The following is a 122,626-nucleotide window of genomic DNA, read 5'->3' as shown; positions in this document are numbered from 1 at the left end:
CAATACAAACAATAAAATCTTTCCTTTTTTAAATTAAGTAGAGAAGTATAGACAATTAATGAAAAAAATAAATACGAGTTTATGTGAAAGTAACCTAACCAGTCAGCAATACTGGGTCACAAGATTAGAATGCTACCGTTTGTGCAAATAAAAAGTACGAAAAAACCGTCTTTAAGCGTGCAAAATATTGCACTGAACAAAACATATACATTAATCAACCTGGTTACATCCACTGCTGGACGTAGGCCACCCCCATAGATTGTCACAATGCCCGGTCCGATGCCGCCTGCATCCAGTACACTTAGGTATTAGTAGTAGCGTACACAAAACATATCGATGGGTACTTGGAATAATGTCGCAATGGATATTGCGACAGTCTTCGGGTTAAGTCAGATTCGGTATCTACGGACCTAAATACACCTTATATATTTTTTTTACTTAATTCTGATGAAAAATGACAAAAATAGAAAAATCACTTTGTACATTAATTGTTTGTTCCTGGTAAACGTTTAGAAAAATATTACTGGAAAAATACGGTTATGTTGAAAGTGAAATTTTTGTTTCGATTTTAGACCAGCAATTGTAATTACGGCTTTCTTCCAGGGAATAAAACATGTAAGCATTAAACGCACTATACATTACTGTACCTACTTTGATGTTAACAGATTCGCACTAAACATTGCTGTACCTACTAAACTATCGTTGAGTCGTTACTCAATGGCAGCAAATATTAAATCACGCACAAGACTACCAAACTATAGTTATTTTATTTGTATTACTGAAGATAATAATGTACAATAATTATTTTACAATTTTATAGTCATCTGTTCATGATTCGAATTAATGTACCTGTGTCAAAATTTTTGTTTTCTGATATTTTACAAATGACATGTACTTAAATCATCATCATCATCAACCTGCCCTTATCCTTATGGAGGGTCGGCACAGTATGTACTACTCCTCCATACATCTCTATCAGACGTCATATCTGAATTTACCCCCTTCTTACGCATATCCTCTTTCACACAATCCATCCATACTTTCTTTGGTCTTCCTCTACCTTTATAGCCATCCACATTCAATCTCATTACTTTTTTGTTTATATGATTATCATCCCTCCGCATAACATGTCCAAACCACGCTAACCTTCTGCTCCTCAATTTCTCGATAACTGGCGCTACTTTCAAACTTCCTCTGATATGCACATTCTTAACTTTATCTTTTCTTGTCACACCACACATCCATCTTAGCATACGCATCTCAGCTACATGCAATCTTCTTTCATCCGAAACCTTGGTGGCCCAACATTCAGATCCGTACAATAAGACAGGTCTTACGATTGACTTGTAGATCTGTCCCTTAAGCTTGGGTGGCATTCTTGGATCACAAGTCACACCGGTGACCTGTCGCCATTTCATCCAACCTGCATTTATTCGGCTTTTCACATCCCGGTTAACACCACCATCGTATTGGACGAGTGAACCGAGGTACTTAAAATCGGAGCAGGTTGGTAGGTCAACACCATTTAAAGCGATTGGAGAAAAGCTGGTCGGACCACCAAAATCGCAGAACAAATGTTCAGTTTTGGTTCTGCTGATTTTAAAACCAGCTCTCTCCAATTTATCTCGCCATTTTTCCAACCTGCTCTGCACCTCGCATTCATCCTCCCCGACAAGCACGATGTCATCAGCATAAAGCATACACCAGGGTGCTTCCTCCTGTATGTCTGATGTTAGCGCATCCATTACCAGGAGGAAGAGATACGGACTTAAAGCCGAACCCTGGTGTAGGCTTACCGAGACACCAAACCTGTCACTATCGCCAACAGCGGACTGGATGTGTGTATTGGCTCGACAATACATAGCACGAATAAGCTGCAGGTATTTCCCAGGCACTCCTTTCACTTTCAAAGCCCACCACAAAACCTTCCTCGGAACCCTATCGTATGCTTTTTCGAGGTCTACAAACACCATGTGCAGGTTTTTATGCACACGCCTATATTTCTCGCAAAGTTGGCGAATAGCAAAAATGGCATCCGTAGTCCCCCGTCCTGGTGTAAACCCAAATTGATTCCGAGTTACCTCACTCTCCTCTCTTATTCTTCCGTCCACCACTCTCTCCCAAGCTTTCATACTGTGTGACATGATCTTTATTCCTCTATAGTTGTTACAGATTTGTACATCACCCTTGTTTTTAAAAATTGGCACCAGCGAACTCCTACACCACTCATCTGGAATCACCTCTTCCTGTAACAACTTGTTGAAGAATAGAGTCAGCCACACCAATCCGTCCGCCTTTAGGAGCTTCCATACTTCCACTGGTATTCCATCCGGCCCAACTGCTTTTCCGTTCTTCATACCTTGCACCGCTTTCTTTACTTCATCCACGCTAATCTCTTTCACCATACCAATATTAACCGGCACTTTTTCCAACACTCCACTCAAAATATTCTCTTCGTTCATCAATTTTTCAAAATAATCCTTCCAACGCTGTTTAATATCATTATCATCCGCCAATACATTTCCTTCATCGTCTTTAATACACTTGATGTGGTTTACATCTCTTGCATTCCTTTCTCTCTCTCTTGCTATACGGAACAGGCGTTTTTGTCCCGGCGGGCTGTTCAGGGATTCATATAATTTATCTTGTGCCTGTGCCTTAGCAGTTGCGATGGCTTTCTTAGTAAATGACATGTACTTAAATGTCGCAGATAATATATATTTATTAACACCGAAATACGAGTAAAACATAATGGTGACATTTTAGAGAAATTTACACGTTTAGACGTTGTTTCTACGTATTCTACAGCTGAATCTGCAACTCTTCCTGAATTACAAGGAGCTTACAACGAACCGGTTCCTGTGTCGAAAGCTCTGTACTCTGATCTACTGAGTCTTTGTAACAGTCATGATATTCCACAATATTATGACGATTTCTATAAATCTTTGGCATGTGGAACCCACGAAGCTGCTGAGGTACAGGATCCGCTACAGGAGTCAAGTCTTTAGACGTGATTTTGCTTTAAATATTTTGGTACCCAATTTTTTTATTATGTTAAGATAATACGAATGTTGGTTTAGATGAGTTTATTTCCTACAGTTCCTAATAAACTAGTCTTAGTTTATTATAATTAGAGTAGGTACATTTTATAAAATAATTTAATTTAAATAGCACAAGTTTTAAAGTTAAGCATAAGTACCTTTTTTATTAGGAATTCTTAATTTTCATGGATAATATAAGTAAAAAAGTCTTATAAAGTCACGAATTTGTCATTTTAATTATGCTACTTTGATTCAATAAAAGATTGTTTAATAATAACATAATGCTCTTTTTTCTACCACTTTAAATGATCCATTCTTATATTTCTAGTAAAAAAATAATAATAATAAAAGAAAGCACTGTCAATAAAAATAAGATATTCACGCAAAGATAAAAGATTTTAAAAAAACATACAACGATGAATATACAGTAAAATATGAATACCGTCCACAAAACGCTCATCAAGTTCAAGGAATAAGAACACAAACTATGATTACTGTATCCATCGTGTATCTTATAATACACTGAAAAAAGCTGTAACATATTATTACTGTATCAACATTCATTTTTTTTTTTTGTGGAACAAAGCTGTAAGTGACTATTATGGGAACAACCTTTCGACATAAATAGTAGCAATATGATCTTTACCGATTTTTTCCTATTTGGATAAAATATACAATCTTGTAACTGCAACAGTACTTTAGGCAAAAAATAACAAACAAGGTGACATATAATTTATTTTAAGATATTCAGTGGTTTTATAGTTATTCCATAATTTCATTAAATATTTTTTCCTGAACATTTTCATTTTTACGATTGCGGCTTTATTCCCGGTACCCATCGATATAGTCTTTTCAAAACTTAGTTTCCATTGTTATAAACATATCGTTTCTCTTGATAATATATATTAACACATATATTATCCTGTATCTGAACCATTTTCCTGTTAGGAAAATTCGTTCGTTTTCATTAGAAATTGAATCACGTGGACTTTGTAGGTATTATGGTAAAGTATGATCCAAAGTTTTTTTTTGTGAACAAAAAAAAAAAAGTTTCTGGAACCGTGCCGTTTAGAGTAAACTGTTAGAGTAGAGGCACATAAACTTTTCTGCCTTATTTAGAAGAATGAATACATGGATAATTTAAATGAAAAGTATAGAAGACATGGATATTTGAAATGATCATCTCAACAGTTTCTTTTGTTGAGCCCATAGTATAAAATATAAGCTTAAAGAGAAGAAATACATAAATTTTAGTTAAATAAAACATTATAGCTCATTATGAAAATGATAAAGCATAAAGGCGTGAAGCAAGGATCGTCGCCCCCGGCTATAAATATACCGGAGTCGGTGCGCCTCCGCACAAAGACGCGTGTGGTGCTGACCTCTAAATCGGGAAGCGCACCCAATATGCTCTGCCCTCGCATGTTAATAGCGCATCCGTATTTCACTATAAGCCGTAAATGCATCACACCACAAACATATCAACGATCTACTAGGAAAAGGGTTGAAAGCGAGGAAGAGCGCGATAATCTACGAAAAGCTGCCAGCTTGCTACCTATACAAACATTGCAGAATTTTGCTTTTTGGGTATTTTACGGCAATTTTAATACAAATTATTTAAAAGTCATAATTCTGCTAATTTAAATAACACAAACACACATAACTCGTTGTTCAATTACCGCTTTTCTTTGGTCTCTTCGTATTTGTTATTTATACCAACTATTAGTATTACTATAGCTTTCGTACATTGCACAATTTACACCTACGTTATAATTGGATTTCAAATGAAATTACGACCATTAAAATTGTCCGACTGACACAGTGGGATAGTCATATTTTTACGTGTATGTTCCATTATGACCTCATATAGGATGGTTGGCGAACCTTTACGCATCAAAGTGGCATTTTTCAAGAAATGTTTGATGAGGTCATAGACGTGCCATCAAATAATGAAGATTTTGTGATTATTGGGAACATTTTGCAGTAGAAGGATCACTTATTTTCGAAGTGCATAATTAATTTATTTAATTAAATTAATTATGCACTTCGTTTAATTCTTCATTTAATTAAATTAATTAAATAAATAATGACATGCCCAAGATATTGAGTCGCATTCCATTGGTATGCTATTCCTGTCCTGTAGCCTAAACAGCATGATCGATTTTCAAGAAAGAGGAGTTATATTTTCTGGATCATCTTAGATCAGTCGATGTCTGTCAGTCGTTTTATAACAATTGCTTGTTACCATAAATTCGATTAACGTTATAGTTCCTATGTGTCAAAGAAAATGAAAAAGATGCTAATATGAATCAATAAAAGTGTCACGGCAGTAAAATTCTACGGTTAAATAGATACAAAACTACTTGAAAATAATAATAATGAGCAATCCTTTAATGAATACAGCATAGCATTTCTGCTAGTTAGTAAAAATTGAACAGCGTCCAGGCATTGAAGTTGAAGGTGTTTTTAAGGCCTTATCGCGGAAACTTCCACAATTCTTCATAAATAAAAATTATAAGAACTGGAATATAAGAGTATATTCAACCTTTTACCGGAAACACTACGCAACACAAAATTTTTGGTAAATTATGCAATAAGTGTTATAATTAATGAAACAGTTCTGGACTCGAATCAGTTTGATATAAATAAGCTCTTTTTAAAGTGTGATTAGATTATAAAGCAGGTATACCTTTCTAGGTCACGAGGCCGTGAGGACTGTACGAGTACATTTCTATACACACATTTTACCCTTATTCAGCCAGAATCACTTCAGGGTAAGTACTGAGACTTCTATCAATTACTGTTTACTAAAAATCAAAGTATTGTTTTAAAACATAAAATTAACAAATCACATTTACTGGTATATATACTGATATTTACGTAAAGCTTAGTTTCGCTGCGCATTTATCAGATAGTATCGGGTCAGGGTCTCGATGGCGTCACCAAACGCGCCCCACAAACGAATGTGGCGTAAAAAGTACCACGTGGCTTACACAAAGGAAATGTTGGCAAACAGTGTAGAATGGGATCTTTTCTGGTAAGCTATTTACGGACGGACGTATTTGTGGCAAGTTCAAAGCGCTTATAACGTTCAGGTCGTGTGGTATTACAATTAACCCAAGGTCGAAGTACAAGTTCGAAGAACCGCAAATCTTGAATTGTCTATATTACTATTAATACATGTAGGTAATTTACTTATTTTAACAAACCGTTTTTTTGTTCCATGGTTAACGCTAAACATGTCTCCAAAAACAGCTTACTTTGATTGCTTCAGATTGCAAAACATTAATCTTTTCATTACAAGGTCATTCCGTTTCAACATAAAATAGTTCAATTAATATTTTTGAAATGGTGCTAACGTGTTTTATTCTTTGTATTGTTGATAAAGTTGATACGACCACGTTATCTATTTATGTGGCCAAGTGAGCATACATTACGGGGGTCCGGTTTAAAGGAGCTGTGGCCAGTGAACTGGGCCAAACCAAACGGTGTTTTATGTTGAAGATTCAAGTTGGTAAAAATTAAAGTGGTATTGCATCGGATTTGTGTTTGGAGTACAATAAAAGATGAATAAATTTTCATGGGAAAAAAATAGAAACACGTAAACGTAGTAATAGGTAAATACCTAAATTACAATATGATTTTTATAGGATACGATGACAAACTAGCAAGCGGCCTATAATATGCCCATAAGCATCTGCAACACGAAAATAAGTTGCAGGGGCGTTGCCTATTAGACAGAGGGAAGGACTAACAGGGAAAGGATATTTCCTTTTCTTATCCTTCTTCTCCCACAACTAATCCAGTACTCCCGTATTCCTATCTATATTCAGCAACAATACAAACCACAAACCTTAACTAACATTGGTTGATTGAGTTGATGTTAAACATATTTTTAATGTCCAAGTAACCTGTGTATACTTGGGCACAACAATAATAAACTAGAACTAAAGCACAAAAAAAGTAGAAAACCTTTTTCTGGCTATTCTGGGCCGTGAGTGAGTACAATTTATATATATATATATATATATATACATATATTGGTACATAGTGTTTAAATTTAGAATCTTCTTACATGTTGGCAGTCACTAAACCAGAAAACGAGAGCGATTACATGTAAATTGTCATTAAATTCTGACTCGATTGCTACAACTAATGTCTCGTGTATTGTGATCAATTCACCTACTCCACTTATAGCTGATAGCTGCATAAGATTAAACTCATCAATAGTATACATTAACATACTTTAAACTATTATAATTTGTATTCAATTTAGTTCATAGACTGTTAAGTGAATCACTGTGATGTATAGTGTGCAGTGGCAGCGGTGAGCGGTCGTTCAACTGCAACACATGTCCTGTTTCACGCCTATCAACTTTCCTAGAAGAATGTACACTACACCGTACCTTACAATTAATTAATATTAAATATTTCAAAGAATTCTTTATCATGTATAAATGTTAGCGATAATAGTGTCAGCGCCTTGGCTACATATATACGATAAGTAACAACAATATTTCATCTTTTATCTCCTGTAATGGTTGGATTGAATAATCTTTAACGAAACTTTCATCCTAAAACAAGATTTTGTATGAACTGTCCCGACTCAAAGTCCAATATTTTCTGGCTATGGTATGATATGGTCAATAAATGTTTTGTTCCTTACCAGGTAACTCAAATGCAAAATAACGTATAGGCTAATATTTATGCCGGATAAATTTAAGGTTCCCGTGAATTAGGTTATCTACAACTAATAGAAATCAATAATAATAAGAGCTCATGTCTCAACTATTAAGATATTCAATGAGCTTATTAAGTCACAAGCCAATAATTCATCTTTATTCATTAGCCACAAATTGTTAGATTTTTTTACCCGAAGGCTCATGAAAAATGTTTTTATATCCTACTTTTACCGTATTGACAATGAGCTGTGCAGCAATCGTAAGCGAGGTCACACTTGAAGTCACAGATTCGAACAATGATTCTAGAAATTTCTGTACGAGATTGCATATTATTGTATTTCATACAATAATCAGTGATGACGGAATGAAAGTAAATTGTTTAGCTTCATTGCCGTCATTGAATATAAACAACAAACAATAGAAATAACTGAACGTTAGATAAATCACAAATATACCTTCCAATATCACAGTGAATTCTTACTAACTACACTAAGGTGGTTCATTCAAAAACTTTTGAATAAGAAATGACGACTATTTGAAAATTTTGATCATAGCAACAATCTTCGGTTCTTTAAGTCCTGTACAATATAGCAAGGGCTCTCTAGAGATTACATCTCGGTAATATTTAAGACGAGGGTAGTACAGATTTTACATCCTATAATCTTAATGCGTTAGGATTACCAAATTTCGAATGTCATAGCAAAATACGAAGACCAGGTTCATCGTACACGAGTTTCCTTTTGAGTAAAACAGACTAATTAAATCACCTAGTACTAATTGCGCATCATTTAAAATGTTTGCACCACTTTCGCTCTTAATGCTTACAGTTTATGGCTTCAAATTGCTTGTTGTGGTAGTAAATTCTAGAGAAATATTCGGCGAGATGTGTCGCTGTGTGAATCATTGTTAGTTTGATGACCCTAATGTTTCGCCACAATTTTATTCCGTTTTGCCGTTGTTGCTTGCTCGTCTCACGAAAGGTAAACGGTACGGAACGGTAAACGTACGAACGTCACTAAAACTGTGCTTATATTGACTCGATCGTTTTTTGCAACTGCACAGTGTGGAATGGCCAAGACGAGATCAGTAATATGCCACGAAAGTAGACATACCGTTTCAACATAGAAAAAGATTTGGAAGAATTTCCTAATTTAATTATAATGTAAGTGCATTGCAAGGCCTAAGAATGAAGTGAATTTGGATTCGACCGTATCAATAGTATTTTACAAAAACATGTCAGAAAAACTGTACTTAAATTATCTGAACTGATATTAACTACGTTTGCACGGATACATATCCTTTGATATATCTACAGTAATAATCTTTTAATACATTTAATTTAGTCTAGCTTTCGTCTGTGACTTCGTCCGCGAATTAGAAAAACCTTAATGAGTGTTCATCTAGTCTAGACTATATTCTATTGTATATCTATGCCAAATTTCATTGTGATCCGTTAATTAAACTGTTTAATTTTTCGCGAGACATTGGAATAAATTAATTAAGAACGGTTCAACTCACGTATGATCGTGAAGTGACAGCATCGTGATCCGTTAAGCCGTTTTGAAGATACCTTCTAACAAACATCTATACATCCATTCAAGGATTAGCATTTATAATATTAGTAATGTAAGATATCGATTGACTATGGCCTAGTCACCCCTAACTTGGGATAGGCTCCGAGCCCCTCGGTGGGGACGTATAGTAAGCTGATGATGATGATGATGATGAAGATATCGATTTATGTATTACCACCAAAAATAAATTTCAAATCCTGTTTTCCCTTCTAATGTAACAGTTCAACTGATGCGGGACGGGAAGGATACTAGAGTGAATCAGCGAAGACGAGTTGCTTTTTTGTCGTCTTCACATTCAACACGATTTGTCACAGTCAGAGTTCACATGTGCTAGGAAATAGTAGAGTCTGCAGTTTATACAAAAAGTGATAATGACTTTATGATTATCATTGCTAACGTATTTCTTTCTTTTTCACAAGCGTTTATAATTCTTCGATAACAAATTGATCATCATCACCTTCTTGTCCTTATCCCACTCAACTAGAGTCGGTGCACCAGGTTTCCGTCCTCCAGATGACGACTGAAATTACTGAAGTATTAAGTCATTCACTCCTTCATTAGATTTTCATTATATTTGTAATAGTTAGTGCTTCTTAAGGGTAAATTAACTCAAGGTAGGGTAGAAAAAGAAGTTAATTAATAAACTAACTGTATCTTCCAGACTATGTTCTCAATCTATGCCAAATCTCGGAGAGATCGGTATTGCCGTTTTGGAGATACCTTCTAACAAACATCGATCCATCCAAATATTCGCATTTATAATATTAGTAAGATAGTAAGATTTCTACAATTTTCTTGCTGTGAATTGTATTGTACAGCTAGACCTTAGTGTTTAGCGTTCAATAAAGAACAAACAATCGGAGCAGAAGGTCGGGCAGCTGTTTCCGTTTCTTTATTGCGACCTTTCTCGTGAAGATTGAAGTCAGATAGTTTCTATTATTCACTAAACAAAGATACGAACGTGAATTTAATTTTATCCTCTTTTATTGAATTTGTAATTATAATTAGAATTTATTTTCGTTTAAAATTACCAATTTTGATTTTTACACGGTAGTCAGGTATATTGATATGTTAGGCAATCAGTTTTCTTTTCAAAGGAATAACCTATTTTTATGTATTTTCAACTGACATAAAATTACCAAACTAAACAAACGAACAAAACCTTAGCCACAAGTTATCAAAACTTTTATAATGTTGCATTGTAGAAGTTAGAAGTTTTTGGATTTTAATTAAAATTCAACGTTCAACCTGGACTTACTGTGATTATAAGCGACGGTTTTCACTACCGACACAAGTGTAAGAAAAAATATTGTCATGCTGCTAATTGCTATTGCTATTTTAGGCAGTAAAAACTTACGTTAATAATTTCATCGGCCTGTATTGTTAAAAACGTTTCAAAATCGCCTACCTGCACATTGAGTATGTCGCAAAAAATATTCTGGGTTCCAGTCTAACAATCACCATTGTTATGTTTTTCTGAGACTTTTTGGGTATGTACAGTCAGCTGCATAATAAATAAGCATGCATTTTCTAAAACTTGAATACGCCTTCAGTTTCAAAAATATGTATACACGTACGTAAGCTTCCGACCACGAATACGTGCTTATGACAAATAGGCGAATCCGTTTTTTTGAAACCGAAGGGGTAAACATATTTCTAACATTTTGTAAATGTATAAATAATTATGCAGCTGACTGTACTAGTGCCTATTGTATTAGGAAGGGAATGTGATTGAAATCACCTATTATGCGATCTGAAGTCATTACTTCATGAATTCAATTTCTTGTAAAATAATGTAATACATTTTTTTTATATTGTAATGAATTCACCGAAATAAAGTAAAGTGACCACTGCTAATAGACATTCACAATGACAGATGCGTTGTTTACCTGTTATCAATGGAGGTGGGGACGCACAGAAAGGGATAGTAATATTGTTGTACAACAGATGTTACTGCGGTGGAGACTTACCATAACATTAGCGTGTTTTTGTTTCAATAATTTTTTTTTATACATATGTCATAGATGATGAAAAATGTTTCATTCACCTGCCATTTTATAAAATACACCAGATTAGAAAATACCACACATATAATTTGTACTTTATCACTTACCTCATAAACATTTGGATGCCATACTTTTGTAAGAAATCGAATAGAAGGTGGAGAGTAAGGGTAGTCTGACGGGAACTTCATATGTGCCTGTAACAATTGAAATTACATTTAATACAATGTATATGTAAACATAAGATGATAAGTTACAGATGATTTAAATATTTTAAACTATCACATAGATAAGGTCTTAGAAGTGTTTTCTTTACTATGACTAAGTGTAGCAGTAAAACACAATGCCTCGAAGAAAAACCAGTTAAATCAAATTTATTCCCTGATATATTAAAAATATGTCACTATTCATTTGAAACGGAAAATAAATGTTTCTGTTTTTTATTGTTATATTTTTTAAATTAATAATATTTGTATTAAAATTTTTCTACTCTTGGTGAGTAACCAATTGAAAATCATATCAGTTTGTTTAAACATAACAATTTCAAACAATGCCATGTTGATGTTTCTGCCAAATATGATGTAACAACATTCATATAACCCCTGCATTGCTAATGTTCAGTGACTTTTCTTTTTTTTATTTTATAAGTTGTTCTGATTTGATGAAAAGTTCAGTCTTTATTTCACAAGCTGTCACTTTCTACTCTGTTCGCGAGGAATAAAAATATTAATTAGACTACAACGTTCAGACTATATTAATACAATTTGCAATAGTCAATGTTGTTACTCCTACAAACTATTGATATGAAATATGACTACTGTCAGATAGTCGTTTTACACAAATAAAATGGAATAAAAAAAGTAAATAGAATTTACTGGAATTAACTTTCAAGGCAATTGTCTAATTTATATAAAGTAACATTTTTAATTCATCAAAACCATGTTTATCCAAGAAAGAATGGGATTAATGATTTTAAATTTATTGTTTACACACAATTAATTAGGTAAATAATAAGCAAGTAGTAGCCAATTATTAGTAAGTATATTAAAAAAAATGTAATAGCTTCAGAAATCCCTTTGGTTAGTTGGTCCACCAATTACAATACCACAAAATCATTGTAGAGTGGCTTTAGTGTCAAAAGACTGCAACTAAATATGTATATACAAGATTGCTTTTGCTTTTGTTGCTAGCTAGAAATGGATAACTCAACTAAAATTGATGATTTGCAGATCAAGTCACTGTTTGTATGTGTAAAACCTATCTGTGCACCAGCTCCCTGCTCAGATTAATTTGTACCTACATAGTTATGATTTGCTTTTTGGGTTGCAAGTTGCGAGTCACCGGGCAGTGTAAGATGTAAAGTGCACAGTCTGTTTAACAAGCTGCAAGTGCATGATTGGTTGCTCTGCAACAGGGCATGGCTTGCATAGTACAACAATTTCTATATTGATTGTGGAGACATCAGTGTATAATTTCAAATTGTAAACTTAACAAATACTTGACAATTCAATTAGGTAACAAAAGAAAAAATCGTATAAAACTATGATAAAATACTTGTATTTTTGATATCAGAATTATATCGAAACAAATTGAAAGTATTAATAAGATCATCATGATACAAATTAATAAATGTCATCTCTTACCTTGAAATATCCGCCTTGATATAATGTATCGGGTGGACCAAAAATTGCAACTTCCCATTCAAATAAATTGTCATCCCCTAACAGTTTCACTCTAAAACCTTCCACAGGTTCTTCCTGCAGGCTTTTATATTCTAAAGCTAAAGCCCGTAAGGCAGAACTGTTTGGAACTGTGCTAGACATTTTTAAAATTACTTTTACGGTTATAAAAATTAAAATTACTATCTAGTAGAGATTCTATTGACATAACACTGTAGAACTCTCCTCGCGGTCCACGTATTCACGAGGCATTTCAACTTGATTTGAGTCACAACAACAATGAACGAATTTTGGTAAACATATCGCCAAGAAACACACGAATTGTAATGATTCACACACTTTCGAAGCCAATACTAAAAGCACACGCTGATAGTAATAAACCGAAAAATGGAACCGTTCGTGCTGCACGGCGAAAGATTAAACAATGAGAAAGCCACTATCCAGTGTCCAAACAATCGTAGTTCCAAGGAAAACGGCTGAGTGTTTGTCCGTCCGTATACAGCTGCTACCTGAGTTGCCCGAACGAATATTGTAGAACAGCTGTTAGTTATTTCCGTGCTCGATTGCGCAGCGTCGTGACGCAGACGGCCATTCCATTTATCGACTATCAGATACAGACGCCCTCTTGTGTTGTTTTTGAGATAATCTTGTAAAAAGTGACATCTAGCGACAAACACGTTTATTTTTCATGAAAGACGCTGCGCCACGACTTCGCTTTGAATTCGTTTAGTTTATACTGTGATGAAATAGAGGGCGTTGAAGTAATAAAATTATTACGTTTAAAGCCACACACAAATCGGCTTCCAAATTAAATTAAAACATAACGGTATAACCTTGGGGTTTCACTAATGAAACACCTGTACAAAAAGAAGGTAGGCCATATTTTTCTTTCTGCACATTGCATCACACAAGCATTGGGCGGTGGAAACCTACGGTTACAATGACGTCAACTGACGCCAACAATAAATGACGTGATTATAACAAGGACGATAGAAATAAAACGATGACAGAGAGGGAAAGGAAATAGCATTTTTGTATGAAAAAATGAAAAATGAAAAATATTTATTGACATCCAAAAAATACAGTGAATTATCCAGGATCCTCGCACTAAGCGCAGCCTGTATCGCGAGGACCCAGCTCAGTGATTTAACAAGAAACATCGTTAGATGGCAACACATGGGCATTAAACAATATTAGAATAGTTAGGAGTTAAGTAAACTACACAAGAAAACAAAAACATTCTCATTACAACTCAATCCATAAATAATCACTTAATTATTCTTATTTAATGTACTATTTTAATGATTTTCTCAGTTTCCGCATATGATAGTTTCCATAACCACGACTTCAATTTTAATTTAGCTTTGTAAAGTGAGTCTTGTTTAATGTCGCATTTACTTAAAATATTATTATACATATATGGCCCTAAGAAATGTGAGAATCTTTGTGCGAATGTGGAGCTAACTGTTGGAAGTGGTATTTTAAAAAGTCTTTTACCTTGAGAGTCCTTATAAATATTGTTTTTCATGACGGCTTTGTGCTGTATTAGAACCGTTTTTAATATATATATTTGTCTCACAGTCAGGACCCCAGCCTGTGAGTATAATGTTTGTGTCGGGAATCTTTTCTTTTTCCCGAATAGCACCTTAAGAACAGTTCTCTGAGCACGTTCTAATTCAAGCATGGTGGTTACGGAAGATCCGCCCCACGAGTTGATACAATATGAGATGATGGACTCGCAGAGCGCGGTATATGATTATATATGTAGTATGATTTAAGATGTTTAATTTCGATAATAAGAATTAATTCTTCGGAATGCTAATATCCACCCTCTTTGTATGTAATTTAATATTTTTCAATTACTAGGAAACAAATTGACTTTAAAATAAAAGGTTTATTGATTAATGCCTCCTGTGAGGATTGAACTCACGACCCCTGGTTTACGAGACCAGTGCTCTACCACTGAGCTAAAGAGGCTGTCATCATTGATATCATTCCTAGCTTTCTGTTTATTTACTATATTTAAAATATTTGTAAAATAACGCCTGAAAAAGTAAATTATACAGATTTTTCTAACATAAAATTTTACATAGTGATACGGTTTGCGTGGTTGTAAATTTCACATCGAAATTGCCTTCATTTTTACGAAAAAAAAAAGTTTCGGCAAAAAATCCACGAATAAAACTTTCAACGATCTCCATAAACATGTATTATATCCTGGATGTTTGCAAATCCCTCCTGTCACTTGGCTAACCTTTTGACCTGTAAGAAACTACCGTTTCAACACAAAGTTAGTGTGTGTTATTTTTATTAAATAAAAAGTTTTATTTGTGTTACACAGCAACCACAAAGTTGTACGTTCTTTAGATATTATAATTACCTTAATCACACGTCTGATACATTAATTGGCATAGCGTTACGAATATTTCGAAGTAATATTATTTTCCCGATTTCATTTATTTGTGAAATAGGGATTTTAAAATAGTGATTAATGTATTTATTTGGCTGTTGCATGCAAGCAGGCGGTGGGCGCATGATTCAAAACCGACTCGCCCACCACAGCCTTTTAAAGGCAGCAAAAGTCGGGCCTTGTACAGCCCACGTCTGGCTTTGGTTAATGTCTGTGAATGTACCGGTCGTTGTATAATCTCTGCATTGTTTTTATTAAATCGAATATTACGTTCGAATTTTTAAAATTCGAAAGTTTATCATGAGGTCGTAAGATAAAAATAATTGCATTATGCAGTCAGTTAAATGATTACGTAGCTATTTAAAACTAGTTGAAAACTAACTTACTATACCTGCCCAGTCTATTCTTTATGAAATCTGCTGTTATACATATTTTCTTAGTATTTACCGTCCTAATATATAATATAGCTTTGACTAACTGACACAACGTGATATTTTTTCGGTAATAACGATGACGTATTATTTCAGTCATAGTTATTAATAAGTTCTCTTATCGCATATCTATTTTACTTCATACTTTTTGGGCATTGCTATATGCATCACTTTCGATTGTCACTGTTATGCATAGTGATGAAATGAAGTCCAAAACCCAGAACCCAGAAAACTCATAAGATTGAAGATAACTTGGGCGATATATTTTGTACGAAAAGGTGACTATATCTTCCGAGGGTTTACATGTTTTTATGTCGAAATTTTAATATTTAGCTATGGTTTTTTTTCTTCGTCTGCACTAATTGCTACTCTGCCCCTGAATGGAAAATCAGTTGACCCATTTATTGATTCGCAACACGTATTTCAGACGGTTCATCGTTCATTCCCCATCCTAAAAATCTTGGTAATTGGTGGCGCTTGCTACAAAGTAGAAACAAGTGAAAGTGTAATCGATTCACGCGTACTTGACCCAATAAGCTTGGAGGTATTAAAAAGAGGTCATATTTAAATCGAATAAATCGAGTTAACGAATCTCGTTACACATGGTAAGGCTTAACTGAGCTCAGCCAAATTTAAATGTAAATTTCATGTTATGTTGTGTCATTACCTCACAGCTGTATGTTGTTCACAGTTGCAGGCACAAATACTAAGTATTTTTTACTTTAATGACACAGTAATGATATTCATAAGTGTGGCAAGTGAATATAAAAATTAAATAAGGCCTACAATTCCGGAGGGTGGGCATTAACTATGGATAATCATTTTGCACGGCATTTAAATATTTCTTTTACTTCTTTCGCATCTGTTTATTTACGTTAGATTTTCCTCATGCTGTTTTGAGAATTGTATTATACATAGATACGTAAACTTACGTCATCTAAGTGATATTGTAAATGCAAAAGTTTAGATGGATGGATGATTAGAAGATATCTTCGGAATGGCTCCGGAGATCCGTTGATCTTAATAAAATTGGCTCAAATGTTGAACACAGTCTGAAAGAAGGTTATTTATTAAGTTTTTTTAATGCCGCGTAGACAGAGTTGCGGACATTTAGTCATTTATACATGTTAATAAAATTGGAGTTACAGTATTTAATATTGAAAAAAAAAAATCTATCAATCGATTTTGTGCATAATGGATATTTAAACATGCTGTACCTATATATGCGTTGCTGAAAACGGAAAATCAATTTTTAAAATTTTTGTCTATCTGTTTGCAAGGCCGCGTTTGTTCCGGGTAATCTTCAGAACAGATTTTGACGGGAAGATAGTTGATGCACGCAGGAATATTATTAGCTACTTTATTTATCCATCATCATTAGCCTTTTTTTTCTTAATTTATCCAGTGCTCGGATATAATTTATTCGATAAAGCTAAATGATTAAAAAAAAATTGTACTTAGCGATTAATATTGATATAATTATGTAAAGATATAGGTACGTAACGTGACACTAAAGTTTAGGCCAATTATGGGGTAAGGCAGAATGTGCCATTTTTGGTATGAGTTCGACTTGACAGCGAGTCAGCGCTTACGAGATGTAAACGCTTACGTGTCGCAAGGTCCGGTGGGCGACGCGATACACGTCAAGGTGCGAAGGGGCAAGGGGCGGCGGGAGCGAGGGAGACGGGCGCCTTCTCCGCGTCGCGACGCGAGCGCAGCAGCCAGAGACCGCAGCCAGCGCCTGAGCACAGACTGCGCGAAACACTCGCGAGCGGCGCGCGCGCACAACCCCGACACGAACGACTCTCGCGACGGTATACGTTACATGGCAAAGCGTTAATATAATTATGTGATAAATTTTATTTTTAATTTAAAATATTTAATCGTTACAATTTTAAGAATCTCGTATATTAAGGAAAGTTTTAAAATAGTTTTTTACTTTGCGACACAGTGCTAAACAAAATGACTATCAAAAATAAAAAGACTAAACAATCAAAAGCGTCCGAAGTAACCACATCGAGCAGTGCTTCGAGCAGTGTCCAGAAGAGTAGCACGTCCACCGTGCAGAAGAGCAGCAATACGCTGCAAAAGGTCAGCTCGACAGGTAAAAAGATTCGCTACATCGATGTAAAGGTCGAGGAGGACGACCCGCTTATGATTACCGATGTAACAGATCACGCTTCTATTACCGGCTCCACAATATCCGAGCACTACAATAGCCATCCGCATTATATCATAACGGAAGCGCCCTCGGTGACTGATTTATCTCAGATAAGATCGCACGAGCATAACATAAGTGACATGGCTCAGTCCACCACCGGCGAGTTCGTTTCTAATTCCGTACTGCAAGAGTCCTCCTCTGTGCACCAGCAGAGCTCAAAGAGTGAGACAATTCAATCTTCATCTTCTTCGGTACAACATTCTAATTCGAGTCACAGTCAGACATTTGACAGAACCGTAGACTCCTCTGTTGAGAATCAGACCCTGAACACTGCTTTTATCGACAGCACTGCGCACGAAGCTACAGGATCCAATACCTACACCAGAAGACCCCAGGGCGCGAATGCAACTAATTCGTTGATCCAATCGGAACGTGAAAATGCAACCAACACACAATCTACACAACAATCGTTTATATCTCGACGCGATATGAAAGACAATTTCTCAAAAATAACTGATAAGAAATTCGTTAACCAACGCGAGAAGGACAGGTATCATTCGCCTGACGGCTCGAAGAGAAGTCAGACCGTTAAGTCGGATTCTAGAAACTTTTACGGAGCAGAAGGAACATTAGATCGGAATAATAAAACTACCGAATTCACTTCAACAAATCAGACAAGTGAAAATAAAAGTAGCAGTGTAACAAAATCGTCTTCTTCATCGTACGTCGTTGAAATTGTTGACGGAAAAGAACGAATTATTGACAGTTCGAAAAGAGAGTGGGGCGATGCTAAAGAGCATTCATCGAAAGAAGCTTATGCAAGTGTAAGTGGGACCAATGTTACTCCTCAATCCGTTCACAGCCAACAAAACTATGATATGAAATCTAAATATGACACCGGAAAGAATGGTGATCAACCTAAAAGTGAAATGACTATTAGAGAGGACTCTAGACTCGTCAAAGATGGAACGCAAATATCTTCACACCAGAATGTTATTTCGCATAAGGACAATCTCCAACAGATTAAGTCAACTCAAGACCAAATGTTGACCCGTGACAATATGCAGCACACTAACATGGCGTCACATCAGCAGGACAATCTTCGACAGATTAAATCAACGGAAGACCAAATGTCGACACGTGACAATGTGCAACACACTAACACGTCCCATCACCAGGAAAATCTCCAACATATTAAATCAACTCAAGACCAGCTGTCGACCCGAGACAATGTGCACCACACAACTACGAAGTCGGACGTATCTAACACTATGCAAAGCAACACAAATATCGTAGAAAGCAGCACAACCAGTAATGAAACTACCAGTTTGCAAAGACGCAATCAAAACACCAGGACAGATTCATCAAACTTCTATGGCTATGATACAACAATCCAAAATGAACTCAGAAAAGTAGGAGATATTTTAGATGTGCGAGATACAGATAGTATAAATTTTTCAACGAAAATTCTAAAAAGTAACACCAGTAGCGCTCAACAAGCATCGACATCATCGTATGTGTTAGAAGTAGTCGATGGAAAGCAAAGAGTTGTCGATAGCTCACACAGAGAATGGGGAGATAGTAAGGAACTTTCAACCCATGAAAAAAGCCATCACGTCAGTGGCCCTGGGATAAAATCGGAACATGAATATACTAGGCATGTGTTAGATAAAGAATCTTACTATGATACCGGCAAAGATGGTATACCCAAAAGTGCAACCCATGTTGCAGAAGAATCTGCTTTGTATAGAGATGGCAAAGAAATTGCTTCCACTAGAAATGTATATTCTGGAGATTTTACAAAGAAACCTGCTATCACAGAACCGCCTTCAAGTGGAGTTGATGATCAAGGTAGAATCATAAGGGATTCGACGGACAAGACTGTGTATTCTGATATTCAAGAAACAACATCAACAGACAGAAAAACTGACAAACGTGATGTTAAAGATGTAACTAAAACAACGGAGTTTATCACAAAAGAACAGCAAAACCTTAGTAAGGAAAGCACTTCAAAAAGCACTTCAGAGACTAAAGACACTCTCACTACCTATGAGAGAAGCACGGGAACATGGAATGGAAAGTTTGTCTATGAGACCGGTGATGACAGACCTAAAAGACCTAAAGATATGTCACCTTTTGGTCAACCGGAGCAACCACGTCATCATCTGAAGCGACAGGACACACATGACAACATAATATTGACATCAAAAGATATTAAAGACTTTACATCTATTAGTGACCTTCGGAAAATTATCGAGACCTCATCTTCGAACAAAGATGTTACAGTGAGTAACAAAAACATTGTGATAAGAAGAAATATTGACGATAGAGTATTGAAAGACATTATCGAAACCGTGAAGAAGTATCCTTTCAAGAGAATCGACAAAGTGACTTTTGGTACAAAAATAAACGAGGACGTTAAAGATCTTTATGAAGGTGTAGACACGGAGCAAATAAATGTAATAAAGACAACTAACTCTGATTTAATTAAAAAATCATACGAAATTGATAAAACCAGAAGCCAAGTAGAAGTGACGCGTTATATAACCGAAAATGGTGTTACAAGGAAAGTAACGACTTACGAAGATGCTAAAGAGGATGAGAAAGTGAAAACCAATGTTTTTGTAGACAATAGCGAGTTAGACATCAAAAACTTGGTAAGTGGTACTTTGATTAACTAATGTAGATTTTAAATAGTATGCAATTGTTCATATTGGTGATGTAATTAAATTGTTTTTAGAAGGATGTCCGCACAGTTCGAGATGTACGGGAGTACGACGTCGTAGATCATGCGATCACCGACACCACGAGACAGGACATCGTCACCACCGTTTACGACGAGACCATCATTGATGACAGGAAAACGGTGCGCGACGACAGGACTGTTGTTGAGAAGACCGTCTACATTGACGAGACTAGGCCCAAACACGGCGGCCCTAAGAAACCAGAGAAACCTGTTATTAAGGAGCAGTGCATCTGCGAAATCTGTACTTGTGGGTGAGTATTCTTATACTTTTTATTAGTTTAAATTCAGAGATTAGAGAAATAAAACACAATATATATTATGGTTAATAATTATGGCAATATGGTTGCTAAAAATGTCACACACCGAAAAGGATGTAGATAGATGTAATACTAAAAACTAAAAGGAACAGAAGTTTTTTTTGCTATAGACATATGGTCTTTCAGACCTTTTTATCATGCATTTTTATGTTGTAGGTATATGTAAACTATGTTTAACTTCCGTCTTGTGCTAAATTACATCAAATATGTAAAATCGTATTTTACATTTGGTATTTCTAGTATAGTGCATTGGGTAATTTATGAACGGAGGACGTCATAGCTAAATGAGTCTCTATTGTGTTGACCGCAGGTCGTTCTGGCAAATTTAAAATTGATGAATGGTCATTAATATTTCGTGCTACAGAATATCATACTTAAAAATAGTACGTCCATAACACATTTCATAACGTTTATGTTTTATTAAATTGAATTGGAGGTAAGCCGAAATTTAAAAAACGTGAAAACAATAAACAAATTATCGCGATATTTTTAACTTATCTTTTATGCAGATAATGTATTTTTTTAAAGATAACATTCATAAGGAGCGGTTACTAAAAACTGATATAAGAAACATGTATTGATACAGTTTAATACTCTGATAACATTTTTGTATGATATAACATTCTTAATATTTTTAAAACAACTTTTAAAGGCGAAAATACATTGGAACAAATGATGTCATGTATCAAGAAGTGTAATTATTGTGTTCATTGGCTTTTATCGTTATTTTATCGTGTATAAGCCGCGATACCTATTTAAAGTGTATCGTTGCCGAGTTTATTTAATTGTTTAATTCTTAAATTACTAATTCTATTCAACACAAAATGAAATCTTATGGGAAACATTCGGTCTTTTGTTAACTTAGTTTGATTTGTTTTTTTACAAGATACATTATTGAAAATGATTTTACAGATGAAGCGATTGACGCAAGAATTTAACTTTATTACAATTTTCTTCGTTTCGTTTACTTTCTTTTAAATTAATTGGCAAGGTCTGTGTGAACAAGTTAAGCTGATGATATTTAAGCTTCGTTGTTCCTAATTCGTTAATAATCTCAGAGTCCAAGCGTCGGCGTCACTAAACGACGGGATTGCGGACATCTCTAAACTTTACATCTAAACGATTTTGATTACGTAAGGCTTGGTACTCTACGGTAAATGCGTGTTGGCGTCATCCGACATACAAAATATGTAGGTACATCATTGTCTTCAATGATTTTATTATCTGTGAAGTAACAAATGCAAATGCCAAATACAGCCAAATGTAGTTTGTTTTGTTTAATAACAAATGTCAAAAATAGACATCGCTTCGTGCCAAGTTCATGGTCAACGTTTGGATTTTTATTTTTATTTTAGATAAACACTGCTAATAGTTTTTAACATCATTATGTAAAGATTATACGTTGTCTGCTGTCTTTTGGGTGCAAGATGGCACACTCAATCGTTCTTTTATCTATGTAAGTCACCAAAAATTTCGTAAGTAATAATATTACGAAAAATTCATAAAGATAGGTAACTACAAAACTTTTAACGTAAAATGTGTGATCCTATTTTCTTCTTATAAAACTGTACAAGGCTTTAAAGTGGTAAAAAGGGCATCAATTAATCAAGTAATAAAGTCACAGTAAACTCTGAGTATTTACCATCATGTGGACGATGTTACATAATTTTATTTCGCCATAGTAAATTGCATTCCGTGATCAAAGATTATTTTGGCTCAATGTCTTGCTTATCCAGTAACTTTCGTTTTTGAATGTTCAACCTTCAATTGTTTTAAGTAACATACGAAATGAACAAGTCACTACTTAATTCCAAGACAAGTGAACTATTAAAATCTTCTATTTAGAAATAGTTACCAACAAATGGAATCTTAATGTGTGTCGTTAACGTCAGAAGTGGTAGGCGATTTGCCTTATGGTAGATATGAGTAATACCGAAGCAGTAATGGTTCTGTTCAATCCTTATGCGGATGCGTAGGAGTTTATCGAACCGAAAGCTATTAGCATCGCCCTCAATACCAGACTCGTTTAGATAGTCTGACAATTCGAAGCCGAAGTCTTCGTCTAAAAACAGCTGAGACAATTTGAACGAATGTCTTTGTAACATAAGTCGAGATCGTAGGTACAAAAAAAAATACTGACGTCTCTCTTATTCTCCTTGAAAAATTGAGAAAACAATACATTTTTGTTTGAGTGTCTAGGCAATTTAAGTTCACAGTAAAGTGCCAAAGTTCAAAATACCTTTGTCTAATGTCAACGCTTTTAAAATGAACAGTCATGCTATTGATAACAATGTCTAACGTCTTTTCCGTAAAAAGTTATCACACAGACAACAAATATTTGAAAGTAAAGACAGTTGTTTATCTTTGAGGTTAGGTACATAGTCGGGTTATGTACAGACACACAAATATGAAACATTATATGTAAATTAGTAATGAGTCGGATTTCCTTATGATGTCATTTTACTACTTCGTTTTTTTTTCATAATTTGTAGATAATAAAATCTATTAACTAGGAAATAATACTAATGGTTATTCTAAACACTGGAACACTTATACAAAACCATTAACATACCCCTCATTCTATTTATTTTATTTAAAGCCGAAAGAATAATCTTTTAGTACAACCTACGATAATGATGTCATTGGTGCGAAATTAAAAATATATTTTTACCCCAAATACATTGAAATATTATCTCTTAATTTGAATAGAAAATTATCTAAACAATAAACATTATTTTATCTATCTTAGACAGGTTATACAATGAACAAAGAATGTAAAAACTACAATTTCTCATGTTTATTGTTCAAACGTTGCCAAGAGTCCTTGAGTGAGGTCGGCCTGACAGAGTTACGGACGACGAATAGCTTGTGTACACAAACCCATCGGCCCGTAAATTACTGTCGGGTATTATTTACGTTATAAACTTATGATATTAAACGTGAAACCAATCTGTTAGATTCAATTCAATATTAGAACGCATTAGCGAATTATTTTTAGAGTTTATTAAATTTTGCCTTTAATTATGATTTATCTTACTAATATTATAAATGGGAATGTATAGATGGATGTTAATTATTACGTATCTCTAGAACGGCTTAAAGGATTTTGCTGAAATATGGCGTAGATGTAGAATAATCTGGAAGAAAACATAGGCTACTATTTTTTTTTTATTCCACGAGGATGAAATCGCGGGCAAAAGCTAGGGTCTAAAGATCTAATAGAGTCGTTTCTTTCATATTTCTTACTGCTGTTTTTATGGTTTTTTATTTTATAATAAAACTGCTACAAATAAAAGATCATGAAAGAATAGGTAGGTAGGTATGTAGCGAGTTTATGTTCATACAACAGAACTCAATACTACTAGTTACTAGTATAGTATTATATTATCTGTGGTATTAACTATTAAAAAGAACTTGCTACAAACCATCTGCTTGTTAAATACGGGGACAGGTGTTAAAATACATTTAATTATCTTTTTGGCAGACTTTAGAACCTATGGATATAAAAAATTACGGAATACTTTAGTAAAATACGGTTTGTTACATTTGCGAATTTCTCGTTTGAAGTTTTTTGTTTATCTGTAGCTACAAACTGGTTTTATTATCGTTGTATTCGTGTGAAGGAACTCGGCGTCGGTCGATCTTAACGTACCTCACCGCGCCAGGCACTTACACCACATGCATTCTAATCGTTAACTAAAATAATCTAATTTTATGTTCTAAGCTATATTATATACTATTTGATATATATCACTAGCTCTAGAACTTCGCACTTGTACTTATTATAAGATTCAAACTTAATAACGGGTATTAGCTACGAGCAAGAACAAAGTGGGTGGTACGTGGGTCCACTGCAAGTAAGGAAAATTGTGAATATAAGTATATTCCGAGGATCTATAAAGTTTAAATGATACTGTATCGGATAATATGCTACATTATCATGAGTACCTAATATAGCACCTCATCTTTTCTCATAAATAAGTAATTATAAAAAAGTATGACGTATTATAAAAAAATCCCATCGCCTTGTTTTATCTTCATGAAAAAATAAATCACAAATAAATATCATGAAAGAACTGCATGCGCTATAAAATAAAATAAACTTAATAAACTTGTATGAATCACATTTGTCGTGTACGGTGTGTACATTTGTTGTGTAACGAGGTAGTGCTCGCAGTTCCGTTTAATCAACCTGTTTAATAAGACCGAATAGAGTTAACCTATTTGCGGTCTGAACGCAACTATGCTCACTATTGGCTTTCACGACATTCTATTCGACTTGTCAACATTATTAACAACTAGCTGTCGCCCGAGACTCCGTTCGCTTGGAATAAAAAAAAACAGTAGCATATGTGTTCATCCGAGCCAAATTTCTTCAAGATCCATTAACCTGTTCTGGAGATACTTTCTAACAAACATACATTTATCCATCTAAACATTCTTGTTTATAATATTAGTAAGATTAAATTACTCAAATGTTTTAAATATTAACTTTTAAGTAATGAAGATGTACAAAACCATTTTCTTTTATACCTAAGATTATTTAGAAATGCTATTATTTTCTGTTTAAAGAAACGCTTAAGTTAGTGAAATTACTGGTATAAATATCAAATACGGCTTGATGTTAACATTAGTATCCACTGTGAACACTCATAAATATAATTCCATGCCTTTTTCTCTTTTTTTTTTTAAATTAGGTATAAAAATGTGTTTTCGTATGGCAGTGGAAATACACGGTTATTAGTATTTCAAGTACTTGATTGCTTTTTAAAATTAAAATAACACTTGATCAACAGTTATTTTAAATTGTCGTAGTCGCCAAGTAAATCCTGCGATCCGGTTTTTAATTTATTCATATTAGAGATTTAGAAGAAAACTTGACTAGTTTGAGATTGGTAGAAAGTGAAGCAAGTTATTTTAACTATATCTTAGTAGTTGTTGTTATTTCTCGTATATAAATGATCAAGTGAATTGAATATTATTTCTAGAATAATGCAAAAATTGAATATTTTTTATAACGCTACCATATATATGTCTGAATATTATTAGAAATATAATAAATAACATAATGAAACGACATTTAGATCACGTTTATTTTTTGTTGTGTCGTAAGTTAATCGATACATTCATTTAGTCATAAAATTGCGTCATGAGAGGTAAAGTACGTTATTTATGTCTTCTGTTATTTATGCATAAACTATAGATCAACCAGTACATTTGACCCGGTGGGCTAACTAACACCGGTGGGTGAACTAACCGCGATAGTAGTGCCTCTTTCATCGGGCCAGATATCCTTGTTTGATTATATTGTGTTAATTATTTATCAGGTTATTATAAAAAAACAATAACCCTTAAATCAATTTTCCTTAGTACGACAAAATAGGATGGAAATCCAAAAGAATAATGGTAACAAAAAAATAAGAAATAACATTATCCAGCTGTATATTTTTGTATTATTTTAACGCGGATTTACCAATGATTTCTAAGAAACACTTAAATAAATAATATTGATTGGGTAACTGAGTAACGGTGGAGTTTAAAATTAACTTAGTCATGCCCTATGTAGCTATTAAATATTAAATTACTCATGAATCCTCTTATCACTGGCATTATTATTATTTCATTGCTAATTTCATGTCTGGTGTCTGACAAATTCTTTTTAAACACGGATTTTTAATAGCCTAAATAAAAAAAAAAAAACATATTAATTTTGGGCTTTATTGTTAGTATTCTTCTGTCGGATCACCAGTTCCAAAGCATATTATTATATATCTTTTTTTTTTTAAGAGTTCGAAAGGCATCGGTTAATGTATTTTACACTGTCGAAATTCAAGGTGGGGTTAAGAAAATAAACAAATATTTTATAACCATAGACACTGGGCACTATTTAGTTATTTGTATAGGTTATACGACCATAGATACAGTGCATTCGTAGTCGTGTGTGACGACAGGTACCTACTCCGTACGTGTTCAACAGCATGACGGATTGTCATTGTGTATTGCAACACTAGTTGTAGCAGAAACCCCTTTGTTTGCTCATCTTTGTTGCCTATCATTCACAAAGCAACGTATTGACCAATTTTTATTATCTTAATTATAAATGAATTGTATTGTATACCACATTCACTAGAATTTAATAGGTTTAACGAAGTATAGGTATATGCATTTATTAGTAAACGACAGAATTCAGTAGAACCTAGATTTTATAATATGACTTATATAATCTAGGTTCTACTGAATTCTGTTGTTCGAAGTGTTATTGATAAGGACGTAGGTCATAAATATTGGGAATGAAGTAATGTACAGTCTATTCGTAAATAGAGCAATGCAGTACACTGTGTACTGTGTTTACTTAAAAATATTATTTTAGAAAGAGGTTTATTTCTCCATTTTCTTTTTACGTATGTTTTTGTATCCTGTCTAAAGAATATTTTTATTTCCAAATGAAAACATTGTTTGGTTGTACAATTTAACTTTCAAATTACTTTATAGCTTGTCGATGTATTGTTCAAACATACACCAGTTGAATACTAAATAGCATTTTGTTTTGTTATCAAATTTCACTGTTAAATTATTAGCAAATGTTCATAGAGCATTGTCGCATGCCTAGCTTAATACGTGACTAGATTTGTGTAATGACTAGATACCTAGGTGTCCTAAGCATTCTGTGCACGTAGGACCTGTACAGGACTGTACATGTAAGATAGCCGAATACATTTTTATACAGTACCCTTTTATAGGATGCGAAACAATTAAAACTAATTGCAATTGACATGTTATTGCAGTCACGCAAACACATTTTTGGTTATGATTTCTTTTTCTAACAGAAGCTCATATATTGTAAAAAATATTAAGTGGTAATCAAAATGCCTTTCGACACGTTAGTTTTGCCTCGTTTACGTTTACAATATTATACTGTTGTTAATTTTCATAACTTAACAATGTTCTGTCTTTCAGAAAATAATATTATTCATCTTAACTTCGTCCCTCGCACATTTACTCACGTGAAAATGAGTCAAATCTTTATTTATTTCATTTGATAATTTAACTTCTTCGATCATATTTCGATGAATTTGTTAGCGAAACGTGGCATCACTCGGTTTTTATACATACATGTATAAACAATACGACTCGCCGCGTCGACGATACCGAGAAATTTGTAACGCGATTTACAAGTATTGTATGCAAATTTTTAGTGGGAGCGTTCCGCGAGACGGGGCCAACTTTTACCCACATTATGGCTGTACCACAGAGTATAAAATATAGTTATTCTAATAAAAGAAAAATTAAATCCTTTTTTCAACTCTTAATTGGATTTTTTATGTAAGATATATTTCATCTCCTATTTGTGATTGATTCGCAAAATCTCCCTCGTGGTAACTCTATGAAAATATTTTAAAGGTATTTCAACTCGAATTATTAATATTATACTTTTTTCCCTGTATTTAATTGTGCTTATGCATAATAAGAGTCCAACATGTTGGAAGAATAGGTTATCGGGTTATCGCATCATGACATTAGCTACAATAAACATCTTGTTCTATAAATGCCATTGCACCTCGCCACTTGTGTACACAACTGTACTGATATCATCAACGTGTCTAATGTGAACAATAAGTAAGTCTGTCGTTCCATCTCGCCCACTCGTTGCCTCAATTGAAAAATCTGCTTCGTCTTTAAATTGACCTTAACATCGCTTTTAGAAATTGTTGGACGATCTCAATCTTTATTGCGTCTTCCACGTATGGAATGATATAGTGTGTTTGTTTCACAGATAGCATTCTTTTCTTTTTATTATATCTTACATGAACTAGAAAAAACCTTTGTTGTAAATAGTCCCCGCTACACTAGGCAAGAATGCAGAACTTATGACCTTTTGACCTTATAACAAAAGGACTATTGAGTTTTGGGTTAGTGCCGATACCTTCTAGAGTTTAAGCCGCGATAATTTCTTGTGTTTCCATTGAAAGGGGCAACTGATATCAATTATGTATCGTAACCACAGCATTGTGTGAAGGATTCTGCACTCTGCATGTCATGCTCGTCTTATCTTTGTGAGAGAGATATGTAAAAGACGGGGCATTGTAAATAAAATCAGAGCGGCAATTAGAAAGACACGAGTGTGAGTGCCAGGCTTGCTGAGGCTCGACCTCAGCGTGCTATTCGCGGCGGTGATCTCATAGCGCCCACTACGTCCTCGCTTAAACTCGTTTCTTATACTTGTTTACTTGCGTTCATAAATGCGCGGATTTCGAAGTCGGAGACTACACCGAATAAGGCATACGTCGTCTGTCTTTTTTCATCCGGAGACAAAATTTTAACTGCATTCAGAATGAATAATTCCCTGGAACCTTTGAAGTTATACAACTTTACCGTTTACTTGAAACTAACTTGATGAACGGTATATTTGTCTGTCAATCATAAAGGTTTTGTTTCTGAGACAAAATCTTCACTTATATCAGATTGTTATTTCTACGAGTATTTTGTCAAAGATAATGACAGGGATGGAGATATGTTTTGTTCAGAGATTTTAGTCGCGGAAATCAAAACTACCTATTCACTTCAAGTGACGAGAATGGGGTATCTTCTCCCAAATTATCACAGGATAAAGTATATGGATCTTTATATTTTAATGTTTCATACAAAATAAGTAGTTAACTTGAATGTTATTTTTTAGGTACATAGTTAATTATTCCTAGTTTTATATATAAATAAAGTTAGATTTACAGGGGTTATATGTACGTTATAGGTTGTTAAAACACTGGATATTACATCTTTACCGTGTCTGCCATTTTGCGCTACAAATTCATGAATTCTTATCACGCGCGTTTAAACCTTGAAAGCGATTATTTACGTCAAAGTGACAGATGAACTCATGGCATTTTCTGCATTCCGTGGCTTTCTTATTATCACTTTTGTGTCTTCACTTCAGGGATTCGACTGAGATCTTATAAAAAAATTATAGCTTCGTATCCCTTGTGAATTGGTATAGACGTCAAATAGCAAAAGCAACACCAATTTGAATTTATTACAGTTGCAAATTACCTACAATAAAAACGATTAATTTAACATGTATTAAGTAATATTCAGGAAGCTGTCAAAATTGTTTATGTGCTGAATATGGTTACGAAATGTCTGGTGACAAAACAAATATGGCGTCGGTAAAGAACGACCCGAATGACGCTGGAAAGTTGCCGTGCGGACGACGCCTAAAATGGCGCACCGATCGCCAACTAAGTATTCATTTATTACTTTCAAGTATTTAGGTCTTCGCGAGAAGACATTTCTTTGTATAATGTGTATAAGGAAAACAATTTAACTTGTATTAACAGATGTCTTCTAACCTCAATTATAATAAACAGTTCTCTAGGGAACGGTTTTCATTTTTTTATTCTATGCTTATTTAGATATTAGTTAAGATTATTAACATATTAGTAAAGATTAAGCCACCTAATAACGATAACAATATTGCTGTCTTCAAAACTGCAAAGGCACGTTAGCTAATACACAAATCCATTGGTAATTAGAATAAAAAGGCCAACCTCATGGTATGAAAGACCGGTATCGACACTGGTTAGTTTCGGACCCAACGTGGTCCTTCATTAGTGCCAGTGTGAATTAATCACCCCCGAATGGTCAAACGAGCAGCGGGAACACCAAGGTGTTCATCGACGCTCATGGACATCTGCAATACCAGAGGAATCGCAGATGCATTGTTATCTCTCAAGAAAGTTTTACAAATCTAAATCTGCTTTTCTACGGCATACTAATATTTTATTTATATGACATTATTATGACTTGTTAGCATGTAACAAACGCGGTAAGCATACATAATGACAGTCGTATCCTTTTACGACGCCGCTAGGATTTTTATTACTTTACTTATCCGTTAGTACTTGCCTTACCACAAGCAGGTCAATTTGATATCATGTAATTACATACATCGTATTTTCAATCGCCTACGTAACAATAATACGGGTACAAGAACATTTGTTATCTTGCTTTTTCCCTAAAAGAATGAGTAGGATGGCAATATGTTGATATTCAGGTCACATCAGAGTCACTGTAACTGTATTTGGAAGTAAGGTTTTATATGTACCTAAACCTTCATAAATTATCACCTTCTCAAGTTAATCAAGGTCCTGTCACGGGCTCAATACTTATTGATTGTTTTTATCCTTCAGTTCTACATTAATCATTCCAAATAAACTCACTTGTATGATGTTAGTTTTACTATATAAAAATAAAAACATATAACCAAGTCAGCGTATGTTAAGTCATATGTTAGATTAAATTGTAAATAAATTATTTAATATAATATTTCAATACTCAGTTTTAAGTTACGATTATTTTAAACCTAAACTTAGAAATATTATAAACTATCCGCCCAAAGTTAAAAAACTTAATAAGTAGCCTATATGTTCTTCTAGACTATGTTCTACATCTGTGCCTAATTTCATCAAGATCCATTGAGGCGTTCCGGTGATACCTTCTAAAACATCCGTCCATCTAAACTTTCGCATTTATAATATTAAAAAGATGCGAAAGTTTAGATTTAGATGGATAGATGTTTGTTATTACTTATCTCCAGATCGGCTTCATGAATATATCTGAAATTTGGCGAACATGTATAGAACATATTCTGAAATAACACTTAGGCCACTGAGTGAGTAATTTTTAATTCCGCGCGGACGAATTCGCGGGCAAAAACTAGTCAGATTATATTTTTATGATTAAGAATAATGATATGAGTTCTTTTTCTTCGTGAAGTATATTGCAGATTATTATTATTATGCATAGACACTAAAAAGCGTGTAGGTGTAAAAACTGTTAGACAGGCCGTCATTTATGCCAATGCTGTAGAAGGTCGTCGACCATATGGCCGCTTCGCCGCTGGCATGACGCTATCACTCTATTCACCAAAATATGACTGCAATTTTAAATACTTCGCTTTATATGAATCGAATAATAAAATAAAAATGCATTTAACTACGTACTTAACGTTGCTATTAACTACTACGTACTATTAAATGTTAAGTAATTTCTCTTTCTTATGAGTTGCATTTGTTGGGGTCAAAAAGATCACCTTTATAGTTCGCTGAAAGGTTATTTAAAAGGTGACTTCTAACGATATGAGAACGTTTCACGATTGTTAAAATGGAATATGTACATGAATATTTGCTGTTAGAGTATAATTTGACAATTCTCACATTTCTAATAATATAATGATGACGTAAATTGAGCGAGAGTCTATAACCGCAAGTCAATTACAGATCATTTCAAAAAAAAAAACGCTAATCGGTCACAATAATTCCGAAATACTCGTAGATACAAATGACCTGAGTTTTACAAAGTCATTGTCTTTAATAGGTGTGTAAATTTTTCATTGAAATAGTAAACTGGAGACCGTATTTTTATTCCTGGTTGATCTAAACTCAAGGTGTAATGAGGTTTAAAGCTGTTGGACATAAAAAATATATTATTGGCTTGATCTATGAGGTCACACAATTGCATAAAAAGCCCACGCTAAATGTGAACGGCCAACGTAGCCGATTACGGTGATGCCATAATTTCAAATTACTTCCTATGCTTGATTATTTCGTACTTGAAAAACTTGAATAGGCGGATCACCTTGACTGTCTTGGCAATTGCAAAAAATGCATTGAAAACAAATTACTTTAGTTAATATTATACTTCCAATTTGTGTAAGCATATTTTGAACTAGATGATTGATGATAAATCCAAAATAATGATAACTGAACTTAGCTTTTTAACACGTTCAGTGCCACAACGATTTTAACCCATAAAAGTGAACACGCCACGCTGTCGGTTGCACTAAAAATTTAAAAAATTGGTAATCATCTTAAAACATAACTTGAATAAGTTATAGAGGGATTTAGAAGATGCTTTAAATATTTGAATATGTTAAGTGGTTAAGTTATACTACCTATAGTATGTTGAAGAAGTTATGTTAAGTTATAGATATTGATATTAATACATAGATATTAAAATGTTACGTAATTTGTATCTATTATTTAGCTGTTCAAGCTTAGATCTTTAGAGAAAGCGCATTATTTTTTTAAACTAAGTAATTAGATAGAAAAGGCAAAGCATAAATGTAGTAATTCGCTTTTCCTAAGCTGAAATAAATTTACAAATCATTAGTTATACGAGTATAATTAAATGTATCGTCATTATTCCTGAATCTACAAAAAGCGCATTGTTTTTTTGTAAATAAATCTCACTCGGTGCTTTTTGAATCATCGGAATTCTGTGTAATAATATTTGAGTGGAGTCGAGTCGGCAGTCGGTTGAGTAATCATCCCAATATAGAGAACATCTTCGATCCAGTCAGCGCTTGCTTAGTTGTGACTCAAACTGCAACAACAAATGCTTTATTCATACCACATGCAAATTGCAGCAATCATGTGCCTATTATATACATATATATATTTATATATATATATATATATATATATATATATATATATATATATAAATATATATATATATATATATATATATATATATATATATATATATATATATATATTGAAAATCAATATATCAACATTTATAGCGCATAAAACATTTTTTTATAGAAAGATTTAAAAAATGAATTTTTAGTTCCTGGAAAATACTGCGAGCATATTCTCTTAATGATCTCGTAATTGTTGATTTGCTTTTTTTCTAATCGTTAGTGTTAGTGATGTGACTTTGAGAATACTAAAACTAAGTACTAGAGTTCCGATTGGGTCTATTTTGTTTGACATTGAATAAATTCTTCATACTTTTTTCATTGCTAAAGTAAACATTATAAAGCAAACGACCTATATTACAAATAAGGATAAAAACAACATGAAGTTGATCAATGAGGTAATTTCTGAATAATTAACAAGGGCTTCTGTGAACACGCCGACCATGACATATCTGAGAATATTGTTCTGACTCACATGACCTTACAAGACCACACATACAGCCTGTGAGAGAAAATAACTCAGTGTGCGTCTCGAGAAAGATGAACCCGTTGATGTATTTATCTTTTAAAAAGAAATATGTCTTGTATATAAAACACCTTATATAAAACCTATAAAAAAATAAATTAAATTAGACAATACTCTACAATATTAAAGGACTGAAAAAAAAACACTCCTTTTTTCGTAGAAAACCGATTACTACTGACCAGAGCTGGGCATTAACTCGTTAATCCGTTAATCGTTAATTAACGAAGTTAACATTTTCCTTAACGGATTAACTTTTAAGTTAAATTCAAAAAGTGTTAACGCTCTTGTTAACTTCCGTTAAATTTCACTTCCGTTAATTTAGTCCGTTAATTGTAACAATAGACACTTATTGACGTGTTGTCATTTTATTTAAATTATGCATCAGGCTACATTCGTAAGTTCGGCTATGTTCGGGGACCGTCGGCGAGTCGAATGGTGACCGAGAACGAGAGAGAACGAGAACGAGCGAGTGCGAGTGTATGTAGGTTATACAATACACCGAGCGGCCGGGAAAGACTTGATCAAAAGAGTACCGCAGAATCCTTGTTAGAAAATAGTGACGATTTAACCAAACTTACCTCTATCAAATATTGCGAAGTTTAGGCGCTAGACACCTTCAAAGTTTATTAATTATTTCACATTTACACAAATATCTCGAAAAGTCTATATTACATTTTATTCACATTAAAACTAGTTTTCATTTATTTAACATCACTTTTTTTTAGAACATGATTTTGTTATAAAATCAACATAAGGTACGAAAGTACTTTATTCTAAATACAATAATTATACACTTTGTCTTATACGTGAAACGCAAAAATCTAGTAAAAAAGATAAACACTGCGTTGAATTGCAATCAAAATAATCAAGTGTGCATAACTCTTCAACGTCGTAACTAAATTACAACTAAACTTTGTAGGCGACGAAAATGTTTATTTTAATATTGAAGTTTAAAGACGGCAAAAAATATAAAAAAAAATCGTTTATGGTTCATTTGAAAAAGCGTACAAATAGGATTTTTTTGTCATTGCGTAGATAAGAAACAAACAATGAAAAATAAATTTAAAAATACGAAAGACGAAATGTGCACGCAATAAACATTCCTCAAAAACAAAAGGGATTTAGGTGTTTATTACCGTCGTTTGTTTTTTTGGGGCTTCTTCATGGTCAACGAAAAATAATTTTGCATTTTAAAAATATGAACAAAGGATCAAATGGACAGCCCGCACAGAGAATGCGATAACGAACTCGATGGATTTATGGCCCCAACCCTTCTAATGGTCGGGGATGCACGTGCGCTGCACAAAGACAATAGCGAAGATAATTTGTTTGTTTACAAAAAAAAAGTATACGATAAAACGAGAAAGAATGAGGAAAAAGATAAAATAATTATGTTAGTGAAATAATGTTAAATTGTGTTATACTAAGATTAATATATGAAATGAGCCGCTTATTTTGAAAGTGGCCTAACTCCATTTATCTTCAAATCGAGATATTGAAAGTTTTGCGTTTCAATGAATTTAAAAATATACGTATAAGATACTAAGGAGTCATACTGCTTAAGCGTATCTAAGGATGTTAAATTTAAAGTTCCTGTTAAAATAGTTGCATTTATTAAGTAAATAACGTGCGTTTTCTTATCAAGAATGGAGTTGGGCCACTTTCAAAATTAACAGCCAGATTCATTATAAAATTTGAAGGTGCCCAAGTCCATTCAACATAATTTAAGATGTTTCAAATTAAAAAAAATAATACGGAATTTGTTTAGCATAATATGTTGAAAACACTTCGGAAACATAATTTATGCGATTCAAAACATTTTTTAATTACAGAACATAGAAAATAACAAACATAAAATTACAAAACAATTTACTAGACTACCCCGACGTGGTAATAAATACAGAACTTTAAAATTTTCATTTTCATTCATGGATGTCTTATAAAAAAATTTGTATGGTTCATTTCTGACAAAACGCATCCAACATATTCTTTGATTTCTTTCTTAACCAGTTTACTGATTCTCCATCAGAATTTTTTACTCTTTTAAAAATAGCGTCTTCTAATAATTTTGTCGATACAAAATCTTCCTGTCTCATTTCATTTAGAATAAAATTATTACCCTTCCGACACTTTTTAATAATCTTGTAATAATTTTGGGGAACGTACAGTAAATTATTTTTTTTTAATGCCGTTTCTACCACGGCTAAATCTCTATCATTTGGTAAAAACGAATGTTAATATCATTAAAAATTTATGATCTATAATTTCTATATTATTATCCAAAGCTTCGACAATTTTCAACCACATTAAAGCTACTTTAATGTTTCTATTTTGCTCGGTGCACATGTCACTTGTAAGCTATGATGTGTTTTTCACTTCTTAATTTTTTAATATGTTTTAAGATGCATGAAACAATAACTTGATGTAACTATAAATGGAGTTGGGCCACTTTCAAACTACACGGATCAGTTATTTAATTAATTCGGAAAACTTATGTGTAAAAAATTTATCGTTTTTTCTCTGATAATCTGAAGTGTTTCACTGATAAATAACATGAAGTTGTACATGTAACCATGGTAATCGGCAAAAAAATGAAAAACGGAGTTAGGTCACTTTCAAAATAAACGGCTCAAATGTCGGCACAAGTGACCTTTACAATAACATAAAAAACAATCTCAAACAAAATGCACTGAAAAGTAACAAAATAATGTCATGAAAACCCTCTAAACTCTAAAGAAAGTTCTCTTCTTTCTTGTAACATATCTATATTGTATAATTATTGTTATTTCGCAGTCGGTGTCGGCCGAAGTAAATAGGTGACATTTTATATTTGAGATGTATTAAACATACTTACGTTTATGTCCCTTCTTACTGCATTTTGTTTGAGATTTGAGATTGATATTCTTTTGAATATTACCATAATACGAGTATGTCTCACTGTTTAATAGAAAACTTGTGTTGTCTAAATTTAGTTAGTTCTCTAATTCCGTGAAGATGGATGGTCGATAAAAAAATGACTGAAAAGGTCAATTGTCCATCATTGTCAGTGAAGTATATAAGTGTGTGTAACTAGTGCATGCTATGTCATTAATGTCGTACAGGCAGTAGTACATCACCCCAATCGTCAAAATTTTATTTGAGTATATTATATAACTAAACTATAGATAGGATTAGCGCTCGCCTGAGATTTCGTAAGCGCAGTAAAAAAATAGCCTAAGTTCTATTGAAAGTCTCGACAAAATTAGTCCATATGATTCGGAGATTATTCGTATGGCCATTTCCCGCTTGCGCCCTATACTAGTAATATAAACCAAAATTAACTTTAACTGTTAACTTTAACTTGCGTTAAATTTTCTTAAATTAAACGCTTTAACGATTAACGAAGTTAAATTTTTATTTAACGAATTAACGATTAACGAAGTTAACTTTTTGATTAACTGTGCCCACCTATGCTACTGACTTTTTAAGGATGTAATTACGTAGGACGTGTTTGTTGCGCGTTGCTAGGCGACTGTTTACAATGGCTTGGGGCTTTAAATAATCTATCACGTCGATACTGAAACGAAGCTTTTCGATAACGATTACAATTTTCTATATGTTACACTTTGATTCTCAGTCAAAGAAATTTGTTGGGATTTGTTTTCAAAACCAATCTCATCTTAATAACTTAGAAAATACAAAATAACTTAAAAGCTGATCATAATAAATATTGTTGTCTATTGATTGTTATGAATATTAGAGATTTTTTCAAATAAATAAGAATAAACCAGCTTTCACAACTTCTAGAAGTTTCTACGTTTCAGTTCTAATGAATATTCTTGCATCGCAATAGTAGAGATATTTTGTTACCTAATAAAAACTTAAAGCTTCTGTTAAATTAGAACGGCGCTGCAGTAATGAAGGGTTCATTGTGTTCCTTAGATTGACTGAGTCACAGCTAAATCTGGAATGGCTGCTACAAACGCCCACTTAACCCCTTTGCTACGCCTTTGTGCATCATACAGTCTTAACTTTCATTTTGCTAATAAATTACCGCGTCTTTTTGTTTCATGTAGGTATGTATTACTTAGTTTTTCGAAGAAATTAGTAGATGAGTTTACTTTTAAATCAATTTCTATCTATTATTCTTAATGTATTTTTCTACTTTATTACAAAATCAATAGATCTAACCCGAGGACTTTGTTAAACATTTCAAGAACTGTTTCTATAGTAACAAAATCCTATTGATTATTTTCGCCGTTTTCAGCATTTAAAGCTGAAACATTAAATATAATAACATTAATAAAAAAATGTAAAACAATTATTCAAAACTAGGTATTTAGTTATAATAAATATATTAGCGGATAAAAAAAATCATCGTATTTGCGTGAGAAATTTCAGAATGCGAAGGCGAATGGTGCGGCAGTACAAATCGCGCGTTTGTGTTTAACGGAGGGCTTACTTCAACAAATATTTATGGCCTAAGGATAAAAAAATCTTTAAATGATAACTTACATTATGAACAAAAGTATGTGAGCTAATTATAAACGTGATAAAATCATGTATTATCATTGTTTAAGAAACTACGTCTGAAAACGGCGAAAGCAATGGGTTGTGAATTTGGTACTATAAGAAATTATTTTAGAAAAAGGCTTCAAACAAATATGCAATTGTCTTTTAAAAAGTGCGAAAAAACAGTAACAAAATATGAGAGTAATTTAGCTAGTACAGTGTGTTGTTGTTAACGAAGTAGAATGATGTGAGCGAGATGGATGCGGGTGATGGCCGGATCGCTGACGCTGCCGCATTTGCCTCTGCCTCGGCGTTTTCCAATTTATCTACATCCTTATCGATGCAAAAGGTGTGAATAAGTGTTACGTTAAAAGTCAAACTATTTTACACCCCTGAAAATTATTTTTTGACAAAATCAAATGTGTTACATGTAATAGAAAATCCTGATTTATGTCTATATTTTTGTAACTTTCCAGGCGTCACCGTTGCCCACACAACGATGTCCCGGAGCCATTGTTCGATGTGGAGCACACGACGAGCGTGGTTTCCGCATACAAACAAGATTACGACGAGAAACATGTAAGCCGGACTACTGCCGTTCATCATGAAGACCATCTCCGTCTTGAAGGGGACTTTCAAGAACCGGAGCGGCCTCGCTGGCAGCCTATTGAACGACCGAAACCTACAAAGCCAGAGGATAACCTTAAACCTGAAGGAGAATTCGAGAGACGGCGTCCAGAAGAATGGAAACCAGGTGAGAGGGCACCCGTTAGACGCCCAGAAGACAATTTAAAACCAGAAGGAGATTTTGAAAGACGGGAGCCCAAAGAATGGCAACCTGGCGATCGTGCTCCAATTCGTCGACCTGAAGATAACTTGAAGCCTGAGGGAGAATTCGACACTCCCACAAAAGAGCCATGGAAACCTGCTGAAAGGCAAAAACCGAGAAAGCCAGAGGATAATTTACGGCCAGAAGGCGATTTTGAAAAGCGTCAACCTGAAGATTGGCGTCCCGGTGAAAGAGCTCCTGTGCGACGTCCCGAAGATAACTTGAAACCTGAGGGTGATTTCGAAAACAGAAGGCCGCAGGAATGGGCACCTGGTGATAGAGCTCCTGTGCGTCGTCCCGAAGACAACCTAAAACCTGAAGGTGAGTTTGAGAAAAGAAGACCAGAAGAATGGCGTCCGGGAGATAGGGCTCCGATACGTCGTCCCAATGACAATCTCAGGCCAGAAGGTGATTTTAATACACCTGAAAAGGAGTCTTGGCGACCAGCAGAGCGTCCTACGCCTAAGAAACCTGTTGACAATCTAAGACCTGAAGGTGAATTTGAAAGACGTCAACCAGATGATTGGCGCCCTGGTGACCGCGCACCAATACGTCGTCCCGAAGATAATCTTTATCCAGAAGGAGACTTTGAAAAACGAAGACCTGAAGAATGGCATCCCGGAGATAGGGCACCCGTTCGTCGACCGGATGACAACTTGAGGCCAGAAGGAGAATTTATGACCCCAGAAAAACAACCTTGGAGACCAGCAGAAAGACAAAAACCTAGAAAACCGGAAGATAATTTGAAACCAGAGGGAGATTTTGAGAAAAGGAAACCCGAAGAATGGTACCCAGGTGACAGAGAACCTGTTCGGCGTCCAAAAGACAACCTTAAACCTGAAGGAGAATTTGAAAAGAGGAAACCCGAGGAATGGCAACCGGGAGATAGGGCACCAGTGCGACGCCCGCATGATAATCTTAAACCCGAGGGAGATTTCGAAACACCCGAGAAAGAACCATGGCGACCAGCAGAAAGGCAAAAACCTAAAAAACCAGAAGATAATTTGAAACCAGAGGGAGATTTCGAAAAAAGGAAACCGGAGGAATGGTATCCAGGAGACAGAGAACCAGTTCGGCGTCCAAAAGACAACCTTAAACCTGAGGGAGATTTTGAAAAACGTAAACCCGAAGAGTGGCGTCCTGGTGCAAGAGAACCAGTGCGAAGACCTGAAGACAATCTAAAGCCAGAGGGTGAGTTTACAACACCCAAAAAAGATGAATGGAAACCCGCCGAAAGACCAGTACAAAAGAAACCCACAGATAATCTTAAGCCTGAAGGAGAATTCACAAAACGTCAACCAGAAGAATTTGTACCAGCCGAAAAATCTATTGTTAAAAAACCGAAAGATAATTTACATCCCGAAGGCGAATTTACTACTAGGAGAACGATAGAAGACGATTATAAAGTAGTTACTGGAGAAAGGGCTGAAATTATAAGACGTACGGACAATATCATAATAGAAGGTGAATTTACAGGTGAGCGTGATTTATATCATTAACTAAAAATGTTGTTAACATTTTAAATTTAAAATCCATTGACTTCTTTTTACGTAAACTTTTATTTTCTTTTGTAAAAAGTACAATGTAATGATTATTTATTTTGTTAACAGATACCACCACATCGAGAACAGAGTATACTGTGAAACCAGTTGAAAGACCAAAACCGGTGCGGCGAAACACTTGGACTAAAATAGAAGGAGACATGACAACCGAAACTACTTCAAAATCTGAATTTATAGACCACACTGATACTGTTGAGAGAACTACCTTGGTTACTCGAAAAACAGACAATTTAATAAGAGAAGGTGAAATAGAATTTATAACTTCAAACCAAAATGATTACACTGAAAAGAATGCTATTATTGAACGTCCTCATCGTCGTCGTACATGGACAAAAGAAGATTTTGAAAAGTTTTATTCTACCGAAAATATAGAAACAGTTACGACATCACAAGAAGAATATAAAACCTATGAGACAATTGATGTCAGACGAAAGAAAATTAAACCTAGCGATAACTTAAAACCAGAGGGCGATTTTGAAACACCACAAATAGACGAATGGCGTCCTGCAGAAAGGCAAAAACCCAAAAAGCCACAAGATAATCTGAAGCCAGAAGGTGACTTTACGACTCCTAAAAAAGATGAGTGGAAACCCTCCGAACGTCCAACTCAAAAGAAACCTCAAGACAACTTAAAACCCGAGGGCGACTTTGAGCAACCTAAGCATGAAGAGTGGCGTCCAGCAGAGAGGCAAACGCCGAAGAAGCCACTAGATAATTTAAGACCTGAAGGTGATTTTACGACTCCCGAAAAGGTCCAATGGAGACCTGCTGAACGCCCGACGCAAAAGCGACCTAAAGATAATTTAAAACCCGAAGGTCAATTTGAACAACCTAAACATGATGAGTGGCGTCCAGCCGACAGACCAACTGCTAAAAAACCAGAGGACAACTTGCGGCCTGAAGGTGAATTCACAACTCCTGAGAAAGATCAATGGCGACCTGCTGAGCGCCCCACGCAAAAGAGACCTAAGGATAATTTGAAACCAGAAGGAGAATTCGAGCAACCTAAACATGATGAGTGGCGTCCAGCCGACAGACCAACTGCTAAAAAACCAGAGGACAACTTGCGACCTGAAGGTGAATTCACAACTCCTGAGAAGGATCAATGGCGACCTGCTGAGCGTCCCACGCAAAAGAGACCTAAGGATAATTTGAAACCAGAAGGAGAATTCGAACAACCTAAACATGATGAGTGGCGTCCAGCCGATAGACCAACTGCTAAAAAACCAGAGGACAACTTGCGGCCTGAAGGTGAATTCACAACTCCTGAGAAAGATCAGTGGCGACCTGCTGAGCGCCCCACGCAAAAGAGACCTAAGGATAATTTGAAACCAGAAGGAGAATTCGAACAACCTAAACATGATGAGTGGCGTCCAGCCGACAGACCAACTGCTAAAAAACCAGAGGACAACTTGCGGCCTGAAGGTGATTTCACAACTCCTGAGAAAGATCAGTGGCGACCTGCTGAGCGCCCCACGCAAAAGAGACCTAAGGATAATTTGAAACCAGAAGGAGAATTCGAACAACCTAAACATGATGAGTGGCGTCCAGCCGACAGACCAACTGCTAAAAAACCAGAGGACAACTTGCGACCTGAAGGTGAATTCACAACTCCTGAGAAGGATCAATGGCGACCTGCTGAGCGTCCCACGCAAAAGAGACCTAAGGATAATTTGAAACCAGAAGGAGAATTTGAGCAACCTAAACATGATAAGTGGCGTCCAGCCGACAGACCAACTGCTAAAAAACCAGAGGACAACTTGCGGCCTGAAGGTGAATTCACAACTCCTGAGAAAGATCAGTGGCGACCTGCTGAGCGCCCCACGCAAAAGAGGCCTAAGGATAATTTGAAACCAGAAGGTGAATTTGAGCAACCTAAACATGATGAGTGGCGCCCAGCCGACAGACCAACTGCTAAAAAACCAGAGGACAACTTGCGGCCTGAAGGTGAATTCACAACTCCTGAGAAAGATCAATGGCGACCTGCTGAGCGCCCCACGCAAAAGAGACCTAAGGATAATTTGAAACCAGAAGGAGAATTTGAGCAACCTAAACATGACGAGTGGCGTCCTGCTGACAGACCAACTGCTAAAAAACCAGAGGATAATTTGCGGCCTGAAGGTGAATTCACAACTCCTGAGAAAGATCAATGGCGACCTGCCGAGCGTCCCACGCAAAAGAGACCAAAGGATAATTTGAAACCAGAAGGTGAATTTGAACAACCTAAACATGATGAGTGGCGCCCAGCCGACAGACCAACTGCTAAAAAACCAGAGGACAACTTGCGGCCTGAAGGTGAATTCACAACTCCTGAGAAAGATCAGTGGCGACCTGCTGAGCGCCCCACGCAAAAGAGACCTAAGGATAATTTGAAACCAGAAGGAGAATTTGAGCAACCTAAACATGACGAGTGGCGTCCAGCTGACAGACCAACTGCTAAAAAACCAGAGGATAATTTGCGGCCTGAAGGTGAATTCACAACTCCTGAGAAAGATCAATGGCGACCTGCCGAGCGTCCCACGCAAAAGAGACCAAAGGATAATTTGAAACCCGAAGGTGAATTTGAACAACCTAAACATGATGAGTGGCGCCCAGCCGACAGACCAACTGCTAAAAAACCAGAGGACAACTTGCGACCTGAAGGTGAATTCACAACTCCTGAGAAGGATCAATGGCGACCTGCTGAGCGTCCCACGCAAAAGAGACCTAAGGATAATTTGAAACCAGAAGGAGAATTTGAGCAACCTAAACATGATAAGTGGCGTCCAGCCGACAGACCAACTGCTAAAAAACCAGAGGACAACTTGCGGCCTGAAGGTGAATTCACAACTCCTGAGAAAGATCAGTGGCGACCTGCTGAGCGCCCCACGCAAAAGAGACCTAAGGATAATTTGAAACCAGAAGGAGAATTTGAGCAACCTAAACATGATGAGTGGCGACCTGCCGAGCGTCCCACGCAAAAGAGACCAAAGGATAATTTGAAACCCGAAGGTGAATTTGAACAACCTAAACAGGATGAATGGCGTCCAGCTGATAGACAAACACCGAAAAAGCCTCAAGATAATTTAAGACCCGAAGGTGAATTTACAACACCCGAAAAAGACCAATGGAGACCTGCTGAACGCCCGACGCAAAAAAGACCTAAAGATAATTTGAAACCAGAAGGAGAATTTGAGCAACCCAAACATGATGAGTGGCGTCCAGCCGAAAGGCCAACTGCCAAAAAACCAGAAGACAACTTACGGCCTGAAGGCGAATTCACGACACCTGAAAAGGATCATTGGAGACCCGCGGAACGCCCAACGCAAAAGAGACCTAAGGATAATTTGAAACCAGAAGGAGAATTTGAGCAACCTAAACAAGATGAGTGGCGCCCTGCTGACAGACCAACTGCTAAAAAACCAGAAGATAACTTGCGGCCTGAAGGTGAATTCACAACTCCCGAGAAAGACCAATGGCGACCTGCTGAGCGTCCAACACAAAAGAGACCTAAGGATAATTTGAAACCCGAAGGTGAATTTGAACAACCTAAACAGGATGAATGGCGTCCAGCTGATAGACAAGCACCGAAAAAGCCTCAAGATAATTTAAAACCCGAAGGCGAATTCTCAACACCCGAAAAAGACCAATGGAGACCTGCTGAACGACCAATACAAAAGAGACCCAAGGATAATTTGAAACCAGAGGGTGATTTCGAAAAGCCAAAGCATGATGAATGGCATCCTGCAGACAGACAAAAGCCTACTAAACCTAAAGATAACTTACGACCAGAAGGGGAGTTTACAACCCCTGACAAGGACCACTGGCAACCTGCAGAGCGTCCAATTCAAAAGAAGCCAAAAGATAACCTTAAACCTGAAGGAGACTTTGAACAGCCTAAACATGAGGAATGGCGTCCAGCTGAAAGACCTATACAAAAGAAACCCAAAGACAATCTTAAGCCAGAAGGTGAGTTTGAACAACCGAAGCAAGATAAATGGCGTCCAGCAGAGCGCCCCACCCAAAAGAAACCTAAAGATAATCTTAGGCCTGAAGGGGACTTTGAACAACCTAAGCAAGATAAATGGAAACCTGCTGAAAGACAAACCGCCAAGAAACCAAACGATAACTTAAAACCAGAAGGTGATTTTACTACTCCTGACAAAGATCATTGGCAGCCTGCTGAACGACCAGTTCAAAAGAAACCCAAAGATAACTTGAAACCAGAAGGTGATATGGAGATAATTCGTAGAACTGATTATTCAGTGACACGAGGAGATCGAGTCGACGTAGTAAAACATGAGGATCACTTGAAAATGGAGGGTAAAATTGATATCTATCGTTCACGGGACGATTATAAGCGTATAGAAAAGACTGAGAAAGTTGTGATACAAAAACATGAAGATAATTTAAAAACTGAAGGTGAGTTTATTGATCTTCATACTCGTGATGACTACCGTGCTACTAAAGGTGACAGAGCACCTGTGGTTAAGCCACAAGATAATCTGAAACCGGATGGTAAATTTTATACGCCTGAAGCAATTCCATCACAACCTGCAGAAAAACGTAAACCGTTTAAGCACGTTGACAACATTACTATTGATAGGGATGTCAGGCAGAATGTTGAACGAGTCGATATTATAAGAAGAGAAGATAATTTAAAAATTGAAGGAGAATTTATTGATATGAAACACAGAAATGATTACAAGGTGGTTACAGGAGAAAAAACTGCAATTGTTAAACATGAAGACAATCTTAAAATGGAAGGGAAAATGGAAAACATTAGATCTTCTGATACTTACAGATTAGTAAAGGGTCAAAGAGTAAAATTAACGCGTAGAGAAGATAATCTTAAAATAGAAGGAGTTTTCGAAGACTATGCGAGACGAGATGAAAAAGATATAAGGAAAACAGATAAGAAGGCTATTGTTTATTATTCTGATAAGCCTAAAGAACAGTATGATGATATTGGTAAACCACATGATAGTAATTACACACGCATTAAACATACAGAATATACAGAAGAAGATTTGAAAAATGATAGTACGTATAGGACCACACGAATCGTTGAAGATAAAGTCCATTCTAAGCAGCTTGAAACAGACGAGAGGAAACCAGACGGAAGATATCCAAGAGAAGGTCAAGTAAGACCAGTCTCACCTGATCGTACAAAAGATAATCGTCATCCGAATAAAGAATTTCCAGAGGAGCATAAAACTGGAGTCTACGATAGAAATTCGCCTTCTCAACATCGTTCACAAGATAAACTTCATCCCGAGGGTAAGTACCCCGATAGACAGAAAACTCACTGGCAGCCAGGTGACAGACCAGAACAGGTCAGACCTAAAGATAATCTTCGTCCTGAAGGCCAGTTTCAGGAACGACCTAAATCACAATGGCAGCCAGGTGACCGACCAGAACAGGTTCGGCCTAAAGATAATCTTCATCCTGAAGGCCAATTTCACCAACAACCTAAAACACAATGGAAGCCGGGTGACAGACCAGAACAAGTCCGGCCTAAAGATAATCTTCATCCCGAAGGCCAATTTCACCAACAACCTAAAACACAATGGCAGCCAAGTGATAGACCAGAACAAGTCCGGCCTAAAGATAATCTTCATCCTGAAGGCCAATTTCACGAACGACCTAAAACACAATGGCAGCCTGGTGATAGACCAGAACAAGTCCGGCCTAAAGATAACCTACATACCGAAGGCCAATTCCACCAACAACCTAAAACTCAGTGGCAGCCAGGTGATAGACCAGATCAGGTCCGGCCTAAAGATAATCTTCATCCCGAAGGCCAATTTCACCAACAACCTAAAACACAATGGCAGCCAAGTGATAGACCAGAACAAGTCCGGCCTAAAGATAATCTTCATCCTGAAGGCCAATTTCACGAACGACCTAAAACACAATGGCAGCCTGGCGATAGACCAGAACAAGTCCGGCCTAAAGATAACCTACATCCCGAAGGCCAATTCCACCAACAACCTAAAACTCAGTGGCAGCCAGGTGATAGACCAGATCAGATCCGGCCTAAAGATAATCTTCATTCCGAAGGTCAATTCCATCAACAACCTAAAACCCAGTGGCAGCCAGGTGATAGACCAGATCAGGTCCGACCTAAAGATAATCTTCATCCCGAAGGTCAATTTCACCAACAACCTAAAACACAATGGCAGCCAGGTGATAGACCAGAACAGATCCGGCCTAAAGATAATCTTCATCCTGAAGGCCAATTTCACGAACGACCTAAAACACAATGGCAACCTGGGGAAACTCCATCTCAAGTGCGCCCTAAGGATAACTTAAAATCAGAAGGTGACTTTGATCGTCCATCAAGACCCAAATGGGAGCCAGTAGACAAGTCCACGCCTATAAAATCAAAGGATAATTTAAAAACGGTTATAGATATTGATAAATTGCCGAAAACACCGGAAAGGACAGAAATTCAACCGAAAAATTCAACCCAATATAGTCAAAAAGACACTGCACATTATGATGTTTCAAAGCAAGTTGTAGATTCAAGTTTGGTCACAAGGACTGATAATGCGACATATAATGAAAGTGTAAGGAAAAATGAAATAGAAAAGCAAGTAAAACAGTCTATTTCACAAAATGTACAAAACGTAACTCATACTGAACATTCTACTACAAAACACACTCATACAGGACAAACTAAACACACGACAATCAGAAGTCAAGATGTAACAGATCGTACCGGCTCGCAAAATAATTTAGATCGGATAGCTTCCCATAAAATAGTTCAAAATACGATGAACAAATCTACCCAAAATAATTTAGAACGAGCTGAAAATAATAAGACAGATGTACGAAACATTAAAAATGTATCTTCTACTACAAAGGTAATTAAACAAATCAAAGAAAAGAAATTAATAGCTGGCAAGTGGGTAACTGTTACACGAAATGTGGAAACGAACGTGATATCAGGAGCGGATACGGACAACAATAACACAAAGAGAATTAAGGAGGATCGCACCTCGTCTCCGAATACATCTCTACACAGTGACACTAATCAAAGAATCAACACATCAGACCGCGTGGACAGTTCGACGCATTCTCATCAACGACAGAGCTATGATGCGACAGATGATCAAACTAAGCGAGTAGTTTCGAGCAAGACACACATTACGAAAGGAAGCCAAGAGGAACGCCACACGACACACTCGACCGAGCATTCAGCTTCCGACAGTCACATAACTCACCGTCAACTGCGAGGTGATAGCGCACAAAGAATTATTTCTTCACAGGAACATTCCTCTAACCAAAATCGCGCTTCATCGGAAAGCCGCAGTCATGAGAATTTAAATACGACACACGTTATACATGGAAGCCGAATTAATCAGGGCCAGTCGCAATCGAACCAACAGCAACAGCTCTCCACCGGCACCACCGTGTATCGTCACGTCGAAGGAGATAACACTCTCCACGCACAACAAATTTTGACTTCTGGTCACGTTGCTGCTACTCAACATCATATGAATTCTCAGCAACATATCAATCAGCAATCGACTCAACAAAGAGTTATTGGAACTACAAGTAACGTCATTACTTCAAGTCAAGTGAACCAAGCGAGATCATCACAAGTAAGCACGTCGAGTAGAAATCATTTAAGTGATAGCGTAACAAAAACAAGTATTGAATTTCAACGAGCTATGCACGGCGGCGGCGATGTTATCCCGGCGCCGATAGACAACACAACACGTAGCGGATACCACAAAAGAACGTCTGACTTAGTCTCGGATTCAACAAGCGCCAATGCAGTCTTGCATCGCAAAGGTGTGTCGTCCACTAACGAAGCCCAACACTCCATCAGCTCGACCGCAGCTTCTCAGCGTAAGAGCATCGGAAATCTCAATGAACGCGGAGAATACATTAGCAACTCTACTCACAGCAGTGACAGAAAAAGTATTAGTTCGATGCATCGCTCCGCACGCGACAGCACATTTGTTATTTCACAGCACACTGATAATACCGACACTCGTCGTACTCAAAGGCGAGATGGTCAATCGACAACGGTCGTGGAGCGACAACCGCGTGTTACCGTCAGAGATAATCTTCGTGTCGGGGGTGAGTTCTACGGACAATCCGAATCGCGCTACGGTAACTTTTCTCGGACAGAGCAATCCCAGAGAGCCGAGAGAAGCGAACGCGTGGAACGTGTGGAGAGAGTGGCTCGGCACGGCAACACATCGCACTTCGTACTTGGGGACGGCAGCAGCAGCTACAAGCGCGAATTCACGACGCACGTGCATGGCACCTGCCCTGCCACCACTCTACAGTCGCCTTCCACGCCCTTCAAACACACGCGCGACTCGCGTGAACATAAGTTTTATGCCTCAAAAGTAACTCATTAACTTCTTAATATTTATGTATCTACTCGATATGAGTTATTATTGCATTCCTTAATCAATTTTGCTTTTAAAAATTATTTAACTAAGACATAGCTATTTTCATTAATAAAATGCAATCTAACATTGCTAGTCTATACATTTTTATTTAATACCTTCTATGTTATAGCTTAGAGCGCAACATAATGTTAAAGTAACCCTGTTATGTTCTATTTATCTTTGCCATGTAATAAAATATTATAAAATATTAAAAGTTGTTTTATTTATAAGCTCAATCCTTCTAATGCTTATGTCATGTTAAGTTAAAAAAAAAATTAAATTACTTCAACGCAATACTGCAAAGCCATAAAACTGAATGAACAAACAAAAGTAATATCAGTTAGTGGAATTCTACTTTTCCAATTCAATTGAAAGAAATAAAAAAATGTTTTAATTAATAGGTATAATTTAAACAAGTTAAACGAAATACTTGAAACTTATAAACATACAAAACAAAGTAAATGTAAGTATAAACTAAAGCTGTTATACATTATTTAGGAAACAATTTCGAAATTCTTAAAAATTATCATAAATAGCACGTATAGTATTACGTAAGAACTAAATAGTTATTCAGTCTGGGTAAGATTATCTTGAAACATCGGCATTTGCTTCACGCGCCTAATTCTTTTATACCTACCCAAATCTCCTTCATAGCTCCGCGGTAGAGGTCCGAAAGCGTCATTTTCTTGATAGCCCGGAACGGGTACATTTATATTAGTCTCGGATACAGTTTTAGCTTGATTATCCATCAAGGGTGTAGACCGCAAACGACGTTCCGGCAAGGTATCTTTAATTTTGTCGTCCAATACCTTGTTGTTATCATTCTCTTCCGAAGTGCGTCGATCACGAAGCGCGCTGTACATCAGGTTGTCATTGATGCCTTCGGCTCCAGTCATCGCATTATCCGTGTCCGAGCCGAGATTCGCGGTGTCGCTTTCCAAGTTTGCATTACCATAACTATGGCTAGCTTTTTGATTAAATATTCTGTCGTCTTCTTTTGCACAGGAAGTGTCAAAAGGTTTATCATTGTTCCTTGCAAAATTAGACGTTCGATCATAAAATCCATCTTCGTCGAATTCACTTCCTTCGTCATTGTCCTCGTCGTCATTTTCGCCCTTATTAGGAAAATATGGCACGTTGGAATCTGCTATGACACTAGCCGATCTTTTCATTATTGCAGAATCTGCATCTTTTCTTTTAACTCTCACTAAAGGTGCCATATCAGACCCGTAGAAAGGATTTGAGTCATCATAAGATTTAGGATTTGGGAATGACTCTTCTAGGGATTTAATTGATTCTGATAAATCAACAGATTCATCTGGAGATGCTTCTCGTTTTAAACCATTTTTGTGTGAAGTTTGCCGTTCAGTCTCTTCGTTAATCAAATCAGTTAATTCATCGTCTTGCAAGAACATATCTTGATTATTCATAGAACCCTGAAAATCTTTAAGACTATAATCCCTATCAACAATTTGTGTATCATCTGATGATTTTTCCATATTTGTCATTTCGTTTATGTTGGCTTCTCGCTTATTATCATTTTTTGTCATTATTTGGGAATTAGATTCTAGGTCGACATCAGTATCACTTTTTTTGGACTCTAGATCTAAATTACCCTCCGATTTGACTTCTTTTAGATCTTCATTCGGATTTGTTAAGTCTAGTTTGTTTTCTGATTTATCACATCCGCCAGAACTCTTAGATGGCATTATTTCCCCTAACTCAGTTGCACTTACTGATTTCTTACTAGTTTCAGTTGTCTCATGGGATAAGGACGTCTCTGTGTTACTTTCTTCAACATTAGAACTCACTCCTTGAATTTTGCTGGAATCCAACTGCCCGTTCTCTATATAACTATTTTGTTCAACTGCTCCAGCTTTTTTTGTTATTTCACGTTTACTTACCGTATCGTCGTTATCGGAATCATTGTCTATAATTTTTTTCAGTAAGTTTCTTTTGTCATCAGAGAGCGTATTAAAAAGCTCCTCGAGTTCTGGTCCGGACAATTTTTTGACATGTCGTTTTATAGCAGACTCCTCGTCTTCATTAACCAAGTCTATCTCTTTACTATCCGAAGGAGTCGATTCATTCGCTTCATCATTCGTTTTCAAATTAGACTTTGGCGTTTGACGTCTATTGCGATTTAAACGCCATTTATCATATCTTTTAAAATCTGGCGCATCTTTATTCTCCCCAGGCACATTGTAAGTTTGGTGTTTGAAAAAACGTGGTTGCAAGCCCGACTCACCTTCTCTTGCGTATCCGCTTTTGTCTAGTTTATTCAGTTGGTCCCTATTATTTTCAAATAGTAAATCACCTTCATCACTCGCACCCGGTGGTAGCATAGCCCTTTTATTAATATTATTATCAAAACCTAAATTTTGGGCACGATTCGTTTTGAAAGCGTTATCATTAAAATGTTGTCTGGCTTCTTGTTCGTTGTTTTCAGAGTAAGTATCAGGCTGACGATATCTTCCACCAGACTTGCTGTTAGAATCTACATTTGTCCTCGAAATTTTGTCATTTCGAGCATCTCTGCTGATTCCGGATATTTCTGGAAACTTTATAAAAATATTTTGATATCATCAAGAAAGACATAAAGCGTACCAATATTCTAAAAGCAATAATTACATTGTCAAAATTGTTAAGATGTCCCCGTTGTAAATTGTTTGTGTGTTGCTTGTATGGGTTATTATTTAGATCTGGTAGACGTGAATTGTCTTGTACGGCTTCTCGTCTACCATTGTTGTTGGCTCCCTCCTGTAACGATAATTGTTACTGTTGTTACCGTTCCAAAAACATTGTTTTTAAACAATAAAGTAAAAGATCCATAGAGTTTCTATAGCTTTTAATGAAAAATGTTTTTACTTGAGTGTCGACTGAAGAGTCTTGGTCAGAATCTTGTTGATAATCCTCGGCCGCGGTTTCTTCATTGCCTTCATACTCTGCTTCCCCTGTGTCCCTTCAATCATTATAAAACAAAATTATAGGAATGTGTTTTTTCACTTCGAACAAGTATTCTAATTTGAGTTTTGACTCACTCGTTTCAATTAATTTCCACTTTTCGGAACATGTCATTAAAAGACTTAACAATCAAATTATTTTAGCAGTATTATGTATAAAAAGGGACAAACATGTTATGTATATGTAGTATGCAGTTATGTACGAGTTGCAATTGATACGCGTTTGAAGAACAATAAATAGTATAAGAAATATATTCATATATTAACATACCTGGTTTGTTCTGCAATTAAAGACAATGGTTTAGCAGACGATACCTCAAATATATAGAAAATCAATGAAAATATAAAGAAAGTACGCATTCTAAAAGATTTGTGACAAGACACATTACAAAATTGACAAATTTATTGACAGCATGACTTAAATTTAAATTTTGTTCGATCGTAGTTTTATTTTTAGTATGTGCCAATATTATTTTACTTTTAAAAATGACTGATTGAAAAGATGTAAGAATTTTGAAACATTTACGACGAGATATTAAAGATGCCTTTACAACTTAACCTTTAGACCTGACGACCTTGTTGCCTTATTTAAAAATCGCGACTAAAGAACCCTCTATGTTCTGTAAACAGTTATGAGATCACCCAAACCAAAGATAAAAGTAAAAAATATATTTTTTTCAATTTTAGATGAATTAGGATAGTTTTGAGTATTCCTAAAATAAAAATGTCCGTATTACTTACAACAATTTTATTTTAAAATGAGACCGTTTCATCTCTATCACACTTATTATGTACATTAATTTTGGTTTAAATAAACAAACCATTGAAACGTTATACAGCGAATCCTCAATAAGTTTGTGCATATTTGAGAAGGAAACATTTTATGGCTTACTTACATTTAATGTCATACAAATATAAAGAATAGATAACAGAATTAGTAGAAAATATTTCGCACCATTTGAAACAACGCCTTCAAACGCCTAGAGAGCAGACCCATAGACAGGGGCATAACAGAAGGGGATTAAGACCCCATAAGATGATAAATATCTAATTTCTCAATTATAATTATAGCAAAAAAAAAAAGACGAGAGCGATCAAATGAACGATCTGAGCATCTAATTATTTTATCGAAATGGGTAGGAAATAAATGTCTTTGACTGTACTTTTTTTTGCTTTTAAGAAATTTCTGACTATGGGTCTGCTTTCGGACCTTTTCGTACGTGTATGTTGTCACCATAGTTTAACTTAAATCTTACATTTCAAATGCAAAAGGTAAAAAAAAACCGGATTTTTACAAAAATTACAAATCAATATGGCATCGAGCAATCGTAATATAGTTTTTTATGAGAAACATGTAGGCTTGGTTTAATGCGGTATAATTAAAATTATATAAAGTACGTAAAAAAATTAGGCAGAATTTTATTTTGTAAATTCCAAGAAAAAATGATCTGTTCTAATGTGGAAGTAGAAAATACTTAATTACTCATCACTCATAATAAAGTACGATTAAATATTAATTTAGGAGTTACAACTGTGAGTTTGTATTGTTAATCCTATGTATAAGGGCCAAAGTAACAAATTGATAATTTTTACTTCTTTATATTAAAAGCTACCTCTTTGTCTAATTAACAACATGCACTAAACACAAATATACATTTACAGATGTAAACGTGTTTCTTTGCTAAAGTAAAAGTGCCTATGCGGCATCTTTTCCTATATGGTTGAAACTTTCAGAGCCTCTCCTGAAAAGTTGTCAATTTACACATTGGCTTTTAGTCGTAGGAGCCATCGATATTCCTTTGAAAAAAAAAACTTGAGAGGTGTCAAGGGACACCCGGATGGAACGAAGTTCCTTTCGATTAGTTAGTGAAGGAACCAATGTTTATTCTATGCATAAAAAACTTAAGTCTTCACAAGAAGTACATTTTATTTCTATGAATTTTCGTTATATATTGTCACGTCGTTGCCATGGTGATATATCAAAAAGTGTCGTGACAACTTTCCGTAAGAATTTTTTCCGTCTAGCCACCTTTCACAACGCGCGATAAGGAACTTCGTTCCAAAAACAGATTGTAGTTCCAGTATTGGAACCTCACGTTTGTAAAACAAAAATTTTCCAAAAGCCTACACATGTCTTGAATTCACTTAAAACACTGACTTCTATAGATATGGATATATTTGTTACGACATCAAAGATAGATAATTAACTCCATCTCTATGTTTAATTCGAATTCTTAACACCGCCAGCGTCAAAATGTCAAAAATCAAATAGTCACAAAATACCACGACTTATAGCCTGTCCATGTATAGAGGTTAGTGAATTAAAACAATTGCCCGGACCATATTTTTCCGAAATATAAAAATGTAAATTTTGGCGACAATATTTGTACTAAAGAAACAAACTAGTTTCATATTGCATTGTATAATATTTTAGATAACTTAAATGAACAAAATTTTCGTTTTTAAAAAAAATCTTTCCATAAAACTGAAATTTACTCATAATACATATTTCAACATAGGATACATTGACCAAAGTTCCTGGGAATTCTTTAGAATATCTGCCTATCCCTTTGAGGTAATGGTGTCATGTTCGTCATTTTGCACTTTCCTATGTTGTAATTATTATAGATGTCTTCATATACAAAAAAAAAACCATGAAAATTACAAATAAAAAATATAACATCTGATTAGGCGTCACTATGAATTATGTTGTGCATATTTCCTTTATCACAATTATTAATATAATACGTAATAAACTATCGAATTTTCTATGAAACAATATAATTCTTTAAATGTCATATCATTTTATTAAAAACTTTAAACGTCATTTAAAAAGTTTTTATTGCGTAAAACAACAATTCATCCAACAAAATATACAACATTATTAATAATATAATTTGATAGATGATAACACGAGAAAAATATTTTATATTGTATTTTGTACAGTTCCAAATGCAAGTATATTATATACGCAGGGTTGTTGAAAGAGGGTGGGGGGTTGTAAACAGAAGTGCCTGCTTCATTTCAAAATGATGACTAGACTCTTAAAACAATAATATAATGAGCATTAACAAAACATACAAAAAAAAAACCACACGTACATAGTATTTAAACATACTCGCAATGTTACCTAAAACATAGATATAATATACAAGGGAAATGTACAAAAAAGAATGCATTATAAAATGTGCACAATAACAAAGAAAATCACAACACCCTGTATGCCCTTGTACCTGCACATTGCACATTTCTATAGTTGACTACGTAACTTTGTTGTACAATGTGCAATGCAATGTGCAGTGCAATGTACGTCACTGTCACGTCACCGGATTTAGATTTCATGTTATTGTGCACAAGTAAAAAAGTACAGTCAACGTCGAAAGTTTTTCTTATGGAATTATGGTACAATTTTAATAGATTTTGAATTAAATTTGTTTGAAAAATTATTTTAATCATGTTTAATTTATTATAAACTAGCTTTTACCCGCGACTCCGTCCGCGCGGAATAAAAAAAATAGAAAACGGGGTAAAAATTATCCTATGTCCTATTCCTGGTTCTAAGCTACCTGCACACCAATTTTCAGTCAAATCGATTCAGCCGTTCTTGAGTTATAAATGGTGTAACTAACACAACTTTCTTTTATATATATAGATATAGATGTCACTTATTGGATGTGACGCTGACTGTACCACGAAGGGAAGCAATAATCACGAACCATTACGACAAAGCGAGCACGGTTTTGTCACAAAATGTACCAACTTAACAACTAACTAGTAGCATCATTTAGGTTGTAGTTCTACTACTGTCAAAATGCATTTATACTCTATATAACTTTCAAAAATAATAAAATTAACATATTGTCAATTGTATGCGCATAGAAAAACGACCACAACAAGAAACGGACCTCGTATTCAGATATCGGACATACACTCACAAGGATATGTTTTGCGACAAAAGCTTATAAAGAAATATTATTTTTAATAACAACAATCACCATATTCATATTTACAACGATATTTCTATAATGTAAAAAAAGGAATATGGGCTGAATGTTGATGCTTGATAAAGCGTGTGCTCGAAGATTTTGTGGTAGACAATTGACACCGGCCGAGGTAAAGCCAATCGACAAATATTCAGTCAACACTTGAGCAATCGCTGAAATGGACTAAGGTACTATCGCGTAGAAAAATAGCCGATGTTACAGATAGGAAATATAAGATTTTTCGCTAAATATCTATTGTTACTAGTGATTAATGACAATAGATACGATAAGAAAGTAAATTAAATGATTATATATGAATAAAAAATATTTATTCAATAGTATTTTCCTTTTTGTAGAATAATCTAGAAATAAATTTCTTTAGGTGATAAGAATTTGTAATCTTTAAGAAAGTTGTTTACTTCGATAGTACGTCGTATTAACTATTCGTTATCTTTTGAAATTTGGTTCATAAACAATTTATAAAACGCATTTGAAAAATAAACAGACAGATATTTTTTTAAAAAATTAACCAATAATTATTTAATACACGTATATTTTTATTTGAAATAAACAATAGAATTAGTTAAAATTGAAATAGTTTATATCATATGTAAATATGTCAGCGAAAAATATCTCATTGCAACCTTTCTGTAAGATGGAATTGAAAAAATTCATATAGAAAATATAAAAGGAAAGCCTCGCCCAGAAATGTCGGCGAGACGCCATTACACTAGCATGCAACATTAGCGAATTAAATGCAATATTATAAAGTGAACACTTTCGAGTTTGTATTTACAATAGAAAGGGGCGATAAACTCGCTTAAAGAAATAATTGTACGATTCAAAATCGTACATCTCATTGATATTCGAGTACATATTCACAAATCTTAATTAAAAAAAAAAATATCACTTAACGCTGTACATAAATCGTCGAAGGATCGATAGATCGTTATCGTTTTTTTTAAAAAAAACCTAAACTAGAGAACGTAACTATTTCACGTGTTTAAAATCGTGAGTAAAAGTTTCGTTTAAAACCACATTGAACACTTACAGTGTGGCAGAGTTCAGACCGAGTCCGGACGCTGGGAATGTGTGACGAGCCGCGCCGTAGTCAGTCGCACAGCCTGCACGCACCGCACACACCGCACGCACATCTCACATCTGACGACTACACGACGACGGTTACATCGAATACTATATTCACTAACTCAGACTTGAAAAGATATAAATTGTCATGAAGTATTGGGAGTCTCGTCTCGCGCTCGATGTGGAGGAGCGCGGAGGCGAACTTTCGTAGCTTCCATCGTCCCCGATCTGTCTACTCGCGCGCGTCATGCGCGAGCGAGAGGGCGCGATCGGCGACGCGGCATGCGAGAGCGGGAGCGCACTACTACAAGCGGTCCAATCGGAACTCGTGCTCGACCGCCGAGTCCGGCAACAGCGCACTTGGCTCCTCCAGCAAGTTGAGGTCGTCGAGGTCCAGGCCGGCTCGCAACTGCGCCTCTTCTCCGCCAAAAATGCCCGCGTCTAGTTCACCTGAATAATCTGAAATAAAAGATAATCTAATATATAAAATTGTCGTGTCACAGTTTTGTTCCCGAACTCCTCCGAAACGACTTGACCGATTCTCATGAAATTTTGTGAGCATATTCAGTAGGTCTGAGAATCGGCCAACATCTATTTTTCATAACCCCTCCCATTTAGTTTTTTTTAACTGCGCGCGGACGGAGTCGCGGGCGACAGCTAGTAAACAATAAAATAAAGAAATTCTAACAAGATTTTTTGAGATAGAATTTGTAGTAATAAGTGAACTCGGTCGTCTAGAATTCGGAGAGCACTGGGGTTCACCTGTGAGTATGATGTCGGGTATGCTGGCGGGCGTGGCGGGTCCGGTGGGTGCGGAGGGCGAGGCGAGCGGCAGCGGGGGGTACCCGCCGCCGCCCGGCACGGGGTCGCGCGCCCGCCGCGGCTCGTGCTGCAAGTGCTGCGCGTGCTGGACGTGCTGCCCGTGTTGCACGTGCTGTACGTGCTGCACGTGCGACGCCTGCGGCACAACGTTATACAGAACTTAAGTGTAACTCTTCGTCGAAGATAACTCATAAGTTATGTATCTCTTTTCGTAGGTGATGTCTTTTAAGAGATATATCTCTTTTTATAGGATAGATCTCATAAGAGATGTAACTCTTCGTCGGTTTGTTCTAAATACATTACTAGTTGCGATTACTTAGTCGAAATTGGGTCGTAATTTATTAAAATGTTTACAAACATTTTGTTTGCTGCTTATATCGATGGGTCCTACGTATAAGTAACAAAATAACAAATTGATGATTTTACTTTTTTATATTAAAAGCTACCTCTTAGTCTCGTTAACAACATGCAATAAATACAAATACTGTCAATTTGCACATTGGCCATAATTCGTAGGAACTATCGATATTCTTAGTAGAATCGGTCGTTGGCGCCAGAATCGGGACAGCTTTTGTTGTACTATAAGATAAAGAGAACGTACTTGAGAATACGTGAGTTGTGAATTCGTCGTCTGCGGCGAATGTGGTGAACTGTGGTTGATATAACTCGTGTTGTAACTCGACGTCGGAGGATCTAACTGCAAAATTACATTAAAAGTATTTCAGTATTTATTATAAACTAATAAAATAGTAATAAAAACATCACTTAACATCTATAACAACATAACAACGCTATAACAATAGAAAAGAAAGCGTAAAGATCACAACTTAAGCAAAAGGGAAGTAATATTAACAAACTTTAACGTGTAAAAAATATATAATAAATGTAAAAAATTACATAAACTAGTACATTGTAATAAAAATGCAAATAGCATGCGTTACCATGCATTTCCACGGCTTTAATAATAACATATATTATACTGTCAGGTTTATTAAATTGCTAGTAGTGGAAATCTATGGTTAATATTCAATGATAAAGTCGACAGGCCGTTTAATGTACTCCAGTGCCGTTTATCTGAATGCTTAAGTACTAAATATTCTACAAATAACTCAATGTACTTTCACTAACCACCTCATTACTAAAAGATTGTAAACTGTTCATGCTTTGAAAATCAGAAACTGAGCAAAAAAGCCTTTTATAAATTGAAAATAATATTAAATAATACTTAATCACCTTTAATGATACTACATTTATAGAATGTAACGATCGGAATATCATTTAAGGTGAAAGGAGATGAACAGTAAAAATTAATTCTATCAGTGTACCTAAATGTTCATTTCCTTGTCTCAATAGTGCGCAAAAGTAATAATAATTTGTACGTGCGTCTTTTTTGTTGTGCTACCTCTACATTATATATTTTTGTGGCTTCAAGACATATATAAAAAAATAAACATTAACTTTTAAATAAATAATATAGACATATTTATATAAAAAAAACACAAATATAAAGGAATACATAAAAAATATCATAATTTTTTAAAATGATATAATATTATTTGACCAACATAAAAAAATGCCGAATTGAATCTTTAAGTGATCTAGTGTAAAAGGTTATAAAACGTGTACGCAGTGTGCGGCTAAATATAATACGGACTGCTGTATGGATGAAATTTACCATTGCAAGTAAGATAATATTTTATCGTATAAACAACTGGAATGGGTCATATTGGCATTGGATACGTCTGAAAAAGGTGCTAATTTTCCATATATATTTCAAAATCCATACGACTAAAATAGTTACATCTGCATAAATTTTAATTTAGAATACAGCCCTGTACAACATGGCGTTATATCGTTTGATAAAAAACAATTTGAAAATATCTCTTTTTGTTGTTTCATGTGCCGTATAACCGATTGTTAACCACAAAATGCGTACAACTGGTAGAGATAGAGGTAGAGGTAGAGGTAGAGGTAGCACGTGAGGGGTATGAGGAGAACGTGTAGATGGGCGTACATTGTCGGATACTTGTACATGCGCGGTCCAGCCCGACTCCACCAGGCTCTGCACCAGCTGCGCCCACTCCTTGCCAACACCAACCGAACGTCACACACGTTTATGTACACATATATTGCACATCTTATACACTTTAACACGTCCAATGCCACCGATACTACTTTTTAGTATATTACATAAAAATCATAGTGGTACAGAACATATTAAACCTCATATAAACGTAACCATTTAAACCCTTTTGTCGCTGTTTCGATCTCTTTTCTCGTACATCTTTATCAGTGAACTGTTCTGAATTAACCAGGGCAGGATTTACGTATCGTTATAAAAATTCTTAAAGATTTTATTTTATTTTACACGAACATATATATTCTTCTGCTATTATAAAAAAATCTCTTAACTCATAGAGATGCGTAATATATTATATCATTGATGGAATAATTAAATTATGTTTAAACATATTTATTTGGTTGATACAAATTTCAAATTTGTTCTGAAATTTGATTTCTTTTTCTATTTAAAAAGTATATAACATTTATATGTTATATAGCTCGATTGTAGGTTCGATTGTATTTAAATATAGCGAGCACTTATGTGCTCGCTATATTTAAATACAATCGAACCGGGATAAGCGAGAAACCTCTATAAGCGAGAGTAATTGTTCGGTAAAACCTCTTATCCAGGTTCGACTGTACATGTGCAAGGCTGTGTACCTAAAACAAGTTTTTGAGAACTTTGTTTCTCGAATACAGTATTCACTAAAGGTTAACGCGCAATATTAAACGCTTCCTCTATCCGTCACCACTCGCCTCGCATTCGCCTCGGCATTAATTCGCCACCAATTGAGCGAGATAAAGATATAATATTGTGATACGTCATTCTCGCTTGCACGAGTCTCGCCATCACCTGTACAAGCGAGAATTTCTTAACGCTTTGTTGGCAAAATTATATATTTTGCTTCGCTCAATCGTCAATATTGACAAATGTACGTTAATCTTAAATATAGATATATATCGTGACATTAAAAAGCGGTGTAAAAACAACAATACTTATAATTACTTACAACTCCTTGCTATTCCATAGAAGCAGAGAAATATTTTAAATGTTTAATTTTCAATATAAAAAACAATTTTCAATACCTTAAATAATATTATTAAAATAATGAAAGAAATAGATTTGTTTTTGTCACAGAAAGAATTGAAAATAACTTATAACTATTTTTACCAATGTATGGATCACGATCATTGCGACGAAAAAAGTTACATGTTAACTAAATCTACAGACTTATTTGTTATAAGCATTGACTTTCAAATTAGGTGTAATTCACAAGATAAAAAAGTAAAACGTCACATAATCGAGTAAAAAATAATATGCACAATGATTCCAAATAAACTTAGTGAGGTTATGATGTAGAATAGCACTTTTGCAGATATAACTTTTTTCGTCACATGATCACTTTTCAATTAGCAAATAACATACTTTGTTAATAGAGTTATACAGTTTTCCTAGCATATAAATACATACCATAGTGATTTGTTCAAAGGGCTGCAACAACGCTTGGTGTAAATTGTTGTAGTCCGTCTGCGGTGACTCCACCGGACTGCCCGGACTGTGCATCTGGTACAAACAATATAACCTTAAACAAGCACCATTCACTTCAGATATACTGCAGATGTATCTTATCTTTGACGTAAATTAAGTGTAAGTAAAAAAACTAGGGTTCCAAAAATTATACAACCAAAGACAACAATTTTTGACTATGGTTAATTTGTTATTTTTCGTCTACTTTTTTTTAATACTTATTGTCAAACAAGAATATCTGACTTGATGAGAGGTACTGCTATCGCGGTTAGTTCTGTCAGAAAACATATAAAACCTACATAGTCATAGAAAATGTCATAAAGAAAAAGAAAAAAGAAAATATGACAGCTTCAGTACGAAAAAGACCCCATGACTTTATTGACATTGACAATGCTAATAAGCTATCATAATTTAGTTTGACTTATGTCCACAGATAAATCTATGCGTGTACCTGTATTTTAGACACATATTAAATTCACACAGACACAGATTAAATTCCTTGCAGACATAAATACTTACAGTTGGCGATGGTATGTTTATATTTGACGTTGAGGAATATTGTGAAGGCGGACTGCAGTGAGACTGATAGCCTGACGTCATCCACGTGTGGTCCAGTGGGGACATGTTCTGCAAGGAGACAAAACAACAACCATTAACAACAAGGGAAAATCAACTTTAACATATAGCAATAAGGTTTAAAATAAATAAAGGAAAAAAATGGGTAAAATATGCTTCTAAAGTAAAATTTTTTTGTTAGATTTAAAATTTCGTTTGGAAAATGGTTTATTTTTCCAAACGAAAACATAAATTGGTCGGCCAAGCAAGTACATGCAGTTAAAACACAGAGTTTGGCCATTTATTCATAAAATGTTACATTTTTATACGCAACAAAGAAATGAACAATAAAAAAAAATCTCACAAAATAGATTTTTTTAAGCTAACAATCCTTGCAATAAACGAACAACTCATTCACTCACCAAAAAACATTAAAATGAATAGAAATGACAAAAACAAATTTTAACAACTCTAGTATTACAATTTAATAACTGAAATCATAAGTGACAAAATATCTGGAATAAATTGTAGAAATTTTGTCGAGGAAATTAATGTACTTTTTAATATCAGCTTCCATCAAATAATTAACATATCTAATTAAATGTAAAAATCTATTTTGTGAGCAAATAATTGTAATCATTATATTAATCAAGAAAGCATATAGCGCGAAAATAAAGCTCATGCTAAAAGTAATATTTTAAAACTTGTATATTATTTACATATACTTTCAAACCAAAGAATATTTATAAACATTACCAATATTATCATTTCGTACCATCTTATGAAAAGATTTACATCTGTTATGAGATATCTTAAGAGATTTCTCCCTTCTTCCTTTCCCTTTTCGCCGGATACATCGATTTGAGATAACCGTTTTACCTTCAGCCCCTTTTTTAACCATAACCATCAACAATTGAAGAACCACTTATAAAATACCATCTTAAACTTTAACGTCATCATCATCAGCTCACTATACGACCCCACTGAGGGGGCTCTGAACCTACCCACACTGGCCCAGTGCGGGTTGACTTCACGCTTATCATTGAATTTCTTCTCAGATATGTGCAGGTTGCTGTATCACGATGTTTTCCTTCACCGTAAGAACGTCAGATAAATGTACATATATAAATCGAAACACACATTGGTACATGTCGGGATTCGAACCCAGGATTTGCAGATTGCAAGTCAAGTGCTTAACCCCTTAGCCACCGACGCTTTTATACGTATTCGTTGGAATTAGTAAGGCGTCGAAGTATTCAGTGTTTTTTTAACCTATTTTTTTTCTGACATCCTTTTTCTTTTTACACGACCACACATTTGTAACTCTTTAAATTGTAGTTGACAACTTATAAATTTCCAACCGTAAACAAAAAATCTGTTAAAAAATCTTGAGCAGACTTTTTGCTTTTTATTTATTTATTTCTTACTTTCCTCAAAGTTTATGTATAATGTATTTTATACTCTTTCATTCGTGTTAGCTTCTCCTTTCCAACTGTGTTGCCAGTAAGTAATTGCTCATAGGGAAAGGCCATCATTGTAATATTTTTAGCAATAAAATTTTTCAACAATAAAGACAAAATATTATTAAAAAAAACAGATGCCCTTCAAAAACATATTTGTCAAGTATTAAGATTTTTACTCAATATCCTGAGATATCACCGAATAAGGTGTTATAAGGAAAGTGAGTCATATAACTTTATTCCAGTATTGTAAATAATTGCAGTTAGAATAGAAAGATAATTAAACAAATACTAAAGTATTTGTTTAATTATCTTTCAACTCCTATTAGAGGAAATTTTTATCATTAAACACATGCATTTCATAATTAGTTATGTAAAAGAAACCGGTATGAATAAAAACAAGCCTTTGGTTGTATGAGAATTCTTAAAGCAAAAATCCTCCATTGATTGATGACAAAGCATATATCAGGATATTAAAAAAAATGCATGCAAATTTTGAGGGTAAAATTTAAAAATGAAATAGATAAAAGCTTTGTATAAAGCTGGAGTGTTTAATTTGGCATTGGATAAGTTAATTAGCAAGATTGTAACCGTTTGAATTTCAACGGTTAGATGAATAGATAGCATTTGTAAGCGAATCACTTGCGTAAGTGAATGGGCCTTGAAAATGTATTAAAAAAGGAGGTTATAAAAGAAAACGAACCTTATTATGATGAAGGTAATTATTTGTGTTTGGTACAGATAAGTGATTCTGAAATAAACAAAACATAAAAATGATTCGTGTTGAAAGCAAATAAACACAAAGGAAAATAACAACTCAAAAACATTTTACATGTCGATTTTTCATATTAGACTGCTATCACGACACTTTATGTAGCGGTCAAACAACGCGCAAACATTTTGCTGCAAATTTGCCTAAGATTTATTTTTCAGAAATGAAATCACACCATTTTCTATTTATACCTATAAACGACACATCGAAAATCAATCGCTGTCAATCTAATAAAAAAAAAATAATAATTTATTGCAAAAATCGATTCAGTCATCAAATTCGCTTCAATTAAAATCATCGATTAATCGATTTTAAATGGTAATCGATGTTTGTGTATCGACTCACCGTTGCGGCAGGGTCTCTGTAGTGCGTGTAGTCTCTGTGCCTGTGCGCACTGACCTGTGCGTCGTAGTGGTCGTGTGTGCGCAGTGCGGAGGCCGGCGTGGGCACGGTGGCGCCCACCGGCGAGCCAGACGCGGGCGACAGTCCGCCCGTCGCCGGGGACACGCTGCCGCCGCCCGGGGACACCGCGCCGGGGGAACTGGGGCTCTGCTGTTGTATCACATTGTACCAATACTTCATACACATTTATACAAAGTCGCTATCCCAATATGCGAAATCTAAGTAATAAAAGTACGTTAATCGTTAAATTAGAAACTTGGAGACGTGCTGTCATTTTGTTTAAATTACGTGCCACGCCACGCTCGTAAGTTCAACTATGTTGGGCGACTGTCGGCGACTCGAATGGTAAACCAACGAGTTGATAATTGATATATGTGAAGTTCGCGTGCAAGTGTGATGCATCAGAGCATCCGGGAAAGACGTGACCAACAGGACCAAAACAAAAGAAGGTTCGAAATAGTATATTTCATTACGAGTATATAAAAGCATGAGTATGTAATAGCCCACATTCCGAACGCTCTTCGCTCCTGCAATACGCCACTTTTTGAGCAACTGTATTAAAACTTTTTACTCGTGCCTTCTCTTTCCCAACTGTAAAAATGATGTCTATTAAAAAGAAAAAACCAATCACGAAGTTTTTACAAAAAAGAAATCATTGAAGTTTTTATGATTCATGCAAATATTTCTAAAAAGAAGCTCCTAATTTGTTACAATATCAGATTTAATGATTTGATTCAATGAATTAGGTTAGGTTTCATTTTATTTCATCTCATTAAATTTCATTTTCATTTCATATCAATAAAAATAATCTACTGAAACCTTGGCTGTTTGGGCATGGTTCCCTTTGCCTACCCAGAATGGGCGAAGAAAACAAAAAAAATCTTTGTTTGTATTCTTTTACGGTTGGCGCCATTTTTCAAACATTTTAGTTAGTTGAGTTTATTGTGTTTTTAGCCGACTTCAAAAAGAAGGAGGTTATCAATTCGACTGTATTTTTTTTATTATTCTAATAAATTGCTTATTTTTTTCGCAACCGTATTAAAATAGTTGTTTAGTACACGTGCGGAACTGTCATTACAACTGGTTCCTACTGTCAACCCTCACCTCCGGCTGCGCCTCGGCTCGGGTAGACATTTGTCGGAACTCTTTGCAATGACAGGCTTTCCGCACTCGTAATGAAATATACTATAATGCATTCATACTTGTCTCTAATACTAATGTGTTATAGAATGTACAGTCAAATTACTATTTTAAACAAGTGTCGCACAATAAGTGCGAAATTAGTATGTATAATTTTGGTATGGTTAACTGTTAACGATTAACTTTAACTTGCGTTAAATTTTCGAGAATTTAACGCTTTAACGATTAACGAAGTTAATTTTTTAATTAACGGATTAACGATTAACGAAGTTAACTTTTCGATTAACTGTGCCCACCTGTGCATATGATATTAGAAAGGATAAAAACCTATTTGCCTATTAAAAAATCATATCATAAGTAATAATAGTAGTAAGTTTATCACCCATTTCTGAGCAATGTCACTTGACACTTATAATTTCATTGGATGGAAAATTTGTCATAGATTGTAGCTCCCATTATGTCAGATCTAAATAGGTAGGGTATTTATTTCTATACATACATATCTAGGGTGGTAGTCGGGCGAGGTTCGATGCGGCAGGTAGTGCGCGGTGTGCGTGGCGTGAGGCGGGTAGTGCAGCAAGGTGAGGTCGGGTAGTGAGCCGCCCGGCACCTGCAGCTCCCCACACGCTAACCCGCCGCTCCCCACACCACCCCCACCCCCGCCACCGCCCCCGCCGCCGTCCCCGCCGCTCTCGTACACACTAACATATCAAATACATACTAAAATAGTATTATTGTTTTTTTTTCATATCAAAATGTGGCAACGAGAAAAAGATCAATTTAATTCGCCGAAATAGCGAAGCGACTGTTGCCCATAGACATCCGCAAATCTTGTTTTTTCACCGGTGATTCGGCCCATTTGTGTACCCAACAAATATTGTTGTTGCAAGATCTACCACTGTTACTATTGTTTTCAGATATTTTGGTGGCTCTTCATTTAGCGCGATACGTTGCGCAGAATAAATTTTGAGGCATATATATGAAGAGCACTGCGCAGCGCAGCGCAGATGACCATGAACCATCAATGTATTTGAAAACATTCATAACTAAAGTAAAATTTACTTGTAACTAATTTCAACTTTATTCTGAAATGTAAAAACAAGACAATTTATTTTGAATTCAACATACAAATGTGAAATAGCTATAAATTGAAAAAAGTCATACTCACTTGTTATTGTTTGGTATTCTAGGAATTTCACAAGACGAGCGAGGACGATTTGTGGGATTCATACCTAGCGTTGCCAGCACATCTAGATGGATATCTGGTCCTGAAATGTATTTAACTAAAAATAACAATATGAACAATATAACCTATAAATATAAAAATTGTAAAAAAAATTACACAAAAAGTTTCTAATCGATGGAATAGATTTCAACAAGAAATATTTTTAACTTTAGGATTCAGATTTCAGAAAATATTATTTTTAAAACAATCTCTTTAACCGACTGTACTTCACTAATTACATTTGAGAGCTGTAACACAGTATGACGTCACAAGAGTAGAGATTTACCTCTGCGGTGGTTCTGATGCGGGTGGAGATGCGGGTGCGCGTGTGAGTGCAGCGGGTGGTGGGGGGAGAGCGGTGGTGCGGGCTGCTGCGTCTCGCCGCAAGACTGATGCAGCGCAGAATCCGAGTTGGTACGCCGCCAGCTGCTATCCGGAGGCGGACTGCAATTTTATACGGAGATACAGTCAAAGAATTAAATACGCTTCCCACTTACGAATATCGTACAGCAAACTATTACCATAAGAGTTTGAATTTAGCATGTAGCTATTTTGCTATGACAAGATTTGTACTGTTTTTTTTTTTTTTTTTTTCATGATTTTAATTTGTCTTAGTTAAAATCCTATACATTCAACATTTAATCTCTAATCAAAACCAGTTTTAAGTTTTTTTTTTTATTTCCAACTTAATTTCATACTAGCTGTCAGCCAAATTTCAGAGAGGTTCCATGCAGTTGTTCTGGAGATACCTTGTAACAAAAATCCATCCATCCATCCATTCAAGCATTCACATCTATCTATATATATAAAAGAAAGTCGTGTTAGTTACACTATTTATAACTCAAGAACGGCTGAATCGATTTGACTGAAAATTGTTGGGCAGGTAGCTTAGAACCAGGAAACGGACATAGGATAATTTTTACCCCGTTTTCTATTTTTTATACCGCGCGGACGGAGTCGCGGGAAAAAGCTAGTTTATAATATAACTAAGATTTAAACTAGAACAATATATATTGAAACAGCATTTCAATGATAATTAATAATCTCAAAATAATATGAAAAAAAATTTATATGTATTTCTTTTCAACATATTGAAACAAATCAATCTTTATTCACAGTACTGTAGCCAATACAAGCCAACCCAAAGGTAATGCAAAATATTTCCTGTTCATATAGTCATGATGCACAAACAATTAATTTATAAATTATGAATGAGATTTCCAAGAATGAATCAACAATGTAACTTTAACTAATTCAATGTGTCACACTTACCTCAAATAGACACTGCTTCCATAAGGGCTAGTGTCATGTTTTCGATCGGCCGGTCTTCTCATGGGACCGACTGAAGACGACGCCCTGCCTCTTTGTACAGGTGTCCGTGATGGAGATGTGCCTCCACTTCGCCCACCGCTCATCCCATATTGAGTTGGTATTGGATTTTCCTCAGGCTGTAATGAAATTTAATAAACACATATAGTATTTCATAATAATAACACATATAGCAGAGATTATCAGCAAAAATATTTTGCTATAGTTCCTATAAGATTTATAAAATTTCCAATTAAATACCAATGATTAACTATGGATATGTTTTTGATTGACAAAAGAGTACAAGTATTAAATTCATATATTTTAAAATTTAAACAAGTAAGCCACAGCACATCTGAGACTCACACATCTAGTAATAAATTTTTCAATGCATATTTTAGAAAATGAATTAATAAATTAATAATATCATGCAGCTAATTTAAATTGCAACACATAGTTGCTAAAATATTTAAAAAAAAAATATTGTAAATATAAGGACATTTCTGTCAAATAGTGGAAACTATTAAAAACAAAGGACATCATGCTATTTTGAAAGTAATAACATTAAAGTGCTAAGTAATATGAGACTATAAATATATTTTTTTTTAACCAGCACAATAACAACAACTAAATGATGTGTAAGATATAGTAAAGTCTAACATTAATTTGTTTATAGAATGAACACATGTAGTATGGTAGCCAGTACAGAAAAAAAAAACTAGTAGCGCACATGTTACAAAGTAAATACAAATTCATTCAGCTTTCTGTTCTAATAATTCTCAAGGATAATAACTGAATTATGGTAAGATCCTATTAATTCTATACACAAGTGCAAGATAAAATGATAAATAAATGAAATTACATTTGATAAATCAAATTTTCTAGCACAGATCTCTACAAAAAAATATAAGAAACTTCTACAACAAACACAGGGTTTTTTAACAAGTTTCGCTGTGAAACCTTTTTGGTTTCTGGTTCAGTGGTTGGTGGCTGAGGTGCAGCAACATTAGGAAGAGATCCGCTTCTATATGTGCCAAGCATCTGTTGTGTAGGCTTTAGTGTTGTGTCAACATTCTCTACAGGTTCTGGTGGTGGTACAACTCTTGCACGACGGCTACTTGAATTGACCTGCAACCATGTTGCTTCAACATCCCTGTCTGACTTTAACATGTAACATTTCTTTCATCTTATCTTCACATTTGATGCTATTATTTCTGATCCTTGTGTTTATATACATATTTAACATTGAATTGCAAAATTATCTATGAAGGTTCCATGTTATTTTAGTAGATTTATTGAAACAACAACATACAATACCTTTTATTTTAATTATACAATTGATAATTTCGAAAACTTTATGCAAATCTAAACGTATTGATAATATTATGTTTACATTAACATGGTAAACTTTCGGTTTGTAACTTTCATCGAGGAGTGAATTTGCGAATTATTGAATTAAAATAAAGTGTTTAAAGCTTCTTAAAAATAACAATAGGCAATAAGTTATAATACAAATTATGGGACAAAACAAGATAGTCATTGTGTACAGTTCATATTAAGTTAGAATTAAACATTAATTTATTATTAAGTCGCAATAGTCGTATTGTAATGATTATTGTTTACGTCGGCTCGCACATTTGACGGCCAGGAAGTATTGGCCTGAGTAAATAGGCGACATACCTTATTGGTTGCATCGGAAACTTCACGCATAATTTTTTCAAAAGCGGCTGTTTCTTCTGCCTGCTTTTGATTGTGTAGAGCAATTTTTTCACTAAATTTTCGAGGATTCGCCATGATGATCAACAAACATTTATTATTCTCTATTTTACATCACAATTTTCTTTAATCGTAATACAAAACGCGCTTGTCTGTCAGATAGCAAGCTAATAATTGCCATTGAAGAAAATAATGAAGTTCCCCCTTCGGTACAGACTAAAGAGTATCAGACAGTTCCATCTTAACCTTAATTTTAATTTGAATTTAAAGATAATTGTGGAGCGGATTAAAAAAAATAATGCACTCATTTAATTTAGTGCTCACAGTTAACTTAGGGACCCAAACGATCAACAAAAGATTTTGGATATAGCGATAAATTATCATTTCTTAAGATTGATTTATAAAAGGCACTAGAAATTATTCAATACCCTCAGAATTTCATGCGAATTTAATTATTTTTTCTTAGTTGCTAGTTAGGAAGATAGTTATTTATTTAGTCTCAAAAAAAGTTTGTGTGTTACTGCTTGCAACTGACAGTAGTTCCTATACGCACTGTCAGTGTCAGTTTCATTTGTCATGTGTCAGTGTCACAATGCAGTTCACAACAGAGATTTAAAAGTCTTCCTCTGTGGATTAAAATTATATTGTTTTCGCTTATTTCTGTGCGATTACATTCTATTAATTACTTGAGACGGCATAATGGAGGAAGTATATATTTTATCATTGGACATTGGAACAAGTACTATCCGTTCCGTGATTTATAACTCTAGAACTGAAATTGTAGGCAATGCCTTTAATCAGGTACTCACTTACCTATATGTCGTTAAAATAACATTTATCTTAAAAGCATCTCAATTTCTTTCCTTATATTTTCTTTTTTTGGAACTAAACTGTAGTCAAAGAACTTTTGATAAGGTTTACTTGGATTTTTAAAAACTATTTTCCAATTTTAATTTTTAGGTAGTTTTGCATTACCCGAAACCTGGGTTTGTAGAAATTGATCCAGAGGAGCTATGGATATCCATTAATGAAGCAGTGAATAAATCGTTACAAGGTAAATTTTGTTTAATTTTACTACTTTTTTATTTTTATATATTTGTAAGTTTTTTTTACTACAATCTTTATACATAAATATTGTAGTAAATATTACACATAACATTGTATGTTTAGTTTTACTTTGAATTTACTGCCCATTGGTATACAATGGGTAAGTCAGTAAATGTAATAAAAATAGCCAAGGCTTATATGTCTAAACGGTGATCTAGCACAAAAGTGAGGCATGTTAGAAGACCTCTAGAGGCTTTTTTTTGTGCTAAATTCCTCCAGTGTTCCAATATTTAAATAATTTATTTTATATCTTAATTTATATTAAAGTTTAATAATATATTTAGTCCTAAAATTTTTTAAATACTGATTAATAATTTTATAACAACAATAAATATTAATATATTGTGTTTGTTAAAAATAACAACAATTAACATTTTAACAAATATTTAAGTTTATTTTACCTTTAATTATTTCCGCGAACTTGGGATTTTTTTACTATAGTCCTATGTGTCATGCAAACTAAGGACATTTGAAAAATCGTCTTATGATTAAATATCAAACTTATATTAAACACTTCATCTGGAAGTATTTTATCTTCAAATAATAGCATGTTCCACACAATAGAATAAACCAGAGTGTTGCCATAAATATGCTTGATTAAAAATGTTACATTTTTAAATATAGAACATGTTTATATTTTTCTTCCGTTTTTTATATTAAAATGTATCATTCTAAAATATTTATTCTTCCAAGTCAATGTTAATCATTTCTTTTCGCTTTTTTTATTCAATTATTTTTATTTTCATTTTTAATTCTTTTCCTAAATATTCCAAATTACCGCTCGTGTCTTTCCTTCCTCTACACAGAGTATAGAGTTAGAATCAACAGATAATTTTTATTTCACCAAAACATTGCTAGCAATCTAGTACTAATTGGTGTTATTTATTACAAGGAGTTTTACCTGAAAGGTATAAAACATATTTTGTGTTAATCTCACTTCAACCTTTGTAAACCCTTATCATGACTATTCCTTGTTGCATTAATCCTAATAAAATTTCAACATTTTAAATATGTAAATGAGCCAAAAATGTTATAAAAAACACAATAACAAGTTTTTGTATATCTGTTAAGCCATAACATAAAATGCTTGCATTTTTGTTTTGCATTTTTATGGCTATACTAGCTGTCGCCCGCGACTCCGTCTGCGCGGAATTAAAAATAAACATAATAAGTAGCCTATGTGTTTTCCAGACTGTTATCTACATCAATGCCAAATTTCATCGAGATACGTTGAACCATTCTGGAGATACCATCAAACAAATATCCGTCCATCCATCCAAACATTCGCATTTATAATTATAATATAATAATATATAATATATATAATATAATATCTAATAATATATAATAATAATAATATATTATAATTATAAATATATAATATAGTAAGATATGTATCTTGGAGAACAAAATGAAAATTCAGTCAAAAACAACTTAAAAATAAATCAAATAATATCATAGGTTATTTTACTTATAACAGGTTTTTGCAATGCAAGATTAAAATCATATATTTAATCCTAACTCCCTGAAGGTCAATTAAAATGTTGTTTTACTCTCACGATATTTACATATAATGGAACTCGAAGAAAATCAAAGACATGTCTAAGCAACATATATACTTGTTAAAATATACCTGGCATGGCTTGCAGTCTGATATTCGATCTTAGGCGGGTCGTAAATTCAATTCTTTGACTGCAAAAAGCCTTAGTAGAAAAAAGTATGACAATTGTCTGCATTTAGTTAAATACTAGCTGTCGCTCACGACTCTGTCTGTGCGTAATTAAAAACATCTCAATTAGTAGCCTATGTGTTCATCCAGACTATGATGTAAATTTATGCCAAATTTCATCGAGATCCGTTGGGTCGTTCTGGAGATACCTACAAACAAAAATCCATCCATCCATCAAACATTGGCATTTAGTAAGAATAATCTATACTAGAATTTTCATATAGTATAAGCCTGTTTTTATATTAGATGCCAGTCTATCTGCGGGTCAAATTGCAGCGATGGGCATTTCAACCCAGCGCAGCACCTTTATTACTTGGTCGCGTAAGACTGGTCAACCCTTTCATAGATTCTGTACTTGGAAAGACATACGGGCTGATAAACTAGTCAAGGAATGGAACAATTCATATACATGGAAGGTTTGTCACTAAATTACATGTTAAAACCTTTATAGATTTTTTTACGATAAGAAAATATGTTTTATTTAATTTAATTTTTGTTTTAGTTCATAAAAGTGGGAGCGTATATATTACATATGGTATCGAGAAGTAAACGGTTTAAAGCGGGAAGTGTTTTTAAATTCTCGAATAATCAGGTAATTGTTTAATATAATACAGTTGAACCTAGATAAGTGAGAAATCTGTATAAGTGAAAGTCATTGTCCTTTCCCGACAGACAACCTCCATAAGCGAGAAAAATATAAGTTGGAATAAACTTCTAAAATATACATTTATTATAAGTGTTTTATACACAGACAATGGGTGTTATTTTTAGTAAGTCAAAACCGTCTTTAGTTTGTTTTATTAATAACAAATGTATTTGAAAAGTTTGTATCATATACATTGTAAGTTATTAATAATTTAAATGGACCATTTTTATTTCCGCTAACTTTAACACTGTTAACTTATAAATTATTAAAGTACTACTAATTTAGTGTATGCACGTTCAAAATACGTGGGACTTTTAATTATATTTTATTAATTAACATCTTGCTTTAAGGATAAAGACAGAAGTGAATATTAACTTCGGAAGGAAATTGCGACCCGTTCAAAGTGCTCATTTGAATAAGAGCCGGTCCTTGACATTTGACTTTAGCGTCCATAATATAATTGTATTTAACAGTTTTATGTATCTTTTAAACGCCTACTAACAACGAGTTTTGCTTCTGCGTCATAACTTTATTATGTTTGTAAGCAGAAATAAAGGTCAATTAATTGTAGTAACTCATTTAATTAAATTCTAAAGAAAAAAAACGGAAATCTTTTAAATATGCTTGCAAAAAATTTAACTGGCAGGGTATAAAAATATATATTTCATTTGTACGATAAAAATCTTAAGTACGATAAAATATTTTAGGAACAAGATCACTTGAGAATGTAAAAGTTTCTATCTAATTTGTGCTAGGGAATGACGTGTAACTGGCGTAAATTAAAAAAAAATTGAGTATCACAAATATCACGTACTTTTTATGTAGACCGAAGGTCGAAACCGCAAGGTGAAAATATTACTTCACAATGAGATCAGGATTTGCTTAAATATTATATTAAAAATACTTTTAGATACAGGTAGGGCGATTAGAACTTTATCGCGCTGACCCAAAAAAAAACAATAGTACGATAACATGTAATTAGAAACAAAACGCGACCTTGGTTGGTCTTTGATTAGCTATGATATTTTACAGTATTGTTATATTCTTTAGGTCTTTACGCGGCGTATTCTACGGCTATTCTCCTTGAGTCGTCGTCCTCATATCTGAGGGACTAGAGCAACTCCGTACACCTTCCTCCATCTTCCTTTTGATGGATCCACATTCCTGTCGATCTCAGATTAATACTGTATTATATTATCTGTGGTTAAAATTAATAAAACTTTTGCAACCTCGAATTTCTGTCAATATTTCTAAACACCTTAAGTACTTGTAGAGGCGCTAGACTAATTTTCCCACCCGTTAAGACGGCCCTAACTGTTTCTTTCTTTGCTTAACTTTTAGAATGTGTTATTTCAGACAACATTAAGATTGGTCTGGGCATTGAATAATGTCCAATCACTTAAGAGTGCGGTGCAGAGCGGCGATGCGATGTTCGGAACACTGGATACATGGCTATTATACAAGTTAACAGGTAACTCTCTCCACAAATCGCAGTTTATAGGACTCCTTCATTAATTACCACAACATCCGTGTACTATTGCGACTTGATAGATGTATGGATAGAAGGGATAGAGTTGTTGCAAAAGATAATCTCTGCTAATCTCTTTAGGTTGCGTGAATGCTTTGTATAATTTAAAAAAAAAATATTTGTCTAAATAAAGAAATATGTAGTCTCATTGCTCGTTAATTATAATTAAATGGAAGTACTTACAATATAGTACTATGTAGCGTAATTATTATTCATAAACAGATCTTGGAATTTTATTATTCAAATAGGCAATATAAAATCATGAATACATTTGCATAATTCTAGAATTGTCACGCAATAGTTGATTTTTCCTGTCTACTTAAAGGTTTTTGTTTTATTTTAAAGCTTAGAAAAAATGATAATTTGAGATTATTAAAGAATGCGAATGCGTGTTTTCCGATTCACAATGTAATATAGCTTTCTATATCACGCATCGTGTATTTTACGACGAATGGAAAACCCGTAGAGATCGGCAAGAATATTTGACCCGATGGGAATAAGTCCAACTAATGTTTGATAGCACACTAGCGCCCTTCAGTCAATGTCAAAAAAGTGTCCTTTTCGTATAGTAGCTGTCGAGCCATGTTTTTTCTTTTATGCTATTTCCTATGTATATGTACGTTTTACATATTTTGACAGAACTAACCGCTAGCATCACCTCTCACCGGGCCAGATATTCTTGTTTGATTGTACGATATATGTATTAACATTGAACTTCGGAATATAAACCGAAAAACGTGAAATTTGACATATGGCAGGAATTATGCTATGTTACCAGGTAACAAGCTACACATGTCCGACGTATCCTCGGCGTCTGCGACGGGTTTCTTTGACCCCTTCACAATGCAGTGGGCGGGCTGGGCAATGACGATATTCGGTATACCGATGTCGGCCTTACCAGAAGTCGTAGACACAGCGGGTGACCACTTTACAAGTACCGACCCGAAGATCTTTGGATGTGCTATACCGATTAGATGTTGCGTGAGTGTTCTGGATACTATTCGCAATAGATATTTATAATTATAAGATTTAAAATGAAATCACTGAAGGTGGCCGTGATGAAAAGTATCAATATTATTCAACCCTAGTATGTATAAGTTGATACTTTCTCCGCCTCTGATTCTCAATGGATACAACCATCCATTTTTCATTTTCATTTAAATTTTTTGTCTATATATATATATCTGTCTGTCCACAAATCTCGTGAAACGCCTGGACCGGTTTTGACGTGACTTTTACTGCGGGAGTCACTTGGGCTATTGTTTTGTTTAATTACAATGTCGACTGACGAAGTCGCGTGCAATCGCTAGTTGTTTATAAAATACTTTTTATTCACAAACTCAAGTTTTAATGGATTAACTTTTTTTTATTTCCTAACTAGCTGTCGCCCGCGACTCCTCCAAAATTAATAAGTAGCCTATGTGTTCTTCTAGATTACGTTCTACAACTGTGCCAAATTTCATAAAGATCCGTTGCACCGATCCCGAGATACATTCAAACAAATATCCATCCATCCATCTAAACATTCGCATTTATAATATTAGTATGATTACTTCCTGTATTTTTCCTCTGAAGTATTTAATACGATTTGTTTTGAATTCCAGATAGCTGACCAAACGGCATCAATGTGGGGCTCGTGTTGTTTCGACGTGGGCGAGGTGAAGCTGACGATGGGCACGGGGACGTTTTTCAATATAAACACGGGGCGTACGCCACACGCCAGCGTGTCGGGCCTGTACCCAGTGGTGGGCTGGCGGTTGGGCAACGAGCTCGTGTTCTCCGCAGAAGGCGCTAATAACGACACGGCTACGGTTATTAAATGGGCTCAGAGTATAAGTAAGTAATTCATAGATTTTTTTACCCGACTGATACTGTCTTTGTCAACCTATAGTCTAAATCACGGAACCTATTTGATTCCTATTTTTCCTCAGGGTACAATCAGATACAGCCTTTCTGGTTATTTGATTTTTTTTTATTTTTTATTTAATGCTATTGTACAGACATATAGACATTAATTTAAAGTGAATTTATTTTATTAATATTTTTTCTTGTAGATCTGTTCGAAAACCCTTCAGATACTGCCGACATAGCAATGTCGGTTTCAGACACAGATGGTGTTTACTTTATACCGGCTTTTAGCGGATTAGGGGTAAGTTCTATAATTTTTTTTTAGTTTTATACCATTGATCAGCAATTATAGGCCTATCTCGGTTCTTCCTGTTGTATCTAAAATTTTAGAAAAACTGATGAATAAACGGTTAATAAATTATTTTAACAAATATGAAATTCTATCCCGCTCACAATATGGATTCAGACAAGGGAAATGTACACAAGATGCAATTTTAGAATTAACTTCAAAAATAACTGATGCTCTAGACCATAAAAAGAAATGTTTGACCGTATTTTTGGATTTAAAAAAGGCCTTCGATACCGTCTGTGTTACCACCCTTATCAGAAAATTGGAAAGACTTGGTGTAAGGGGAAACCAGTTAACCCTACTACAAGATTATTTAAGCAACCGTACTCAAAGGGTAAAAATAGGAAAATACACTAGTGATGATCTCAAAATATCATTTGGTGTACCACAAGGCAGTGTTTTAGGCCCCACCTTATTCTTAGCGTATCTCAATGATTTGTGCAACCTAAATCTAAATAAAGGACACGTTATATCGTACGCGGACGATACAGCATTAGTCTTCGTTGGGGATACTTGGGAGGAAACACGTAGTGCAGCTGAACTTGGTTTGCGCAAAGTAACAAAATGGCTTAAATCTAATCTATTAACTCTAAACACATCAAAAACCAATTACATATGCTTTTCAATCAACAACCGTACACAACCGTTAAACTTCAATATAAAGATTCATGACTGCAGTAACGTGAATAACGACTGTCTCTGCCCTAGTATTGAGCAAGTTGGTTGTACCAATAAAAAATAAAAGTCATGTACCATAAGCCCTATAGGTATCCTACGAGATTACTTTACGCTGACAGCAAGTTGTTGAGCATTAGGAAATTATACATACTACACTTGTTAATAACAAAACACAAATCAGTTTTCTATAATTCTAAATTGGATACTAGAAGAAGCAAAAAAGCAATCAATGAAGGTATGGTAAAAACATGTTTTGCTTGGCGTCAATATAAAAAACAATCAGAATACATATACAATAAAACCAATAAAATTCTAAATATGTCACATTTAAACCTACATGATTTAAAAAATATTGTTACGAATTGGCTTAATCAACTAGAATATGATGAAGTAGAAATGTTACTTAACGCACCATAACAGACACATTCAGAAACAAAATAGACCAAAATACTCACACTACTAGTTCCACGCATACACTTTCATGCACTTGCAGTTTAAACGCACACAACACAACACAAAAACACGCGCGCATTTACACTTAAAAGCAAACACACATGCAATGTATTAGTCTAAGTCATAACGAAATGTAACAAAATAAAAATGTATAAAATTTCATATGTTATGGAAGAACGGGGCATCCTGACACAAGTATGTACTTACTTAAAAGGGTGCCTCAACCTAAAATTTGTTTGTAATAATTGTGTTTTGAAATAAATTAAATTTATTATTATCTTATTCATTTATTCTCTTATTATTTACATAATACATTTTATAAAAAAAAATTAACAAAATATATTATATAAAAAATAGTATACCACCGGCTGCGGAATCCCATTACTCAAACAACCAGTGGTGAGGGCTACAGAGACAGGAACCTCCTCACTATGCGCGCGGTTTCTAAAATAACTGCCTTTTGTATCAGGTCCTTAATCCAACTGTTTAGCGAGAGCTTCTTAAGATGTTGGTCGAAGCTCTTCGCTATCAGTCCATTCACCGATACGACTATCGGAATAATGGTAGTCGATTTCATACGCCACATGGCGGTAATCTCGTGAGCCAAGTCTAAGTATTTTAGTAATTTTTCTTTTTCAGCTTTCACGAGATTCTCGTCATGTGGAATAGTGACATCGACTAACATTACACAACCCTCAGACCGGTCTATTATTACTATATCGGGTCTATTGGCAGTAATAGTCCTATCTGTAATAATAGATCGATCCCAGTAGAGCGTGATATAGCTATTTTCCAGAACAGGTGAAGGTTGGTATTGGTAATAAGGTACCTCAGTATCCACAAGAGCATATTTAAGGGCAAGTTGCTGATGGATAATCTTGGCCACTTGGTTGTGTCTATGCAAGTATGCACCGTCCGCAAGTCGAGAACAACCGGAAACGATATGTCTAATAGACTCACCGGGACGACGACATGCCCGACAAATGTCAATCGTACCATCCTTTAGAATATGTTTTCGGTTGTTGTTCGTTACGATGACTTCGTCCATGATTGCAAAGACAAAACCTTCAGTTTCCCCAAAGAGGTTGCTGAAGCGCAGCCAAGCCACGGAGGATAATTGGTCCACATCAGGCCCTGTTAAGGCGCGATGGAACCTACCGTGTAACTCCTTGCTCTTCCATACACTAATGCGGTCCGAGACACTTAGTACCGGTAACCTTCGCCAATTCGTGGTAGCCAAGGAAAGCGGCGTGACTCCTTTGTCCATTGCTACAACATCTTGATACATTCCCACGTTATTATTATTATTATTATTGATACAAGGTTTGATTTTACTTTTCATGTCATTTTTATGCTTGCTCCTGTATGTATGACAACGATCCGAATCTTTGACCCGATTGCAATGTGAACTTAAGCGATGTAACTCTTTTCTACAAATGGGTCGAAGTAATGTATGAGAGCTATGTTTGTATGTGGTCAGCCTCCATACAACGACTGTACCGCGGGCACTGGGCTCGTGGGCATCAAGCCGTCCACCAGCAAGGCCCACCTCGTGCGAGCTGTGCTGGAGGCTATCGCCTTCCGCACTGTGCAGCTCTTCCACTGCATACGCTCTGAGACTTCATACACTTTCCATAGTATCAGGTAAACACACACACATAAACGAAAAAACGAAAGAGTTACAGCCTTTTTTGGACTTTATAAAGATATAAAAAAGAGATTAGAATAAAAAATTACAGATAGATTATGTCCCAGTTTCAATACTTCTATTTTCTTTATATTACTGATATTATAATGCGATAATTTAGATGGATGGATGGAGGGTTGTTTGTATGAAGGTATCACTGGAGCGGTTGAATCTTTAAAAAAATTAGCACAGATGTAGAACATAGTCTGGAAAAACACGCAGGCTACTTTTTTTTTTGTAATTCCACGAGGACGGAATCGCGGGCAAAGGCTAGTTATTCTATAATTTTGTAACGTCTAGTGGCACTGACTCGCCTGAAGAGTTTAATTTTAAACGGAATCCTGTTGGGATGGTTTATATTAAAACCAAAAAGATGTTTAGATTAGACGGCGGCGTGTCCAACAATGACTTCATCGCGCAGCTGGTGTCGGACCTGACTGGTCTCAGGGTGGAGAGACCGCAGCAGGTGGAGATGTCCTCACTCGGCTGTGCACACATCGTCGGCTTGCATTTGGGTAAGGACAAATATATGTATCAATTACATCAACTAATAGACCCTTTTCATACACAAACTACACATTTGTCGGTGACAATCTCAAGTTTTTTTAGTGTTATTAGACTTTAGCTTGAAATGTAATACAGTCGAACCTGAATGAGCGAGAAACGTCTAAAAGCGAGAGTCCGGTTCTCTCCGGACGACGGACGACCTCCATAAGCGAGATACGGAACGAAACCTCTATAAGTGAGAAAAATATCGCGGTCTGTTGGACTCTCGTTTAACTAGGTTCGACTGTAATACAATTCAATTATCTAATAAAAGACCAGATCATTTATCTAGTAGACCTTTATTCAATTTTAGGTATATTCAAATCAAAGGACGATATAATATCTTTAAGAAAAATCGGTAAGGTTTTTACACCGCGGGCGCATGTTAAGAAGAATTACGAATATACGTTCTCTCGTTGGGAGGATGCTGTGAAAAGAATGTGTGGCTGGTATACCGAGGATAGAGCCACGCAAGCCGTCTCCGATACGAACGGTGTTTCGCGCCAAAATAACAAGATGGCGGCCACACAAAATGGCGGACACGATAAATAGCGCTGGCTTATGTTTCTGCTAGCAATGATATTTTGCTTGCCTTTGTTCAGATGACATTGGCTTGGATATAATTGGTCAATTAGCTAATATCTATTCTTTAGGTATATTAAAGATTGAAGATATTTAAGGTGACGGTCAATGACAGTTTTTTAACTCAACATTGGTGGTAGTATTTTTAGTTATATTTGTACCTGGTTTTTGCTCTCTTTTTACATAACACTAGTTTGAAAGAGATTTTTTTATTTTATAAATTGATGATAATTACGAAATGTGAAATAAATGATTACTAAGGTGTATGCTGCAGCCTGCAGAAAGTTCTCGAATCCGTGTATCAATCTTGATGGATTTTTAGAAAGAAATTCGCAGTTTTTATAGATTTAAGAAAAATCATTACTTGACTAATAAATTAATTCTGTTTTGTCATAGATGAGGTAGTCCATTGTTATAAACTTGCAATTCTATTTTTAAGTATTCATTTGCTATGGTTAAGAAGGGTCAATTTATTTATTTGTAAGTGTAGCGAAATATTTTTTAAATAAGTAGATTAATGACAATGTAAAATGGTTTTTGTATCAATGCTATGTATATTAAAAAAAAAAGGAAATCTGACTCGTTAAGAGGGGCGCTGCTATCGCTGTTAATTATGTTAGAAAACAAGTATAACCTATTTGGACATAAAAACTGGCATAAAAGAAAAAACTATTACAAGAGAGATACAATACGAAGAGTCTCTTGTGTCACTTTTTTGACGTTGGCAATGGGCGCTAATGCCAATGCCATCATTTAGTTTGATGCCCATCGACTATAATTGCTCAATTGAAGAATTATGAATATGCCCTATATATCTGAAGACTTATATATATATATTTCCATTTCGTAAGTTATTTCTCATGTTTTTGACATAGTTACATATTATTATTTTATATGTTTTTATTTATTTGTCGTAATTGATATTTAAACTATTTATACAGTGAAGAAAAAGTGTTACGATTAAAGTGATATAAATCGTATTCATCAGACATTGCGTTGTTTTATATAATAGTGTCAACCGTAGTGGGACTACGGTTATGGTTTTCAACTATGCTAGCTATGGAATTACATACTTTAATATTTTTTAGTTATATATATATATATATGCATAATTCTTGCCAATTTCATTTGTTCTCGTAGTAATAAAATGTAAGACTGTATGACTACGTAGGAAAATGAATTTGTGATATTAACTTAGAATTTAGACTTTACCTTGTCTGGTAGAAAATTCCTACATCTGAATTAATTATTTATATAGATAAGAATAAAATGTGAAAATGAACATATGAAATTAGAACATATGAAAGGTCAGGTAGCAATTACTTTAAAACTTACAATGAAACATGAACATTTACTATGAATAAAGGTTAACGCGCATTACTCCACTCCTCGCCCACGTGGCACCGCCCAGTCTCACGATTTCTACGGCATCCACTAATGAGCGGGATAATGATATAAATTTGTTAGCAAAACATTCTCGCTTGCACCGGTGTACGGCGTGCGGTTCGCGAGTGGAACATTGCGCGTTAACCTTAATCGCAAATTTCAAATGTGACGTCACACTATTGCTATCTCTGTTGTGTCTCTGAGAGTGATGGCAAAAATGTCGAAAGATTCACCGCAACCGAAAAAAAACAATTTTATAAAATTTAACTTTGCTTTTCAATATGATTATTTATTGTAATATTAACGACCCGCCTCGGCTTTTTCCGGATGGCAAATAATATATTATGTCTGATCTCTTTTCTGTCATATCAGTAACCCTTCCCGGTGATGTCCCATCTGTTAACTAGTAAAGTCGCGACCACGGCCCGCTAGTTGATTTTTCGTTTACGCTTCCTGTTTGTGATCGTGATTACTTCTAAATCCTAGACTATTTGTCAGTGATTATTTTCTGATAAAAACAGTATTTTAATCTGTACCGTGGCTAAACTGAAGTCAAACAGAGGTCAAACACAAGATTTACATTTTACAATTTTATTCATTTAATTTTGAAGTTAATTAAAATAAACCCAATGTGAAGATTAAAAGATAAAACTCTGATATAAAAACGTTGTGTTTTTTCTTTGTTTTTAAGAAATACATATTTCTTTAAAACTTATTTCTGTTAATAAAGACATATCAAGCTTATTATAATATATGTTTAGAAGGATTAAATTGTGATTAGGTTTTTAAAACATGTTATTTAATTGTTTATTAAATTAATCGTTATCATATCTGTTAAATTGAATGTGAATGGCTATAAAGGTAGAGACCAAAGAAAGTTTCGATAGATTATGTGAAAGAGGATATGCGTAAGAAGGGGGTAAATTCAGATATGACGGCTGATTGAGATGTATTGAGGAGTAGTACATACTGTGCCAACCCTCCATAGGGACAAGGCAGATTGATGATGATGATCATATCTGTTACTTTTCAGTAGAGAAACATCTCCACAATACAAATTCAACACTCTTTCTTTTGATTTGACAGTATTTTTTTGTACAGTCAGCTGCATAAGTACCTATTACATTGATTTAAACTTTAGAAAGTCGTGTAGGATTCAAAAAATATGCACGTATTCCTCAATAACTGCGCAATGAATGCGTAAACTAGTTTCTGAAAAATGTATCCATATTTATGCAGATGAATGTACAGCAATTTTGGCGGTCACATATTATGTATTATAATTATACTTTGTTCTCCTTTCGCCGTCTTGTAGTGAAGAAAAATAAACGTCATGTATTATGTAACTAGTAAAATTGTATCCCGTAAAATAAAACGCCTATTAAATAAATTTTACACGATATGGTATTTTATTTTATACTAATGTACGTAGAATTTTGGCATTTTTTTATAAGAGAAGGGGGCAAACGAGCAGCGGGAACACCAAGGTGTTCACCATGTTTTTTGATTTAAATATGAACGAAGAAAAACTAAATTCCTTTCCTTTTCAAATGCATCTTCTTTCCCGATCCCACTTAACCCTTCCACCCTATACTACAGAAGAAGGAAGGACTATAGTGATGATCTTTTCAGAGTTGCCAGATAGCACAATGATTTAAATAAAAAGCATATCATACAGTTTTAAAAAAAGTTTATTATGTATAATACCGATAAATTGATATAAACACTTTGTTGTTTAAACGTAGCCAAACTTTATATAACTAAAAGATTTCTTTGTAAAATTAAAATAGTATATAATAAAACTTAAAAATGTCCCTTCATCACATTCCTTTGGTATTGTAAATTGCATTAATCCAATAAAAACTTACTGCAAATATTGCAAATTTATCGCAATAAATTGCAAACTTATTGCTAATATTATTTAGTAAAAGTAGGAATAAACTAGTCAGGAATAATAATTTAACGTCAATATTATTTACCAACCCAAGATGGTAGTACCCGTATTCTTCCTACAAGATCGGACTCTTCGTTTTTGCCGCCTTCGAAATCTGACAAGAGTCCATTACCGGGGTTGAAGGGAAGAGATCTCTTCGCTACTTTATGTGTGGTTTCTTCTGTTGTTGGTTCCTTCTGTTCTGTGGCTGTAATCAGATCGACTACATCTGGTACGAATTCTATAACTTCAATATATTCTACTAAAGGTACAGCGACATCTGTCGTCGTTTCTGCCGTCGGTTCAGTTGTAGGCGCAGCGTTAATTATTGCTAATGTTGCCATAATTAATATAACAATTTTCGACGCCATCTTGATTTTTGGATTCAATAAACTTGTCACGTTTGTCTTGTATAGTAACAATTCTGTTAATGATCTAAACGACGCACTCGTAGTTTTTATATCTCTCGTTCAAGTAAATATAATTATGCTAACCAATATGTCCAGAATCGGATGCATTGACGCATAAGCGTACGCAGTATATCGCTAATGGCATTAACAAATATTTTCAATGCCATTATGTCCGTGAATAACTTCTGTTATGAATTACATTGAAAATTATGACTAAAGTTTTATTTGAAACATGATACAATAGTTAGAAAACTATGTATCATGCGTATATTGTGAGGAACTCTATGATGATCAGATATCAAAGTTTAATACCATGGAGGAAAGGTGTTTTGATCAGAATATTGTGTATTAATTTGCACAAGTTAAAATAAACAAAAACAGGTTATTTGGAAAATGATGTCGTTCGCTAGATAAAACTACTTATGCGACTATCACATTGATCCAAAAGTTCAGAGAACTTACCTATTCTTAATATCTGATCGTGACCAATTTATTTTGTTCTAATACATTATAAGCAACTTTGATAAAATGTCCTCTAAGTCTGACATTGATGTGTGTAACAGGTCTATTTTTAGAAGATTTGTTCATGTCATTATTAATATTTTATAGTGTTTTGCGGAAAAGACGCACTGTTTGCTATACAAAAGCAATGTTATTTGTGTTATATTGAAACTATTTGCTATGACAAATATGATCTTAGATGTCGATTGAACTGAATATTTCGTACCATAATTGAATAATAATAATATCAATTTAGATGTTGATTACATTTTGTTTTAATTCCCATCCCCATTCAACCATCAGACGTTTAGACACACGAGTATTAACGTCTTCGACGATGAGTTAATGTCCCGTGCGTTCATATGAAACGATTTGAATCTTCGTTCATTGTGCGTACAGCAAAAGATTGGAACATGTTATTGACGCCGGCTGATACTGATGTTGAAGGTCGGAAAACTTAGTAAGAGGTGGAAGCCTTTAAAAGTAGAGTGAATAGTAGTAGGCATAAACTAGCGCTTACCATCTTTCCACCACGTCACCATTTATCAGGCCTTATCCCACTCATGTGGGGTCGGCACACAAGGTGTTATAACCCTTAAAGTTTTGGCTTAATATTTTACAGCTGGCCCCTTGCCTATCACCAACCATACTTGGGGAGCGCTATCTTCAATATAAGTAAAAAGTTTCTTTTTTGTAACGACAGCGACGCCATTACCTACCATTCACATACACAACACAAAATATATACATCAAGTCTCATGACATGTTATTTTTAAATCTTCACAATCATATTCATTGGAAGCGTTCTGTTAGCGTCCAATTAGAGTGCGGCAAGGTTCGTGTTTATTCGATTATTTGTGTGAACAGTATGTACTCTTGTAATTTAATTTCATCCATCTGCGTCAATCCTGATACATATAAGATTGTTTAAGTATACAGTTTGTGTACACAGATTTGATTAATTTTAATTGCTACTGCACTCAATACTGCCTTTATAAGGCAAAGGATTTTAACCGAGGACAACAGTTACGGTTATACAGTACTAATACAAAATAGGATCGTTTGGAAATGCATTCAATGTACTTCGTCGTCGCATCGCTAGCGCTGCTGGCCGTATGCGCATGCGCACCGGTGGAAGCGGACGTGATCCAGCACATACCACTAAACGAAACACCGTCAGCTACAGGAAGAGATGCTGCGAAATCTGGTGCTGCGGAAAAAGATTCGGCTGCTTCTGAACCTAAGGCTCCAGTGTCTAGAGTTCGTCGGGAACTAGGCGGACAGGAGAGCGACTTGCTGCCGTCCCATAACGATGTCGATGGATCACCATTCGGTGATAACTTCCAACTGGCGGGCCACGGCCGTATCAAGGTTTTACCAGCTTACCTCGGTTAATTTTCTTTTTCTTTGATTCGGTTAGTGATATCAACTGATATTAATTATGTAAGCATGTTCACACCGGCCAGTATTGTAGATTGACCTCGCTACGGATAACGGATATTGTTTTGTAATTTATATTGTTCTATGGACATTGTTTAAGCCCTATGAATGTAGAAGCGATAGAAGGAATATGGATTAGTTTTAATTATGTTAAATTGTATTATTTTAGTGTGTTAGTTAATAAAAACTTAGTTTAAAGCGAAGTTATTTGTTTGATTTGATTACTCTAAGTCCTTTTTCATAACTGCTTCAAAGTTTTCAATTAGTGATTGAAATTATATCAAGTTCTTCACTATATTAGGAACAATGTATGCGACATTATTTTACTACTGAGAGCAACAAAAGCATTTTATACAATTAACCTCCATCATAAACATTTTGGTCTCCAAGTTTACGATGATGATGGTACCCTCATCTCAGAATATTTTAAACACCTTGTTTTTCGTTTATAATATAAGGCTATGTGTTTTGATATGTGCGTTTGTGTACTCTTCTTTTATATGAAATTTGTTAAAGGAATAGTTACGTATTAGGTATATAGTAGTTTTCAGATATCTTTGCAGCGCTTAGCTTTGCACGAATCTATGCGCAGAACACAATTTTAGGTGTAGCGGGGCATAGCGGGATAAGGTGGGAGGGCACTGCGCAGCGCGTCGACTACCTTGGGCCGTCAAGATATTTGAAAATAATTATACCTAGTCATATAGTATGTACCTTGACCCCGCATTATACACAGCCCTGAAGCCCTTTAGCTGTCTGTTGACAGTTGTAACCTCTATCGACAAGGTTTAGATAACGACATAGGTAAGTTATTCAATACATATATGATAAATAGTTACAAAATATATAAATAGGTACTACCTGAACAGCCATTTCTATATGTTAGAGAAGATTGAAACTAACATCATATCTAACAAAAAAAACTCGTAGAAAGAAGATGATGAAGAAGAGATGGTTTTAGGTAATTTTTTATAAAGTGAATTCAAAGAAGTTGAAGCAATTATGAACAATGTAATCTAAAATGATTGACTTCACTGAGAAAAATCTCAAGGGTTGACAATTACGATGTTACGGTCAATAAAACGTTAATCTTGTTAATTTTCAATGTTAATTACGAAGTGTTAGCTGATATTAGATGTTACCTGTTAATCGACTTGTCCTTCAAACATAATGAATTTAAATCAATCTCACTGCATAATCAGTAGCCGTCTACTACCATGAAGTCAATAATACTATGTCTTGTGTTGGTTCAAATAGTAAATTCACTAGAAAGCTTCAACAACAAAACAACCCAACAAGAAGTCGTATTAAACGACAACGGAAGACTTAATAAAAATTCAAATCAAGATTATGCACAACCTACAAAAATGAAGAGATATCTTGATGAGTTTAAGAACAATTCAGAAATTTTAAATACTGCATCAAGTAACTTTGTTTATCGACCACTTTTTGTTTACAGAAGAATAGAACATAGTAAACGTCGAATAACAATGTATAATGCTTTTGCTGGTTAATAAAAAAAAATTAAGGTAAGTTATCTCACATTTTTTAAATCTACTATTAGTAAAAAACCCTGCAATATTTATGTTCAGTCGCCCAAGAACAATCACAACATTAGAAAAACTGAAGTATTTTTCCGATCAAAGGTAATTTCGTAGCTTGTTTAGTAATTTTGGCACTAACGAATTTCCGAAACTTCACAAGAAACTTTATTGCTTGTTAAAGACCAATTATTCGAGAACAATTAAATGACAACATAACAACTTTGTAGTTGAAAAGTTATTTGCAATGGTTTTCTGACTTGGCTGTATGACTGTAGCTTGTAAACGCAATGCTGCGAGTGTGTATTGTTGCTTTAGTTATATTTTTTCAAGTAAGTTTTTTTTAATCAAAAAGTTATTTTATTATTATTATTCCAAATTAATGCAATAAAGGTTTCTTTATTACAGATATACAAAGTTGCAGCTGGAATATCACCTATACATGACTTCAAAAATAAATTAAATAGCAAAATTGTTAGTGAACGCTATTTATTAAAAACACCTCAAACTGGCATCAAACACTTCGATAATTCCATACTTAAGGCGACAAAAAATGTGACACAAAATCCGCAAATGGAAGAGAATCTTTATCAGATATCAAAAAATTTGGTGTCTGCCATCCTGACGAAATTAGAGATTCAAGATAAAATTACTCGAATTACCAGAGAAGCCCTTGACGCCCCTGGTAAGAATAAAGGCATAACAGCTATTGAAACAAGACGGATTTTGGATTACATATCTCGGACTATATCCAGCCATATCTTGAGTATAACAAGAGCATCGACAGAACCCGAACTACATCGATTAGTGTATGGATTGGCTCAAATTGCAGCTGAAGTTTCTATTGTATCTGCTTTAAAAGATATCACTTATGCAAAAGCCTTGTCGAAGAAGCAATCCGTTGATTTATCACTTAGGAAAAAGAGGGCTATCCCACTCGAAGACAAAACAACTCCAATTCCTCAATCTTCATCTACTTTGTTTAGTATACTTCTAAACAAACCCTTACCCTCACCAGAATTAGTAAATTCAACATCGCCAGTTAAAGAAAATAAATTATATATGTCCAATGCACCGTACTCGGTTATATCTAGCCATGATAAATTGCCATTCCGCGTTTTATCCTTGACTGATGGCGACCCCTTGCCAGTAAAAGGATTTTTAAATAAAACTGTATTGGACAGCGAAAACAGCGAGCGAATTAATAACGAGTCAGAAGCTATTGTTATCGAAAAAGCTATCAATGGAACACACTATGTATCTGCTGATAGTCAAATTATTAGTAAACAAGAACCTACTGCTGGTGAGCTGATAGATGACTGGGTGGATCCAAAGGATCATATTTATGCTCTTAATCCTGACATAGTAGCTGAAATGGAATTAGATCAGCCAGAAATAGACGATGAAAGTGTCAATGAAAAGAGAGAGAAACAGAAATTAGAAAGGCTGGAACTTAAAGCGAAAAAAGCAATACTTTACGCTGGTGATGTGGCATATTTAACCGCGGCTAGTGTGGTAGCTATGCGCCGTGCGTTAACTGCATCTATTGAAGTAAACATGTCCGTTAAATTTGCTAAAAACGGTATGTCCAATCATCAGGACTTGATGATGAATTTAGCTAAAACAGCAGCTCAGCAAGCTGGGAAAGAAGCGAAAAGCGCAACATCGAAATCGCTCGCTTGTGAACGCGTTATAAAACTAGCTGTTAAATTTACTGCACAGTCACAAGGTGCAAAACTGAACCACGTAGCGAATAGAATCATAATGGACACGTTGTCATTAGCAACACTTGCTAAATCAATGGCCTTCGTATCTTCAGATATTGCCATTAATTCACTTTATCAAGCAACTGATATAAAACCTCCATCGTAATTAAATGTATCATTTCAGTTTGGATTTTGATTAATGTAGTAAAGAATTTGAATACAATAAAAATTATCCTATTCTAATTGTGTATACTTTCATAACTTGTAATATGGTCTAATTTATTATTACTAATTTTCACTGTATCATAAATTATTTTACATAAAAGTAGAATTAAAAACTGAATTTAATCACAAGAATTGTGACGAATTTGTTTTTAAATAGCGGACGTAATTTTTTTGAAATCTGAATAGCAACTGATATCTACAATATGGTAAAATGTATAGGAATATCAAAACTACAAAACACAGTTATTGAATTATTTTACTTGCAAAACTATAGTCACAAAGAAATAAAAGACCAGGATCTCGATTGCGAATTTAGCGGTACAAGGAGTAATAGGGCGTGTAGTAGACATCCGTATTATAATACTGGTAACTGAAATGAAAAGATAACCAATTTTAATTATAACACTGTTGTTCATTTTGTGCAAAAATGTTAAGCTTTGACATTTGCATACAAATTTCACTATTATTCATACACTAACCGAGTGAGAGAATAACCAACACTAACCGTTAATTTCAAATTAGGTAACCCTTGAATGCAATTAGTATTGCCATCTCAGTTTTTTTCAAAGATAATGATAGGGATGGCAATATTGTGATACAAGTGTTACGACAGTTATAATTCACCGTAAGAGTCCTAATTGAATTACGGAATAAATGAGAGAATATAAAAACTAAGAACTTAAAATACTTACCCTGGATTGTAAACCTTTGTGTACGTATAAGGATAGAGGTACCCGGGGCTATACCATAGACTAGAGTCAGTTTTCAAATCAGACGTGTCCGTGGGTACATGTTTATTTTCTGAAGTCGGTACCCGCTTCAGTTCGTACTCCGGGATAGCGTGCGCGTTCGCAGTAAGTTCCCGCTCATACGGTAGAGCAGTAGAGACTGCTATTACAGTCAGTACAACAATCAGTGGTATTTTCTGAAACAAAGGAAAACATAACTATCCAAAGCAAGAGACGGTGCCTCGTGTGAAAGCCCACTTGTCAAACATTGTAAGTTTTAAGTTTGTTTTTTTGAAGATAGGATACGAACATGCAGCTTCTGCCACGAGCTAATAAGTTGCTGCGACGAGCTATAAGTTTGATGGACAAAGAATAGAAAGGGATAATTTGATACTCACAGAATATTAAAACAAACAATTAATTATTTAGAATATTAACTGTGTGAATTTAAAATAAAATATTAAACTTACCAGCATTTTCCAATGATGCACCTAATCTGAGACGTTACACAAAATTATTATAACTTATTATTTTAAGTTCGCGAATTTATAGTGCAAGATTTTCTAGCAAAAAATAGTGATCTCTTTTTTATGTCTGCATTTTATTGATTAAACGCGGGTTTCTGAGATTAAATTCTTTATTTAAAGCATATTGTCATCCCTGTCATTATCTTTGGCAAAACAGAGATAACAATATGTTTTAAACGGAAATTTTGATCTCGGAAACCTACGGTAAAATTATTAAATATGTCGTTTACGAATGAATCCTGGTGCTATTTATTTATTATGTGTCAAAGATTTAGGGGTACGCTTAATTAAAAAAAAATTGCCCGAATGAGAGTAAGTAGGTAATGTTTGCGTGTATGTTTCTCCGTTCCATTTTATACTGTAGCATAAAAGTTTCAAAAGTAAGATGTGTGTTTTATTCCTGACAGCTGTCAATCGGCCCCATTGTTTTTTTTATTTTTTATTTCAAATTATTTTTTTGTATTTCTAGATTATTGTTACTATTTTTGAATATTTCATAGCAAATGATATAGTGCAAGTATATATGCTAGTAAAATATAAAGTATGGAACCCTGCATAGTTTTCTTAACTTATTTTGTTGTCAGAACGCTGCCTTCAATAAAATATGAATAAATCAATTATTAATAAATTGATTTTATAATCAATTTAATAATTATTATTTTATGAATTATTTAGGCAATCAATCTTGGAAATTATGATTATTTTAAATTGATGATTTATGTATCAAGTTTTGTATAATTTTAAATTAATTATTATCAATTCATATTCAAGCTATGACAATTTTTCAGTTCGCACAAGAAACAATGCTTGCAAATCTTACCACCATTATAAAAGCGATAGTTTAGCTGAATGGATGGATTGATGGATGGATGTTTGAAGGTATCTCCGGAACAGCTCAACGATCTTGATAAAATTAGGCTTTTTTATCCCGCACGGACGGAATCTAAGTTCTATAAATGTTCTATAAATTCGATATTGCAATGGTACTGGACAAATTCTATTCAAGCTACCTTGTTGCTACCTTTTCTAACATTGACCAGGGATCCACGGAAGACCCGGCGGGTTGTAAGGTCACGGGGTATGACGTCGAGGGTTCACAAGTTGATAATAAACGTAGCAGGAGGGGGTTTATTAATAATAATAATAATAATAATAAGACATTTAATCCGTTCAAAGACATTACAACACTTATAATACAATTAAACATTAAAAGAAAATAAAACCTAAAGATCACTAATATAATTAAAACTAAGGACACGAAAAGTAATGTACATAAAAAAAAACTAAAAATAATAATAAACAAATTATAACTAAGCGTTGCAATGCAGAACAGATAGGGCCTTTGCTCAGCTGTATGTTTCTTTGCCATGGGGGCAGAAACACTGATATTCTGCAAAAGCCTTGAACTCCGCAGCACGTCAGTTACAGCAGGTGATAAAATAAGTGAAGTATAAATATTCCTTTACAATTTAAAGAGCAGTCTAATGTTTTTAGGATAAATTCCGAGACCAACCTATAATCATGATAGTATGTACATCTGCTAATACTGCTAAATAAAATAATAATAATAAAAAAATAATAATAATAATATAGTAACGTAAATAAAAAAAAATGTATTTCCATTTATCATAATAAAAATTGGAAACAAAAAAAAAATAAAAAAAGAGATTCGATGGAGGTTCTACAATAAGTACTCGTAATTTAGTTATCCGCATTTTAATGAATAGGTTATTGTTATTTACTTTTTTGTATCTCCATGAGAAAGCATTTAAATTTATTTTTAAAAGATAATTTTGTTTGCGCGCTCTTGATTGGCGGCGGAATGTTATTCCAGCACCGGGTAGCAGCGTAGCGGAAACTACCTCGGAACGCCGTAGATTTGTGTCGCTGCGTGCTGAGCTGCAGGAACCGCTGCTTTCGCTCAGCGCATCTACCTTTTGACCACTTTAGTTTAGAGAACAGATATTTAGGGGCCTGCGACTTTATAACCTGAAAAAGTAGACACGCCAAGTGTAGTTTTCTGCGATATTCGATTTTTAGAATATTGTGCTCATTTAAAAAGGGCGTAACGTGACTTCTTGGCGGTATAGAAAAACAAAACCGGGCGCATGCATTTTGTACCCTCTGAATTAACTTTCCGGTCTTAGCGTATAAACAAGGGCCGTACACTGTATCAGCATAATTCAGTTTAGACAGTACCAGCGATTCAACCAGTTGTATGCGAAGTTGTTCATTGAGGTATTTCCGAACTTTGTACAGCACTTTTAACCTATAGAAGCAGCTCCTAATGACTCCGGAAATATACTTTTCATAGCGCAGGTTTGGATCAAGGTACAATCCTAAGCTTCTGGCTTCGTAAACACGCTCGATGCTCTCGGACCCTAACTTAACCTGACAGTCTGTAGGTACACTATTTAACTGATACTTAGATCCAAAAACGATATATTTAGTCTTAGCGGGATTGAGGACGAGGCAGTTGTTTTGGGACCAGTTCTGTATTCTCTCAAGGTCTTCGTTAAGTGATCGTATGGTGGAGGCCCATTCGGTGGCTTTAAATGAAATATAAATTTGTAGATCGTCAGCGTATAGGTGATATTTACAATTTCGTATGCACTTAACTATGTCTGTTGTATATAAAGTAAAAAGAAGAGGAGAGAGGATTGTTCCCTGAGGTGCACCTCTTTCAAGGGTACTATAAGCAGAACGCTGCGTCCGACCCTCTTCCTGCACTATTTCGACGCACTGACTACGGCCAGTGAGGAAGCTTTGGAACCAACTGACCGTATCTGGATCGAATCCATAATAGGCCATTTTAGATAGAAGCAGGGATAAGTCTATACAATCAAAGGCCCTTGAAAAATCTAGAAGCACCAAGATTGTACACATTCCGTTATCCTGAGCAGTGATAATGTTGTCACTAACATCCAAGAGAGCCGTGGTTGTACTATGGCCTTTCCTAAACCCAGATTGGAGTTCAGGTAGTATATTGTTATTTTCTAGATATTCTGTAAGTTGAAACCAAACTACTTTTTCTACAATTTTTGATATACACGGCAGTACACTAATTGGACGAAGATCTTTAAATTCTTGCGGGTTGGGTTTTTTGGGTAAAGGTCGGATTAGGGCGGTTTTCCAGAGTTTTGGAAAGGTGGATGTTGTTATTGAACAATTAACGATGGAAACTATTGCTTTAAGGGAGTGTGGCAATGTCATAAGTAACATTTTAAGTGAAATACCGTCAATGCCAAGTGCATTCGACTTAAGGTTAGTGATAATTTTGGAAATCATCAGCTCATTGACAGGTTGAAGGGAAAAGGATGCACCAATAGCGTAGCGATTTGCGTCGAAATAGTTCAGGTACGATTGATCAATACATGGATGCCCAGGCAAGTTTAAAAAATGTTTATTAATTTTATCGGGGTCTGTCAAATGCGAAGGTAAATAAGTGTCTTGCCTCGGTGGCAGCACAGTCGACTTTAAATTGTGCCATAATAATTTTGGTCTTTTAATATTATTATTAACGTTGTGATTGAAATATGCCGTTTTTTCATTGTGTATGGAGTGGGTAACTAAGGTTTTCAAGGTTTTATAATATGTTTTATGTGATTCTAACTTTGTTTTCAAATAACGTTTATGGGCCGCATTCCGAAGTCTCATCATTATTTTAATTGTATTGGTTATCCACGGCTGGTTTTGTTCTCTAAACACACAAGTCTTCGTTGGGGCGAATATATCAAAAACAGACGTGACGTAGGAATTGAAGAGACATACCTTATGATCTACGTCCGGAGTAAGGACTATTTTTTCCCAATTTACAGAATCTAAAAATAAATCAAGTTCTTGCAAGGGTATGTCTTTAAGAGGTCTGTAATTAATTTTTTTCGCATGTATTTTCGACTTTTCGCTTAGTAGTTCGCAAGTTAACAAGGCGTGATTGCTCAGGGGGGCGACCGGTTCTATCTCAATATGCCTTACTCTGATATTAGTACAGATAACATCTATAAGAGTTTGGCTATGATCCGTGAAGTGTGTCGGGGACGCTACCAATTGCACTAAGTCCAAACAGTTTAAAAATGTATTGAATTTGTTAACTTTCGCATCATTAGGACGGAGCATATCAATGTTAAAATCTCCAAGCAATATGATACTGTCACAAAACGCTAGTGAGTTTATCGAAATGGTGACTGCGTCAAAAAATGAATCGACGTCAAGCCACGGTGGGCGGTATGCGGTACCGATAGCAAGTATCTTGTTGTTCATCTTAAGCGTTAGCCACATTTGTTCTACGAAAATGAGCGATGGTTCGACGGGGTGAGCAAAGACGTGAGCGTTGATACCGCGCTTTATGTAAAAACCAACCCCCCCACCCCGGCCTCCGCGCACAGCGCGCGGGCGCGACGCGTGCAGCAACCGGTAGCCGGCGGGGCGCGGGGCGCTGCCCTCCTCGCCCGCACGTAGCCACGTCTCGCCCACTGCCATAACATCTATAGCATGGCGCTCCACGACCGCAACAAAATCTTCACAGTAGGTGTTCAGTGAGCCGACGTTGAGAAAACCGAGCTTTAAAGATGACTTAAGGCCGGCTGATACATTTGCTCAAATTTAATGTAAAATGGTAAAAGATAAACGAGAAAAACAATAAAACTATACCTAAAAATAATTTAAAAAAAATATCGTTCATAATTCCAATTAGACTAGTATCATAAAATAATAAAGTTGTTCGCTCACTTACATATTTATTTAAGTACTTATATAGATAGTACTTCAAATGAACAATGAAAACACAACAAAGACCCCACCGGACTGCATTGCCACAATAACACAAACTATAACATAACAGCGAGACCAAAATAAAGACAACATTAGCAATATACACATTATATGAAAGAAATTTGATTTTGAATAAATCGTCTTCACATAGATTAGTTAGGTTAACTTTGTGGTGGTTAGTATAACATTTCTCCACAATGCAACAATAACAATCAATATATGGCCTTTGCAAATTAAAACGTATAGATGCATGAATAATTACATATGGATCGTCGGCGCTTACGTTGTTTAATATTACTATTATAATATTGCACCGTAGTAAAGAGTTGTGAGACAAAAGTAAAATAAAATATAACTTATTAGTAAAATGTAAGACCAATGTATACTTGGTGAAAAATTTAGCAAGGAATAGGCAAAAATTAATTATGATTAAATCGGCGGCACGCAGACTAATCAGTTTAAAAAAATGATAATTAAAAAGAAAATTGAAATAGTATATAAGAAAAAATAAATTTATTGTAAGCCTAATATAATCTACGTATCTGAATAATGAGTAATAACTACTAGTTTTGAATAAATGTATAAAATAAATGTAATAAATGCCTGATAATTTATAAGAGATACGTGTTGTGATATTATAATTTATTATAGCGTTGCTTATAGCCAAACTAATTATTGACCAAAAATTTTGTTTATATCTCCTTCGGTGCGAATGCGTTCTACGACCTTACCATCATCCTTCCTTGTAAATACCTGTCCACCTTTTGTCCACACGTACCTCCATTGTGCACGGGAAGCAGCCTCGCGGGTCTTACCGAACAGTTGCCGGTTGTTGCGCGTGAGGTGTTCGTTGACGTAAACTTTCCTGACCGTTCCAGCGAGGTTCATGTCAGCAGTGGAGAGGCCGCGGCGGACACGTGCGGCGCGCAGCATGGCGTCGCGCTGCGCGCGGCGTGCCAGCCGTACGACCAGCGGTCGCGGCTGCTGCGACGCGCCCTCGCCCTCGCCACGGTTGCGCCGCACGGCTCCCCGCCGTTCCGCGTGCACGATGTCGTGCTCCTCCAGTGTTAGCCCAAGCTTTACAGCGACAACGCTGGCGAGATGAAGGGCGTTCTCGCTCCTCTCCTCTGGCAGTCCAGCTATTTCGATATCGTTTAACAGCAACTCTTGGTCACGTTCATTCAATTGCAACCTCAGGTCGGCTACCGTACTCTCGAGGTGATCATTGGCGAATGTTTTTGTCTCGAGTTTTTTTTCAACCTCGTGAACCTTTTCCTCGATTGAACTTATTCGACTGCAGCACGCTTGTAGATCCTCCTTGAACTGTTTTATCTCATTTCTTGTATCTTTCAGGTCGGTTCTAAGACCCTTCACCTCTTGGATGAGTTCGAAAAGCATACGGGTATGATCAGCCTTGCCCTTTCCGGGGACTATTACCTCTTCACCGGGGCTGGAGCTTTCCGCTGAGATATCATCCGTGGGTTTAGCCTTACAGCTCGGGCAAGCGAACCCTAGGGTAGTAGACCCGGCGGGTACGCCGCTGCAGCCGCGGTGATACACATTTGTACACTTGGCACATCGTATACAATCAGCGTTAGCCGTATATTTACCACACGCACGGCACTTCGGCATTGCAGACAAGAGATGGCGCTACTTTATATTTCGTATATAATAATAAAATGTTTTATTTCTTTAGAAATTTAGGCGGACACTTTTATTATTTGACCACTAATAACTATTTTACAAAAATATTACGTAGCCACTACGGTTTAATTGCACTTAATCAGAAATTAAAATTAAATATATCGGAGAGGTACGGTAGACTAAGAAATGTTCCCGCACGTATAACAAGCACTTAAGTGGTTAAATCGAGCGTATAGTTTTTGGATAACAATAACAATTATCGATATCACACTAAACTTCACTTCTCGGTATAATTTACAATGAAAAACACTTGTTTACTATTTTTTTTTACGCAAAATATTTTCCGGTAAACCGCTGTCACTGACGGTCGGACGGTAGTCAGATCAGATCAGATCAGTTTTTAAGTGGTCTACTATATTATAGTCAATAGTCAATTTGAAAATTAAATTTAAATAGTCGGTATGCTATAAAATAATAAAAACCGTCATTGGTTATCACTATTCTATTACTTTTTTTTATTTAGTGAGCGGTGTATTTTTTTGGATTTTATTAATGTATGTTATTTTCTTAATGTAGTTTTTGGTGTCATAAATTGCAATTTAACGATTATTGAAGCAGTAAATGTCAGAACTTCGTCGGAAAATTCGCTCAGACAATCTTTACGTAAACTTACTATTCTTACTTTCTTACTAATATTATAAATGCGAATGTTTAGATGGATGTTTGTTTAAAGGTATCTCCAGAACGGCTGCATGGATCTCTCTGAAACTTGCCATAGATGTAGAACATAGTCTGGAAGAACACAGAACTAATGGGATTTTTTTTAATTTCGCGCGGACGGAGTCGCGGGCGACAGCTAGTTGATTCATAAAATTGAAAGGTCAAGAGCTATTATGTGAACGAAATTGGTTAGTATCATCTTGTATTAATTTTTATTTTTTATAGATTCTATCAAGTTATAATAATGTGTTTTCTTATTTTCACGCGATTACTATATTCTGTAAATTAAATACTTTTACGAATTTGAAAGAGTTAGTTAATAAGGCTTTTGTTTCAAACAAGGTTTTAACAACTTCCTGACCTTTTTTAAACACAAGGGGACCATCGTCAGATTACTCAAATTCTGTTGCCGAAACTTGCTTTTAACTACTACTGCTGCCATCTAGTGCAAATTCTAACAACAAAGATGATATTGGATTATGCGTTATTTTGTGTCGAATGAAAAAAAATGTTCCTGCATTATAGATGGCTCTTTTTCAATTTTCAAATCATATTTATACTAATATTTTTCTCGGTTTTGTTTGGGAAAAAATAAAAAGTAAAAAAGAAACATAGATATTCGTATAGCATGTACCAGATTAATAGAGATGAATGTTGTAACCTCTTAAATAGTACTTTTTTTCACTCTCTAAAATTATTTATTGAAGACATAAGAATTTAAACCGTTGCAGTAGAACTAGGGATTGCAATCCGGAAAAACGGATCCGGTAATCCGGCGGATCCGGCACCATTTAATGGTTACCGGATCCGGTATATTGGTACCGGATCCGAAAACCGGATCAGGTGCTAGCAGTTTGTGGGAAAATAATATAGCTGTTGCATGAGTAGGTACTTTAAATGCGTTGTGCGTATATATTTGCAGCTCTTTTAGAAGTCGTTTAGCTGATGACACAATTAACAATATTTGTTTTCTACGATCATATTTTGAAAATCAATATTGATTTTCTTTTAATACTTATATTTTTTTACAATTATTACTTAAAATAATTATTTATCGTAAGTTGATTAAACTAAACAGTTCTAAACTCATTATTGTGATAATTTTTGCCATTCATTCGTTCGACAGATTCATCAAATCATGATGGTATCTGTCATAATCATAAATACCTATAAGACTTGTTTGTTAGCATTCTCAAATATTTTAATAATGATTTTGATCTCATTTCAGTTAATTACGTAAGGTTAATTGTATCTATTAGATATTATAGTTACTTGATAATTAATATTGTTACTTATAAATTGATCTATCTGTGAAAGTGAAATCTAGAAAGACTAAGCTACTCGTTACGTCGTAAAATGATTACTAGTTACCTACACTACTAAATTTTAATTGTTTTCTTGTTTTCTATTAGGTCCTTACATATGAAATTGGCGTTTTGTATGGGAGGAACAAAAAGTCGAATATTTTTTAATATAATATATTTAATTAATCAAAGTATGAACCATTATTTTCTATGCACTTTTACCATCTCATAGGTAGTTCATTGATCCCTTTACTAAAAAAACCAGTCGGACGGGAATCAATAAAATCTTTGAAGGCGATTTGGACTGCCCCATCGGAGTTGAATTTTTTCCCTTGCAAGAAGTTATCCAAATTTCGAAAAAAATGGTAATCTGTTGGAGCAAGGTCCGGGGAGTACGGAGGATGTCTTAGACTTTCCAATTGAAGCTCTTCTAATTTAGTAGCCGTCTGTTGCGCAGTGTGTGGTCTAGCGTTGTCGTGAAGCAGCAGTGGCGTGGAGCGATTGACCAGCCTAGGTTGTTAAGCCGCTAGCTTTTCCATCATGGTTTGCAATTGCTGACAATAGACATCAGCCGTAATAGTCTGGCCAGATTTGAGAAAACTGTAATGAACAATACCGGCACTAGTCCACCAAACGCTTACAAGTAACTTTTTTGGGGATACTTTTCGCTTGGGGCAGGATTTGGCTGGCTGGCCAGGATCCAACCATTGCGCTGAGCGCTTCCGATTATCGTAAAGAACCCATTTTTCATCACAGGTAATGATTCGGTTTAAAATACCTTCATTATTGTGCCGGTTTAGTAATGTAACGCAACAGTCGACGCGCGTTTGCCGGTTTGCTTCAGTCAATTCGTGAGGTACCCACCTTTCAAGCTTTTTAATCTTCCCAATTTGCTTCAAGTGAATTAAAACAGTTTTATCACTAACATCGCAGCCTGCAGCTAACTCGGACGTGGTTTGCGATGGATCCGCTTCCACAATAGCCTTCAACTCTTCATTATCAACTTGAGTTTCAGGCCGTCCACGGGGCTTGTTCTGCAGATCGAAATTTCCAGAACGAAAACGTTGGAACCAAAAACGAACTGTGTTTTCTTTTGCAACACGACCGCCATACACATCATTCACCCTTCGAGTCGTTTCCGCAGCACTAGTGCCACGGCGGAACTCGTACTCGTAAATGATGCGATATTTTAAGTTTTCCATTTTGTAAAATGAGTGACGCAAACAGAAAAAAACAGAAGAAAAAAAACAAATGAATGACGGTCATCGAACCACAAATACATGAGTCTATAGCTGTACAAATTTGAATTTGGAATTCCTTACCAAAGAGGAGAAATTCGTGATTAAAGTGGCCAGTACGAAAAACGCCAATTTCATATGTAAGGACCTAATATTTGTCTTAATATTGGTTAGGAAATAAAGTCAATTTTATATATTTGTGATTTATTTTTTATAAACTACCTACATATAAGTGCAGTGACACTTGATTAACTTACTTATTTTGTACTAAAAAGCGAAAATCATCTTGATTTAATCAATCCGGTCGGATTGATGGGAATCCGGTCGTATCCGGCCGGACTGAAAATGACGCCGGATTGCAATCACTACGTAGAACCCACTACAGAATTCTGAATCCCTACTCACTTTGGTATTTGCACGGGTCACTTAGCCACTATTTGGCTGATATGAAGTAATTCGTGGTACTAATTTGAATATAATAGCAATGCCGTCTGCAACAGAATTAGCACGTACCCAGCTCTCACGTAGTCTTATGCAAGCATATAGAATGATATTTTGATTATTAAGTGCGAGGTGCAATCCATGATGACTTACGTCATAAGTATAAGATCAAATAAGGCAACGTGCAAAATATTAGTATGTACTACCAATTTTTATTTTGTGTGAAAAAACTATGAAAAAGAAAAGTTTAATGCAAGTCGGTAATTGTTATTCGATTTAAATATAATATTTTAAGTCAAAACATTTGATCCCAGACAACTCCAAAAATATTAAATCGGTTTCGGAGTCCAAAACATATAGTCGTCTCTATCATAATCTTTAATCTTACTAATATTATAAATGCGAATGTTTAGATGGATGGATGGATGTTTGTTTGAAGATATATCCGGAACGGCTAAACGGATCTTAATTAAATTTGGCACAGATGTAGAACATAGTCTGGAAGAACAGATAGGATATTACGTTTTTTTTAATTCCACGACAGCAACAGCTAGTAATAATAGTAATAATAGTGGTATACTATTTTTTATATAATATATTTTGTTAATTTTTGTGTGAAATGAACAAACCAATAACTCTGCAAATTACTATATTTAAATAAATAACAAATAATTAAGAAATAGAAAGAACAAGGGTAATCGACAGCCAAACGTCCAGAAGCAATATTAAAAAATGTAATTGTGATTGTCAATAATAGAAAACTACATAAGCTATCAAAATAGCAAAAAGGTCCGCAACATTGTGTTTTTACAAAATGTATTATATATAAATAACAAGAGAATAAATGAATAATAAAATAATAGTAATAAAACTTTTATTGCAGACACATAGATACAAAATCTATCAACAATGACTTGCAGGTAGCAGTTGGTTTGATAACACAGAGAATCCCACGGTTAGTTCTTCTCTTGGAGGTGTGTACTGATAATCTCTTAGCTTTGATAAAATAACGTAACTATGGCGACCGTATATATAGCGGATTCTTAAAATATCTCGGAACTACGCAAAGTCGGCGCCTGGCATTGAGACACATGCCTTACCCACTTTTACGTAGTTACATATTTATTTTGTAGAAATTATAAATACTATCACGATTGGTTTGAATCTCCATTAAATCCTATATTTCAATTTTATTGTTTTTTTTGGCTAGAGTTGCAGTCTAAACAAACTTTAATTCATTCAGATTAATTATCTATGCTACTGACCAGTTTAAATGCAAGAGGCGTGCAAAATGAATTCGTGAATAAATTTTAGTGTAAATATCTGAAACTAGTCGAGATTAAATAGAAAACGTACTTAATAATTCGATATGCTTATTTTTTTTTCTGAATTGAAGATTATATACTTATGTATTTAATAAAAAGAATGAGCGTCAAATGTTATGCATCTGCGGAATACCTTCTAACAAATTACATTAAAGTGTAAAGAGGTTAATGGTCCTTCTAGACCTTTCGCCGTGACCGTTGGTGTTCACTGCCTAAAAACTTATGCAAAATATAGTTGTCTCTGTCTTTTTCAAAGAGAATGAGCGGGATGTGGATGTTTTTGTAAGATTCTTATAACGGTGAAAACCAACGGTAAACATTACAGAAATATAGAAGTTCTAGCTCTATTAGCTTACTAAAGTTGGTAATGAGGGGGTTTAATTGGCTAAATAGAATGATAAAACATATGACATTTTAACATAATCTTAAAAAAAATATTTGGTTTCATGTGTATATTTCCTGTTTGCGTTTTAAATTGCGCTTTAATTTAATTATTTATTTCACGTTCTTACGCCAATGACATGATATTAAAGGACATGGAAAATACTGGTGACAAATGTCTGTTATCGTTTCTTGTTTTTGACCGTCGTCCTTGAGAGCTAAGACGCAAAAATGTTTGTAAGGCGAACAAGTATGTACCTATAGCTAAATACTGTTTACGCGTCGTCAATATTATAAACAGGTTTTTTTTCATGAATCTTAAAAGATTTTAGATTCTTATTTATAACTAGCTGTCGCCCGCGACTCCGTCCGCGCGCAGTTAAAAAAAATTAATAGGTGTATGAAAAATAGATGTTGGCCGATTTTCAGACCTACTTAATATGCTCAAAAAATTTCATGAGAATCGGTCAAGCCGTTTCGGAGGAGTACGGGAACAAACATTGTGACACGAGAATTTTATATATAAAGATATATAGCGAATAGTCAGTCTCAATATAAGAATAGCCTCTTAATTTACAGAACAATTCAACAAGATTGTTTTCTATATTTCATTCTTTAATATGAAACAGTGTATCCCACAGAATCAATCCCACATAGAGAAAGGATCAGACTGAGTCTTACTTTAAGTTTTTATTTGACAGGTTTTAAACAGAGCTGGGCATTAACTCGTTAATCCGTTAATCGTTAATTAACGAAGTTAACATTTTGCTTAACGGATTAACTTTCAAGTTAACTTCAAAAAGTGTTAACGCTTTTGTTAACTTCCGTTAAACTCAACTTCCGTTAATAAAAGTCCGTTAATCGTTAAATTAGAAACTTGGAGACGTGCTGTCATTTTCTTTAAATTACGTGCCACGCCACGCTCGTAAGTTCAACTATGTTGGGCGATTGTCGGCGACTTGAATGGTGAACGAACGAGTTGATAATTGATATAATATGTGAAGTTCGCGTGCAAGTGTGATGCATCAGAACGTCCGGGAAAGACGTGACCAACAGGACAAAATCAAAAGAATGTTCGAAGTAGTATATTTCATTACGAGTATATAAAAGTAAGAGTATGTAATAGCCCACATTCCGAACGCTCTTCGTCCCTGCAATACGCCACTTTTTGAGCAACTGTATTAAAACACTTTTTTTACTCGGCTCGGGTAGACATTTGTTGGAACTCTTTGCAATGTCAGGCTTTCCGCACTCGTAATGAAATATACTATAATGCATTCATATTTGTCTCTAATACTAATGTGTACAATGTACATTCTATAAATGTATAGTCAAATTACTATTTTAAACAAGTGTCGCCACATAAGTGTGAAATTAGTATGTATAATTTTGGTATGGTTAACTGTTAACGATTAACTTTAACTTGCGTTAAATTTTCGAGAATTTAACGCTTTAAGGATTAACGAAGTTAATTTTTTAATTAACGAATTAACGATTAACGAAGTTAACTTTTCGATTAACTGTGCCCACCTGTGGTTTTAAATATATATTTTAAATTCAGTTGTTCGCAACAGATTAACAAACATTTTAACGTTCTTCTTCTTTTGTTCCTTTCTTTGTGGAAAACCCTCTTTGTAGTCTTCATGCTATCTGAAGGTAGGTGTCAAGCCGGAGGTCCTATCCTATTCTAATGGAAAGAAACATGACCAGCTGTAACTACAATGAATTTACTTAACATATGATTATTCTAATGTCACTGTCTACGTGGATTACGGAAACAGATGTGAAAATTGCGCTGGGTTTAGTTGTCTGCGGAGATCGCTATTGAGTTGGACTTTGAACGGCCTTGTGCAAACTAGTGTGAGCGGTTTCTTAATGCCACCACAAGCAACATTTTAATGTTCTATTTAAAAACATTTGTAAGCATGAATTAATGATTTTTTTAATTTTAATATTGTAAAGATAAATTTCGTATGTTAGATTAAACAAAAGTAGGTATTGTAGATATGTTTTTTTTTTTTTGGTCCAAACTAAGAATTGAAAGAATGGGTAGTATTGGTTCCTGATTTTTTATAACATAAATGTTGGTTGCCATATGATGTAGGATTAATAAAATAAGGTTATAAAATGTTGTAAGTACATTTTTTAACGGTTATTGTTATCTAAATTCAAACGATTGTTACAAAATTTTACAAAACAAATGCTTAGAATCGTCATAAGGAATAATGTATTTGGTTATTAAAATCTTACTTATATTATAAATGCGAATGTTTAGATGGATGGATGTTGGTTTGAATGTATGTCCGGAACAGCTGAACGTAGAACATACTCTGTAAGAATACTACTTATAAAGTTTTATTATCTTATAAAGTTTTTTTTAATTCCGCGCGGACGGAATCGCGGGCAACAGCTATTGAATCATAAATACTGAAATACTAAGCGTATTTTACCAAACACATGTATATTTCTATTTGATTTAAATTAAATAATTGTCGATACAAATTTAAACGATGTCAATCACGAGTCTCAAATCAACAATAAAACAATAAATTATTGTTTTCACTTTCGTTTTATCACAAAACAACTACTGCGCAAAACACTTCAAAAGCTATTTTTAGTGTATTATGCACGTCGTATCAAAATTGTGCCATACTGGTTTACAGAGACACATTATGTTAATTATAAAAAAGCGTAATAAGTAGCCTATGTGTTTTTCCAGACTATTTTCTATGTCTGTGCCAAATTTTACCCAAATCCGTTGAGCCGTTCCGGAGATATCTTCAAACAAACATCCATCCATCCATCTAAACATTTGCATTTATAATATTATTATCGAATTATTTATGCGTGATTTAACTGTGAGTTTCTACTGCTGTGACACTTGTATTGACACATAATTGTCATCCTTTACATAATCTTTGAGAATAAAGCAGAGACAATATTACATCGTAATACAAATGTCATTATAGTCGAAAAACAAGTGCACAAATTGCAACGCAATTTAATTTGCTTATTAAAGGGCTTGAATCACCGCATATCAAATAAATGGGAGAGCGTCTGTGGTTCAGGGGTTAAGTACTTGCCTGTCCTGAGTTCGAATCACGTCATGTATCAATGTGTTTTTTTATTTTGAATTTACATATCTACATTTCATCATCGGCTCACTGTACATATCCAACGTAAAACATCGTGATGCAACCTGTACAGGGCCAGTCTTGTTGACTGTGGCCTAATCACCCTTAAGTTAGGCTACGAGCTCCTCAGTGGGGACGCATAGTGGCCTGATGATGATATCAGATGACCAACTTACTTGAATATATATACTTAAGTAGTGATTATACTTTCATATGTAAAGTTTGTATGTTCTGTATAAATCTTTAGAGCCATACACAGTGCACATATTAATTTCGTAATTAGCTAACAACCTTGGTTAATTTCCCGCCGTATAATTGTTAATTGCAGTAAAAATGCTTTAAAAGAATGCATTATGGATATATACATAAATGTATCTTAGCAGACGTTACATATCAAAATCATTTAATATTTTTCCATTGTATATTTCCTCGGTAAAACCCGATTTTAAATTGAGCAAAAAACATTCAACATAGTCATGTTGAATGTTTTTTAGTATTCTCAGTCTGAGAATACTAAAATATAATTCTAAGAAATTATTAATAGTTAACTTCTCTAGATTTTACTAATGTTCTTATATAACAATAACAAGTTAACGTGTGAAATATTATTTAGTAATAATCACGTTTCGATGGATTAATGTTTTTTTGTACGTCTTTGTATTGTTTTGTTTAAGTTACACTCGTATGAAGCTTCATACGAGTACTAGTTCATACTTTTTGTGTTTACACATGCGCAATACACTTAACTCGATATGTGTAAATACTTAGTAGTTCGCACAATTATCGATTATGTACTTATTTCTGACGTCACAAAGTAAAAACCATATGAGTTACCGTCGTAGACTGTGAGCGAACGTTCTAGAAATCTAGAGAGTGTATGTGTTATGTACGGGCTTATTATGTAGTTATTCATTTGTACACTGTAATCTTGTTATTTTATACTAACTGGGTATTATTTTATTTATTATCTGGTCAAAATGATTTTGAACTCAACAACTTTTGAACATATTCATATTCAGACATAAGAAACAATGTGTTTTTTACAGGCATGAGTTGTGTAAAATAGGGTTTTATCTACATCCGGAATAAGATGTGAAGTCACGACTATAAGCTTTACTAATCATTATCAGTTATTACTATATCAGTAAAGTGGTAATATAATGCTTGTTCAAATATCTTTTATTCTGATCTGTTAAATTGCATTTGTTGATTAATGCATTAAAAATATTAAATGAAACCTTGATAAATATGTTGTAGGGCTTTAACTTTATGATTGTAGAAGAAATGTGTATGTATAAACAATATATGTAAAATATACATGTATGCATATTAATAATAAAATTGGAGTGTCTGTATGTGTCTGTATCGAGAAAAAAAAACATTAATATATTTGCCTTGCCGATAACGAAAAACTTATTTTTTTATTTATTCTGTCTGCACGTTTTTAATCTATGGAACGGCTTGACCGATTTCGGGAAGGTTAATTTACGGGGCATATTATAGGCTTTTAATTCAACGCTGACGAATCTGGGGGCGATCATTAGTAGTGATGCAACGGAAGTGTCTTACCGGAACCAGAAACGGAAACAGATGTCAAAAATAAATTTTAGCAGAAACGGAAACGGAAACGGATGCGGAAACAGAAGTGTAAATAATAAAAAAAAAACATATTTACAAAATTTTTTTTTTTCGAAAATCAGTTTGTATTCGTTTTTAACTTATTAAGGCATTGGATATCGGCGTCCTTTAGCCTTCAATGTATGTATTTTTATTGTGCTTCAATAAGTTAAAATACGTGTTTTTTAAAATTTATTTTCAGGAAACAAAATTACACTATTTTATTAAAATTATTTATACTATTTATTTATTTAAAAGTTAATGTTCGCCAAACCACTCGTGTTGAAAAACAACAAATATATTTTTTTATTAATACATTCACTGCTGACCACTGTTAAATACCTCATGAAACCCATTTTGCTCTCCCTTCATTGCCGCCTTCAGAGCTACGTTAGGGATGCGATCCATACCCGGCGCCTTCTTATTCTTTATTGCGTTGTATGCGCCTACGAATTCCTCGTTCGTGATCGCAGGGACTTCGGCGGCGTTTGCGGGTATTTCGTAGTCCAGGTCTTCTTGTTGTGGGAATAATGTAGTGACAATGCTATGACACATGTGTGTATGTGTGGGTGTGTATGAAATGTTACAAGATCTTGAACCGAGAAGATAAAAGCTGGTTTTGATTAGTATCCTTACATGTTTTACTCAATATTCTGGAATTTCATGAAAAACTTGACTTTGTCAAAATCTTGTAACATATTAGTACATAGAAATGCAATAGTGGAACAAAAATCTACATATTAGTGAACTAAACCATTGCCATCCCTAGTGCTCAAAATGATGATCCCTAGTGCTCAAATGCAAAAAATGTGTTTTATTTTTTAAATAATTATAATAACATTATTAATCTATCTATATGTTCAAACATTCCCAGATACTAAATAAAAATTCACCATAAAAAGTTTTGGCTCCCAGCTGTTACCTTTTTTTATTTTGTAAACAGTGAATGTGCTAAGTATCAAATACACCAAATCTAGATTAGAAAAGATATAATTATTAGGCGTCGGTGACTCGTGGCACTTGACTTGCAATATGCAGGTCCAGGGTTCGAATCCCGCCATGTACCAATGTGTTTTTCGATTTAGATATGTACATTTATCCGATGTTTTTACGATGAAGGAAAACATAGTGATGCTGCCTGCACATATCTGAGAAAAAATTCAATGATATGTGTGAAGTCAACCCGCTCTGGGCATGTGTGGTTGACTATAGCCTAATCACCCCAAATTTGGGGTAGGCTCCGAGCCCCTCAGTGGGGATGTATAGTGAGCTGATGATAATAATGATGATGATATATTGCATGGTTATCAATTATTCAAAAGCACATTTAATAACTCGTAAGTATGAAATAGTCACATTTTGCCAGTTGTCAAATTTTATATGGACAACAACTAGACAGTCAACTCCAGCAAGAGAAGCTGATTGTTTCAAACAGCAGCAGAAAATATTACGCGCTTAAATTCACGAAAAAGTACGTAAACAAACAAATGCGACAAGTGCCGAAAGGCCGCGCGCGGACTGCGCGTCTCGCGCCGCGCATTTGGATCTCTCAGGTGTCGTAAAGTTCCGTTTTATCTCCGTTATAAAAGTTGCGGAAACAGAAACAGAAACGGATGTTGAAAAGGATGCGGAACTTCCGCACTTGCGGAAACGGAAACAGACATCCGTTGCATCACTAATCATTAGTAATTAATATATTTAGTCCTTATTGTATTATACTTATAGGTAAATTTAATATAATGTCAATTCTATTGATGTATAGCCTGCAAGTGAGCTGTTTCATATCATGCAGACATAATATTTTAGCCGAAATTGGCGAATAAATATTTAAATTGACAATATTCTATTATCGAAATGTTATTACATCACTGGCAAACATACAACGATTTAGTTTAATTAATTACATTACTACCAAGACTTGGTTTCGTTTTAGTTGAATAATAATTAACCTCCGCCGTCGTGATCCACATTGTTTTTAAAACAATGCTTAAACTGAATCCATTTATGAAATGGAATTTTAATTTCCATTACTTGCTTTAATTACTTAAAATGATGAAGAAATTCGATAAAGGTATACTTATGCGTTTTAATATTTTCTTTTCTCAATATTATAGAAAGAAATCATTCCGAAGTAACATAATTAATAGTGTGTACTTTTTTTGCAACTATCATTTATAAAAAATTAAAACAAACATCCTTTTAAATCACTTTAGTCAACATATTGATCCTGAAGGTCGCACTGGATCTAACAAAGAAATATTTAACAAAGAGAACTTAACAAGGATACAGAACGAATCACCACGAAGAATGAACTGGACTTTGTACTCAATTGCAAGTGATCAGAAAAAAGATCGGACACGATTTTGTGTTGATGCATATTGTGTTGAAGACCATCTTACTAATATTATAAATGCGAAAGTTTAGAATTTACATAGATGGATGGATGGATCTTGATAACATTTTACACATATGTAGAACACAGTCTGGAAGAACACATAGGCTATTTATAACGTTTTTTTAACTCGACGTGGATAGAGTCGCGGGCGTTATCTACTTGTACGATAAAACGGAAGAGTTTGTCCGTTTATATGCTATGAGATATTCTCAACAAATAGCAATCGGATTTTAACCATTATGAAAACTATTAGGTTATTACCTAAACATACAATTATCGTGCTACTTGTGATAATATATACGTAGTACTTATGTACCTACATTAGGTATTTAAATCTCTGTGTACTATTTGTGCTAGTCATCCAGTGTGACCCGAGGATAAAAACGATTCAGTGACGTGTCATGATAAAATATTGTGGCAGCGTATTTGTATTTTGTGAAGAGCGAAACAATAATAACAAAGTTGTCTATATTCTACTAATTTTAATGTTAATTTCATCCTAGACCGCCATTTCAATAACTGGACAGGATAGCTTACAGGATTCATTGCATTTCAGTGTAATTTTTACATTTTACTGGTTGTAATCTAACGCTGGATTCGATGTCTGGACTGGACTAATGTAAACTAGGCATTAAGCTGGGGTTTATTAACCCTTTAACCGCTTGGCATTTTATCAGCTGCCGTGCCCCCAGCGCCCAGCTCGATACAACAGAAAAAAATACCTACTACAAAGAGGGTTGTATGTAGTTTACCTATTAAAATATCGATAAATAATATCGAAATTTGTTGCAGCGCGATGTTAATTATAAATCTGTGCTTAAATCCAGGGCAACATTTTTTTTACTTTTGGTAGTAGAAAGAATTGAATGCAAAGCCATTAAATATTGTTAATGATTTATTAATTCTCAATATAAAATCAGTCCAGAAATCTTCTTTTAATTTCCCAATAACAAATATATACAATAACAAACTTACATAATAATTCAGTCGTACGTTTATTTCCTAATCAGCCTGCAGTTTAGTCTAGGGATGGGAACACTATCATTCACAATTGTCGACATTTGACAACTTATTTGCTTATTTTCAGAAGAATTCAATAAAACTATGTAGAACTATTGTAAAGAAATATTTATTAGTAATTAATTTATTTGTTGTTCTCTGAATAAGTCAATATTAAGAGAACTGCTTTGATGTACATTTTTTTTACATGTTACTCTTTGAATAATGTCCCAACACTAGTGTCGGATTTCTCCGACGCGGGCGTTTGGCACTAATGAAATTACAAGAGAATATTATCAGTTATTTCACCGAACTTCTTACTTCTTAATATGGCTTTTTAGTACGAACCAAAAGTGTACGACATTACAAATGATTGCTTTATGTATTAAATCTTCATATAATAACATGTTTAAGGCAATATAAAACATGACGAGTCGGAAAAGCCACTAAAAACAAACACAGCTATTTGTCGGATATATACGACCTAGGCGAAATGGACACGATAACATTGGTCGGATTAATCCGACTCTGGCGGTTAAAGGGTTAATCTCTACCGCCCTCTTATACCGCCACTATGTTAAACTGTTATTAAATTAAACTGGTTGTAGCAGAATTATATATGCTGAAGATTTGCAAGGAACTAAAAAATACGCTGTCTGGAAATCATAACTACATAATTGAAGGGTATTTATTACCTATAATTACAATGTTATTAACAAGTACAGGTTTTTAATGGTACGATACAAAGAAACTTAATAGTTTAGGTACATTGCGGTTTTCATTTAATATCGTTTCCAAAAAATAACTAAATATAAATTAAAATAAATAAAATTTTGTAATCGCAATTTAAACATTTATTATCTTTTGTTATCTATATAAACGTAAGAAGACGTTTCAGATTTACTTGCAAGACCGCACCAAGCGGATTTTTCCTTAAAGGGCTGGAAAATATTTGCAGTGTTGCTAATAAGGTTAGACAGGTCTATGGAGTAGTCAGTCATTGCGTAGAAAACTTGGTCAGACGATGATGTTGTTTTTGAAAACCTTTTTCTAAAGCCCTTTGACGTTGCCCTTCTGGGCAATAGGATAAACGTCATTAAAATATATTTTGACAAATATAATCAAATAAATTTGTGTTAAACACATTAAGAATTTTTGGCAAAGCGGACATACTAAAAAAACAAAAATAATTCGTGCCAGGACATCAAACGTTTGTAAGTAATAAATTTCACAGAATTATCTCTATCTCATCAATAGTAATTATATTTTTAATACAATGTATCTATCAAAGAATGTTGTGAAAGGTAACAACTCATAAAAATACCGTATGGCACGTAGAAAATCAATGGTACAAAGTCCAAGAGGTGTATGTGATGCAAACGTATATAACTGCATTATCAATTTGTGGGCGTGTATTGGAATAATGATACAAAATGTAGTTGTCACCAGTACGATTTAGATTCGCAACTTATACCATGTTTTTTTTATTTAGTTGCATGTGGTGAGCGTCGTGGTCGTCAAGGTTTGTGTAAACATTGTGTTGCGTAGCAAAACGTTTCATTATTCGTCAGACAGCTATATTGATCGCACGTCTGCTTCTATTTTGAAATCGCTTAATCGCGGAGTACTAATTGTTAACATATTTTAATTTTAATCGACCAAAAAAATGTATTCAATCGCAGAAGCTACCTTGGCTTTTGTTGTTTTGTATCTTTTCTCTTTCCTGTTCGAGGTCGTAACGGGATTAGTGATGTAGTCTTCGAAGTGGCTAATATAAATTAAAAATGTGATATTTTAATTAGTGTTTAGCTATTAAATTAGGATATAAGTTAATTAGTCAAACCATCAATGCAATCGTTTTTATGTTTAATGCGTTTTTTTTATTATAATTATGCTATTTATCTGTAATTTACACCTGCAATTATAAGACTCCACAAAGCGTCGATTCCAATTAAGTAAGTTTCTTTCTTTTATTATTTTTATTTATACTTATAATTTTACAAATTGTTGATTTCTTATAAAACCTTTCGCATTTCATATAATTAAATTAAGACAAAGAAATTAAGTAAACACGAAGACGATACCATAGTGCTATCACCTGAAATACGATGTAAAGGTTAATGATTCGATTTCAATTCATTTTGAACGAGTTTTTCATATTTAGAATATTGGAAATGGTTTATAAGTTGTTTCGTGAAAACCTGAATGTGTGTTCTGAGTAGTGTCCGATCGAATACATTAAGGAATTCTCGTGCTAAACTTGTAGCTTTGCTAATTTTATACACCGCGATTTAAATCTAAAATTCGGAACCTGTTTGTGTAACGTTTGTACGAAGATTTTGATACACCATGTTCTTCGTTTATGTCATCTTAGCATAGAACCAATATATAAGTGCTTTAGTCGTTTATGTAGTACAAAGGAATAGGGGATTCGCAGCGTTCAGCGTAATTTCGTTTGAAAACTGAGCATCCAACTGACCAATACTGAGCTTTCTGTCGAGCTAACAATAACAATCATCTTCAAAAAATAAATCATTTTCACATACACATTACGCATGTGTTAGATTTTGCAATATTCGAATGTTCTTTCACAACATTTTTTTTTATATAGATAAGACTTTTTGATAAAATGAAGTAGATAAATTAAAACATATATCTTCTTTCGCAATTGTAAAAGTTGACCTAATTCATTGGGTATGTACTGCGGTATAAAGGTGAATTAACAATTATTCTTTTGTGAAATTCCTGTTTAATATTTCTGGTTTTTATTTTTAAGAATTTCATCGTCAAAACTTTTCGTTACAAGTTTCTTTTATGTTTTTAATATTCTGCGTATACACGAATGAAATATTTTGACGTTTCTGTTTGGCAGATGGCAGGATAACTGTCATTGTCAATGTCAATTAATTTGTTATGTTTAAGGTTACTATTGAAGAATATAAAAATGAAGTATATTTATGTAACAAAACCCGTAATAAAGTGGAATACATGTTTAAATTATGTTAAACGAAATCATTCGACCAATCTTAATACAAAGTGGCAAAGCGTAGTTGGTTTAGAAGTGCACGCTCAGTTAAATACAGAGTCTAAACTATTTTCTGGTGCTCAAAACACTTTTGGTGGCTTGGTGAATAACTGTGTATCATTATTCGATGCGGCTATACCGGGTACATTGCCAGTACTAAACAGAAAATGTGTAGAACTTGGTGTAATAACAGCCTTAGCACTTTCATGCAGAGTGAATGAAGTGTCGTCGTTCGACAGAAAACATTATTTTTATGCAGATTTGCCTGCTGGGTATCAAATAACACAACAGAGAGCTCCTTTAGCTAGTGATGGAGTTATACACTTTCAGGTACTTATATCTTCGGGGGTATGTTTGATTATATAGTGGAATAAGAAATTAAATTCTAAGTTATGTATAAGTATTTTGCTCAAACAATAAAAAAATCTGTTATAGATTATGTAGTATATTGATTATTATGACTAATTATTGCTGGTCTCTTTTATGTTATTGTAACAAAATCTACATCTATCACATGAAACACTATGACAAAGTTATTATTGTTCAATTCAAGTTTATTTAGGCTATTCTTTTCTTTGTTCACAGGTATTTACTCCGGGTATCCACAAAAAGCCTTACAAAAAGAGTTCCAAAATAAAGCAAATCCAATTAGAACAAGACAGCGGCAAATCACTTCATGACAGTGAGTTGAAGAGAAGTCTAGTTGATCTGAACAGAGCGGGGGCACCTTTGATAGAACTTGTATTTGAACCAGATTTAGAGGCAAGTTATTTGCATATATCTAACTTACGAAGGAACATATCACTTAATCCCCCAGATATAAATAATTGTATTATGTTTAAGTTTTTTAAATCATTAAAAATTATTTATTAATTTGAAAAAAAAAAATTAAAAGAAAAGAATTTTAATTTATGGCTTTTTGTTATCTTTTTTCATGGATCACAACCAATTGTAACAATTTTTTAAGATCTGTTCTGTAAAATTTCAGGATGGGGAGGAGGCAGCTGCATTGGTTAAGGAACTTGTGTTGATAGTGCAGAGGCTCGGCGCTTGCTCGGGTCGCATGGAAGAAGGTGCATTACGAGTGGATGCTAATGTCTCACTAAGAAAGTTTGGTGAGCCTCTATCTACTAGAACTGAAGTGAGTATTTGTTTTTAAATAAAATAAGAAATAATATCCCTATTATTTAATAGTACTAAAAATATATTAAATAACTAAATATTTGGCTTATTTCATATTATTTCCCATTGTTATTAGTAACAAGTTAGACAGTACAATAAACAGATTATTTTTTTCCCACTTTTTAATGTATTAAATAATTAAAGTTGTAATTGTATATCCAATTATTGTAATTAACTAGCTATCGCCCGCGACTGCATCCGCGCGGAAAAAAAAAATTTAGTGTAAGCCTATGTGTTCTTCCAACATCTACGCCAAATTTCATCAAGATCCATTGAGCTGTTCTGGAGATACCTTCAAACTAACATCCATCCATCCATCCATTCAAAAATTTGCATTTATAATATTAGTAATAGTAAAATTGTATGTAATGTTTTATTTATAGTTTATTCCTACCTGTGTGAATAAATTAAAATGATTGAATTTTTTTGTAGATTAAAAATATCGGGTCAATTCGTGGTGTTGCTGGTGCTGTCAGACATGAGATTGAACGACAGAGAACCATTCTGGACAATGGCGGACACATAATTAATGAAACGCGCTCCTGGGATGCCACCAATAAAGTCACAATTGCTATGCGAGACAAAGAAGTCGTTCAAGATTACAGGTATATTATTTATTCATTCATTTAGTAACATTTCTAAGTGTCTTTTTATGTTTTTGTTGTATCTTAACATATTTTAAATAACAACCACACAAAATGTAATATTTATGTTATAAATAAAAGGAATGTGAGGAAATAATCTTTTTTACTAACATAATATTTAATTAGTATTAGCAATCTTTTAAATTTATCTTTTGGCGTATCTCAGAATGACATATTTAATGACAAGCACTTTCTGCAATATAAATAAAACTAAGTAATTTTTTTATAAAACTTTAGAAACTAATATAGGCATTAGGTTTCAATAATACGGATTCACGTATTTGTCAATTACTTCTACTCATGCTAATAAATAAACATATGGATGTAATATATAATTTTTTAAACCGAAGGTGTATCTAATATATAAAATTCTCGTGTCACAGTTTTCGTTCCCGTACTCCTCCGAAACGGCTTGACCGATTCTCATGAAATTTTGTGAGCATATTCAGTAGGTCTGAGAATCGGCCAATATCTATTTTTCATTTTTTTTTAACTGCGCGCGGACGGAGTCGCGGGCGACAGCTAGTATGTTTCTAAAGCTTTGTAAATGTAAACATATTTAAGTACCTGATTGTACAAGTTATATTGATAAAAATTATATAACAATTATAATGGTTTCATGTGATATTTTTAAACGATAACTAATTCACGCAATAACATTAGCTATAAAGTACAAAGTAATAGGATTTAGTAAATAATATGGAATAGTTACGCAGTTCCCTCTGTCATATGTTTTAAGGCTTCGGGATTATTGTGGTTTAACAGGGATGTATTATTTAACGTGTTTGTAAATATACGACATTATATAAAAGATTTATACATATATATTTATTACAAAGCCTAAGCCATATTTTCTTATCAGATATATCAAATAGGTACATAAATTCAATCAGTTTTAACTATTTTGTTGTTCAAGAAATATCAGTCAAGGCCACCCGAGAATTGTAATCTTATTAACATACAAGATAGTAAATAGTAAATGATAATATATCTTTTTTTTTTAAAGTTTACATATTGAAATCTTTATAGGTATATGCCAGAACCGAACTTACCACCTCTTCGGGTTAATTTACATACAAAAGAAGACACACAAGATGTAATCAGCGTTCCCCTTATTAAGGATACTATACCGGAACTTCCAGAAGATTCTAGAAGGAAACTTATTGAGGAATACGACTTAAGAGAAATATCAGCCATACAACTTGTCAATCAACCAGCTCTGTTGCATTATTTCTACCAATTAGTATCAGATGTCGCTAGAAACCCTACTAAAGTAGCCAATCTTTTACTTAATGATCTCTTGACTGTACTTAACAAAAGGAAAGTTGATGTTGAACATTGTACAATAACTGTGGATCAAATGAAAGATTTGACGGACGCTTTATTAAATAAAACAATAAATTTAGACATATATAGAAAATTACTTGACGAACTTTTCGACAGACCGATCGATTTTTCAGTATTAGAAATTATTAAAGAAAAAGGTTGGACTTTAGAAACTGACGAAACAGTTATTGAACAGAAATGCAAAGAAGTTCTCGACAACAATCCAAAGCTAGTTAAGAAATACAAAGAGGGAAAAGTAAAAATGTTGAATTCGTTATTAGGGATTTTAGCTAAAACAACTTCTAATAAAATGGATATGGCGGTAGCTACTAAGAAAATGGAGGAATTGTTAAAAAAATAAATATATAGTTCAAAAGAAAATTGTTTTATTTTCAAATAAATTAATACTTCTGCAAAAATTTCTTCCCTATTATCTCGATGGGTTTTACGTATAATGGCCAAAGTAACAAATTGATGATTTTTACTTTTTTTATGTTAAAAGTTACCTCTTAGTTTAGTTAACAACATGCACTAAACAAAATACACATTTACGAGTGTAAATGTATTTTTTTTGCTGTAGTAAAAGGGCGTATACGGACTATTTTCCTATAAGGTTGAAACTTTGAGAGCCTCTCCACTAAAGTTGTCAATTTGGACATTGGCCCTTGTTCGTAGGAGCCATCAATCTCACTATTACATTTAAAAAATCTATACCACATAAGCATTAGTACGTCATTGTCTGATGTGTCTGAATGTACGTAATTACCCTAAATACTTTGTATAATTAGAAAATCCTAGATAAATTTTTCACCATGATATAATTTACCAAATACAAAATTTTGTAATAATTATAGAAAGCTTACCAATTTTTTGTGGACAAAAGATGGTATGCTCTAATTTGGCATATTTTGCCTGTTTACTCATTGTAGAAACTTTATCCTAATTGAAAATTGACAGGGATTAAAAAGTTTTTAAAAATTAAATTGCTCAGTAGAAAAATACAGGCGCTTCGGTTTTTGGCGTAAACTGTCTAGGCCTTGGTGTTATTTATAATAAGCAAACTCTGCCTGTCCTGTTGTGTTACATAGGAATTTGTAAAATTTGGTAATTATCCATTATCACAGAATCAATAACCAATGTTTACTATTTGTCGTAATTTGTATGCGTTTGGAGTGAAGGTTGTTTGTTTACAGCGTCAGTTGCGCCCGGAATACGTAAACATCAGGGGTGGTAAACACTAAAATCTGAAACTAATACAAATAACTATTCCTAAATCTTTATTTACCTATTTGAAATGTGATGGAAGGAATTGACGTGATATCACTCAAGGTTGCGCAGCCAGTCCCACGTATGGAAAACGAGTCTCACTGGATTAAAATTCATTAAATACAATTCATACACAAAAAATAACGACGTCATTGAGTTTTTTGGTTATTTACATATTCACAAATATAATATTTTAGCCAGCATACAAAGTATTCATAATCACATGTTATTGTAATATATTTTATTTATATAACAATCAAGATAGATCTCCATCTGCACACAGTTTATATAAGGTATCATTTGAACACAATGGCTTATTGTGTGTACTGTTCTAAAATAATTCGTGCACGCACCAAAGGTTGATTGCCTCTGTTAATTTTCACCAGTAACAACACTCAACACTCTTGATATAGTCGTCATCAATTGCAATCATTACAGCATTAACTCTTCCACTGTTGACTGCTCGTATTCCATAAAAAAAGTTTTCATTTTAAAACACTGAACAGAAACTTAAAAATGTTGGCAATAACTTTAGCAATTCTAGTCTTGTTAGGGACAGTTTTCTCTGAAATAACAATAGGAGGCATTGAAAGGTCTATGAGCCCAGGTGTCAGAAGTTTGGGATATAAGATAATTTACGGCGAAGACGATATTGCGGAAGTTAACGAAGTTGTTAAGAAAAAAGAGAAACTGGATGTGTTGAAGAGCAAAGTCAACATCAATGAAGCAGCCCCTCCGCTGCCACCACAAGACGTTAAATGTTTGATGTCAACCGATAATCACTGCACTAAAAACATGTACCAAATTAAAGGTAAGTAATCCATGTCTTCTGTCTTTCCTCTTCTTGTCGCACTCTGCTAGATATAGGCAACAACCCTATTAATCGACACAACAATCGGTCCTCTATAGCACTTGTTTAATGAATACACAACTTCGACCAGTACCAGTACTAACGTAAGTAGGAAGGTCTACCTACGGCGCATTGACCTTGATGTGGCCATTATTTCTGCTTGATAGCGTTTAATCTTTATTTAACTGACTGTAAAAGCAGGGGGTTCTTAATTTGTCGGAATCAGTTATAATATCCAAAATTGACTGCATATTTGTAGCAAAGTTTTGCATAATGTCTCTTACCGTGTTTGCAATGCACTGTCGAAATATATAAATTAAATTTTGTAATCAATTTCAAATCAAATGTTTCTTTTTTTTTAGGAATTCTCATTGAAGCACTGAAGAACGATTGCGAAAAATGTTCTGTAATGGAAAAAGAGAAAGCTGGTAAAATTGTAGCATCCATGATGGCACACGATCCCGTCGCTTGGAAAGTTTTCCTCACGAGGTATAACAATCGTCAAAAAATTGGCATGAAACGAGGATAAGCGACTTCGACCTTCATGCGTTTACGTAAAATAATAACGTATTCTCTAGACTAATAAATTTCTAGGTACGCTATGTTTATGAAATTAAATGCAAAAACTGATAATGATGCAAAGCACAAGACATTTAGATATAAGGTTAAGGGTGAACCTGAAGAATTGCACGGATCTAAAAACAGAATCATTTCACCAGGCGCTTCAGTTAGAGTCAGAAGGTATACATTGGAACAGGTTTAAATATTTAATTTTGAATAATAGATACATAATTGAAAATACATAATATAAATCTGCTAAGATATTATCTTAATCAATTTCCCAATTTAAATCTGTATTCAATTATAAATGCAAACGTAGTTGTACATGTATAGGATGTCCTATTGCATCGGCTCTTTTAAACATTGTTTTTAATTTTCAATTCACAGTTAATTTGAATAAAGTGCTAAATTGTTTAATTTTTTTTTCTATATCCCTTACAGATATGACTATTGTAATAAGACACCTAACTCTGAGAACATTTAAAACCTCATTATATAGATGGTCCATTGACATGTACAGTCAGCTTCATAAATATAGTGGCATTCAAGATATCCAAATATATAGGAACACCTAAAGTGATCAATTATATAAGTACAACCAAAGTCATCAAATTAATTGAAGCATCCACTCTGCTCAAAAAGATCGAAGCGTTCACATCGTCATATATATGAGTACATTCAAAGTGCCCATAATTATAGTAACAGACAGAGCGTCAATAGTAACGAAGCATCGAAAGTATGCAAAAATATCGTAACATTTGACAAAATTGAACTCTATCTCTATTCACTTAAGATACACTTTGAAATATACTACTTCTGTTAAATTCATTTGACATTTTATAATCAAAACATTTTTTTTGCTATTTACTACAAGTTTACGTCCCGCATGACAGATACTAGATAGATAAGCAATATCAAATTTTAATTTGTCACCATATATGCCAGTTTGGCCTTACGGCTTAAATAATATACTATACTATAATACTGTAATACGCAGTTTTGGCGATTCGAATCCCAAACTTTTTTTTTACATTTTTTAAGGTTTTTAATTTTATTATCAAAGCGTTATATAAAATTGAACTTTATCGCAACAATTATTGGTTACATTAGTAGTCGAATACGACATCTTTAAAAATTAAGGAACCACAATATTCCTTGTCCCTTTTTTTAACCGAGTCGTCATTAGCATGTTTTTTTATTGTTCACGTTTGTTATTGTAAGTTTCGTCATTTAATTCAGCACGGACTAAGTCACTGGCGACATCGAATACGTGTAATAAATCTATGCTTGGAAAATTCTACTGCAACCGGACTGAAGATACCTAACAGTAAGAGAAAAATATTTTGATACAAATTGTCAATTAATTTAACAGAGTTTGTATACTTTCAAAGTGTATTTCAAGGATATGGATATACGAATAGAATTCAATTTCAATGACCGCAATGACAAGTGAAAACACTCTCCGCCCACTCGCTTTATTCCGAGATGGCCGAACCTAATCGTTATTAATTTTATATAAATATTTAATACCCCAAAAATAAAAAATTAAAATTGTTTTTGTTAAGTAAAAAACATATTCTAAGTACATTACCAGATTTTTCCTTTTCATTAAAAAAAAACAAGCTCTATATGTGATTGATAATATTGAAAAATAAAAACCTTGTAAGCCTGGGATTCGAACCATTAAACTTACGTACTGCGGCGAAAATAGTAAAACACTGAAACTAGCACATATTGTGACAGAGTAAAATTTGATATTACTTACTAGCTTTTACCCGCGACTTCGTCTGCGCGGAATAAAAAAAAAAGCTCACAAGATGAAAAGTTCCTATGTCCGTCTCCTAGTTCTAAGCTATCTCCCCATCAATTTTCAGCTAAATCAGTTTGACCGATCTTGAGTTATAAAC

At 34.5% G+C, this 122,626-nt stretch overlaps 9 protein-coding genes and 1 non-coding gene across 13 annotated transcripts; 5 read left to right on the top strand and 5 right to left on the bottom strand.

Moving 5' to 3' along the window:
* Positions 1-14,884: 14,884 nt before the first annotated feature.
* Positions 14,885-14,956, bottom strand: Trnat-cgu. The gene has a single exon. It is a non-coding gene; the product is annotated as a tRNA-Thr (tRNA).
* A 2,602-nt stretch (positions 14,957-17,558) lies between these two features.
* LOC106716731 lies at positions 17,559-49,474 on the top strand. 3 transcript variants are annotated; one of them, XM_014510307.2, is made up of 5 exons: positions 17,559-20,638; positions 20,722-20,978; positions 39,016-39,293; positions 39,381-40,844; positions 40,979-49,474. In XM_014510307.2, the coding sequence occupies exons 1-5, from the start codon at positions 17,783-17,785 to the stop codon at positions 49,288-49,290; spliced, it is 13,167 nt and encodes a 4,388-aa protein (XP_014365793.2). In that variant the 5' UTR covers positions 17,559-17,782; the 3' UTR covers positions 49,291-49,474. The 3 variants fall into 3 exon arrangements, with proteins under 3 accessions (XP_014365793.2, XP_014365791.2, XP_014365790.2); XM_014510305.2 differs by having other exon boundaries at positions 20,725-20,978; positions 39,016-40,844; XM_014510304.2 differs by having other exon boundaries at positions 39,016-40,844.
* A 390-nt stretch (positions 49,475-49,864) lies between these two features.
* Positions 49,865-52,656, bottom strand: LOC106716633 (putative uncharacterized protein DDB_G0282133). Its single transcript, XM_014510187.2, has 4 exons — positions 52,558-52,656; positions 52,192-52,285; positions 51,955-52,083; positions 49,865-51,884 (listed from the first exon to the last, which is right to left on the bottom strand). Exons 1-4 carry the CDS (start codon positions 52,644-52,646, stop codon positions 49,890-49,892), a joined length of 2,307 nt encoding a protein of 768 aa, XP_014365673.2. The 5' UTR covers positions 52,647-52,656; the 3' UTR covers positions 49,865-49,889.
* A 4,562-nt stretch (positions 52,657-57,218) lies between these two features.
* LOC106716501 (CREB-regulated transcription coactivator 3) lies at positions 57,219-70,498 on the bottom strand. Its single transcript, XM_045681549.1, has 12 exons — positions 70,312-70,498; positions 68,596-68,771; positions 67,610-67,767; positions 67,267-67,366; positions 66,598-66,799; positions 64,956-65,105; positions 64,488-64,535; positions 62,289-62,396; positions 61,713-61,805; positions 58,775-58,874; positions 58,118-58,336; positions 57,219-57,814 (listed from the first exon to the last, which is right to left on the bottom strand). The coding sequence occupies exons 1-12, from the start codon at positions 70,423-70,425 to the stop codon at positions 57,660-57,662; spliced, it is 1,623 nt and encodes a 540-aa protein (XP_045537505.1). The 5' UTR covers positions 70,426-70,498; the 3' UTR covers positions 57,219-57,659.
* Positions 70,499-70,937: 439 nt separating this feature from the next.
* On the top strand, positions 70,938-81,578 carry LOC106716613 (putative glycerol kinase 5). The gene is made up of 11 exons (XM_045681462.1): positions 70,938-71,148; positions 71,308-71,401; positions 73,430-73,599; positions 73,686-73,775; positions 75,186-75,300; positions 76,136-76,338; positions 76,962-77,193; positions 77,412-77,506; positions 80,166-80,329; positions 80,754-80,887; positions 81,232-81,578. The coding sequence occupies exons 1-11, from the start codon at positions 71,047-71,049 to the stop codon at positions 81,468-81,470; spliced, it is 1,638 nt and encodes a 545-aa protein (XP_045537418.1). The 5' UTR covers positions 70,938-71,046; the 3' UTR covers positions 81,471-81,578.
* A 7,412-nt stretch (positions 81,579-88,990) lies between these two features.
* Positions 88,991-90,620, top strand: LOC106716660. 2 transcript variants are annotated; one of them, XM_014510221.2, is made up of 2 exons: positions 88,991-89,043; positions 89,120-90,620. In XM_014510221.2, the coding sequence occupies exons 1-2, from the start codon at positions 89,002-89,004 to the stop codon at positions 90,581-90,583; spliced, it is 1,506 nt and encodes a 501-aa protein (XP_014365707.2). In that variant the 5' UTR covers positions 88,991-89,001; the 3' UTR covers positions 90,584-90,620. The 2 variants fall into 2 exon arrangements, with proteins under 2 accessions (XP_014365707.2, XP_014365706.2); XM_014510220.2 differs by having other exon boundaries at positions 89,105-90,620.
* A 269-nt stretch (positions 90,621-90,889) lies between these two features.
* LOC106716711 lies at positions 90,890-91,846 on the bottom strand. Its single transcript, XM_045681635.1, has 3 exons — positions 91,841-91,846; positions 91,335-91,588; positions 90,890-91,012 (listed from the first exon to the last, which is right to left on the bottom strand). Exons 1-3 carry the CDS (start codon positions 91,844-91,846, stop codon positions 90,955-90,957), a joined length of 318 nt encoding a protein of 105 aa, XP_045537591.1. The 3' UTR covers positions 90,890-90,954.
* Positions 91,847-97,237: 5,391 nt separating this feature from the next.
* LOC123721786 lies at positions 97,238-98,301 on the bottom strand. The gene has a single exon (XM_045681600.1). It carries the CDS (start codon positions 98,297-98,299, stop codon positions 97,340-97,342), a length of 960 nt encoding a protein of 319 aa, XP_045537556.1. The 5' UTR covers positions 98,300-98,301; the 3' UTR covers positions 97,238-97,339.
* A 16,508-nt stretch (positions 98,302-114,809) lies between these two features.
* LOC106716713 (glutamyl-tRNA(Gln) amidotransferase subunit B, mitochondrial) lies at positions 114,810-118,414 on the top strand. The gene is made up of 5 exons (XM_014510278.2): positions 114,810-115,220; positions 115,476-115,652; positions 115,879-116,031; positions 116,505-116,677; positions 117,746-118,414. The coding sequence occupies exons 1-5, from the start codon at positions 114,810-114,812 to the stop codon at positions 118,401-118,403; spliced, it is 1,572 nt and encodes a 523-aa protein (XP_014365764.2). The 3' UTR covers positions 118,404-118,414.
* Positions 118,415-119,510: 1,096 nt separating this feature from the next.
* On the top strand, positions 119,511-120,921 carry LOC106716715. Its single transcript, XM_014510279.2, has 3 exons — positions 119,511-120,119; positions 120,521-120,647; positions 120,753-120,921. Exons 1-3 carry the CDS (start codon positions 119,825-119,827, stop codon positions 120,919-120,921), a joined length of 591 nt encoding a protein of 196 aa, XP_014365765.2. The 5' UTR covers positions 119,511-119,824.
* Positions 120,922-122,626: the final 1,705 nt, after the last annotated feature.

The sequence above is a fragment of the Papilio machaon genome, chromosome 16 (genome assembly GCF_912999745.1).
Source record: "Papilio machaon chromosome 16, ilPapMach1.1, whole genome shotgun sequence".
NCBI classification, from domain to species: domain Eukaryota; kingdom Metazoa; phylum Arthropoda; class Insecta; order Lepidoptera; family Papilionidae; genus Papilio; species Papilio machaon.
The sequence above is the reverse complement of the archived record's forward strand: the minus strand, read 5'-3'. Positions and strand labels throughout refer to the sequence as shown.

Excerpts from the sequence above, each read along its gene's own strand:
- LOC106716731 (XM_014510304.2), top strand. The coding sequence starts at position 17,783 with ATGACTATCAAAAATAAAAAGACTAAACAATCAAAAGCGTCCGAAGTA. Across the intron at positions 20,639-20,721 it reads AGTTAGACATCAAAAACTTG|AAGGATGTCCGCACAGTTCG; the intron begins GTAAGTGGTACT and ends AATTGTTTTTAG. Across the intron at positions 20,979-39,015 it reads TGCGAAATCTGTACTTGTGG|GCGTCACCGTTGCCCACACA; the intron begins GTGAGTATTCTT and ends GTAACTTTCCAG.
- LOC106716633 (XM_014510187.2), bottom strand. The coding sequence starts at position 52,646 with ATGCGTACTTTCTTTATATTTTCATTGATTTTCTATATATTTGAGGTA. Across the intron at positions 52,084-52,191 it reads ACTCTTCAGTCGACACTCAA|GAGGGAGCCAACAACAATGG; the intron begins GTAAAAACATTT and ends TTATCGTTACAG. Across the intron at positions 51,885-51,954 it reads ATCTTAACAATTTTGACAAT|TTTCCAGAAATATCCGGAAT; the intron begins GTAATTATTGCT and ends ATTTTTATAAAG.
- LOC106716501 (XM_045681549.1), bottom strand. The coding sequence starts at position 70,425 with ATGGCGAATCCTCGAAAATTTAGTGAAAAAATTGCTCTACACAATCAA. Across the intron at positions 64,536-64,955 it reads ACGACCACTACGACGCACAG|AATCACTTATCTGTACCAAA; the intron begins GTCAGTGCGCAC and ends TGTTTATTTCAG. Across the intron at positions 62,397-64,487 it reads ATTACCTTCATCATAATAAG|AACATGTCCCCACTGGACCA; the intron begins GTTCGTTTTCTT and ends GTCTCCTTGCAG.
- LOC106716613 (XM_045681462.1), top strand. The coding sequence starts at position 71,047 with ATGGAGGAAGTATATATTTTATCATTGGACATTGGAACAAGTACTATC. Across the intron at positions 76,339-76,961 it reads CTATACCGATTAGATGTTGC|ATAGCTGACCAAACGGCATC; the intron begins GTGAGTGTTCTG and ends TTTGAATTCCAG. Across the intron at positions 80,330-80,753 it reads TACACTTTCCATAGTATCAG|ATTAGACGGCGGCGTGTCCA; the intron begins GTAAACACACAC and ends AAAGATGTTTAG.
- LOC106716660 (XM_014510220.2), top strand. The coding sequence starts at position 89,002 with ATGCTGCGAGTGTGTATTGTTGCTTTAGTTATATTTTTTCAA. Across the intron at positions 89,044-89,104 it reads CTTTAGTTATATTTTTTCAA|GTTTCTTTATTACAGATATA; the intron begins GTAAGTTTTTTT and ends AATGCAATAAAG.
- LOC106716711 (XM_045681635.1), bottom strand. Across the intron at positions 91,013-91,334 it reads ACAAAGGTTTACAATCCAGG|TTACCAGTATTATAATACGG; the intron begins GTAAGTATTTTA and ends TTTTCATTTCAG.
- LOC123721786 (XM_045681600.1), bottom strand. The coding sequence starts at position 98,299 with ATGCCGAAGTGCCGTGCGTGTGGTAAATATACGGCTAACGCTGATTGT.
- LOC106716713 (XM_014510278.2), top strand. The coding sequence starts at position 114,810 with ATGAAGTATATTTATGTAACAAAACCCGTAATAAAGTGGAATACATGT. Across the intron at positions 115,221-115,475 it reads ATGGAGTTATACACTTTCAG|GTATTTACTCCGGGTATCCA; the intron begins GTACTTATATCT and ends CTTTGTTCACAG. Across the intron at positions 116,678-117,745 it reads GAAGTCGTTCAAGATTACAG|GTATATGCCAGAACCGAACT; the intron begins GTATATTATTTA and ends AAATCTTTATAG.
- LOC106716715 (XM_014510279.2), top strand. The coding sequence starts at position 119,825 with ATGTTGGCAATAACTTTAGCAATTCTAGTCTTGTTAGGGACAGTTTTC. Across the intron at positions 120,120-120,520 it reads AAACATGTACCAAATTAAAG|GAATTCTCATTGAAGCACTG; the intron begins GTAAGTAATCCA and ends CTTTTTTTTTAG. Across the intron at positions 120,648-120,752 it reads TGGAAAGTTTTCCTCACGAG|GTACGCTATGTTTATGAAAT; the intron begins GTATAACAATCG and ends ATAAATTTCTAG.